The following is a 144,179-nucleotide window of genomic DNA, read 5'->3' as shown; positions in this document are numbered from 1 at the left end:
CTGTTTCTTGTGCCCACCAGCACACAAAGGGTGTGTTGTGATTTTTACTGGGAGTTTATTGAAATAGCAGCTTTTCACAGGTGTGGCAGATCTGAGTCTAAATGGATGTCTGTTACAAGAACACACACAGCATCTGTAGAGCATTGCTCTTAAGTTTTTCAAAACGACTATTTCTTAGTTTTAATATAAATATACCTCTATTTTCTTTGTTTGCACAAAGTTTGTGTTAGTTTCAGAACCTCTATCCATAATGCTGCACATTAGAATTCTGAATCCTTCTGTTCCCTGCACCCACTTACCCAAATGAAGTACCTAGATCCAGACTGGGATCTGAAACTTGATGGATCAGAGTCACAAATTTGAACCCTAGATCCATATATATATATATATATAAAAAACCCAAATGCATGTTTATGTAATCTATATAGGTGTATACAATTCTCAAACTCTAGGAGGAAAAAACAAAAGCTATCTACATCTTCAGCTGGAGTTGTGTATACCCTGCTGTGATCAGAGGAATGGTTACAGCTCATGACATGTCTAAATTGTCCAATTAAAACTGATTTATACATGCACAGCAGTAGGTCTGCAGCAGAGTAGACTTTAGCTACTGAATGTATGCTGGGGTTTTGTCAGTCTGCTACACTACTGTGCTTTGCAACCCTGGCTATGATGGAGCTGGTTGCTTCAGGTACATCTAAAACACAACTGTCACAGCACAGTATTGACGTGTTGTTTTGAAGTTTCTATGTTATAACCTCTTAATGTTGTATTAACCCTTACAACACTGAAGACTAGGCTAATCCTTGACATTCAGTGCTTTTAATGTTTCCTCCCTCACAATAATTTGACCAGCCTTCCAGATGTTTGCTGTTCCTCTATCTCATGGATATCTGTAACTATGTGATCTACCTTTAAGATATACTGGCTGTCACCCCTGTGGCGCTGTCTCCTTCAGCGCTCTCCATCGCACAGTCCTTTAGTGCCAGCACGTATGCCATCAGTTGCCTATGTTTCAACCACGTGGAAATCACCTGAAGTAGTTAGGATTAAGTGCTTCAAACAAAAGGGATTCATTGTTTTGTTTGATGTTTTTTGTTGCTTCTCATAACCTATGGTCTCCTATCTGTGAAAATATTATTCTAGGACAGTTTTGAATAAGTTCTAATTATGGAGTTAGCTGGAAAAAATCTGATGTTATCTTTGACCATCTTTCTTCCTTGCATTTTTTAATCTCTACTCGAAAACACAGCCCATCAAGAATTAAACATGCTCAAGGGGGTGGAAGAACATATTAATAAGGAAGGATAAAAGCAACTAAATGTGGGAAGTTTGGCCAAACAATTTCCAAGACAGACAGACCATGATGGCTTTATATTTATTACATGGACATTCCAGAGAGGGTGAAGAACTCAGACTTGGAAAAAAGGGGACTGTAATCGGGAATAGTGGAATTGAAAAATTCTAGCCAGAACATCTGGGGGGAAAAAAACATCCTAATGGTGAGAGATACTATACTGTGGAATAGTTTCTCCTGATTAAATCCTGTCATTTGAGGTTTTCCTTTTTTAAAATAATGGGGATTTTTTTAAATAAAATGTGTATGGAAGAAATCTTGCGTAATCAGGGATACAGTGACGTGAATTCCAACCTGCTCTGAGATTTTATAATATATTTACAAAATCAACAATTAAAGAAAATGTTGTTGTTATTTTAACACTTAATTTGTAGATTTTGGGGAGTTCCAGGTTGCATCAGGCCTGCATAACGCTCAAACGCAGGCAGACTCTTTTGCACAAGGGATGTGACTTATGCAGAGATGCTTCAATTGGGTCTGAATAAAGTAGCTTTATACAGGAAATGCTGTATGTGCAAGCACGCTGCATCCTGCTGTCCAGGCTAACACAGCCCGCCTCCCTGGGCATCCTGGTTAACTCGGGCAGTTCTGAGCCTGTGTGGGTATGCTGATGGGGTTCCCAAGATGGGTCAGGCACATATGCATTCATTTGCATGAATCGGTGGCCTAAGGTGATACTCTGAGTTATGTCCACTTGTGATGGGTCCATGTTAACACGATCTGGGTTGATAAACCCATCAGTGAATTAAACTAGTTGAAAGAAAACTTCCTGGGTCTGATACAAAAGAGCACCCCCACCTGCCCCAACCCCCCCATTTCATACCCTGCATCTAAAAGAAGATATTTATTCCCCAAAAGCAACTGTTTCAAATACTTTAACATTCTTTTCCTTAGGCTGTGTACTGGTTTTAAGTACCCAAAGGTATAGTTTCACATGTGTATAGAGAGAACTTTCAAGAAGGTGCTGAGGAAAGAAAAATCATCAAGGATTAAGTTTCTGCCTTTCAGAAAGCTATAATGGGTCCAATTATAGAGCTTCATAGAGAGAAAGAGCTGACTGCCTTTATCCAGAACACCCTACGCCTTATGCCTTGTTTTGAGCACTTTCTTTTATAATGCTGGTCCTTTATTTTTATTCTGTCAAGGTTTAAACACTGAAAAAAAGATATTATTTTTGTCTCAAATATGGTGCTTAAAATAATAAGCAGCAACTTTATTTTCCTGATATTTTTTGGATAATATCAGTCTTCTCTTATTTGCAATGCTTTTAGATGTGTAGTTGAACAAAGTCCCCTTCTTATTTGTCATAGACAGAAGCTTGACCCCACTGTTCAGTATTGCTTGCCATCATTCTTACGGTGAATATGCAGTTATTTATACATGTAATTGCTTTGCAAATCTAATTCATGAGAACTCACTAATTGTACATATTCAATTGTTAACACGGCCTGTGCTAATTTTCAGAACGTTAGCTTCAATGCTTAAGCTAGGAGCACTTGTTCAGCATCTACTTTAAAGTTACTGGGAAAGGTGAGCCTAACCCATGGCATACACCAACAATAATACACTAATGTAATCTCTACAAAGGACTTTTGTCCTGGCTATCTGACTTGGTTTTTCTGAAGAGCTTGGCACCTCACATGTATTAGCCCATCTACTGATCTGGACGCCAAAGTGAGAACTAGTTTCTGCATTTTAACAGGAAAGATTTATTTCCATTAAAAAGAAAAAGTCACCTGCAGTTAAACATCAGTAGTATGGTCTTTCTGAAGATTTGGTTCAGGAAAACAAAAGAAAAGTAGCTGTCATGGCAATAAGAGGATTGGCTTTTATAGTAACGAAAAAACAGTTTCTCTGTCCACATTCTGTGGGTTATATTTTTCTTTCTCCTCTCACAGGCATGACTCTCATGCTACATACTGTAAGCAGTCCAGCCTCACTAACAAACTGCATTTTGGGATTGATCTAGGAGTTCCTTCTCCAGTGTCATGTACAATAGGAGCAGTGGAATCAAACACACTAATCTCCAGCTGAAATTGGCATCTCTTCCTCAAAAATCCTTTTATTCTCCTTTGGACCCCCATGAAAGTCAAGTTTATAGAATAATGAACTCCAGGAAGGAGCTGGAGCTCATTTACAATTTGAATAGTACAAAACCTTTCATAATAGGTTGACATTATTCAGTGTGCGGCAAAATGGAACTGGTGTAAAATTGCTTTTTTATAAATACTTCAGTTGTTTGTTACCACGAGAAGAAGAGATTAATTTACAAATTGTTCATCTTTCCTGTTCACAGTTCCAGAACTGCTAGTCCACTTGTCTCTAGCTACTGTGTGCAATTACTGTTCAGGCTGCCAGGAAGAGAAACATAATGAAATAGTGTGTCCTTCAATTAACAATGGCAGATCAAATGGAAAGTATTACTAAGAAAACATTTTCCAGCCATTCTTCTCCAGAACACACAAGTGCGATTAGGAACAAAAACAGAGACATCCTCTCTACTGCTTGTTGTAGGGCATGGTTATTTGAAACAACCTGCTTAGGGTAACAAATAATCCTTAAAAAATTTAGCCCACTATTATGAAATGCAGAGCAGCTGGCCTGGAACTTTTTGGTTCTCAATTAATTAACGTGCAGCCTCTAGTGTGTTTATTCTCCCAAGCATGCCTAGAGATAATGAAGTGCTATTTTTAATACTTAACCTGATTAAGAGTGTGAAGAGGTGCAGAGAGGTCATAAGAGACTAAGAGAGTAGGGAATGGGACCAAAGCAATTCCAAAGATTTGTAGCTCAGGGCCACATCAGATTGTCAGTCTTTTCTTTCTCCCTGCAGGAGAAAGTGTCATCCTTAGCTCTTGCTTCTCCTTGTGAATTTTCTCTGATCAGAGTGTGATTTGCTTGATTTGAATTTTAAAATTACAGAGATGACCTCTTTTTGATTGGATAGCTTTGGACAGTTATATGAGCCTACAAACAGATCCCATAGGTAGAAAAGGTAACTAAGAATATTTTTGTAGGTGAAAATTTGTATCTGTGAATACTTATGTGCAACATAACATGGCATGGAAAATGAAATCAAAACAGTGCCCACATGAGATTTTCTAGTAAGATCTTACCAGAATCTTGTCTTCTATAGTTTGATTAAATCACTTATCCTTTGTTTAAAAAATAATTAGCATTACATAATTTCATGAAATAGGAAGGAATCTATTTGCATTTTTAAGAAACTATTTTAATCTGCGCTACATAAGGTGACCAGGTTTCCTGTCCTTTTAGTTAAAAAAAGTAATCTATTCATAATTTTCTTGTTCTGAGGCTCCCTGGGTCAAATGACCTCAATTACTCAAGTGACAAGATCCATAACTACCTCTGATTATTTGTTTTATTCCTTTGGCTAATTCATGTTATTATGTTGGATTAACTGATGTTCGGTTTGATTGAATACCGCCCCAATTGTGTGGAAAAGGCAATATCTAAACTTTTTTTGGAACCATCTCTCAGCACCGTGATGCTTGCCTACCTTTACTCTTCGAATGCTTTTATTAATCTACATCAAACAGCTTACATACAAGATACACCTTAGGAACATTTTAAAACATCTGGGCCCTGATGAAAGACTGTGGATTCACTTTGCTGTTCAAAGTATGTGTTTTTTATCAGTACCACTGGTGATTAAAACTAGTAATGATTCATCAAAAGATTTTTAGTAAAATGAAGACATTGTAATGGCCTAACTCCAAAAGTTTTCGTTGTCCTTGCAGCTGTTGTTTTGCTCAGTTTCCTTTTTCAAAGAACATTCTATCTGCAAATATGACACTTGAAGATTCATGAAGAAGTGACACCTCACTTATTAAGAATGTCTCTGCTTTTCCATTAGTAAATGTTATATTATCTTCAGAACAAAATCTGCTTGGATGATTATACATCAGAGCACATGATTAATGAAAAGCCAAGAACAAATGTGAGTGCTTCCCTGAGTGAAGGGAATGAGTCTAACACACTTATCTGATGTTTTCCTCCTCTGTATCTCCTGGGACTTGAATATTATTGTTCACAAATCTCTGTTCTTCTCTTTGGTTATTGCAAAAGTAATTGTTCAGTAATTGAACTGGGGATTGTTTATCTTGTGCATGGCTGGGTTGTTTATAATTACTCCAGGGAGACTTGTTGAAAGTGTTGTGGTTTTTCTAGTCTCATCATGATTCTGGGAATATTTCTGTGAATGGGCTCCAGATGCCCAAGGACTCCAGCTAGAGCTCTTCAGTGGGGCAGGATTGCTTCTTGGGTGCCAGGGTCTGCACAGAAGAGGCTTGACTGGTGATAGCAGCACCACTTCTTTCTAGTAGTCTTTCAGGTATTAAAGTATAATGTGTGGTGATAATAGAGAAATATCAGGTTTAGGAAGGATCCTAGTCTGGGTGTGCCATGACAGTCTTGGGAGTGCTGGCTGGATCATGCTAGTGATGGACAGGCAAGGGGCTCAGTTTTTATTGTTGATCTTTCTGTAGTTCCGTCACTGTCAATGCCAATAAAATAAATATTACTTATACGTTAATGTTAGAATTGTCATGCTTCAGACTGTATTACTTGTTCATGCTGTACTGCCTGTGATGAAATCCATGCTCAGAGTATTTACATTGAAATGTTTTCTCTATCACAACGTTGTAGAAAGTAGGGATAGAAAGCATCTTGAGCTGTAATTGCATATCTGGAACGGCAGTGATGCAATTGTCAGAACAGATAATGTTGAGCTAAACTTACTTCTTAATGAACTTGCTTGTTACTAATGCCCATATTCTCCTTTTCAATTCAGCTTTCAGTCACATTTGTGACCAAAACGTTCAATTGCATCCACTCTATGAAGCTGGATCTCCAGCTGTATAGCTCAGTATATGTTTTCCTCAGAACATTGAGTTGAGATGCTTGTGAATAATAAGATAATTAAGGAGTATAGGAATTGGGACAAATAATGATAGAAAACTATAAAGGAACTGTAAAACAATATAAAAAGCTTGGTAGTTTTTACAATATCAGGTGAATTGTGCTGATATGCGTTTGGGTTTGAACAGTTGGTGTTTAACCAAGACTACAGGAATTATTCTACCAGCATATTTCTACAAGGAATTTTTATTACATGCAAAACATATGTCAAGGTGAAAAAAAATCTTTCTTTTGTTTTTGTGGCCAAAGATAGGGCAGTGAACTAGAGCCCTATAGCATACAAAGGACCTATTTTCTATTTTCTTATTATTTCTGGCTTTTCAGTCTTCTGTATGAGATAATACGGCAGAAAAAGAACCAAACATGGCACCACCAATCTTCTGTGTTACTGCACAGAATTCGTTAGGTGAAAATGTTCAGATCATTATAAAAAATTATTTGGCTCTGTCATTCTGTCAACAGAGCAGTACTGAGAAACAGCTCTTTTTACAAGAAAGATCTGAGGGTGCTCTGTGTGTAAACTGAACGAGATGGAACTAGAAATGCTTATCTGAGGATATTGGTCGATCATATCTTCAGCTGTATTGGCTTTGTCCAGCATGGCAGTGTTGGGTCACAGATACAACACGCTGCTTTAGCTGTTTTGGAATAATCTGGAGGGAAAGCAGTGAAGTAAATTGGAAACAGAGTGATAGCAAGACATGTTTAGCCATTGAATGCTTTGTGTAGTTGAGTCAAGTCAGGTGTCTGACATGGTGACATTTTTGTTTCAACAGGAAAAGGAAGCAACATCTGGCAACCAAGTGATTGATGGTGGTGAGTTATCTTTTTTATCTTTTTTGTCTGTAATGACAGTTTTTCTTTGCTTTTTTGCTTCTTTGACATGAGTTTTGCATTGCAAATTGATTTTAAAACAATTTCATCAAGGATATCATTCCAGATAGGAGCCTCTTGCACCAGATCGACATCCATTATCTTTAAAAAGGATGAGTAGGTTGTATAATCTCTGGTGTTTTCTAACAGGGTAGTCTGCACCATTTTGTTAAATTGCACAACAAAGGAGCAGTCCAGGCTGTGTTAAATATAAAATGTGTGACCAGCTGAAAGGTCCATAAGGAGGTGATCAGTTTGAAAACAGAAGAGGCAAGAATGTGGCTCAAGTGTACAAACCGTCCAGGCCTACTTTCCCAGATATGTGAAGTGCATATCAAATATCCCAAAGCAGCAATGGATTGTGTTCCTCCTGTCAGGTGCTGTCACCTCTCTTCCTGCTAAAAGTGCTAGAGTGTTCGTGTTCAGCATCTTTTGGCACAGACTCTGACATGCTGAAGATTTTTCTTTAATTCTGTCAAAGGAAGACTGCTCAGGCAAAGACTTTCAGAAATAATTTGGGGTGTTACTCTGCTTTTGGAGATCCCTGCTTGGCAAGCTGGGTTTGATGATAGTTTGAGGGAGGGATGTGGATGTTCAGGGGTTTTTTTTATTCTTGCTTGATTTCTCATGCATGCTTTAAGTACCACAGAGTAAACACTTTTCAATAATTTGTCATCTTTGATGGTTATGATTGAAAATAATATCTTCTAATGGATTGATTCTATTGTTACACTAACATATAGGGTAATGTTCACACTAACCATGCAATGTAAGTACTCATAATTTTGAATCCTCAGAAACATTTGTTCCAAAAAATAAAAAAAATTGTAACTCAGGAATATCACAGGGCTGCTATTTCTCAAAAAAAAAAAAAAAAAAAAAAGTATCTATTTAGAGCTAAACCACCAGAGACAAAAATTGGCTGAGCTCTCTAGGGGCTCCTTTGCTAGGATTTAAGTCCCTAGAGAAGTTGGTCAACAAAACTCTGTACTGCAGCATCTTTCTTGGAGGAGGTTCTCCCTCTTATTCAGGGTGAATCTGGCCCTGTAGTCATTTTGAAATTTGTGTCAGGGAGAAAATGTAGGGTTACATACCTATATGCATGGCACTTGAATAATTTTCAAGCCTCAGGTTCTCCCTGATAGCTTGTGCTGTCACACTCTTTTTATTGCATTAATAAGTATATCTGTTGGGGAATATTTTTTTCTGTTCTGATAAAACACCATGACTTTTTTCTGTCACTTTTAGTGTATGAAATTACTATTTCTGTGTTTCATAATAGGAAAAGTAGTGACAGTACAGTGTGCTTTATGGTTTGCTAATATTTATTGAAATGTCCATATTTTAGGGAAGTTGTCTAAGGGTACAAAAACCTGAGCTGCTTTACAAAAGAAATCCTGATGATAATTTAATTTAAAGATGTCTGAACATTCTGCAATAAATAATTTATTAGAGATGGATCTGAATCAAAATCTTGTGTATATTCATAAGTGTTAGAGAAACTATAAACTGAATTTTGGCTTTTGTTGCTTTAGGCCCACATCTGGTCAGATGTACTGGAAAAGATTATTCTAAAGATAAACTTTTATGATTTGTTCAGATTTAAGTTCTGAAATAAATGGCCTTATTTTGGACAGTTCTGTGCCTGTAGCAGTAACGTTTCCTTGAAATACAGCTGCTTAGTCTCTGTTAATGAGGAACAACAGTGGGAGAAATAAGCAAGCAAGCAGTTAGGGGGAGGGCAGAAACAGGACATGGCACAAGAAGCATCAGTCACGGAAGATCACAAGCCTAGTTGGGTTAGGTCTAGGAAAAAGTAGAAAACTGGGACTTTACTGATATTTCCATAATTATGGTAGCATGATAAAACGGAGCTCAGGGCTAAAGCATCAGCAGTATAGCTTGTAAACCTAAACCTGTTGTCTTGCCTAATTATGGTTTTAGACTAGTCCAGATTGTTATTGAGTAGCTCAGGTAAAATTGAATGTGGTCTTGAGCCATGTCTAGGCATTTATCTAACTGAGTGCATTCTCTTCAGCTTATATTCTTGGGCACTTTAAGCTTGTTTTTCTTACATTTATATTTTTCAGTAGTTTCATTTATTAATTTGGAGAATAGCTTATCTGTATGTCAGATGACTAACCACTTCGCATAGAAAATAGCACAGGGAGAATCTGGTTTTAGCAGTCTACCCAAGCAATGTGCTTCCAAAAGTTCTCAATGTTAATCATATTCTGTACCATTGACTTCTTTAGGATCCAAAACAGCACATGTACTGTTCTGAATTGTAGTTTCTTGAGGTTTTCATTTTACTAAGTTCAGTAACATTTATGGCTCTGTAAATTCCCCCCAGTTGGCTATATATTTTTCTTCTACACGTCTTTCCCATAAATTTTCAGAGATCTCACAATTCTACTGGTAAGTCAGGAATGTATCAGGCACTTCATCCTGCACAGAGTTTAGAAAATTCTCATGTATGGTGACTGTTCTGATTATACAAATCTTTTTGGCACTGTCTTGACTGCAGTACAGCTTCAACAATTAGTCGTAAACAAAAAGTTTATTTCTGTTTTTGAGAACATATTTAAATAGTATGCATAGTTATAGGAGTGATCCCTGAAGATTGCTCCATAAAATTCTGGCTCCAGCAAGAATTGGTACAACCTCTGTAAAATTCTGTCTCCAGCCAGCTGGTATTTTGCGAGAACTGGCATAAGCAGCTGGAGTGAGACATACAGATCCCTCACTTTGTTCTAAGCTTTTCTTTGAACATTTGTAAAACTCGCTGTTGCAATAATACACACACAGTTATTTCACAGTTATCAAATCCAACCCAGAACTCTCATTGATCACCACCTACAAACATAGCAGGGAGTGCAATGTAGGGCTTATTTTGATCTTTGTATGAGGCATGTATTGCATGGTGGTCCGTGATTCAGAAGCGTAGACGCAGCACTAGTTCCTTCTGCTTCTTTTTTCTGAACTCTAGGAATATATCCTTATTTCACACCTCTTGGATATTAGACCAGAGTCCCTTTTCCAAGGAGTTTTGTCCCATAAGAGCAGCTGAGGAACCAGAGGGTCTTCCTTGTTTGTACTGGATTTCACATCATTCACCATTTTCCATCGAATGTGTGAGTCTGTGTTTTTCCTATATCTTTGAACATGCAGTTTCAGATGAGTGTGTTTTACATAATTTATTAGCCTGATTCTTTGTTTAGTTGTCTTGTTGCAGAGGGTTTGCAAACACAATGGCAATGGTTCCTGAGGAATTTCTTTGACGATGGAATAATTCCCGAGTGACACAAACCATTTCCTTTCATCCCTCCAGTGCTCCTACTCTGTGTGTTTCCACTGCAAAAGGAACACAGTTCTATTACTTCTGTGATGCAGCTATTCTGTTTTCTGGATAAACTTTATTTCGAAGCAAATTTCTGCTTTTAATCAGAAATTTGCAACCTAGACACAGCAAAGGACTAGATGACTGTCCTTCCCTTTCCATTTACACTTCCTAATGGATTTATACACAATATAGTAAGCTAACAGTATGCTTCTCCAATTGAATTTGATGACAGAGATCAGCAGGCAGAGTGTAATGGTACCATATAGAGTGGTAAAAATGAATTTCTGAAGAGATGAAAAAAACCTGAAATATGTAAGAAATTTAGGCATGAATGGATTAATTAATGAATCTGATAAAATACTGAGTATTTCTTATTCTCCAAAGAATTATAACACGGTGTAGCCTCATTCAATATATGCATTAATAGCTTGTGTTGATTGGTGTAGGGATGTGAAGATAACACTATAGACAGTTTAGTGTGCAGCTGTGTTTGAAAATGTAAACTATACACTAGAGTGTATAAGGGTGAATGTATAGGGGTGAAGGATCATATGGAAAATATTAAATGCCTTTATAGAAACCTGCTGTGCCGTATCATTTAGAATAATGCTTTGTGCTAGTTATCCTGTGGAAAATTACTCATGTAAATAAAAGAAATGGAAATGAAAAGGCTAGAATTGTTTCCTCTGGACAAGAGGGGGAAAAGCTGCAATAAAACAATAAAAAAAGGTTTCAGAGAGGGTAGTGCAACAAGGGCACATTCATGAAATCTCAAGGACACAAACTCTAAACTGATGAAAAGAAATACTAACAGAATGTGTGGCTGGACTGGGAACTCCACCATAATAAGTCATGGAAGGCAGGAATTGAGTGAGAGTCAAAAAGGAATAGGATATTTTATACAGATAACAAAATGACTTAGAATCATCTGAACTGATTTTAGTAACTGTAAAATCTATTCCCTGTTTCACAGATTATTTACAATTTTGTATGAAATAGTAAATGGATGAAAAAATCCTGGGAGCATGAACCTTGATTGGGACACAGCACTGCTATCTATATGCCCAGCTATTGTTTTTCCTTTTTGTGTGCCAACCTTCTGGATTCATTCTTTACTAGACAGACAAAATGATGGCTAGATGACACTTTTTCTCCTATTGGTTCCCAACTTAGGTGTTACGACACTTTGCTGGGAGGTGGAAAGTGTAAATTTGAATCCTCTTAGTCTAATGAGTTGATTTAAGGAAGGTTTCCTCCACTCTTCTGGTAACTGCTTTAACCTCTTTGCTCTTTTATGGTAGGCAGATAACACTCCTCTTTTACAGAAACTATTATTAATGCATTTTCTCTAAAACAGCAGGAGTGGGCTTTAGGTTTTGTGGATGAAAGACCTCTCTACTCTTGATTCAGATATCCGAGTCCAAGAGTGTAAACAATCTGTCCTGCATAACTCCTAAGTTTGGATTCTGTCTTAGGGATGAGACAGAAAGGAGCAGATGCTGCAGTATGCTATGTATGGGTGTCCAGAGCCTTTATCTGAGCTGGTCCATCTCGTAGGCAAACAGTTGTCCCATATGTACTTACATCAGGGCTTTGGACCACCCTGCTCTATCAGGTGCTGGTGATTGTAAATGTTAGCATGCTGATCTACTGGGTTTTGGGACTGATCCTTCATTCCAAAGTCACCTGCTAGGTATATACTGCAATATAACTGAATTTAGTGGTTTGATGTTCATATTCTATGACACTAAAACCACATATGAAACAAAAGTCATAAACCAATTGTTTCCTCTTAATATAAATCAATATAAATTGAAGTCCTTGATATGGGATGTGATCCAACTTAACAATGTACTTACTGGCAGTCTTTCATTGATTTCAGAGATAGTTGTAGGACCTAAGTGTACAAGAATAAGAAAAAATTATGCTAACATTTTCCAAATTAAGAGGAAAATAAAATCCATATTTTAACATTTTTCAGTCTCACAGAAACACAAAAGTGATTATAGAGCTCAACGAGTTCAATAGACACTTGCTTGTCAAGTTTCCTGCATCATGGCCAAGGCAACAGCAAAAAGAAAATGAATTGAGATTATATTTTCTTGTTACATTTTCCTAGAACAATTTTTTTTTAAAGTTAGCTTTAAACTCTGAAAATTGTAACTCCTAGATGTAAGATACCTCCAATCAAACACTTCAGTTTACAACAATAATGCCTTTTATATAACCACCTCCGTCCCTGAGCTGATTAATTTTCTCATATAACAATATTCCTTAATGGGCCAGGATTGTACTTTAAGCACAAATACAGACTAGAGACAGAGAACAAAAAGAACCAAAGAGCAGATTTATCAAACAGCAATGTGGATAAAATAAAATCTCCATTTGGGAGTTTGCACATTTCTACAGCCTCAGGGCTGCAGTATACATTTCTGTCAACACTGTTTATGTGAAAAATAGCATTGACATAGTGTAATTGGTACAACAATGTAGCAGTTACACAGTCATGTATGATAACACATAATCTAGGACCATATTCCTGTGAAGAAATGAAATGCAAAATTTAAGATATTTTATTTGGATAATCCTGTTGCACATTATTAGTTAAATTTTTTCATACAGGCTTGGGTGTCTATCTGTGCTCACCCAAGATTAGCCATATGTTGTCAGCCTCTGCACTTCGTTTGGTAAAGAGCACATTGTAAGTTCGTCAAGAGCAGTGTGGGTGAGCTTGTAGTCAGATTTCATAGTTTCGAATTGTTCACCAGCTCAGCAGGAAATCAAGTGGGGAAAAAGAGTGCCAAAATTTCACTCCTTAGTACAGAATATTTAGAAAGTAACGCTTTCTTTTTGATGAGCTTATTATCCAGTTATTTTAGCTTTATTTCTCAAATTTAAATGTTAATGAAGAAAGTGGTATGTTCCAAGATGGGAAAAGTGGGGCAGGGGTTGTACTTATTTTATTTTATCATATTTGACCAACAGTCCTCATTCTTTCTCATTCATTCTTTCTCATCTCCCCTACTCCCCCCCTCCCCCAACAAGTTATCTGGTTTTCACTTTTTGTCTGTATTCCAGTTTTCATTAATTTCAGTGCTTTGTTTCTGGGTTTGTGGGGTTTTTTTTGTTTTTGTTTTTGTTTTTTTTTTTTTAACACTGGCACTTTAGATCATTGAGTAGGTAGCAAGGCAAAGAAACCATCAGAAGTCTCAATGATATGAAATGATATAAAATTTGGCACTTATGTGCGAAGAATGTTGACAATCAGAAAATCATCTCTTTTCAGGAGAAAGAACATGAGTTATTTAGCAATTTATTTTTATTGTTCTTACTTTTTTAAGCAACCAGCTGCAGCTGGCTCCTAAAAGGAACTGGTTCCTTTATAAACAAGAAGACATGGAGCTTACAAAAATGTAGATGTAAATAGTGCATCATAACTGGTGTTCAGGTCTCATTCTTCTCATTTATTTTTAACCATTACTTCATAATGTGGGTTATGAGGTGTAGTTTAGCTCTTCAGCTATATGACTTCCAGTCTCTCCTTCTTCAATATTGTCTCAACACCAAAAAAGGTGGTGGTGGACTGTAAGGTCTTTATCATTCAGAGCATATTCCTTTGCCTGTCTTATGTTCCTTATAAAACATTTAATCTGTTTTACACTTCATTCTCCACTCTTTCATTAATCTTTACAGAAGTGGGCTCTGCCCCAAATAGTTTTCCCACTGTTCCAAAGAAAAATATATAGCTTTTTTCCTGGGGTTGTGTTTTTCTCCCCTAAGAGAAAAAATAAGCATATCACATTTCTACAGATTTGTATTTTTTAGGGGATTTTTTTGAAAAAGAAAAAAACAGAAATTTTTGTTTCAGAGTCTCCTTTTGCTAAAATTTACACACTGTCAATACTGAAGCACTCTAGAGATGGTGAGAATATATGTATGTAGTCATACATTTTGACAATTACATTAATATTATTGAGTACCCATGTAATTCTTAACTGGCAACAAGGGACATATGTGCTGCTCCGTTTTTTTCATTTTTATTACCTACATATACCTATGTACCGTTACCTACATACTGCTATTTTTGGCCCAATCCTTTTCCACCAATTTCAGTAATTACTTGGCCAGTTATTGAGAGAACAGGAAGACAGTTAAGACCGTTTGTCAAATATATTTTATTTTCATCTATAGGAAGCACATGCGCCATGCAACATTGTCCACACATTAAATTATTTAAGTGGCAGGTTCATTATAGTTACAATATATTGTAAATGCTGGAAATATGTTTTTAATATACAACAATAATATATTACATTAAAAATACATATTTCTTCCACATGCATATTTGAGGAACTGAATGGATACTCTATGCATCAGGATTCATTACTGTCCACATTCCAGTGTCACAGCCAGGCACATGTGCCTGATTTGGTTGTTTCTTATAGCTATACTATGCTGAAACTGAATGAGGTGCGTATATATCTAGTTTGATGTCACACTGGCATTAACACAGGTGTGTACCTGCGGACATGTATCTGTTTCTACTTAGCAGACTGTTGTGCAGCCTACCTTAAAAGCATTCTGCATGTATGTATTTTGTCTGTATGCATACAGTCTGATTTTTCAGCGTTCCTTTTGGAAACTGGTCCTTAGTATTTTTTGCTTAAAGCATATACAAATGTTCCTTTGTTCTATAAAATGGAGGAAGAAGCTGAAAAGGCATAATAGGTCTGTTTACCCTAAGCCTTTCAAGAGTTTCGTCATGAGAAGGGCGGACCATTTATAGTAAACAATATATGCAAATGTTGCCCTTTTTCAGTCTGTGGTCTATTTAAGTGCAAGACTTAGATTTTTATGAATTTGTTCTTTGTTTTGAAATTGCTGAGAGAACATTTCAAACAAAAGCTTTTGGCTAGTAAGTTGTTTGCGAATAATTTATTTAAATTGTCTTTCACTATTCATTATTTATGAATTGGTGTTAATTCATGCCCACATGGAAAAAGCTTCCATAAACTTTTGGAGGGAAATCAATGGCACTTCCCAAGGGTGTGCAAGCATGTCTGGGCTGAACTTTCCCACATATGAGTATTTATGATTTTGATAACTTTGCAGAATCTGTGTGTAGCTACTGTGTTCTGGTTGACTTCATAGAGTTATGAGACTTGTTAATTTTTTAAAAATTTCTTTCAAATGTGTTTCTGATGCTGCTGACCAGGACTTCACCACATTCCTTGCAGACCAGGGATACCTTGTAGAAGTTAGTTGTTGAGATGGAAATAGCTTGTGACAATGGGCTGAGAAAGCCAGGGGTTTTTTCTTCCTATCTGCAGGCAGGAGGTTTGAAGTAGTGGAAAATTAATAAAGGCAGAACAAAGAAGCCAGATGTTGTAAGAGGGACTAGAGGAGATTCAAAAAATACTTTCAGCAGGAGAGAAGATAGAGGCCTGCTTATATGACAGGAGGTGGTTTTGTTGACCAAGGTCAAAGAGTGAGCTAAGCAGGGCTGAAACAACTCTTTCTTTCTGAGAACAAATCCCAAAAGTATTTGAGATGGTTTCACATCCTCTAGAGACTTTCTCAAAAATACTGCAACATACTAAGTAAAGACAAATGGCATTTGAATCCTGTGTGAAGCCAGTTTGTACCTCTGGCTGGTTATGCATGCACTGCCATCCAAACTAGATGGCCCAGAGGAAAATAATTCAGATTCTTCTGCTGGCATTGGGTTCTGGAATAAAGTTCACTAAAATTATGAGGTTATCTCAAGGACCTTCCTCGGATGGGATCTCAGAAGAGAATCCATGCTACAGAAATGTTTATCATTTAATAAGGACTAGAGTTTTGCCTACAGCTTAGCTTTGCCATATTGCTTAATATCACAAATACATTTGTAGATCTTCCACTTGCTCCTTCATCTTTCCAAATTTAAGTCACTTATGTGGACAAAATTATTCTGAATGTGTATTATGCTCACAGAAGTTAGAGGAAGGCTGCAATATGGGAGCCTGTCAAAGCCTAGGTATTCTTGCAGCCTTATTTCTTTAATGCCTTCCTTACTTTAATGAATTCAAGTATCAGCTTCCATTGTAATTGCTGCTGTTCATACATGCAATATGTTCATATTGAGCTATTTATATTATGACTAAGAAGTCATAATTCTGTGAGCCTGAACTCCATGTTCATCAAGACAGGAGAGATTCAGGTTGTGCTTTTCCTAGAGGTACTGAGCTTTCTTTGGCTTTCTGTACTTTAGCAGTTGTTAATACCTAATCAAATGATTTATTCAATTTCTCTGCAGGCAACTTCTGGTCACCCTCCCTTATCACATGCCTTTTCTGGGGCTTCTTGTGGGCTAAAGAAAATGTACTTTTATGACCAATTTTTGACCTGTGTTAGTCTCTTTGGAGCTGTATGCAACCTCATCATCTGTCTAACGTCATGTAGGTTGTAGCATTGTCAATTCTGCATTACTTTCTATAGAAATTGCTTACATTCAGGACATAGCAAGAGAACAGAACAGTATGACTAAGATCTTCCACCTCCAGTCCAAGCTGACAACAGGGATAGAACTGTGGAAGAGACCATTTTTAAACTATTGTCTGCTTAAGCAAATTTAAATTGTTTCATCGCTGAGCAGAGTATAAATTTTAGATAATTCTTTAGGGATGACAACGTAGTTTTGGAATTGCAAGCAGATAACACCTACTCTAGGCCCTACAGATCTTGCAAGTTGTTTTACTCTCACATATTAAACTAATCCTATCAGAGTAATCCATGTCTATAGGTCAGATCTTTTCATCAGGTGGATGAAATTTGCTTGTGTAATGAACTTTTGACTGAGTAATTTGTTTTTCTAGAAATTTCCAAAATAAGATAGCTCCAGAAACTTCAGAAAGCTGTGAGAATGCTTAATGAAGACTAAAAGACCAATATCATGGCATGTCTTTACCATCTCTCGGATATATTTGCTACTTTATTTAGCAAGTGAATGAATCTGGGCTAAATCATTCCCTGTTAAAGTTGCAGTATTTGTGGAACTTCTGTGGATTTATACATATTGTAACATGAAAACAGTTTTTGCCAGCTGATATTAATGTATTGAACTGTGGGAATTAATGTATTGAACTGTGTGAATGCTCTACTTTTTACATTGGTTTTAATCAATTAATGGTTTTCTCATACACTTTGCACAAGGTGCAGGTTTTTTTTAGGCATTTATTTGGACTTTGATATGAAAAAGAAAAGATACTTTTAAGAATCATTCACCTTTTTATACCCATTGGGTATATTTACTAGGTGATACTTTATAATGTACAATACATCTGGACACTAATCTTATGTTTTGAACTATTTAATACTCTAACCACCTTAAGAGTTCTCTGTCACATAAAAGGAAACCTGGAAAAGGAATTCAGTTTGGCAGTAATATTTTGAAATCTCCTTTCTCTTACAAAAGTCGCATTTAGATACAGGTAAGAACTTCTAGTTTAACTGCTTATGCCCTATTGCTTTATTGTTTCCTTCAGAGCAGTGCTTTTCCATTTGTGATGTTCAAAGAGTATTGAAGGAAAGCAAGATACCCTAAGGTTGAATGAGCAGCAGAAACTGACAATTCAATTCAAACAGCTGGGAAAGCCAGATTTCTTAGAAAAGGACTAGTTTCTTTCCTCCATTGTAAGTAAGTCTTGAGGAGTTTGGGTGTTTTTAAAAGAGCAAGGGACTATGCACTCTTGAGAAGAGCTCTAAATCAATATAGTTTGTATATTTTTATAATGCTTGCTAGTATATTTATCAGCCTTTTGTTGACCAACCCCTCCCTTTTGTTGGTCTCATGTCCCTCCCAGGCCCCTGGTAACATACTGCCTACTGTGCTTGGTATTATGGGGTCAGATGCAGAATGCTTCTACAACATGCCATAGAAATGTGAATTGTTTAAAACACTAATTGCTAATAATCTGGGGAGAAAAGGGTAAGGAGAAAACCCAAGGTTAGTATTTTTGTGCTTTTCTAAAATGATTACGAACAAGAAGACCACAGTGCAAAGAGCGTTCAGTAGACATTGAATGTAAGCTTGAGATGTTTCAGTGCAAAAACTGTTGCTTATTCATACGAGCACAATGAAGGTATTCAGCAAAATCGGTTTTGAAAACATACAGCTATTATCTTGTTTTCTTTCTCTGTGCTAGAGAGCGAACTATGAAAATAGAGAATTGAGCCTGTGATACACAAGGTTTTTCTGTGTTTAGAAATTACTGTGCTGCCAGTGAGAGAGAGTCCTGGAAGCTGCCTCTGTAGTATTTAGCATTTAACAAGCACCACCTCTTCCAAGTTTCCTCCGGAAACCTGAGCTGTGAGAGGCATGCAAATCATTTAGGCTCCAGTCCCTTTCAAATGCTTGTCTCCCGGCTGTGGAGTTCCTCTAATAGCAAAGTTAAAAAAAATACCTGTGAAACTCACAAATGCAGGATAGGGACATCATATTCTTAAAATGATAAAACGAGCAGCATGAAACATTTACACAGTTAATAACAACAGCTGCAATTATATTAAGAATAATTCAATATGTAAGGAATTGAATAGTTTTGCTGTATGACAAAGTATAAAGGCAATAACAACCTATAAGCTCATCATTTACCAATGTAGCAGTCCGTCACATATCTCCAAAATGTTTGCCCAGCTTGTTGGTTGAGTCTAGCATCCTGCTTCTGACTATGCAGCTGCAAGAATGTGTATTAGTTAGTTTGGTAATTTGTATATGGAATGTAGTCTTATCTTTAATGCAGTATGAATTTTCTCTTGGCTCGTTTCTTGCTAGGTCTTTGTGTCCACCAAACTAAGCCACCAGGAAGTTAACCTTCAGATAACTATTACTCTGAGTGACAAGGTAGGGTTGTTCTGAATTGAAGGGGCTATACACTGACCTCTAGCCAATTTCCTAAGCCATTCAATCACTAATATCATTAGTGAAAAAAGCTTTGAAATGATTGCTAATTTTTGGAAGTTAATAGGAGATGGAATTGCCAACATGTAACTGTAGAAGATGAAGAGTGTTAGAGGACTTCTTTTCTGTTAATCCCATGTTGCCTTCAGTTAACAAGATTAGTACTTATAAATTTGCATACTAACATCCTAGCAGTAGAAAATCACGTCTACCATTCCTGTTGGGCTAATGATGGGTATACAAGTCTGTGCTTATTGAAGTATGTAGTACTGTGATATGTGTAGTGTTAACAAGTTTATATTAATATCTATTTATTAACCAGTAATATAAGACATAAACTATCAGTAAAACTGTTACCATGTTTTACAGAAGATAACATGAACTAACATAGGAAATAGGGGGATTTATTCCAATGATATTTTTATTTTGTTTGCATTAAAACTGCTGTATGTTGAATACAGAAAATTTCTTTCCTTCTCTCCCATGCCTAAGAATTAATATTATAGGAATATCTGCTGCTTGGGGCTTGGAATAACTAAATTTAGTTTCCTATCTTTCTTGATAATTCTTGTAGTGATGAGATTATGGGGAAATCAGATTCCTCAGTCTTTTCTTAATTGCAAAGGAATAATAATTTGGGCAAAATGCTCTCTAAAAATTGTGGGCCCAATTTTTAAAATACTTTTATGTGAAATATTGGTCTCTTGGTTTGGAATCTGTGCTGACAGGTTCTGTATTAAACTGGTGGCTTGAACTGATCGTTGCCTAGGAATTTGTGGATAGAAACTGATTTAACTTTAGTCAGTGCCCTCGGCATAAAAAATGGTGTAAGTTCAGATACAATCTGTTATTTTTGTGTATCACAGAATCGTCTAGGTTGGAAAAGACCTTGAAGATCATCCAGTCCAACCATTAACCTAATATTGACAGTTTTCAACTACACTATATCCCTCAGCGGTATGTCGACCTGACTCTTAAACACCTCCAGGGTTGGGGAGTCCAGCACCTCCCTGGGCAGCCCATTCCAACGCCTAACAACCCGTTCTGTAAAGAAATGCTTCCTAACATCCAGTCTAAACCTTCCCTGGCGCAACTTGAGGCCATTCCCTCTTGTCCTATCAGTTGTTACTTTGTTGAAGAGACTCATCTCCAGCTCTCTGCAACCTCCTTTCAGGTAGTTGTAGAGGGCGATGAGGTCTGCCCTCAGCCTCCTCTTCTCCAGACTAAACAACCCCAGTTCCCTCAGCCGCTCCTCGTACGACATGTGCTCCAGACCCTTCACCGGCTTCGTTGCCCTTCTCTGGACACGCTCAAGTAATTCACCTTCAAATCGTGTTTGAATATGTGATAAATGAAAGAAAATGAGAGGAGAAGATGGAAACAAACCATCACTTCTCAGGGCTCGTGATTCTTAGGTAAAAGAGAAGAGGAAAAAGATTCACAATAGAGAATCTGATTAAAAGGTCTGGTTTAGATTGCTCTGTAAGCAGGAAATGATGAATCTTGGCAGAGTCTCATCTGTGAAACAAGCAGTGAAGAAAGCTGATGCTCATGCTTTGGGTAGACAGGAGAAAAAGAGGACCCAGAAAATAGGAAATTGCAGACATATTTCATTTTGGCAGACCCTGAGAAATTGGTTATCATTACCACCATTGTATGAACAGTTACTTATTATCCATTCTTAAGAAAAACAGGAGAGGGTTAATTCTCTAACCAAAAGGCTGAAAATAAAACCAGTGACTTGGGGCTTGAATGTTAGCATAAAATATAGCTAGACTGCTTATCCTCTACCTGAAGAAACATAATTTTAAGGGGAAAATCAAATATTATTAAAAGTAAAAATCTCAGTATGCCCTTTGGGGTTACAGTAAACAAGTTTAGCAGTTGATATGCCTAATCCAAGTTAATCATCACCCTTACCATTGAAGAGACACTCAGAATGAAATATATGCTTTTAAATGTATTAATGGTTAATTAATTTCTCTTGTTCTCTCTGATTTTAAGAAAAAAGAGGTGGTATGCAGATTATTCTTCTGATTATTATATAGTGTTGAGTTGCTGTTGAGTAAGGAAATTCTAGACTTTCTTAAAATAAAGGATAATCAGTGACTCCCTGTAACTTCAAGCCAGCTCCAGTGCTTGCTGAAACCAAAGGAAGAACTGCAAATAGTGGGAGACGGCAAGAGTTATAGTACTCTAAGAATATCTAATTTTTTGTTCTGTTATTATCATGTGAAGATTCAAACTGTTTATATTCAAAATCAGCTGATGAGGAATGTTATGCATCTTTTAGAACAGCAAGCTCCTTGCCTAAAGACCTGATGCAAAGTGACGCACACTCACTATGTACCTGAAAACGTAGCTATAAAATACTCATTCTTCATCTTTGTGACATTGCTACTGATAAAAGCTCCACTTCCACATGCTGTGCTTATTTCATAATTTGTTTCTGAATGCAATCTTTTCTGAAGTGCTTCTTTTAATCTATACTGGATGAAAGGGGTTTGATTTTATTGGTCATTTCACACCCCTTGTGTGAAAATACAATAATTTTAGTGCTTGTTTGACATATTTGAACTAAGATATCCTTGCTTTATATAGGAAGATTTTCAGTGAAATATCTTATGTCCAGGAGCTATGATTTCCTTCTTGCTTGCCAGGGGTGACATTTGTTGTTATTTGCACTTTGTGGAAAACACAATCTTTCATCTTTCTATGAAATACTAGGATGAATGGTTCTACTGCATTATGCAGGAGTGCTGGCTTAGGATAAATCTCTGAAATGTACAAAACCTCCTTTTATGTTTTCTTGATGAACTGTATTTGCAGCTTTAGATTGGCCCTGTATTAAATAGTTCGTGAGGTCTTGGAAGTTGCAATTACAGTCAGCAAGGTTTCAAAAGTGATAAATACAACAAAATTTGGTATTCTTACTGAATGGCATGTTGGAATTTTTCTAGTAAATCAAAAGCGTGGTATGTGTGTGCACTGGAAATGAAATTTAAAGTATTTGCTGGAAATTTTAAAGCAGAGGAATTGGGATTTTTGATGCATGTGAGATGAATGCTGAATGAACCTTGGGGAGGTGCCATCTTCATCAGCACTCTCTCAAATGTTAAATACTCATCTGTTACCCTAGGTGCAAGTGCTCTGTAGATCTGCAGAACAGACCTGAACAAACTCATAACAGTCTTTCTGCTTTCCTGTGAGGCACAGGAAAGAAAATGTATGAAGGACAAAGTAAGAGAAGTTGCATGAATGTTTGGCGTGAGCAATGAGGTGAACCAAAGAGTCCAAAGGAGCCTGGACTTCTAAGTGTGAGTCTAAAGCATACTGGGTGTCCAGTCATCTAATAATACCGTTGGTGCCTACCCCCAAAGCCAGACCAATCCCTGAAACCCTACTGCTGCTCTCCAAGCCGGGTCTTGGTTGTAAAAATATTTTGGTCAAGCCATCTTTTTGCTAGAAAAGCTCTGCCTTTCAAAAATGCCAAAGACAAACATGTAAAGCTTTCCCACCTAAAGGACAGGAGTTTATGGTTTACCCAGTCAAAACCCAGCTTTCATAGGAAACCAGTGTATTACTGTACTGCCTGGAGCAGTCTTTGGTTGTGTCAGCATCATAAACAACCAAAATGTATTCAACAATGGAGTTATCAATTTTTCATTCCTCCTTGTTTACATTTTATGTAGAATTTCATGCTGAAAACTGAGAAACTTTCTGCTTGTGTACTAGCCTTTTCTCCCATTCCCGCACTGGCAGTGTGACCCCCTCTAAAGGGAAAAGTTATCTCTGCCTAGTCCAAAGCTCTCTTTGTGGCTAACCACCAGCCTTCGTATCTCTCCCCACCCAAAGTTCACACACAACAGGAATGTTTCCTGTAGTCGCAACACAAGTCTGGCAAGCTTTAATGAGGCATTCAACTTTTTTTCTTTTTCTGAATTGTTTCTGCCTGTTTCTGTATGGTAACTGTGATTTGCTAAAACCAAGTGAGGTTATAATCTTTGGCAAGTTTTCTCCTTTTGTTATTTGAAATCTTGGGATCAGTGTTATTTTAATAGTGGTTTTAGAGGGCCTAGCCTTGAACGTGGTGATGCTTTGGAGCAACTGATCACTGTATTCCCACTATTGTCTTAATGGTGTTGCCTTGAGCTCTGTTACAACAGAATCCAACTGGCTCTTTAAAAAAAATAAAAAGTTCTTAAATTCAAATGAAACTATGCCAGCTCTTTACAAGTCTCTCAAGGGCTTTATGGCTTTATGTAGAACCCTTAAAGTGTGTCTTTGAGAAGCAGCTGCATTTGCCACACTTAAATATCATTCCTATAATTTCCCTACTCATGCCAAGCTAAAATAAAACACCTCTGCTGCTCCTTGTGAAACTTTCCACTCCAGATAAGGCCAATAAGTATTTTTGGAAATGTTTCTTAGAAAGGTTGGTATAATTAGGCTTGCTTTCTTTTTTCCCCTCTGTTTATTTGTTTGGCAAAAGATCATTTTTTTTACATTGATCTGAAAAGGCAATATTCCATCTGGCCTCAGACTCGACATTCACCCCTTTCATCAGTCTGGTCTTGAGAAACTGTCTTGTACTGAATGTGAAAAATGAGCCTAATTCATCTCTCTGCTTATAAATAGATACTTTCCAAGTACTAAGTTGTAGTGCATGTACTTGTATAGCAGGTATTTGCTTGAGAAACAGATTTATTACCAACTCTTCTCTTGCAAACTATTGTTGTTGCCCTTGTTTGCTGGTTATGCTTGACATTAGAGTAGCTGAGTCTTCCTTGTGGTGTTATGGGCAGTGGTCTTGATGCAAGTTCAGTTGCTCTGGCTGAAGTAAAAGGGGAGAGTGAGCATGCTCCAGCCAGTACAAGAGGGTAAGTATTACACCAAGGTTTTCCATGTAGAGTCTCTCAGAGCTAAAGTCTTCAGAAAACATATTCTTTGGGTAATGGCAATGAATCCTTGTGTTGCTTGAAGTAGCCAGGTAACAATGTGACTTAAACTCTGCCTTCTGGGCTGCTCTTACTCTGTGATTTCTGTACCTTGTCCAGAGCTGAATTCTGTGCAAGCCAGGCTATGCCTTACAAAACGCTGCCTGTTCTGTATCAGAAGAAACATCATGTCGTGATCCTGGCTGGGTTTCTCTAAGGTAATGCAATAGTATTATATTTTATTAGTATAAATGGATGATAGCAGGTCTTTCACCCAAAAATTGGGTGAAAAAAAGTAGACAAATTGACAATCAGACTTTGTTTACTTCTAGTGACCTGGGTAATTCATTGGCCTTCTGCATGCTTGGGAGGTTTCTGTATTCTCCACCTTTTCATTGAGCACTTGTCCTTTGCACTGTTCTATATAATTTTTTTTGTTTTCTTCTATGGCCCTCAAAATAATTTTTTAAAAGAATGGAATAATGATTGGGATAGTGAGGGAAGTAGTGTTACAGAAATGTTGCTGAAAGGATAGATCGGTGCCTGATAGAAGTCAGTACATTTCTCCCCTAGCTTTGATTTCTCTACTCCAAAGTTGCTTCTGTTACCTTTATTTTGGAAATATGACTGTCTAGCCAATTCTTTCCTCTCCACCTAGACAAAGAGATGGAAACAAAGACAGGAAAAGCTAGTGAGAAAAGTAGAGGTTGAACTGTAGAGGAAATATTATTGAAATAGTAAAGGGCTTTGCACCAAACTTGAAAGTTGCCTGACTCAAGGTTCCAGGCAAAAGGTTCTGAAATGGCATTTTGGATAGTAAATGAGAATTACTCGCATTTTTTCAATTTTCCTGGGAAAACGTATGGAAAGAGACAGTCAGTCATGTTTTAGATCCAAGTAACTGCTTTTCCATATATGTATAATTACAGCAATTTGAAATAATTCCATGTGGTAGGATCTGCAAAGGAAATTCAGACCTTTGATTCGATGCCTTCATGTGGATAGATGTGTCTAAAGTTAGTTGCCCAAGTCTGAATATTTTTGATCAAGGATTTGATCTGTGAAATCTGAGACTGAATCTCAATTTTATGGCAGACATTACAAAATTCTCAAACTAAAAAACCCAAGTGTATTCTACTTGCCCCAAGCAACACAGAGCCTCTTAAGCTACCACATCAAACTCTGATTTTTCTGTCCCTTTCTTCGACTTCAAGAATTCCTCACTGTCACTTTCTCCCCTGTCCCTGTCATTTTCTCTTGTCTGCACTGTTTCGTCCTCTCTTCTCTTTCTCCAGTTTCTCATTCATGTACTGCTCATGCTCATCAGAATGCATTGCAATGTGTGCAGTGAGCAGGAGATGTGGGATTGACCAGTTGTGCAACACTGGAGGGTAGAAACAGCTGGGAAGACTTGACAGTTCAGTTTCCTTGTCTTTGCAGAACTAAGTGATATTATAATGAATAGTGCAAGTCACTCATGTAAGTATTTGGGCCTGCTTTTCTGAAATCACGCGGCCACTAGTGAGCAGTAAGTTCTTACAAAACTGAATTCCACCTCTATTTTTCCAGGTCTGTCTTTGCTTATCATGTATGGTAACATCTCCTTCTTATGCAGTAGTCTTCCCTAGTTTATACTGAGAGAGAATGAATAATACCATGATTTACATTTATTCTTTGAAGTGGCATAATTTAAAAAAAAATAAACAACCAGTGGCTCTGATTTTTGTTAACATTTGGATGGTTGAAGTCATGCTCAAGATTTGATAACTCCTATAAATCTTATTGAGCTAAGTCTCTTTGACTTATTTACCTTTGTAGTTGTGGCTTTGTTCTTTTCTTTGGTGAGCTATTTTCTACATCATGCACTCCCTAGTCTTGGCACATGAATCCATTCAAAGAAGATACTCTATATTATGGCTACACCAGCTGCTCTGCAGATACCTATTTGTCCTGGCCAAAGTGAAATCACCAGTCGTGAGTGAGTAACATCAAGTCTGGTTGTTTTATAGACAACATGAAGCTCTTTCATATTCAGTGGTCATACGAATGATTGATAGACCTCATTATTTTAAAAGAACTATTGCACTGTAATATTTCCAGATGTTTTCCAATAGAAGTTTGTGTTATTACTATAGGGAAGTATCAATCAGTAAATAACCCATGTCACTCGTTGCTATTCTATGCAATCACAGTGTTCTGATCTTGTGGTTTGGCTTTATTTACAAAGGAATCGTCAATTCAAATAGATTATTGTTCTGTATGTTACTCTGCAGACCAGCAGAGGGACAGTTTGGGTGTATGATATGATCAACCTCTTATGAATTAAGTGGTGTCAACTGTGACACCACTTTTTTTTGGGGTAAAAAACTGGCTGGATGGCCGGGCCCAAAGAGTTGTGGTGAACGGAGTTAAATCCAGTTGGCGGCCGGTCACGAGTGGTGTCCCCCAGGGCTCGGTTTTGGGGCCACTCCTGTTTAACATCTTTATTGATGATCTAGACGAAGGGATCGAGTGCACCCTCAGTAAGTTTGCAGCTGACACCAAGTTGGGTGGGAGTGTTGATCTGCTCGAGGGTAGGGAGCTCTGCAGAGAGACCTGGACAGGCTGGAGCGATGGGCTAAGGCCAACCGTGTGAGTTTCAATAAGGCCAAATGCCAGGTGCTGCACTTCAGCCACAACAACCCCCAGCAGTGCTACAGGCTTGGGGAGGAGTGGCTGGAGAGCTGCCAGTCAGAGAGGGACCTGGGGGTGTTGATTGACAGCCGGCTGAACATGAGCCAGCAGTGTGCCCAGGTGGCCAAGAAAGCCAATGGCATCCTGGCTTGTATCAGAAATAGCGGGGCCAGCAGGGACAGGGAAGTGGTCTTACCCCTGTACTCGGCACTGGTGAGGCTGCACCTTGATTCCTGTGTTCAGTTTTGGGCCCCTCACTACAAAAAGGACATTGAATTACTCGAGCGTGTCCAGAGAAGGGCAACGAAGCTGGTGAAGGGTCTGGAGCACATGTCGTACGAGGAGCGGCTGAGGGAACTGGGGTTGTTTAGTCTGGAGAAGAGGAGGCTGAGGGGAGACCTCATCGTCCTCCACAACTACCTGAAAGGAGGTTGCAGGGAGACGGGGATGAGTCTCTTTAACCAAGTAATAAGCAATATAACAAGAGGGAATGGCCTCAAATTGTACCAGGGAAGGTTTAGACTAGATATTAGGGAGCATTTCTTTACAGAACGGGTTGTTAGGCGTTGGAATGGGCTGCCGAGGGAGGTGGTGGAGTCCCCATCCCTGGAGGTGTTCAAGAGGCGGGTTGACATAGCGCTGAGGGACATGGTGTAGTTGGGATCTGTCAGTGCTAGATTAACGGTTGGACTAGATGATCTTCGAGGTCTTTTCCAACCTAGATGATTCTGTGATTCTGTGATCAATATTCGGATGAAAAGTCATCAAGGAAAATACAAATGCTGCAAAAAATGTTTCTAATGAATCAATAGAGGACATTAGACTGTCTGTTACTCAACTTATTCTCCACTGTTGTGTTAGAAGGCACTCTGCTGTCAAGGGCTCTTCCTTTCATGAAGTAACGATAGTGCTTGTAACTAGAGGATGCAAGTTTATTTGCAGCAACCTTTCTTATTTACTAAAGCCGGCTTCAAAACTGTGATAGTAATTGTAATATGATAGCCAGACAGTTCTGATGTAAGTCAAGAAAAAACATAGATACATTGACTCTCACTGTAAGAATCAGAGGCTTGGAGGGGTTTTGCAGTTTGTGGGCCCTCCCAAATTAATATAGACTTCTAGATTGCAATTATTGAAATAAAATCAACTAAAATTGTTGCTTTGCAGATTTTTGTTTAAGAGCACGTAAAAAGCTGTAACACCAAACCTGTAAAAAGTAACACCAAACCTAAATGACTTTGTCCAAATTCATTCAAAACAAGGATTGGTAACCCTCTCAACTTTTATGCTAAATTCTGTGACATTTAGCGATACTGTTTTTTAACCCTTGGTCTTTTTTAAAAGGACAATTTGAGATATGTTGGAGGAAAAATTCAGTCTATAGCATAAATGAAAAATATCATTTGCATTTTCTGGTTACCTTCAGGTTCAAAACCTAGAAAAATAAGCTAAATGTGCTATGGTGAGAAATCAGATTCTTTTTACCAATCACACAGTTCAGAGGGACCTGACCCATGAACTTGCAGCCCTTGGAAAATTCTGCCCACAAAAATTGTGTGCAGGAGAGGGATCTGCATGGGTTCACAAAGCTTACTGATGGAGCTGTTTCCAGGCATCACCTGTTCTGATGGTTCAGTGCCAGTTCCAATAGTTACCATCCTCTGCAAGGCACAATGAGGCACAAGAAACCATTGCTGGTAATTATCTGTATTATCTATGATGGGATGCTTTGCAGTCTTCATTTACCACTTGGCTGTGTCAGGGATTTGCTCAGATTTCAGTTACTCTGTCTTAGCAGGGTAAAGGGTATGTCCATTCAGTATCTCTGGAGTCATGATGTGTGAGCAAGTACTGATTTGTCATGAGGCAAAGAACTTTACCAGAAATTTTGGATTTGTTCTGAATCTAGATTATGGGTTGGACTGCTTTACCACCATCATTACTGGAGATGGACATCCCAGAGTAAATGGTATTTGACAGCTATTAAGATCTGTTGTAAAAGAGATGTTTTGAGTGAATAGATTTTTATGTTATTTTTGAGGGTCTCTAAGCAAAGGAGTCTGTAGCTTCAATTGCTAATCTTGATGAAATGATTGGAAAATTTCAAGTAGAACAACAGTGAAGTTTTTTTTTAAACAAGTTTTTGGAGGTGGGGTTGGGGTTTAAGTTGCGTAACTTTATTTTCATATTTAATAATGTATGCTTAGCACCTTGTTTTGTGACTTCTCTTGTATATATTTCTTTAACATTGCTAGCATAACTTTACTTGCTAGCACAATTTCTAGACTAGAAACAGCTTTTTTGATAATTTTCTTTTTTATGCAGTTTTGTCAAATTTCCAAATGTCTGAAATTGAGTGATTGTATTTACATAGGCTTTTGGAAGGTCCATTTTCAATATTAATCTGTCCTCCTTTATAATATCAAACATATCTGTACTTTGGAGGATGCTGACAAGCAGAAGAATGACATACTCAATCTAGTATCCAGGTGCAGCGGATATGGATCGCATCCATAATGAATAAACTTGGATGAGTTTGAGTACAAGGGCAAAGGGATATATACCTATAGTTGGACGATGACATACCCTAAATCCATCTAAAGACTACATAGTGGGACAGTGGGGAAAGTAGAATACTTGGTCTTCTGGAATTTTAGTCTCTACCCTATTTCTCTCAAAGCGTAATGTTTTTCTGTAAAAACAATTAAATTTACTGTAGATTCTGGGCCATTGATGTTATCAGTTACAGGTTCCTGTATGTGCTAAGCCCTCTTGACTGATAAGATGTTATCTTGATTCATTCAGTGGATAAAATGACTGTCTTGTCTTGTCTGTCCTTCACCAATCTTTGTCAGCTTGTCATTGCACTTGGCTATCAAACGTAACGTTTCTTACATGAAGTTTTCACAGAGGTGTGGGAGTTGTGCATGCTGGGGATGGTGAGTTAATGTGGGAGTTCTTGGGTATTTGGACCATGTAAAGTATGAATGTGTGAAATCTGGGTTTTTCTTCATTGCTTTTTACTGTTTACCTGAAAGGAGCTCAACTTCTTGTGTGTAGGGAAACATCTGGGACAAGAACAACATGGCTTGGAACGTACACAACTGAAATGGTTAAGGTGACCTTACCTACAAGACATCTGTTTGCATCATAAAAGCACCACAACATCTGGAGTGCTTGTTTTGCTGGATGTGGCTAACTTCAGGAAAATTGAAAGATGTTACAAAGGCTGAACTCAATAAGAAGAATTTTCATTAACAATAATCCCTGAACAAATATTTGTATATGGGCACAAACTACTTGAAACTCCATATAAATGTTCCTTTTCATTAGACCTTTTCCTTTTTGTATTTCCTTTGAAGTTTCTTAATAAGTTTAGAACTTTGTTCCCTCTGAGCCAACTGGGGGCAAATGCTGATTTCATTTACACTGATTCCCTAATATTACTTTGAACAAAACTGATACATTATGTTTCTTTTGCAAGAAGCATTTTCCTGTGGTACTTCACTACTTCTAGTATGGCTGAAAGCCAAAAATTAAAGATATGTGTGTGTGCACACACACAAGCATCCCAATTAACTATTCAAATATGTCAGAACCTCACAATATTTTAGCTTGACAAAACCAGCGTGGGCTGTTTCTCAGAAATAACATAGATTTATACAGTGCTTTTGTTTTACCTAAGTTGATTCATGTTTCTGTAAGGAATCTCCTTATTGTATGCCTGCACTGGGTTATCAGCCTTCACTTGCCTCTTGTGAAGATTTTTTGAATTTGCTTTGTGGTTGTTTTTCAGAAAGCAAAGAATTTGAACTTTCCTACCACTAGAACCTCACTGGTTCTGTCCCTGGTTTTCTTAGTTATCTTTCCTTTTCTATATTAACTTCTGTATTCCCATCTTGTCACAATCTCTTTGGTCCTTGGCAGTGGCAATATCTTTTCTTTCAGGCATGCTGACCTCTCCCATTCTCTTTGAAGCACTTATGATCATATCCAAGAGCTGCATTCCAGCTGTGGCGCCTTCTGAGGTACTGAATATATTAAGATAAAAAGAAATAAGATCAGCTATATTAATAAGAAGCTTAAATGTTTATGCAGGCATAAGCTTTGAGAAATTAGATACCCAAAAATAAGGCTTTAATAGGAATGATGAAGTAACTAAACTGAAAGTCTAAAGAATTATGCTCTTTTCAGCATCTTCTGGTCCAGTCAGTGGTCGTAGAACATATATTACTACTGTAATTATTTTGATGTCTAAGTGAAGGATACTTTTCTCAGAGAACATAATATGAAAAAATGGCAGATTCTTTAAAAGTGCTTTGTCTTATTTTTTAAGTTCAGTGAAGTAATTGTAGCCAACATCTATTCTCATACTCATTTCTCTTATGCTTTAATATAAAAATATATAATTATATTAATTAAAATATATAATATATATTATATAAGATATAAACTTATGTGGGGGTAAATTTTTGTATAATCATAAAACAAATGCAAGGGGAATATTTTTTTCCAATTTGAGTATTACAAAGACTGTAGTCTGCTCAGAATCATATCTGGCTGCAAAATTGATAGATAGGAGACCAAGAAGGCATGAAAATGAGGAGTGGTTAAATAAGATGGCAAATCCAATTTTAGGGTGTCCAGTACAAGCTCAAATATGTCATTGGTAAGCATTATTAAGGATCAGACTGATCCAGAATAATTTTTCTAATTAAAATGTGTTTGGAGAGGGTAACTTTGCCCTGGTGGGTTTCATTTCCTGGCAGAGTAGGTGAGATCACGGATATCACAGGTTTTCTGGGCCTCTCTTTGAGTCCTACTTGTGTGCTCAGAGAGAGAGAGAGAGAGATGGAACACTGCCTGTGGCCCCATTTTTTCTGCAGCATCCTGGATGGCTGACGGGAGGCTCACAAACACTCTTCCTCTAGTACATGGTAACACTCAAGACTTTTTCTCAAAGCCACATGCAAACCAGTGATTTCTTTCTACAGCACAGATAAACAGCTTAATGAGGAACACTTCTGTGCTGTGGCTGACTTTACCTTCTTCAGCTGACTGAGAAGGTATCATCTTTAAGCACATATTTGCTGTACCTTATTAAATTGGAGTCAAAGAAGGTGTTTTTCTAACTCACACCAGAGGAAAGCTATATATATATAAAACCCCAGTTTGGGAATAATCTTATTTGAAGCCAGTACAATCAACTCATATCCTTAAAGTTATGCACATTTAACTGCCTCAGTGAACTGAAAACTTTCAATATTTCTAAAAACATTTAGTTGGAACAGTTTTCAAATTGCTGGTGTTTAGTTTCTGTACCTAAAATTGGAACTGTTGTGTTTCCATCATGGCAGGAATGAATAAAAACCAGAGACTCCTCTGAAATTAGTTCAGAGGTGATATGCAGAGCAGTGGGACTTGCCAAAGTTGTATTCCAACTCTGTTTTACTCGAAGAAAGATGACTTTTCACTGTTGATACTCAGGAAAAGAAAAACATATCTGATTATAGATACCTAATTAGATTAAATTTTTCCCAAAACAATTTTTTCTGGGAGGTCAGGGAGTGCGAGGGTTGTTAAGAAGACTTCCTTCTATAGAAGGATCATAAATATACAAGGAACGGGTGAAATTCCTGTTGTGTATAGGCCAGTATGTACCTATGTGTCATGTTAGCTTCAGGTAAAGCCTGTTTTGGGGATACGAGCAATGTAAATGTCCTGAACATTTATGTGAATTTTCACATAAATGGAGCACGAGCAAATGGAGATGAGGGGTGTAAGTAGTGAACATTAAACTTAATGAGAAATAGGTTTGCATATCCCAAAACAAGTTTATATGGTTTTTGTCTAAGGGATGTATAAGTAACTTCTTTTTTTTTTTAATTCTCTTTCGGCCACAAAGAACTTTTTTTTTTTTTTTTTTTATGTGCTGTGGAAGAATGAAGACCTTAGACTTCAGATGTTGCCTTCTTTATTTCATTAATGTTAATACAGGAAATCAAAAAAGATCACAAAAACACTATGTCTCATTATCAGGATGTTTCTTTTGATTCTGAACATGCCAGCAAAGAATGCTTGATCCAGCAACATCAAAAGATGAAGCCATTTGTGCTTAGTTGGTTTGCCTTAGATATTTTTTTCTTCAAGACAGAAGGTTTAGCTTTTTTTTCCTCAACTCCAAAGCATGAGACTGCAAGTGTACATCTCTTATTGCATCTGTATTTTATGGGAATATCTTACTCAGAGCACAACAGATGGACTCGTTTTAGCCAAGACTCTGAATCTTCAAATGTTATAGTATTAATATATGGATACATAGGCCTATACTTTTATTACTGAGGCAGAGGCTGTCGATTTTAGTGCTTCTATACTGAGGAAAAATAGCCAACAGCAGAAGGCTTGCAGCATTAATCTTTTTATGTTTTTTTTTTTTTAATAACAAAAATGACTACATGATAGTTGCTAAATCAGTTACTGACTATTTTTATATAGCTACTGTATTATAAATTTTATCCAACTGACCATACAGGTCACTTAAAATTGTTTTGGTGATTCTAGCTGTGCAAAAGTTGTCAAAAATTCCCTGTTGGGTTTTGGCCAACACACACTACACTGCATTAAAACATAGAAGAAAATTTTATAACTAACACATTTTAAATTACAGCAATGTCTATGTTTTACTTCAGACCAGAAGCCAGTGGTTATGTTTCAAGTTTTCAGAGATCAGTCTTGATATTATTGTAGATGAAATATACTGAGGTTTTGCATAGATGGCATAACGAACCTGAGAAGTTCAATTGTACAGATTTCATTGATGGCTTGCAGTGAATTTGTATCTTAGAAATGAGTCAATGCACTTTAGTAACTTTAACTGTCCACACTGTATTAAAAGATGCACTGTGGGCTAAATCTATGGTGTATACACAAGCAGTAGATATTTTATCACACTGTAATAATATAAAAATGATTGGAATTTTTGTTTGCATTGTTTTTGGCCCTTGATAAAGCTTAAAACCCATCTAACAGGATTACTGTAGTTAGCTTCAAGTCAGCGAAAGCTAAATGGTATAGGGAGACACCTGAGAGCCAGTTAAACATGATGAAGTGTTGTTTTGCTTATTTTGCCAGTTTGGAAGGTATATATTTCACCTCTTGAAAGTTTTCCCATAATATTCCACATTTGATGACAAATCCAAGGTGACAGTTGGAAGGCTCTTTCTATTGTTTCATGCTTTCCAGTATGCTTGGAGTGGATCAAGGTTGTAATGAATTCCAGAAAACCAAGAGAATTTCCATCATGTACAATATCAAAATGTGGATCTGTACTTAACAAGAAATACAATAATGGAATAGGCTGTGGGACTGGAGAGCAAGGTGGATTCATAATAGGATATGGACCCTCTTGTTCACCTTTTAAAATTTAGACCAGGTGAGCAGCAGCTAATAGATTTTGCTGTTGGTCAGCTCCTGGGTGGCCTGTGTGAGAAAAGAGTTGCAATGAGCAAACACCCAGGCTGAGGGATGGAGGATCCAAGTGATCTCAGACGCATGTTGTGTGCTCTTCTGTAGGCGGACCAGGGAGTTACAGGTGGTTTTGTAGAAACTGGTATTACTGTACTACACCCCTATCTGTCAGAAGTGGGTGTGTGAGGAAGAAGCCAACCTTCTTGTGTCTCATACAGCTTGTGCAGGGCTGCCTCCAGGTGCAGACAAGGCAAGCAGTGCCTTATTTGCCCATGCCATGCCCATGGAAACCCTGAGGGTGATGCCAGAGCATGAAAGAGACAGCTAGAAATAGGGATATGGAGGGAATAACATGTCCTTGGTGCAGCAGTCAGGTACAGCTCTGTGGAAGCAGGACCTGCCATCTCACCTCTCCAAATGGTCTTTGTCCCAAATTCCACTATTTTCTCCACGGTCTGTCCCTTCTTTGCTTTTCTCATGAGTGCTTCCTGTACTGATCATTTGCTTTACCTCTAATATCAGAGTGAAATGCCTCTCAGCCTCTGAAATAATGTTTATCCTGTCTTGTAGTTGTTTAAGTTGCCTCCTGAGAAGAAAGTAGTCCAGCATTTTAATACAGTGGTACTATAGGGTAAAATTAAAAATATTCATTAATTCAATATTTTGATAATGTTAAAAATTTGGGCCACCAGTTTTACACATCAAGCACCTGTATTAGTTTTCCCAGTTCTTTTGTGAAGTAGCTGAAGATTTTCACCTCAGTACATGGTTTAAACCCCTCAGACTGCATTTGCAGTCTTTCCATCCAGGTAGTGATAAAAGAATGGTTTTTAGGCCATTTCTGCTTCCTCTAATGAAAATTATTTACAGAAACAGTGTGAATTACTCAAAGCAAAGTCTGAAATACTAATACTGTAACATGTGTTACAGTCTGAAAACTGAGGTAAATTTGTCTACACTGCAAATCTGAAGCATGGGACTGACTCCAGGAGAACCAGTATAGACAAATCCTACCAACTGAATATATTACCAGGGACTTGAGACCTGAAAACAACATGGTCTTGTTATCATACTGTGCTGATGTGTTTTAGTTGTCAATAGAACTTATTTTTTCCAGGGATTTTCCTGCTGTCACTTAACTGTACTTTTCTGAAGCCAGCTGGGTTGCAGGGAGCTTGGGAACCTTTGCATAGTGATTTCATAGGGGCACCCTAAGCTAAAAAAACCCTCAACATTTTAGTTCATGTTTTTTTGAGTGATCTTGGGTTACTCTGATTCTATAAGAAATTGTATTCAGTTTACATGATTAGGTGGCTTGGACATTCAGCTACACAAGATCTGATGTCTTGGCATTTTGAATTTATCAGGGTTAAACTGTGAATTGAAACTTTTTGAGGGGGCTGAAGGAAGGGGGGGGTGTGTGTGTATACATGTGAAGTAATAGTCACTTCTGCAAAGAAATGACCAAAGAAAATGTTTGCCTGAGCCTATAAGCTGTCTTGCACAGTTGTGATTGCTAAAAGTTGAACAGATCTCACTAGTCACCAATTAGGTTTTTCTGTTTATACACTCTACTTTTTCTGTATATTTTTTTTTTTTATCTGAAGTGTCTTGATAAGAAGCAGTAAACGTAAGTTGGGGTCACAAACTTGTTATATTTTGGCAGTGGATAGCAGTGTGAGAGCAAATTTGAAAGAAAGTGTTAAGCTTTAAAGGTCTGCAGTTTGACAGGCTGTTATCTTTTATCCTTCCAGCACAAATCTTTATGCTGACTTCTCTTGTATCCCTCCATTCCCTGGGGGAACTCGGGTTCACTTGCATGTTGCTGGACAAGAGACAAAGAAGATCTGTTCAACACATGTAGAACAGATGCTCAGGGGAGGAGGGGGGAATTTTCCAGTGCAGTTACTGTAATAGCCATTGCTGCTGTCTTGCTCCCTGTGTAAGTGCTGCCGGCCTCTGCAGAGCTAGTCTTGGGGATTTTCCCATCTCGGAGATGGCCCACCCAGAGAGCTGCCCCTGCAGACATTTGCATATCAAAAATACTCTTGCAGGGTGTCACTGCTTCTGCACAGAGAGAGCGCTTTTTAAGAAGGAAGAATAAAATAGATCGAAATGCTGAATGGCTTGTTTCTCAAAGACACATTTTAGGGTATGCAAGAATATGGGATCAGGAGAGACTACTTGCTACTCGTGGCTGCTCATAGCAATGGCGATCAACAAGCTGTCATCCCTTTTTCACGCTCTGTGGTTGAGCAAATTGTGGACAGCAAGAGGTGAGGAGGTATTATGAGTCACGTACTCATCTGAGGTATGTAGGTATATAATACAGTAGGTATATAATGTAGGTAGATGGAGCTAAAAACATAGCTATTTAAGAAATACAGTCACCTCTTAGGGAAGTAATTGATCCTGGGAGCATGGAAAGGCACTGTGATTGATGCTATGAGAGAGGAAAGACAAACGGTCTTTGTCATTTGCCTGGCAACTTCTGTGCAGATCTTTAAAGGATTTTTCTGCCAGAGTAGTCAAACATAGGTTGAATTGCTTGCAGTGACTTCAGTTCTTGGAATAACAGCAGTGAAGATGCAAGGCATGGAGAAATTACTCTGAGGCATAAAACACCAGCCAATTATGCTGCATTTTTATTCTGTTGTTTTCAACACCACATGGGAGCACAGCAAAAATGGATGCAGGACAGAATTTACCCTTCCTAATCAATATGTGTAATGTTAGATTCCAGCCTAGCCTAGCTAAAACAGCAAATACACATTCTGCTACAGCTCATCAGAGGATCAAAAATGAAGTGAAAATGAAAATATAGTCTACTGCTATACATCACCGTTCCCTAGGCTCTGCAACTGCATCTGACCAATGGAACAATCACACTTAAAAACAGTCGTAATACTAGGCTGCTACAGAGTTGTAGGATGACTGAATGGTTTTATCACAATGCAATATGACTCAGTTACTGTTTGCATAAATCAAACGTCAGGACCCCAGATTAGAATGGGGATTTAGGGATTTGCAAAGTGCATTTTCAGGTAGGACAAATATTTCAGGTAGGGAAATATTTGCAGACAAAGTTCTCAGGACAGTAAGTTGTTTCCCCAAACATAGACAATATAGAAAAAAAAAAATGCATCTGGCCTTGATGGAAAACAGAAATGTCATTGTACCATGTAGCAACCTGGCAAAACTGAGGAGTGTGAAACTTACCACCCATCCTGGAAAATGGTCCAGGCTGCTTCTCCTCTCTCTGAGGAAAGCTGTGCACAGCTGTATTTTTGTATATGTACAAATGTATACAATAGGTTAACAAGTCTATTTTGTTCTCAAGAAATGATGGCGTGATCTGCTCAATAGCGTGCTTTGGTTCCCCTAGATCATTTGGATTCCTGAATGTCCTGGAATAATTGAGATATAGGTTAAGGTGGATGAAGCATTACCTGGAGTTTATTAGTTGCACTCCGTATGACTTTTTAAAAAAAAAAAAAAAAATCATTCAGAGTACTTTCCAGGTAGGCAGTGTCTTCCTACACAGAGAATATCGCAGCTGGCTTGAAAAGAATTGCTTGTTTCTCTCACAGTAGTCCTGCCCTTTTACAGTAGTTTGCTATGCAATGTTGACTAAGGGGAATAAATGACATGTGCTTGATAGTTGTATTCATTTCTCTCTGAGGTATTCCAGAAGACCATGTTGGATCTTGCTCCTCTACCTCGATTCTTATTTGCTACCTGGTTTGGTCTTGTTACAAGCAGAGTTACTACGGGAGGTGATTACTTCTGCAAAGTAGGTACAATCTGGCCATCTCGTTCCAGCAGGCTGGAAGGGGTGTTTGCTGGGATATGCTTTGAGGTGGAATATCATGCCCTTCTGTTGGATTAATTATTGCAGCTTCTTAATTGATGTACTGGAGCACTAAAGTGCTCTCAGTTCATAATGAAAATTGGGGTTGAATGTTGTGCAAACAGAGCAGGCTGGTAGTGCTGTCAGATCTCAGGTTAAAATTGTAGCTGTGGTATGCTCAGCTTTTTACTTTTTGTGGAAATAAATATAACACAACTTGTAACCAGTTAGGCCACAACTATTTGGTGTCATCAATAACAGTAGAAAGCTTTCAAGAAGTAGGATATATTTTGGTTTTTTGTTCAAGTGACTGAGGACATTAAACATGTGATGCTGAATGGAACTTCAAAATATTTGTCTATTTCATATGAAATGTTTTAAAACTGCTAGGCTCAGGACAGCTGAGTTGTAGTTTATTAAGATATTGTGATGAACTTCATAAGTGTGAAGTCCCTTTACATAAATATAGTGACCAAACAACAAACCAGAATCTGCTGAGTGCTAAGCATTTTTAATGACCTTGGTATATTTCACTTGCTTTAGGTGACACTGTTTACCTTCTTTATTACTGAACCTGCTAGTAGTTAAATTAGGGTTTTTTATGACCTTTCTAAAAAAGTTTACAAAAATGGGATTGTAAATGGAGCTGATAACAAGCAAAAAGCCCACCAACCTACACCAGGGAGAAAAAGCTGCAATGTAACAATCACCTCAAAATTTAGTAAAATTAGATGGTGGGAAACTCAAATTCTGTAGAACGTAAAGGATCTTTATGACATGGAAATGTGTAGATGTCTGAGTTGGGAGTTTTCTGGAACATATTTTCATAAAATCAATAACATGGTCAAGTGGCTTTACTCTTATGGTTTCCTGGGGCTATTGTTATTTTATAGACACTAGTCTTCTGGATGTCCCAAGTTTCTTATTTTTATTATTTACACTTTACACTGTGGTTTAGACTAAACTATCCCTTGCCAGTTTTAGAAGACATTCTTCTTACTGTCTTGTTGCTTCCTTATGTTATTACTCTATTAGATATCATACTGAGTTTATTTTTTGAGAACAATAACCTGTAAATACAGGGTTTTCTTTTTTTTTTAGTCTGGTCTCCTGTTTAAACGCTCATTCAGTTTTTGCCTTTTTTTTTTTTTTTTTTTTTGCTTAGTAGAATCACAGTGCTTATTACTTGTACAGTGTGCTTGCAAAATAAAGTTACTTTAGATACAGAACCTGCCTTTGAATTTTGAATCCTTGAACTGGCAAGTAAAGCACTTGCCCAGTTTTAATCACATAGCTGGATTTCAGCTGAATCTCTCAGTGCTTAAAGTTCCTGTGTTTCCAGGATCAACTTAATATGGTCCAGAATAGTCTTGCATTTACGTACCATCTAGTTTTGGTTAGAAGGGATCATTTGGACCTTCTGTCACTTCAGCTGCCTCTCTGAGGGTATGATGCTCCTAGTTTGTCTAATGCATTGAAAATAGGCAAGTCATACAGCTGTGGTTCATATAGAAGGATGCTGCATTGTCAATACTTTTACAGGATGTTTTTTGAACTTCTTGTTAGTCTAAGCCTCTCTCCCTTTTCCTGTGCTCCTGTGGTTGGATATTAATATATATGAAAATTTAGGAGTTACTTTAAAAGGTATTTTTGAACGTGATGTGAATACATATTCCTTAGAGGAGACTTGGTATTCTCATGCCTTTGGTATTATAACTTTGTCTATCTTGCCTAAAAAAAAAAAAAAGAGGGGGAAAGGAAAAAAAGTTCATCTGACCCTGAAATTCCAGATGCCTGAGATTAAAAGAAAGGACTGGGTTATCCCATAATCTATACTGGCACTATAGCTGCTAAGTAATTTAATGTGAATGCTGTGGAAATGATGATGTATGGCATCAATTGCTGTGAACACAGCTGTGTTTCATCAATCTCTGTTTCCCATAATGAGACAGAGAACTATGAATGACTTTTACACATTTGATGTCAGCATTTGGGTAGGTCTGAGGTTTAATTATTTTATAGAGTTTTGTTTCAGTTGTCTTGGGTCTTCCCGTTTCTTATTGTTTCTATTCAGTAGCAAGCGAGGCATCATTATTTTACTAGCTAACAAAGACAAATCTCAAATGAAAAAAATCTGCTTTCTTCATGGGAACTGAGACAGAAAGTGACAATATACCACTTTTAGACTGACTTTACTATTCTGTTATTCATCAGATGACAGTTAAATGAGTTCTCTTCCTGGCTGACAAGGTATGCCAAGTTTGGGGTGCTCAGCCATTGCACCCTTCCAGACTAACATTTGCTTGGCTGTGGATTGCCACTTTTCTAATTTTTTTCCTCTGTCTGCTTCTCTTTGCTTCTTCTCTTAAGAACTGTATCTTTATTTCTGTCTTTTTTTGCCTTGACACCACATTAAATTAATATCCAGTAATAACTTTCTTTTCACAAATCAGAATTCTCCTAATCCTCACCTCAAACTGTGGGGGGAATTCCCCTCAGGCTTCAGGTCATTGACAGATAATAGTCACAGTGGCAAGGCTCCCATGGTGCTGCATTAAATTGACAGAAAAATCTGAAATGATGAGGTTCTGGAGTTGCTATACTGTGTGTTTCAAAGTCACAGAGCCAAAACCAGGGTTTGATTTACTGTGACTTAATTCAGTCATGACGTGGGGCAAAAGTCTTGATCCAAATAATTGTAAGGCAGTGGATACTATACTACCTTGTTCCCATGTTACTGGTTTTATGTGGGAGTGGCTGCCAGGTTGTAGAACATATGCAGTGTACAATGAAGTGTTCTAGCAGAACTCTTGTTATCTAGATCAGGCAGTGATTTATCTTTGCTGGATGATTTAAAGCATTTTATATACTTGTATATATTGCCACTAGCTCTGTTTATGTTTATCAGCTTCTTGTACATAAGGAGATAAAATTATCATACACTTTTCATAACACCTTTGCAATGCATAGAATGAATATAACATAATTTCAACTGAAGTCAAATATGCCCCTCCTGTGTTTTATTTACATCTACCTATCAGAGGGAAAAGTGGATATGTTCATTTACACTTCATCATATTTTGGCTTCATACTAGACTGCATAAGCCCTGTGGAATCTCCACAGGTAAGAGAAAAGTTGTAAACTATGTACATAAATTTGTTCTCAGTTTAATATTAAAGTTCCTTATCTGCAGCTGTCTTTTCAAGGGAAAAAAATGTAGTACTCTGGCTACATTTAGACATATTTAATATCAGTGCAGATAGAAAAAAATCTCAGTTCTGCTATCTTGGTGATAATTTTTAATACTAATTCTGCTGTTTACAGCCTATGTTTTTTGATCACTTCTGCCTTGATCTCTCTCCCTGTTAGTCCAGAAGTGCCTAGTTTTGTTTACTATTTAAGTAAAGAGTGCTTTTCGTTTATAAGCACATCAGGCTGGATGTTAGGCTGTATTGTTTAGCGTGTCCTGGTACACACCTGATGTACAGTACTGGTAGGATGATACAATGTGTACAAGCATAGTTCTGGTTTGAATTTAGTCATGAATTATCTAAGTAAGCATCATAATGTGGGTGACTCCACAAAGTACATCTTACTTAACAGTCGTGATGTTACAGAACATTGGTGAAATGTATGAGGTCAGGGGTGGATTTTTTAGTAACAGCATCACATTTTGTAACATGAATTCTAGACTTGAAAAAAGGCAAAAAAGGCAATAAACATTATTTGTCCTAGTATGTTTTTGGTTTAGTTTGGGTTTTTTGGGGGTTTTTTGTTTTTTTAAAGTATTGCTGGGCTTCAATCCAAATACTAGGTATAATTTTACCAAGCTTTTTGTAAACATGTGTCTCAAAAATAATTACTTCTGCTTGTCTTTTGCTAGAGCGTAGATATATGTCTCCCCAAGTAAGCCCAGAAAGAGACATAGAAATCTCTATAATATACTAGGATTTGACTTGCAAGGAGAAGTGAGTTATTAAAAAAATAGAAGAAAAATGAAAGAAAACCTATGCCTTTAATGAACAGAATAAAGGAGAAAAGAGAATGTTGATTTAATCTATTGATTTGCTGTGAAGTAAAAGAACAGATGTTTTCTCTTAAGTTCCTGGATAAAATTCAGTAGGCGCCACTAATACTTATGGACTGGTGACTTCTGATAAGATTGAAAATTGATGTCTGTTCTATTGTTACCAAATGGATATGGCAGGTTACACTGCTGTAGGTGACTCATTTCAGTGTACTTTAATACAGAAACAATATCTCATTTTCCTAGGCTGAGACAAAAACAAGAAATGTTTTGCCAACAGTTTTCAGGTCCAAAGACATGTCAACCATGAAGAGTTTAATGCTTATAGTAGGCAGTGGAACACATAAAGCTCCTTTGTCGTAGGTCTGCATCCCTTTGGATGCCTAGAAAAAATGATAGCTTATCTTTATTTGCCTTATTTCCATTTGTCAGTCATCTCTTTGAAAGTCTAATTCAATAATTATCTACAGAGGTGCTCAGGGAGATGTGATTAAACTGTAGAGGTGTTGTAAGCAAGTAATTTCAACATTGACCCAGTTTATCTGACTGCCTCTCCTTTGACAGATCAAACATTAAACAGATCACATTTAATGGAAGTTCAAAGGCTTCTCCAAAAGGTTCAGAAGGCTCTGTGATCAGGGGGGAAAAAAAAAAAAAAGTTTCTTGTTTGCCTTTTTGGAAACCACTTGAAGCAATGTAATTCTGGAATTCAGGTTGTCCCCTGGTGCTTTTTGAGAAGCCTGAGCAAAGTTTGCTGAGGTCAGTGTAGAGGCTCCCAGATGTCCCATCAGCTTTCAGGCAACAAGAGTAGAAAATCCATGGAGAATACCCCATGAATGTAAATGAAGCACACACGTGATGCGTACTTGTTATACAAGCACACACCTTCACGTGCCTATGTATACATATGTTTTTATATATATATATATAAAAAGGCACTTGCTTTGAATGTGAAAGCCACCTTGGATACTGCACTACTAGGCAGGATCTTTCTATGAGGTGGCTGCAGTCTTTTCTTCATGCTTCTCTTACAAAGAAGACCAGAAGGCCTGCCTTCTCAGTCCTCCTGAGATTTTTGCTGTGGGGATTTCATGTACTTAAATACATGCTCATTCACACACCCATCATATTCACCATCTTTCCTTCCTGCGGTTCCCATACCTTGTGGAAGGTGCTATAAACTGCACAGGGAAATATTTAAAATAACAAAAATACAGGTTTGAAAATTGTGTTTTCTTGATGGTCTTCTAAGTATGCCCTTGAATTTGTCTAGCTTTGCAGTAGCTTTTTTGCAGTAGCAGGTCATTTCATGCAGTGTGCAGTGTCCTAAAAGGACAGACAATTCGGATTTTGGTACCATATACAGAAAGTCATTGTGGCAACTGTACGTCTCACCTGCAAGACATGGACTATAAACCACGGTGCTTGGACTTCAGCCTGGGGCAGATTAGCTCCTACTTATGGGTGAAATTTGTGGAGAATCCAGAAAACCTATTAAAGGCTCTAGGGCTCTTAATGAGAGACTTATGTAGCATGAAATGACGTACTCTTTTAAAAAGACTTAAAGCAAGAAAGAATTTGAGAAAGAGCATGGAATAGTTTTGATGTGATGTCTTAGGTATGAGCTAGTCAATATTGTTTATAAATCTCCCTTTTGTGATGCATCAGGTCAGAAATAATATTGACCGCCAGAACATTGCTCACTACTTAAAATGAGTCTCAAATATAACCCAGCTGATGTGTAATAGGCATTACAGACTTGGAATGAAGTCAGATGAATGGAAACATAATTTAACTTTCCAAGTTTCTTTTACTTTCAAAGTATTTTAAATGTTTGATTATAACAGATTCTGTAGAGTGTAGTTGACTCTCAGCTGTTAAGCAGATCCAAACCTCTAAAGAGGTTTTCCTGAGAGGAAAAAAAAATAATTCAGTGAGAACTGGGCAATGTTCCTTATTCTTCTTGAGAATGCTATAGGATTTTTAGCTCCTGTATGATCAACTTTACTTAGAGAGACATCTGTAACCTTCTACGGATTCTAATCGCAGTCTTGTGTCAGTATTACATGTAATCCCATGCTCAAATTTAAGCCATTCACTTGTCCTGTTCAAGTCACTGAAATTATCAAATGGAAAAGGAATGATTCACATGCTCAATTTGATACCAAATATTCATAAATTTTGAAGGCCAAAAGTTGTTAAAATCATCTAGACAGGCTCTTTGCACAATTCAGGCTGTAGATCATTAATCAATGTTTTCTACAGTGCTTCAGAAGCTGTCTGGGATAGAATATATATTTTTGAAGAATATACAATCTTGAATTAAAGGCTTCAAGTGATGTACAGTGAATGACAGCTAAGTATTGGCTGGTTGAATGGTTAACCTTTACTCAGAAGAAATACTTTTCTGATTTCTAATCTGAATTTTTACAGATTCAGCCACTGGATTTGTATTTTATCTGCTTGGTTTCAATAGCCTTTCTCAGTTTCCTCCTTTTCTTCTCAGATAGGCATGCAAGGACATCAATCTACTCTAATCTTCTTTTTGAAGAAAGTAAATGAGCTGAATTTAAGTGAGACCTTGAATCATTCCTATAGTTGTTTTTTTAGCACCTTCTAATTTTGTTACTCTTCAAATGTGTTTGCTCTCTCTTCTAAATTGGGAGCAATATGCCTTGGATGGAGAGACAACTTTCCAATGAGCAAAAATGCATGACACTCAGAAGCATGAGTAGTTTGGTTCAGATAAGGACATAAAACCCCAGACTCATAAACAAACCTCATACCAAACTCCTCATGTTATTTCAAATATGCAGTATTCATCTAGACTCTGCACGAGAAAAGCTCCCTGATGTTGCAGCAGAGATGCAATAGAAGATACTGAAGCAGACAACAGAATATAGGGGAATGACAACAGTTGCACACACAAACCGTGTACTTCTTTTTAACATGGAGAGTAGGCCCTATTGTGCAAGGTTTAAGTCCTGTTGACGTCCATGTTCACTAACAGCTTTTGAGACCATATAACGTCTTGCAAGGCTAGGCCCCATGCTGACAGAAGCTTGAAATAGAAATGAAGAGTCGTTTTAAGCACTAGCTAGGAATTCATTGAAAAGGTATGTACTATTCTGTGAGCGCTTGTTTACAGCCTAAATCTGTGTCAACAAAATAGCTTTTTACTGATGATGTGAAGTCAGTCAAATGACTTGGCTTTGGTCTAAGACTAATCTAGGACAAATTGCGGCATCTTCCAAATGCCGGCATCCAGATTTCCACATGCAGAAGCCCCATCCATCTGTACTATCTTTAGAGCTTTTCTCCTGGAGTTCAGGTCAACCATTCATATCGGATTTGCACTAGAAACTTGCTAAATTGACTCAAGTTTCCTGGCAAGAACACAAATATATGATCATGAGGGGCTTACAAGGCTGTTGATGTAGCTGATAGTCACAATCAGAGGTTTGATTATCTTTCCACTGGGTATCAATCCATGCAGATGCTACTATCTTTAAAGAAATGGTGTTTACGTTCTCTGCTGCGCCTTTAGGAAGGTAGAGCTGTGATTCTCCCGTCTGCCACCAGATGCCAGTGTTTACTGTACACAAGTACTAGTGCACCCAGGCCAGCAGCGCGGTAGTGAAACACCCAGGCTTTCACAGCAGCTTCATGGTGTTAAAAAGTTGGTTCCTCTTGTTTTGGATGAGGATTTGGACCTAGTGTGGTGATCAAGCTGAGATCTTCTGATAACACACAGAATAAGAATAGCCTCCCTCTGATGTGTTAAAAGTAGGAAGCATCACTCTGCCTTTCTGCAGAGTGGAAATATTGGAGCTACACCTTCATCAAATGAAGTCAATAAGAACCACTGGTAATGTCAGAATTCTGGCTGCTTCCCCAGTGCAGGAAAAGGTTTGGGGAAAATTGAAGAAGGTGTCTGGCATGCTGATCCCTTGGCAGATAGGCCAAAGTAAGGTATTCCAGACCCAATGAGGGACATGCAAGAGCTGTTAAGAGAACTTTGCAGTCCTAGAAGTGCCAAAATTCAAACCAACCCACTGGGTTGTATAATGCATTCCTATTTAAAGGACTAAAAAACCAAAAATTAAAATAAGATTATGGAACAAAGACACTATTGAAGAAATTAAGGGTCAGTTCCCCATAAGATAGAGGTGCTTGATTTCTTTGAGTGAAACAAAATTGTAGATTTTGTGTCCAAATAAGTATTTATGGGGGAAAAAAATGTAAATATGTGATAAATGTCAATTACCTTTAGCCTGTACAAATGAAAGGTGTTATGTTTTATCCATGAGGAGTGTATGTGTCTGGCTTTGCATGGCTCTGCTCCCTCAAGCCACTTTGGGAACACATACATTGAATTTCAACGTATGATGTGGAGCCAACAGGTAAAGTTTGGACTTTCACATTTCCTTTATTTTATAGCTGAAAAATTATTTACACTATGGAAAAAACTTATAGCATTGTTTCAGCAAAATCCTTGCTCTAGAAATGTTTTGATTAATAAAATGGAATTTATGATGACTTGCACTTCTAATCAAGAAAGAATAAGCACCAGAACTTAGCCATGGAGGTGGTTAACTTACTATTTGTTTTAGAAAAATGCATCAATACCTGTTTTTCATTGCAACCTAGCAAAAATCTATTTCTATGGAGAAGACCTTTCACATTTTAATTGTAGTAACTTGTGGGCAAGCATTTTTCTCAAAGGTTTTCATCCATCTTTTTAACTCTTGATCCATTCCCTTATTTTTTGGTAGACATATTCCATGCAAAGTTAGATGCAAAATTGTACAGCTCCTTTGCATATGAGCCTTGGGCCTCTTCAAAAAAAAAAAAAAAAAAAAAAAAAAATCACTGTATTTTCCATTAATGTTCTTACTGGAAATAATATAGATTAAAAAATCAGAATATAGTTGCATTGTTCCAGCACAAAACAGACAAAGAAGGGATTTTCTTCTTTATTCTCCCTGAAGGCTAATAATATGAAATGTGCAAAGTCCCAGCTCAGGCTAGGTACCTCTGCAATGAGTTACTCTCATCAGCACAAAAAAAAAGACGACAGCTATGGTTATAAAACATTCATAGAAAGCACGTGGGCTATGTGTAGAAGAGCCAATTTTATTTGATTCCTTTCCCGTAAGTAATCCAGGGTGGTATAAAATGTTACATGATATTTCGTGTTGTGATGCTTCAAAGTTGTTCATGTAGGAATGGTATAGGATGGAAATCATAGCTTGGAGCAGTAGCTGCAACCGGGTAGGAGCATTATCCCGCAGGAATTTTACACAGGCAATTTCCTGACACCCGCTACACTTCAGAACAAATGTCCACAGGGCCAAGCTTCAAAACCAGCTCAAAATTGTTATTCATTGATTTATAGGTCTGGCTTAAGGGAATATTGAATATCTGTCTTACAATCTTTGTCTGAAAACAAAATAGGCCTAATTTCAAAATCCAAAGATACTTTCCAAATATCATATCAAACCAATTGTAATTAGCCATAAAATCTTATGCAGAGAACATCCTTAGATATGCTTTCAGCTGGCTAATGTGAATCAGCATGATGTTTGGTTTAAGCTACTTAATCCATTTAGTGAAAAGTAATGAGTCAAAGGGAGACATTTCTGATACATTTCTTGTCATTGGTTGTGATGGATTAAAACAGGGGATTACTGGCTATCCCTGAGTATCACCCTCGAGGAGCCATTTATTTGCCCTGGTCTTTGAGCTCTTAGTAAACAAAATGATACATTCCTTTCTAATGTGCACTTTAAATTAGTTACAGCTCACACTTGGAAGAGGAACTTTGAAACTGAACTTTTTTGTTTTCTCATTTCTTTCATTGATTTGTGAGGCTTTGAATGAAAACTTCCATCTTTTGCTTTTTGCTTTAGCAATGGTAATTAACATTTGCATGTGGTTAATGCAGTGGTCAGTCCAAAGGAGGGTGGTAGCTAGAATTACTAGATTAACGTCTTTTCACAGAGGCCAGGTAATCTGCAAGAAAAAGCATCATTAGAATAAGAATTAGAATCAATTTTCATCCTGGTGGAGATTTCTAAATGATATCTTCTGCAGGCAGTCAGGCCATTGGGAAGGGGCTTTTCATGTGAGGGTAAAGGCAGTTACTAGGGCCAGTCCCTGTTGATGCACGTTGCTAGTGACTGGCTTTGTCATTCTGAGCTGAAGCTACTGACCCAAGTTAATGTTTTTATGCTCTCCTGTTGCTACTGCACAGAGCTTTGAAGTATCCAAACTTGAAATACCATGACGCTTTTCTATGCCAGCACAGATTACTTATGGGAAAGGGATCAAATAAAAAGAATACAGATACTGCAGTTAGCAACACTGACATCATCGCCGGTCCTTTTTCAATTCCTCTGTCAGCTTTGATTCTACTCTTTTGCCTTATTATTTGGAAATGGTATTAAATGCTGATGAGACAGCATGTATTTCAAGTCATCAAAGCCCTGTCAGTCACTCTTAGGCAATCAAGCCTTTCTTTGGGGTACCTGACATCAGCTGCTCATGATATGGTGCCTGATCATGACCTGGAAGCTATTTCAATACTGCTGCACCCCTGCTCTGTGGAGTTGGGCAAATTACATTATCTCTTATTCCCCTCTCATAATAGGATCATAAACTGGGTTTTTACAGCTGTAGGGTACTTTGTGCGCCTGAACAGAATCTTAATATTGGTGTGTTCTTCAAATTGAAGGGTTTCATGGCTTTAAGTTTCCAAATTTAAATCTTGTAGAAGCTGAGGTATAGGAGGTTCAGCGATTTGGATACTCCTCCAGGTTCTCACCTGCAGTTCGTTCTTAATTGAACTTGCATTTCTTGCACAGTAGAAGGATAGCTGATGGTTACAACAAGTTTAAGAAAACATTATGGAAGGAGACAAATATCCTTCATATCCCTTTATCCATAGTAAGGGTGCAGAGGTTTGTTAGTGTGAATTGTTTGTTAAATCCATTTCCATCCACACAAGTTTGCAATAGCGCTAGTGGGTAGCAACTCTGGTAATATTCACTGGAAACATTTATTACACTACCTCGATGCCTCTGCCTTCACTTGAAACATGCTTTGAGCTGGACTTGAATATTTTTTAAGATCTGAGATGAAAATAGATGAAAAATCAGAGATACTCTAGTCCTTTTGTAATATTTGGATCTAATAGCAGATACCAAGTTAAGAAATGACAGTTTTAAATATAAAACTATGTCTTTGGATTATTGCTGGTGATTTTTGACTGACTTTCTGAACCACTAGCACTATTTCTTGAAAATAAATAATAGGAAAAATCATTATTATGTTTCTTAAATCTTACCACACCTGGTTTGGTGATCTGTACACAGTACTGGAAGAATGTAGGTGAGTAAGTTCAGTCCAGGTACTTTCACATTATATCTCCTATTCAGTTTAAGACTTCAAGATGTTCTTTAGCTTTTCCCTGCTCACCTAGCTATATTTTGGATTGTGAAGCACATTCTTCCTCATGCCTGTAAAACTGGCTTTGATCTCTTTTTGATTTCTTTAAAGACTGTTACACTGCCTCCTAAGTCAGTCTCTTAGCAGAAAGCAAGAGAACTTCAGCAAATATGCTATATAAATGCCTTTATTAAGAAATAAGACACTTTTATTCAGAAATATCTGTCCCAAGGGAGATTTTAATCAAGATAACAAAAAGCATGAAGAGAAATTGATTTTGGGAACTAAGTACAAATTTTTTCTGCAACTAGTTTTGAATAATTTGGGAATATGTTGCCTCAGAAATCACCTCATTCCTTCAGTGGAGTGACTGTGTGTGTTACATATGCCTGAAAAGACAAAAAGCCATTTTGGATGTGGAGTGCAGGAGTGCAGAGATCATCACACCCATCAGCACCAGGTCCTTGTTTTTATGTTACAGCTATGTAATGTTTAAATAAAAATAAATTAAGTGTTAAGTAGAAAGTCTTCCTGCCTTAGTGCAAATAGCAACATACTCCTGGCATGACAATATAGAAGTTGTTTGCTCTTTGCTGGAGATGATCTCATAGTTGGTTTAATCAAAAAGGGACATATTCTGTTAGAGGGCCATAGCTATGGAAATTGAATCTTTTATCGTTTTGCCAAGAACTTCCTTTGTTGTCCTTTGGGTCACATTGCAAGGCTCATTTTGTTGCGCTAAGGTTTTCTGAGTGAGAAATCACACAAAGTTTTGATTGTGGAGCCTTAGAAGGTTTTTCTCATGCAGGCTGGGATGCATTAAAGAAATGAGTAGACTAGTGTCATATCATACATGCCCACTTTCTTCATTTGCTGTCTGTGCCTTTTCCCCCCTTTTTTCCATTATCTTATTAACATTTCCTCAAAATTCATAAAATGGAACAAGCAGCTGTGCCTTCATACAGTGTATGGTGGAGTATATACTAGAGTATATTTTGATATGAAATATATCTGGTGTATGTTTTGATAGATGAGATGAATATTGTATTTATGTGGTTTGAATACTATTACTTTTCTTTAAAGACTTAACAAGTGCTCAGTAGATTTTTATTATTGTTTTTTTTTTTAATATTGGAAAACCACTAAGGAATCCACAAAGTCAAAAGCTTGCTTGTAAAGATCTCTAGTTCCTTTACTTGTGTGCTTGTAACTTACAAATACTGTGTGTTTTTTAGAACAACTGCTGTTAATAAGCAGGCTTTTCCAATCAGTTACAAATGGGATATTGAAACATGAAAGATATGCTGTAGTTGCATCAGTTTTATTAATTTATATAGTTTTTTTATACTGCATTTTTCAAGTAATTTTCTGTTTCTTTGTTTTCCTAGAAACAGATTACATTCTATTAAGGAAAGGCTCTTATTGCAGTCTAGAATAAACCTTTAGATAAAAGGGAAAGATGCCTGAGGTGTCTGATGTGGGAACCTCTATCATGCTGTGTTATCTGGAAATACGAATGAAAAGTCAGTGTGATCCAGCGATTACTACCAAAGAAACTAGAGAGACAGGAAAGGAAGAATCCTTTTGACCACTTGCAGATGCAGTCTTGGGACCCAACATGTATTACAGGAATTAAAAAGATCTATGGGTGTTGTAGAAAATCCCCTTATTCAAGTCCAAATCCTATTTGTATTGTGTTCAATAACAAGACTCCAACAGATTTTGAAGGTACCATATCAGAGCCTTATTTCATAGTTTGTGGGGATGAATCCTCTTCCTTAAACCAGTTTTTATGCATTTCTGTGTATGACCTCAAACCTTCCTACACGACTTTATGGAACAGCAAAATATGATATTTATTGTGCAAATGGTAATGTAAGACAACACACTGTAAAAGTAATCTATATGAAATGTTTTATTTTGGTAGGATATGCAGTTCAGTTATAAGAGTCATACAGCAGTTCAGCAGATTTATGGCTTCACTGAAAACTGCGATGACATACCCTTGCACTACTTCGCACTCAGTGCAACATCTGGGCATGTATCCAATACTTGATAACCAAGTTATCCACAAAGTGACACAAAACCCATTTTGATTTAATGCAAAAGGACATTCTTCTGTCAGTTAGTATAAGTTAAAGGTGCTTGACCTAGTCAGACACTTAGGCGTGTTTTTGTCTGAGTGTGCAGCTTGGGTGAGCCCCATACTTGCTTGCAGTCCCATTGATGTCCACGGGATTTGGCACTGGTGCACATCTCCAAAGTTTGTTGGTGCTTTCAGAAGGCATAAATTAAAAGCCATTCAAGCAAAGCATGCTCAGTTCCAGTTTCATGAACCACACCTCATCTTTATTCCCTGTGAATATGTTTCTTCCTATGTGTTGCCTCATAGCGATGGACCGTATTTCACCTTGAGTATAATTGCATCTCTTCGGCATGTTTTTTTCCCCAAATGACATGCTAAGAATGTATTAATATCTCTTTGATAGGCCAGAGGAATGTGGAATGCGCATACTGACAGGGTGTTTGAAGCCCGGGGGAGGACAAGTGCGGAGAGAGGCTGGGCCAATGGAAACCCTCTTCCTTGCGGGAGGCAGGAGTGGTGGAATTTGCTGTGTCACACTTTCATACCAAACCTATTCTCTGTTTTGCTAGTGGCATCCCTACACAATGTTATATCATCTGTTCCCAACCCTTCACCAACACCAAGGTTGTGTGACCTTGGGGCAATCCTGGGTGAAATGTATCATCCGGTTCCAGTTACAATTTCTTCCTGAACTTGCGAGACATAAAAACCAACTTAAAAACAAGAAGGCAAGAAAGAGAATATCGATATCTGTTTTATGGCTGTTTTATTTATATAATTTTAGCTGTGACTTGTGCTTTCACATTTGTGTTTCTCTAGTCCTGTTTGAAGCCCCATGGGTCGTTACAAGTTCTCACTAAAACTATATTTTTCTGGCAATTCTTTTTAGGCTCCTTACGTTGTGTGGTCTAACTGAGTAGACTTTATTAGCTACATGTTCTCTCATGTGCATTCTATTTCTGCTAAATGAAAAAAAGGCATACTAATATGCATTTTGCTCTTTAGTCACAACCTTGCGTGGCTGTTGGGTTTTTTTTAAACATGGATTATTTCTCAATGTTATCAGTACTGTTATGAAAAATAATTGTTGTCTTCATTACCCTTGTAGCCCTTTTCCACTTAGAGCATTTATTTAACTCCCTGGATAGTGTTATAATTCAAGCCATTATTAAAAATACTGAAAATAGCTAACTGAGGACAGGCTCCTTGGGAATGTCTATACATATATGCACATATGTATATATGTATTTCCAGCTAGTGAACCATTAATAAAAACTCCTTGGATACACTGTTTCATCTAGTCTGTGTCTCCCTTGGTGGCTTATGAAAATGTCAAGGGAGACAGTATTAAAATACTTGCTCTGTTCAGACTGTATGACATTTACTGCATCTCTACCACCCACTAGGTATGTATCTTGTTACAGGAGAGCAGGTTGGTTTGATGTGACTTGTACTTTATTTCTGCAAAATACTAACCTTTCCCTTTAGTAGCATTATACTCCTCCTTTCTCCAGTTCATGTTAAGCCTTCTGCTTCAAACTTCCCATCTCTGAGTATTTGTTTTAGCTCTCAGTGCTTGCTTTTCATCCCTGTTCAAGTATTGTGATGAGATAATATTCTTCCTATTGTGTTTCTGGGTTATGGAGGTTTTGGGGATTTTTTGGTAGGGATTGACTTTCTCTCATGTTAGTGTGTTGAAAACATTTGTTACTTGCAGAGTTATACTTGAATATGAGTTTCAGCTCTTTGGGAGGTGACCTCGATGTGATATATATTCACCTTTGTTCTAGACCCTAAAAAAAGGCAAAACTGTCAATATTTAAAGCTACACATGTGATATTTTACCTTGCTGGAGAGTATCCTTGTTATTTTTTTAATGTCTTTATCAGTAATAATCAGTAATAATTCAAAGACTGAAGTCCTTGCTAACATCTGCAGAATCCTACTGGTGTCTTTGTGAATTTTGCCTTCAAACACGAACAAGCAATTAACACCAGTATTTCTGTCTTAGAACAGTAGCTGAATGGGCACTTAGGCAGAGTGCGTTTCAGGTTGTCAACCCCGTTTCTCTCCCCACCCAAGTCAGAGAGCTGTCTGCAATTGCTGCTGCATAAAGGGCTTGGCCAACTGTGGGATGCTGAACACTCAAAAATCCCATTAATTTGAGAGGGAATTGTCGCTCTCAGGCTTTCTCTGGACTAGGCTGTATATGTTTCTAGCTGGATTGCTCCAGAGACCTGGCAAAGAGTCTGGAGGGCATTTTCCTAGGCTGTTACACAACGCTTTGCTCACAAATATGCAGAATATTCCCAAAGGACTAAATGTTGTTGGTAACATGACACACACTCCCACCCACCCCCAAAGAATAATGTCTATTAAACCCTTTTTAATTTGTTATGGTATTATAGATCCTGGATAGTGCATATTCACAAAACCGTTGTGAAGCCACTGTCCTATCCCATTTCTCCCTAAGAGGCCTTTGATGCTCTTGGTCCTATTCCGTGGCTTGCCAGTGTTATTCAAATCATTATTTAGGCTTTGCAAAACCTGCCTTCAGGCTGTCAACTTCTTTGAATATGCCTCATCTTTTCCAGTCTCCAAGTCCTTTCTTCATACTCTGTACCATGGAAGACTGTTGTGAAACACATTTTCTGCATTCTTGCCCCTTCGAGGGCTTCCATATTGAAATGTTCTCCAAACCGCTTTGAGTAGAAAGCACAAAAGTTCTGAAAGCTCTGATTTTATAGACTCGAGGGGAAAAGCAAGTAAGACCTTAAAGGGGATCATCCTCTTCAGAGTTTTTGAAACAGCAGTCTTTGGGGATGGTTTAGTAAAAAAATAGATTTTCAGTTAAATGGTTGTTTTAAATGAAGTGTATGCCTCTTGCAACAATTGCAATAATTAATTGAAAAATAGTATGCTTCCAGTGCCCTCTTACTTTGGGGCTTTTAGACAAATATATTGAAGATATTTGTCTGAAAAACTGACATTCTGCACAGCTTTTCCTTATTTGATCATCCCTAGTATTGACATCTTGGCAAGAGTGAGAAAAGGAGAGTGGCGGTTTAGAGAGAAAAAAAACTCAACTGGGTAGCTGAAATTTTTTTAGTGGGAAAGGAGGTGAGGCAATGGATGGTTAGGAAGAAGAGCTTGCAGTTTGACTTGTTTCAGCCACAGAAGGCTGAAACATGAGGGAGCCGTCTTCAGCTGTTAAAAAGACTATGGTTTAGCTTAATTGGAGGAAAGACTTGAGGACTGTTTTAGCTCTTTAGTGGTAAAAGTAAAGTACATTTTGTGTTTATTTTCTCCTCTGCATTTCCCTCCCTTCACAAAACAAAATTAAATACAGTAGATGAAAGCAGAATTTACCTTTAAAATCTGGTTTGATGAAAGGATCTTCAGAATGAAAAACGCTTGGGCTGTTGGTCCCTTTCTCTCTACATATATAGTGGTACAGGATGCATGAGTATAAATGCTGGGCAGCTGGGAGCTGTTTGTTTTCGGAGAACTGGAAGCTCTTTGAAAACTGCAGGAGTAGATATGTTTCTGAAGTTTTATTTCATTGTTTAGCTTTCTGTCATCCAGAAGTGCAGTGTTTACTTAAACGTTATACAAGCTCCGTGTTGTAAATTAACAAGTACTGTTGTAAATTAGGAGTCTTGGCTTTAAACTGTTGGACTTAATGTTATAATTGCAAACAGCTCTACAAATGCTCAGCTGTTGAGTCCTAACTTTACAGAATTACCTTCATTTTGGAATCTGACATTCCCAGGCAGTTCTGAAAGTGTGTTGAGCTAAACCTTAGGTGTATATTTGAATTTTTGTGATCAAATGAAACCTGTCACACAAATCTGAGAAATCCATGCAACCCAGGGTTTGATGCTAGCAATGTATGCCCTCTTTTGGGGGCATAGATCTTGTGTAGTTCCTATGTAAGGTCTTGTTATTACATGTGTGCACAGTCCCAAGAATGAGATTTTAATCTACATGGCATAATTAAAACTGTCTTTTCTTTCTGAAGGAAAATTTGTCATGTTGGCGTTCATATTTCAGGTTATATTTTTCCATCATGCTGCATGAAAACACAGTCACAACAAGAGATGGAAGCTCAGAGCAACATACAGGAAAATGTCAGGGTTAAGGTAGCTCTATGAGTGCCCTGAATGAGAGTTAAGCTATCCCAAAGGGATGTGTTTTGCAGATGAGATGCAATGGAGTAGAAGGAATGCAAACAAGTCAAGACACAAACACTGTTTCAAAGAGTACAACTGCAGGCAGAATCAAATAGGTAAGAAGAGGCAAACCAAAGCATAAAAATAAAAAAAAATCTGGGAAGACCTTAATAGGTAGGAAAAACTTCAATGTGCACTCTTCATATGATGATATCTGTTCTCACTTCCCTTTAAAAAAGAATGTATACATTTTATTCATGTCTGATGGAGGTATTTATTTAAGAGGATAGCAGAGCATTGAACAATGGGAGTGGAAATGATTGAGTAGTAATAGGAGAGACATTTACCATATGGAGATCCCTACTGCAGAGTAGGCTACATGTTTTCTGTAAAAAAAGAAGATTTCAAGTAAGAGATGTAAGTTAGAGGTTGCTTTAAATAGTATTGCCTCAGTGATGGTTTTCCATGCTGAACTCATCACCAAAGAAGTAGGAAAAACCAAGTGAGTTAATAAGGCAAAAAATGTCTCCTAAAAGGCCACTGAGGTAGGCAGAAAGTGTTCATTGGTGGATCCTGCCAGGAAGAGTGAGCTCTCATAGACATCAGATTTGGTGAGGGTTAAGAGTCAACAGTTAATAATATTTTAATTCATCACTTTTTTAGTAAATGGAATTAAAAATTTTTCCCTTGTCACTTCTCCAGTCTACAGCTGAGAGTAATCCTCTCGTCTCAAGCATTAAGCATGAAGTATCGCTCAATACCCCAGATGTTTCAAAAAATAAACAAATGTGTTCCTTGTTTCTCTCCCCATTATGCTAGAGTGTTAGATTTTGAGGTTACTGAGTTTGGGGAGGGATGGTAGGAAGGGAACATGCTATGTGTTGCTTTGTTTGGTTAAAGAGATGGCTCATGCATTTTACCTCCAATTCCTGAAGAGATGAGTTCCCACAGTTGCGTACATCCTGTCATAAGCTGGGGCTAAGCTCTGGGCAAAATTGCTGGTATTGCTGGTGTTGCAATTTCACAAATCATGAGACAAACATAATTCATTTTTGGTTTCTTTTCTGGTGTTTGAAATTACAGAGGCAGTTGCTGTGTTGTATTTCTGTTTGTACATTAAAAAACAACCAGTTTACCTATATGCGTGGTAGAGCATGCCATGTGGTGTCAATTCTGGTTTTCCTTCTCCCTGTTAGGAAAGATGGTATGTTCCCAGCTGTCTCCTGCTTTCCTCTCTGCAAGAGCACTCAGGTCCCATACTATACCTTGGAGCAGGATGTGGCTGAGGCCAAAACCACCAAGGGTGATTTTGCAGCTTGGAATTTCCCCATGGCTGTTATGTCCATCTCCTAAGTACAGCAGAAGAAAAGTGTTTGTTTCAGCAATTGCTTTTGTTAAGGGCTGATTTTAAATGATGAACACTGCTGCTGTGAACTCAGCTTCATGACATTGAAGTGATGCACCGTGATTTGATTGCTGAGCAACTGCTCGCTTTGTTGGCTTTTGCCAAGAGTTTTCTGTGTCACATGTATCTTCAGGAGACTAAGACACTCTGTGTGAGCTGTTGTACACTATCCTTCCATTTTCCATGGCAAATAAATTGCTTGTTAAACCACAAGTGCCTCTGTTAGAATGAAGTTATATGTGGAGTTACGAGGCAGTATTTACACGACTTCTTAATGTGAGTTAATCTGTTGGTGACTTTATTCTGATACCAAATAAAATCAAGACCTCTCAAGTGTTAGTCTTCTCATAGAAATGGACGTTTTTACATTAGATTGTAGAGGCTTCAGTGTTAAATTCTTTCAAGTAAGAAGGCAAAAGCATTTTAAAGAAGATTAGAAGAAACCTGCACCTTTTTTAAAGCCTCAGTTTAAGTAGGCTTCTTACTAAGAGAAATGATATAATTCTTGGCATCCTTAGAAGGAAGTCTAGTCAAGTAATTCTAGTTTAGTAGCCAAGTTAAAAAAAAAAAAAAAGTTAATGCTCTGTATTTAAATAATGTGCTTACTGTTGGTGAAATTGTTCCTACACTACTGCAGGCTTCAAAATTGTTCATAATACCAATCTGGCAAATGATAGCACTCATGGTCAGTTCTGGTGCAAGTCCAACACACCTTAATAAATGCATTTAAACCTTTTTCCTGCCTTGATTTTTTTTTTTTTTTTTTTTTTTTACTGTGATGGATTAAATGCAGCATTGGTCTATACATGCAGCTATGACTGGGATATGATATAGCAAAGCGCGTAATCAGGTGTAATCAGATTTGCTACCAGGGTAAGAAACCATGACTGACCATCACCTCTTAAAGTTAGACCTGTGAATTTTCATATTTCAAGGTATCTTGAGTTTTTCCGAAGCATTGCTAAACATCAGACCTTCACAACATTCCTAGCTCTGCTTTCAGTGGTATCCATAGAACTTGATTTATCAATGGGAAATGAGTATTAATCTTGCTGAGAGTCTGTGATTGCAGACAGCTTTCCTTGTGCCATCCATCGCTTGTCCTTCTGATGCCAGCAGTTTGTTCCAGTCCCTTGCTGGCCTACAGTACTGCTGATGCTGCTGTCATGTGGCATGGCAAATGAGATCATTGGCCAGCTCTGGGTTAAAAGAACCCTTTTTCCTTCCTTTTGTGTAAGATTATTTTTGCAAACATCTGTGCATGCTTATGTTTGTGTAAGATCAATTCCTTCTCCTGGTTTTCCATGTGGTCCTATGGATAGCTGAATCAGCTCTGCTGAGAGGGGACATGGAAAGAAGGGAGCAAGAGGAAAGAGTTGCCTAAGCTGACCCTGATGCCAGCAAACAAAAGGCTGGTACTAGAGCTTCAGTGTGCAGGTCTATAGCACATTGGCTTTGGTGGCAAAGTCAATTTCCTTGTTCCTGCTTTGTCCCTCAAATGTTCAGTGACTTCCCCTATCTCATGTGCAATCTTGAGTTTTTATTTCCTAGTGTTAGTAATGACATTGCTACTGTGCTTGTAGACTTTAAAGTAGAACACGTAAAACACATAAAATTGGTCTACATTCTTATGACTTTCTATATGTGAATTCCCTGTCTTAAATGAAACTCTTATAAGTAGTGGAATTCAAGGGGAAAAATACTAGAGCTTCCTGGATATTATGTGTATAGCAGTCATCTTTCTAGCTCTATTTGTTTTACATATCAATGATTTTACGTAAGAAACTAGAAAGCAAATGTGTGCTTTGTCTGCACTAAGGAGAGCAGCAGAGCATACCTGAGCTATAAGAAACAGTCTAGTCATTGCTGCATGGAGCCCTACAGGAACTGATTCACCCTGTACTGCCCCAAGAAATTTGCACTCTCCTGCCTACACTCTATGCTTAACTTGTACTACAGGACTAAATATTGACCTTATCCATTTCCGCTCTTTGTCAGCCTTTGTTTATGGCTCAGAGGCAGCACATGGAGGGTGGAGGAGCTTACATTTCTTCATGCTTGTATTAGCCATTGGCTCTAGATCAAGAAATATGTGAGCAACATTTATTAAATATGATCAATTGCAGACCTGTAAGTTCACGTCACTTCCACTAACATTTTTCCATTTAAACTCTTAATTCTCCCTCTTGTGACCTCAAAATGGTAATTTATCACAATCTGTTAGCATTTGAAAGTTTCTGATGTTATAGACAGAGATTTGTGAATGTCCAGGGTCTAGAAGATCTCAAGCCAGGTCAGCAGATCCTAGTCTCTCAGATCCTTGAATATGAATTTTAGGGACTATTTTTACAAAAGGGAACATTCAGTTCAATGAAAGCCAGCTCTACTTTCAGGGTTACGGGCTGGAATTTGTTCCTTTATTGAGTTGCAGCCTGTGGAAACTCCCACCGAATAAGCCAGAGCAAAGGGCGAGGGAGGCCTCTGCTCCAGCACACAGGATGCCAATCCGGCACAGTCGGTTCTCTCTCCTGTGCCTATTTTATAATAACCTGAACCATATTATACCTGGTGATTTGTTAGATTTGCATTCAAATTTGAGTCCAAAGCTGAAACTGTGGCCAGGCTAAAGTCATCTGGAGTTTTGCCTTTGACTTCAAAGGGCCATGTTTTTTATCCAGGTCTACAATTGCAGGAGTGATTTGAAGGAGCACTTTTTCAGCTCCTCTGCAGAGACAGGTCTATTTGATGTACAGCTTTCTGCCATGGCAGCAGAATCTTTTCTCTATGAAGTTTCTGTGCTCCTCTTGCTTATTCCTTCTCCTGAAGCCATAAATCTCTGTTCAGGGCACCAAAATCTTTATCTGCCACAGCTGGTATTGATTTTAAAGATGCTCCAGGTAAAGAAAAAAAGTCAGTAGAAGGAATATAATTCCTGTTGTCAGGCACTTTTCCCTAGATATTAAAAAATGAGAAATGGATCTTTCCTCTCTGTTGTGGTTGTTTGTTAGAAGAAAAAACATGCAAGAAATCTCACCCCCACCCCCAGGGCAGTGACCAGAGACACTTGCCATCACCACTCCATCCTGTAGTTCAAAAGCCCCCTCTGGGGAATGTAGGAGAGATAGAACTGCAGAAACAAGGTGTGGGAGATGGATGAAGGACTCCTCTAAGGAGTGATAGGGTAGATCCCTTTTTATGTAAATTTTAAAAGTCACTTACAATAACTTTTAGAACAATGTGGTCCCCCTGCAATCTCTGTGGCTAAAATACCTAATTGGGCAAATAGGCAGGATACTTAACAACTTTCCTTCCTTCCTCCTCTCCCCAAATTATTCTGGAGGCCCTGGCTCTTCTCTCAGATCAAATAATGTTTGACAGTTCAGTAATAAGACAAAAGACAACCTTCTCTTTTTGTCTTTTTTTAATCCAGATAATTTAATACAATAAAGAAGCAGAGACATCAAAGCAAAGAAACTATATACGTTGTACAAAGCATTGGGAATCTGTTCTCTTTTCAGAATTTTGACATGTGCTGTGTCGTGTGGTTACAGCTATTAAGAAAATACAGACATCTTTCCATACAGTCCTCTTGCTATTTAAAACAATCATGTGAAATCTGTTTTGATGTTGCGCAGAGACACATACAGCTTTATTACTGGCTTTCAGTGAAGGTGGGTAGAATATGTTGGCCTTGTACTTCATTAGAGCAAAAGCACAGCAGTTATTTCTGAATGAGAGACATAGATTAGATTTATGACACAGAACGAGTTTTGTGTATGTAGACTGCTTTCTTGTTCTGTCTTCAGAGCTCTGCTTAACTTCTTTTGAAGTACGTTTGATTATCATTTATTGCCTGGGAGAGTGTTTTCAGAGACTTTCCTGTCCTACACCATAAGACTTAGGTCTCAACAGCAGTCCTACCTAATACAGAGATGCACAGGATCTGCCCTGATGACATCTCTTATCTAGAGAGCGAATGAGCCTGTGCCTGCACCATCTGTAATCAGCACAGAAAGAGTTGATGGAGGGGACAAAGTTTCTAACACTGCTCTTAATTTTTCTGAAAATGTCTCTCTTATGGACCAGCTGATGATACATAGGACCCCCAAACCCCTGTCTACCTTCAAGCAATTAAAATACAGACTTGAATGCAGAGGGCAACATAATTTAGTCATCTCTGGAGGAGAAGATGAGCTGTAAGTTATGTCGTTTTCTGGCACTGCAAATGTAACCTTAACTCAGGCTTGCTATTATTGCTCTCCTCCAATGTGTTTATGTCAGAGCTACTGAAAGACTTTCTTGAAGGCAGGGTGAGCTGCAGGGGCTCAGTGGCTCTGAAACATACAAACACAATTCTTTAAATTGGGGCATGGACAAACAAAAAATTTAAAAAATGCCACAATCATTCAGAGAAAAGTGTCTAGCTTATTATTTTTGAAAGTTGAGTCTAAGTTATTTTAGTTACCAAGATGATTATGCTTACTGGACTCAGGGTGTTTTGATAATTATCATCCCTAAAAGTCTTTTACAACAGTGAGGAGACAGTGCTAGCAGATTACTAAACACAAAATTAATAAGAAGGGCTGGGATATAAGATTTTAGTTGGGGGAGATATTAATGGTAGTTGCTGTGCTGTTTTATTTAGCAGTTTATAAATGAATTATTTTGCCATGTTATGTAGCCTGTTTGCAGGTTTAGGTAAGATTATATTGTATTGAGTAAAGCCTTAAGAGCATAGGAAAAACATTTTCACACAGAGTTAATAAGGAGACAGGAACAAATTCCAAAGCTGTTTCTCACTTGGGTAGGAAGATAAGACAGCAAGACTGATACTAAAAATAAATACATATTTGTATAAATGATGTGTGCATACACCAGCTCAAGGCTCTCTTGTCAAGATTTCCAAATTCACTGAGTTATTTTAGAATCATGAACTTTTTAGTTTGCTAGGGAAATTGAACAGACCATTGTCAATACAGAAGAGATGGTCTTCTTTCCTCTCAAGTATAAACGTAGTTGTACCTCCCCCCGAACACGTTCTGCGCTCTACTTCTGGGTGAAAACTTTGGAAATAAACATTCATCTGTTATGAATGCTTCTAATGTGAATAGTAAAACTTTGTGGGCTTTTTTCCTTTGGTTATGACCCATAATGGGCTACACAAAGAAAAGAGACCATATTTGGTAAGAATCAGACGTTTTTGCTAACAAATAAATTTTATTCATATAAATAATGTATTTTATTGCTATAAAGTATTGGCTAAAGAGCCCAGCTAGACATTGGCTAAAGAGATAGGCATCCACCACCAACAAAACTGTGAACCAGACCAAGGGTATATAAGCAAAGGAATGGGGTTGTTTTAATCTTGAATCTTTTAGATGGATTCCTGAGATTATTTAGTGCTCTTTTAGCCACTGAAGTTCCCACTGGACTCTGTTTTGTCTTGATCTGGTCTAGTCCAGACATTATTACTTAATCTTTTACATATTCCAAGATGTCACTTGGATTACTAACCAGACTCTGTTATGCTGTCAGCCATAATTTCCCCTGGAATAACTACCTTGCTGCATCCAGATAACTATCTTCGTATGAATATCATTTGTTGTTGCCCAACATGGAGAAATTCCAACTACTACTCCAGTTGGGATGACAAGGTTTTCAGAGAAGAGTAGTAACTCCTATGTAAACTCTTACATAGAGGAGACAGACTGACATTAAAAACATATTTATAATCTGCAGCTATTCCCCATGGAAAGGGGATTTTAGGACTGATACACCTCTTTAGATAGGTGAGCCCATAAAATCAGGATGAAATATGTTCAAGCCACCAGCTAAGTGCACAGCTGAACCTAGCATAGCTGAAGGAGGACTTCATGGAAATGTATGTGTCAAAAGTTAATGGCTGGAAAATATGGCAAAGTCTAATGATTGGAAAATACCTTTGCTACGCTGCTTTTTTTTGGTATAAAGCTAGTAACATGGCAAAATAGTGAGTGACAGTTACTTGTACTGCATAACTTGGATACAACAGTCCCTCGTTTGTCACAAAAAAATTCAATTAACATTTCAAAAGGGCATTTTATACTTTTCAGATGAAGCTGACATTCCAAACATAATATTTAATCTCTATGTCAGCACCTAATTTTCCTGGTATATTATGTCATTATCTGAGCATATCCAGAGAAACAGGATTAATACTAAACTGTTGTTGTTGTTGTTGTTGTTGCTTTTGGAATAATTATAGTGCAATTTTTATTAATTATGGACAATGATAATCATTATCATAAAATAGGAATCACATGTTCCGTGCATCTGTAACTTGTACGAAGTGAATAGGACACTTGATTATTACCATTGGCAATAGCAACAGCAATTCTTACTCTTTTCATATGAATCAGGCTTTATTAGTATCAGGCCAAATATTATGTATTATGACAGAGTAAGACTCTTTAAGGATGTGCATAATGATGCGTTGCGGGGGCGCAAATGAGCAGAAAGGAATTCTGGCAAGCTTTGGGTAATCCCATGTTTTAATCCAATCCTGTAAATTCTTAAGCACATGTTAAACTTTGCTCACGTGAATGGTGAAGCTGTTGATTGAGACCTGAATTATCTAGCCAGAATGAGAGCATTGCTTTAAAGTGGGAGCTGCCAGCCTGTGGCATAGAAGGCACATGAAACCTCTTGATGTTTATGAGAGCCCACTGAAGACAAAGGCTAAATATTCACCAGTCAAGAGTTAACATGGTGTAAACCTGCTGCAAGCACTGTTTCCTCAGCACCTGCAGGGCTCCATTTCCAAATGGCTACTGCCTAAAAGTGAGCAGATGATCCAGTCCAAAAGCAGATCCTTGCCTAGGGCATCGTGCTAGGAGACGTTCAGAGATGTGCCTCGGTCCACTTCACTCAGTGGTGTGTGGGTAGAGATTTTATTTCCAAAACACAGAAAAGCACATCCAAGCCATAACAGTACTGTATGTATTAGTACAATTATTACAGCTTCTGAATCAATAGCATCCTGTGCATTTATTTCTTAGATTAGGACTTTATTTTTTCTCCAAACGATATGAAAACTCTTATGAAAACATTCTTGACACACTGAGCCTTTGATACTTGGCTTGAGAAACAGGGCTTCTGTAGTTCCAAAGTCTAGCTTTGCTTTGAATGCTGCTCACTGGACTAAGTCTTTGTGTTCCCTAATTCAGGACATTTTGTTTCCTGTCCTCAAAATAGAGACTCACGGAGAACTACATGATTCAGAAGACTTGAGCTCAAAACACATTGAATACCTTTGAGAAAAGTAGTGTAAAGAAGCATCTCTTAAATGAGATGACAATTCTCCACCTAGCAAGATGCCGTTGCTGTGCAGCTCACTAGAGGGCATGTGATTGTACTTTATAGTCCTGAAGATAAAGGAATTCTGATTTAAGAGAAGAAAAAAAGCTATAAATGAGATCTAGCTGCATTGCAAGTAGTAAATGTTAGATTTGCAGCCCGCTTATTTCAATTGCTCATTCAAGTACATTGTTTGGAAAGGAAGTTTAGGTTAGTCTTGTAGTATGCATACTTATGCCTTTATCAGGGAACTGAGGCAGAGGTATGCTCTGCAATTTACTCTGAATTAATTTTATCCACTTCTTTGTTCTTACTGTTTTTCTTAATGTTTCTCTGGAGAAAAAATGTAGATACCATACTGATCCCTTCTCATGTAAGCTGCCAGAATAAGCAGCTCAGATATTCACTATAAATATTTCAGAATATCTAGCATTTCTATTTGTAACCGCTTAATCTTGTACACATGTTAAAGGAAATAAATTTTTAAAAACAATTATTTTAGATTTAAGTTTTCTGTAGGCAATAGAACCTAGAGGACCTGGTTATTTTTAATATATAAACTATGCCCCTACCTTGGAACTTTAAAATATAGAAGCATTCGGGTCAGTTGGTTTCATCTGCTGTATAAACAACCCCTAAATCTCCTGAATTTCCTAAGTATTTCCAGTTGCTTTCAATTTTGGGGTTAAAAAAAGGCATAATCCAAACAGGTCTAGCAAAACCATTTTTCCCCTCATTTTTCTGTTGTGTCTTGTATTATGCCTGAGTGCAAAGCCATTTATGTCACTTATAGTTGTAACAATTTTGTATTTGCTGAAGCGAGAGGACACAGGTATAGTTGATTAAGAATATATGATGAATGAAATATGGCAGAAGACATTGCTTTGGGAGTCCTGGGCCAAATTCTGGACTGCTTCACTTCAGTTTTGTTGCAGCTCATACTCTTACTGGTACAAACAGAACTTCATTGAGCAGTAGCCCATGTTTTTCCAAAGCATCACTCTTCATCATCTCCTAGCTTCAAGACCTACATCTAAAAGAGAGAGAGAAAAAAAACCAAACTTCTTATTTCTCTGAGCTTGCTCCTCTGCTCAGCCACTGAGCCACCATGGATCTGCGTTCACACAGCTCACATGGCTTTTCTCTCCTGCACTGTTAGTATTCCTTTTGTGAATTGATAACAGTACATTTTATGGGGGAAAAACCATAGTGCATCTGTGCAGAGAATGTTGAAAACAGAGGAGAGATAAAAAGCTGCACTTTGGACTATAATTGGAATAACTGGACTAGAATTGGAATAATAACTTTGACTAAAAATGGAATAAGCTATCCTCCTTAATCATTCCTCGAGGTTCTCTTTTGCAACAGTGCCTATAAAAAGCCTCTGAAAGATATGGCTGAGTCACAGAGGAGACTAGATAACACTATGGTTTTAATCATAGTGCAAAAATATGTAAAACATAAATATATGAAAACTAAACATCAATGGCTATATACTCCTCCCATTCTCTTCATATGTCGTTTTAAATGGTCCTGTGTTTGGGTCGGAACCTATGGTGCTTCCTGCACTGCAGGCTGCAGCCTAGGGTGCAGAGGTAGTTTTGGGATGGCAAGCGTGAGCATCAGCCTGGTGCTGGTAGCAATCTAGGTGGGGCAGTCAGCAGCCCAGGGAAAACCGCAAAACCACTTGAGTGGCAGGACAGGCTAACCTGCAGCCAGCACCCAGCCAACTTGCTTAAAAATAGCTCTTGTAGCTTGATACGACACTACCATGTGTTCTCTTAGTCACATCCACCGTCCAGAGAAGGGACGTGAAGCTGGCTGGTGCTGCCAGGTAGCATAGCAACAGCAACATTAAAGAAAAATCTGCTGTAGGAGACGGGGACAGTTGTCACAGAGCCTCTGCGAAGCTCATTTGTCATGTAACAGAAGTCCCCGGGTAAATTCTCCATCTCATCTGCATTAGAATGGAAAACAGCTGGAGTTAAGATGACGCACTTCAAAATTGTATTTTAAGTCAAATAGTTACATTAAGGAGGGACTGATACCAACCATCTCCCTACATTACCTTACATTTTGACTCGGTAAACACAAGCTTAACTCGGTTCAGCCACAGTTAAGGAAAAAAAAGGCTAAAAAAAAAAAAAATGCAGCAGGCTCTTTACTGAAGAAAACAAACTCAATGCATCAAACTACCAAGAAATATTTTTTTCAATATTGTTTGTCTTACTAGAGAAGAACCCCATTCTGCATCTGCCATGAGGATTTGGATGGTGGGTTGAGATCACGCTGAAAGTCAGGGTGGCCTACTTCAGAAAAGTCACATTTCACAGAACATTTGCTATTGATATGTTGGGAAAGTGTCAGACTTGCGGGAGGACTGGAGAGTATTTGCATGATACATTAATAAGAAACAGTTTAGTATACTAGATTACTAAAGCATGGTTAATTTTGAAGCCAAAGCCCACATATTCTTAACTTTGTTTCCCAGATGAAGAGCAAGTATACTCATGTATTGTACAGGAACTGCAGCGTTATTCTTTGAAAGCAAACCCAGTGTTTAGAAAACCCAAAACTGAGCTAAGAGCACAGCATATCGGCATCACACTGGATGTTATTTTAAGCTGTAATGCAGAAATGTCAGTACACTTGGTATCTTTATTTGCAGCACGTGTGTTTTGGGAAAGCAGGTTACATACATTCTTGCTTTACAAGTCCTGTGAAACTGAGATAGTTTCGTTCATCCTGGGAAGCTCAGTATCTGACAGACTGATGGGAGGTCTATTCAACAATTCTGACGGGTCTTTTTAGAAGATGCAGGGACATATGCTCCTCTCCAGTTTGAGAGGGAGTTGCTTTTTGAGACTGCTCTCCTCATCCCAGGACCATTTTGAAAAAAAAAAATCATTTCTGAACTGCAAAGTTTAACTCAGTTTAACTGAGTTTGCTGTACAACATCCCCAGCTACCACACTTGTCTTCTAGAATCATTAATCATCTTCCCCTCCTTGAAAAGAAGAATGGACCTATAGGAATGTATGTATTCCAGAGATAATTTTAAACATAATATTGACAAAGTAGTCCTATTTCATAAGATCATATGAAGAATTAGAGTAGATTGAGCAGGTTGTATCAGAAATAGCGTGGCCAGCAGGGACAGGGAAGTGATCTTACCCCTGTACTCGGCACTGGTGAGGCTGCACCTCAATTACTTTGTTCAGTTTTGTGCCCCTCACTACAAAAAGGACATTGAATTACTCGAGCATGTCCAGAGAAGGGCAACGAAGCTGGTGAAGGGTCTGGAGCACATGTCGTACGAGGAGCGGCTGAGGGAACTGGGGTTGTTTAGTCTGGAGAAGAGGAGGCTGAGGGGAGACCTCATCGTCCTCTACAACTACCTGAAAGGAGGTTGCAGAGAGCTGGGGATGAGTCTCTTTAACCAAGTAATAAGCGATAGAACAGGAGGTAATGGCCTCAAGTTGCACCAGGGAAGGTTTAGACTAGATATTAGGAAGCATTTCTTTACAGAACGGGTTGTTAGGCGTTGGAATGGGCTGCCCTGGGCAGTGGTGGATTTCCCCATGGAGGTGTTTAAGAGTCGTGTTGACATAGTGCTGAGGGATATGGTGTAGTTGAGAATGGTCAGTGTGAGGTTAACGGTTGGACTAGATGATCTTCGAGGTCTTTTCCAACCTTGATGATTCTGTGATTCTGAGTATTTAATCAATGCAATCAAAAAATAATACAACCTCCAAGATAAAACCAGGCACAGCACCTATGTTGCTGCAGAATGAAAAAATCTATCAAATGCTGCTGTAATTGGCGGATCATCTGTAAACTCAGTGTTTAGGAACTGAGCAGTAATTTTTATAATATTAGAGTGGGAGAGAATGTGTGTGTGTGTGTGTGTGAGTGAGCTTCTAATTGTCTTGGATCTTTTTTTCTGGAGGGAATTTTCTCTCTTTGATAATAAATGCATGGTAACAGGCAGTGGCTTTCACTGAAGCAGCAGAGCTCCACCTTCCAGTCACTTTGGGTTGGGCACTTGCCTTAGGGTTAATTTCACCATTGCTCCAGTGAGAAACTCGTGAGTTGTAGATGCTGTCCTCTGAAAAGTGCCCTAGATTCTCACTCCTCTGTTTTTTTCTTTTCTTCCCCCCACCCCCTTTCTGAAAAATACCTAGCTCTGATAGTAACCATCTGGATTGCTTTGATGGTTTGTTACTGACAGTGTGGGTTGTGTGTGGAAGCAAATAAAAAAAATAGTTTCTTAGCCTATAACTTTGTCACAAAACAGTACCATGCAATTTGGCAGGGGGTTATTTCCACAAAGATAGTCTCTGCTCCTGCCCCAGTGATGCTGAGTTGATTATCATCTGTAAACCGGTAGGGACAGAGATAATAAAAAAGGTGTGTAGTTAGACAATATGTATGTTAAAAGAATAAATAAACCAAATATTGTAACAGTAAACCCCTATTAATTTTCCTTTGATTACTTATGGAATCCCTGTGAAGAACCTTCTCTTGTTCAGAATTTTAGATGAACTATTATGGTTTTATCACAATGGTAGGCTTGTGATTCATGGACACAAACATAAAAGATTTTTTCAGTAAATTTATACAGAATTTAAAAATTAAGATCAGAATTGATGCTTTGCTTTACTGAGAAGCCATGCATAGAAGTTAGCACTTTATTTTTCTTTCTTCTTCCTTCCCTCCCATTTCAATATTGCAGACTATTTACTGTTATTTTGTGAGAAATTCCTGATCAAGAAAGATTAAGATTTAGCATGTATCAGGAACAACTTAGTTTCATTTGGTATGTAAAATTAGGAAGATTGCATGTCCCAGACATAAACTATGGGGTAGAAGTGAGGTATTCTTTGCACATTGGCAGAGGTAAGACTAGGCAGATACGTAGAAGTAAAAAAAAATGAGGTTTTTAAATATAAATGGAATGTCAAAAATTGATTAGACTGGTGAATGAAAAAAGAGTCATTGTATTAAGCTGTAGGTTTGAAACCTTGAGTTAAAACTTATTAAAAAAAACCCCATAAAACATTCCCAGATTATTATCTGATTTACTTCTTCCTGTTGACTCTCTTAATACTTGTTCCCTTTTCCTATTAGTTTTTGCTCTCTTCCTCATAATTTGAATTCCACTGTTTTAATAATTTAATAATTCATTCTCTCACTACTGGTACTTTATACAATTTTGAGATGGCTAGTAATAACTTTTTCTGCAGTCAAGTATTTCTATGGGGATTCAAATTCTATCATTATTGAACTGGGCAATATGAGTGATTTCAGTATCTACTGTGTCAGGATACAAGTTAATATTTTGGACTATGAACTAATGCTTCAAGCCTCTAGGGAAGCCTAAAAGATCTAGCCTGGGCTAAAAGAATCAGAAACATGAAATAAGAATCATCCTAAAACCTAACATCTCCATGTTTCCATTAATTCATTATGTTTTGCTTTGAAAAAAAAATGGAAAATCAAATTCCAGGATCAAAGTCCACATAGCTTTCTACACACAAACTAGCATTTCATCTAGATTATACATGTAAATAAAGTTGCAGCTTTCTCCTAAGACATAAAAAGCAAAGGTCAGATGATGGAAATAAAGGGAAAAACATGTAAGTCTGTTTGTTCTGCATTTCTTGGCAGCCAATATGTTCAGTATTCTGGTACTTGTTATGCAGAAAAATAGAGCTGCCTATTGTGGATAATAGCAAAAAAGGCAAAGGACCAGTTCTGTTCCTCTTGTAACTCCATCAGTGTCAATGGACTTAAATCATTCATTTGGCAGTGGTCTTTGAGGCACCACTTGAGATTCAAGTGCTAATTTCTTCTAAGACCCAGAAAAATGCTGAGTAAGGCTGGCAAAAAGGTCTATTTAACTCTTTCAGCTGGAAAAATCTGGGACAGAGCAGGCCCTGAAGCGCAGTGCTAGGAAGAACCAAGCTTTGGGAAGGAAGCTTAGGCTGAGGTTTACATAGTTATTGTCTCTGAATTACCAAAGGCCAGAGCAGGCCTGAGTTACCAAGTGCCAGAATGGGAGTAAATTTAGATGCTCCCTGGGGTATTTGTGTTTTGAGCAGTGAAGCAAGCTCCCTTCTTTCTATCGCACTGGGCTGCACACCAAAGAGAAGAGGCTCTCCTTCCTTCCTCTTCTGATCATTTTTGTCATCTTCTTACACTTAGAAAAATAGGGAAACAGCTGCAACCAGGAAATGGAGTATAAACATACATGCATAAGAAGAATACTGCAACACATTGTTCTTACCTGTAAATATTGAGCTTCAAAGTTGCTCTCCATCACCTGTGCAACTAGCTGGGAATGCAGCCTGCACAGTTTGTTGAATGGGTATCCTAATTTTACCTTCTTCAAAGATTCTAGGGGGGGAAAATGTCCCATAATTCTGGATTCTGCTGCTACTTTATTTAGCAGCCATATAGTCAGTGTCTTTAAAACAATATGGGTTGAACCTCTTTATTTTTTGGTCAACAACAGATAGAGCAAAAATGTAGGGTATCTTCAGTGCTAGCTTGAGGTTCTTTTCCTCTGCTATTCAAGAGTGGGATACTAATTTGTTCTTTTCCCACTTCTGTGAAAATTGCATATGGATTGTTGTTTTTCTTCTGTCACTACAATTATCATATTCCCTGCAAAGCACACCTTTGCAGGTGGTCAGAAAGCTGTCATTAAGTTGGCATTTCAATTGAAAAACTGTTTAAATTGAAATAAATCAGAATTTTAGAAAATCCTAGAAATTAAATCCATTTGCAAACCAAAATATTCCAGGTTTTTTTTCAAAATTACTTTTTATTTAAACATTTACTTTATTCATATATTGCCAATTATTCCAAGCATACGGGAATGAAAGTACTAAGTTGATCAGGAACGAAAACATTATTTCATTAAGAAGAGGGATGTTCCTTTTTTGGACCACTATTTATAAAATTTACATTTTTTTTTTAGAAAACAACCCAATTGGAGAGGTAGCTCAGAAGTGATCAATACCAGATTTTATCAAGTGCAGTCATATCATCCTGTTAGTAGGACAGATTTTGACTTTATCTAATGGACTAACCATTCAGCATAAATTCTTATATTGCGAATAAGGAATTTTTGCCCGGTTGTGTTATCTCCTGATTCTACAGCAATATACTTGTGCTAAAAAAACCTGCATGGGGGTTTATGTTCTAGAAGACTTTTCTCTTTATCTTTTAACTGTTTTCTTAAATAAAGATGGGGAGTAAAATTGAGCAGTCACACAGAGAAGGAAGCAACCTCCCTAGCTTCCTCTTTTGCAAAGCAGAGGCTCTACACTTTCTCTGAGAGTGGGATATTTATTACAGCCTGTAGATACACCATCCTAGCTCCAAAACCATTTGTTTAAGATAGGTTTGCAAGCCAAAGCAAATGATTGAAAATATTTTTACATTTGCTGTTTTATACAGTCTTCGGATGTGACTGCATTTATCAGAAAACATGAGATAAATGTAATAAACAGCAATCAACTTTTTCAGGACTTATTATAGCTAAGGTTGCACAATGGTTTCCATTCTAACTCCCTTTTCAGCCTCATAATTTTCTGCTGCTTTCATTCCTGAGGAGGGAATTTTCCTTACGGTTATTTTTCTTTGGAAAATTTGAGTAACTTGGCTCCAATATTGCCAAGAATATTGCAAAGAAAATGGGTGTATGAAGACTTGCTAATTATAAGTATTTTTATTGTTTTAACAACTCTTCAACATATGCAGCTGGGGGAGGGAGGCTGAAATTTTAGCTATTTCCATATCAAGTCAGCTGCCCTTCTGGGTTACCACAAATTTGTGTTTTGGTTTGTGTGTTGTGATCCTCTGGAAAACCACGTGCTGTGCATACATGGCATAGCTTACACACGTCTTCCTTGTGATGCTTTGTGCCGGGGAGCTCTGGTGGGGCCAGCAGCAGTCCTGCACCGGGCACGGGAGGAGGACGAGAAAATACCGCCTGACCATTGCTGCTCTTCTCTCTCTGCACATGTGGCTCGCTCCTGTCAGGGAGACCAGAGGGTTTAACTTGTGGCCTCTTGGGCGCAAGATTCACACCTTTGCTGCATTTTGCTGAAACCTTTTCTTTTGGAAAGTACTTCTTTCTCTGATTGATGCTGAAATGTATACTGCTTTGGGAGCGTGGTCAGGTTCAGTTCAGTGACATAGTGAAGATATTTGGGAGAAAATAATGAAGTGGCTTAAAATAATTTAAATTGACTGGTTATTCTGTTTGGCCTTTGAAGCAATTTTTTTCAGTGGTTATTAATTTTGGTGGGCTGGGAGTGTTTCCCTTTGCTTTCATCATCCTCCCAAGAAATCTGTGATTCCCTCTGCAAAGGGTTAATAGTTGTCTGAGGGGCTGATTGAAATCCTGAACTGTGAGCAACTAAGCCAGTCACAGCACACTGTGTCGTTAATTAACTGTGACACTATCCTGGACTGTTTTAATCAGGAAAAGGAGTTATTTATGAGGAACAGCAGAAACATTCAGTACTCATTTTTTTTGGAAAAAAAAATCAGCAGGAGAAAAACCATAAATATTGATTTCAAAACAGTTTTATTGCATCATTTGCCTTCCTGCTCATGAGGAGCATGGCATTAAGAATCAGACCTGAAAATACAGGAGTCAAGGGATGTGATATTTCTTCTCTGGCTTCCATGACTGGGTTTGCATGCTGCGAGCCCATCGTGCTAGAGGCTGCAGTTGGTGCCTCCTGCTCCAGCCGCAGCCGGGGTCTCCCACTGCGGCCCAGCTGGGCCAGGCAGTGATTACCCCAGCAGCTGCGCTTGCTGACAGTTTTGGGGAGAGAGTAACCTTCACAGGGAGAGGTGAGTTGGGGCCTCTTGCTGTGGCCTGGCTAGGCGGCCATGATGTCCGCAATGCCACGGCTGCCCTGTGGCTGGCCAGCCCCGGCCCCTGCCAGGGGCCATTCACAGCAGGAGCCCAGTGGGGCTGGCTGGCTCCAAGGGTGGCCATGGCAGCAGGCGGGGGAGCAATGCCCAGCCACCGGGGCCAGCACCCTGCTATGCCATCCCTGCACTGCGCTGGCAGCAAGCCCCGCAGCACAGAGCACGACGGGATCAGGGATGGAGGCTGAGGAGAAGGAAGAGCTTTACCCACCAGGCAGCCTGTCCCAGCATCTGCAGAAGGGGCTCCCCAGGACTTTTGGGTCACAGGGGTATGGCTGCAGCTTTCACATGTCCTCTGTCAGGAGAGAAAGAGGAGGAGGAGCGGACCAGCTCTTGGAGCAGTGGTCACATCTATGGACTTCAATGCTGGCAGAAACACAATGTAAACTCTGAGTGGCTCCCTGATGCATGCTAATAGAGAAATGCTACCTGTGGAGAAGAGTTTTGTGGTGGCTGTAGACTGCGTTAGTGTAGATTTCTGGAGTTGACACCCACCTGCCATGCTTTAGGGTATCGTGTGCCCCAGCCTGTCCTCTGGGTGCTTTGCTGGGGCCACAGTCCCAGGTCGTGAAACATTTGGTGGAAATGCTGGAGAGAGGGCATTCCCTTGCTCTTTTTCCCCATCCTGCAACCAGTGCCTGCGCTCTCTTGCCCTTGTACTGCCGTGCAAGGCCTTCTCTGTGGAGGGGGGAAAATTGGTTGAGGGGGTTCAGTTGTGAGCTGAATACAAAAATGGTGAAAAAGGAAAGAAACAAACCCAAAGCGCGTCCCAATAGAGACCTGGAAGACAGAGAGGAAGAAGGAGTTTCTTACATGTGTTTTTTTTAAAGAAGACGTATTGTTGAGCTGCAGCCTTAGCAAAACTAGATATTGCTTGATGGTCCTGATTGAATTTTTTAGTCAAAAATTAAATAAAAGGCAGAGTAGGCCCCAAGGGCATGCTAAGGGAGACTTGTCCATATCCAGGTTGTGAGAGTTGCTGTAAGGGGCAATGGAAATTCAGTGCAGCTGGTGAACCTCAAAAATAATAACAAAAAACAATACACCTCTGTTATAGAATGTCTTTCATACAACAACTATCCCAAAATGCTTTATATAGAATTAAAAACAGATTTAATGTGAAGAACAGGTAATTTGGTTTATTTAAGGGAAAGAAAAACATAAGACATTAGACTACTAAAGTAAAGCTGGTGCAAATCAAAAATGGTTCAACTGAAGTCAAGTGGCTTAAAATATAGATGCTGTAAAATACACAGAATTATAATCTGAGCCATAATATTTTGCATGTACAGTGTAAAACTTTGGGCCTTTGGAGGAGATCAGGTAAAGGATCTCCTAATTTTCATTGTATTTCTTTTTTGTCCTTAAATTGAACATATTAATTTGTGTACCTTTATTTCTTGATTTTGTTTTCTGCTAGACTATGCCTTTTCTGAACATTTTGTCTTTTAAAAAGTTTCAGATAAAAGGGTAAAAAAAAGCAAGAGAAAAAAAGGCTACTCTCTTCCATGTCTTTACTGCCCCCCTAAAATCTTCGTCTCCCCCAAGAAAAATGAAAAAAAAGGGCCACAATGAATCTAATGGAAGTCCCTGGAAAGAATATTAGGGAGAGAGTTCATATAGAAACAGAAAAAAGATAGTAGAAAAACAATTAAAATTTTGGGTTTTTTTTCAATGAAAATAGCAACAAATTTGAATTATTTTTGCCTTTTTTTTTTTTTATTTTGGTAAGAATAAGTAGTAAAACTGCAAAAATTCTACAAAAGCTGCTTTTTCATTAAATTTATAAACAAGTGTAATTGAGAAAAACACCAAAGCATTTGTAAAACAGAAATATGTGTTTGGAACATTTAAACCTCCAACCTTTGTTCAGGGTATGAATACCTGATTTAGAAATAAATACAACCTTTCCTTTGTGGTGTGTCTTCTCTCTATGGGTGCAAATAAGATGAAAGAAAACCCTACTTTTCTTACAGAAAACACACTAGTTTAACCCAAAAGAGATAAAAATGCATATTTCTGTATTGAAATTTATAGATTATTAACATTACATGAGAACTGAGTACTTGTGGCTTACTGATGTAGTTCTCAGTGTTTGCAGCTGGAGGTGTCACTGGTGTTTAACGAACATTTGCCCTCTTGACTGTCGAGCTTCCATGCCTGGGTTGTGACCAGCATAGCCTCTCTTTCTGCTTACTGGAAATCTGCAGGAAGAATTAGCAGTTAAAGCTGAGTATGAGGGTCTTCAGACAATCTGCCTCCCAAGTTAGGTCATAAGGGCCATCTCTGGATGATCCCAGGAAGATTTGTGGTTAGGTATTCAGTGGCCAGGAGCAGGTTGGATCTCTGCAATATGGTACTTGATGAGAGATTTCTAATGACCATCCCATGAGTTACGTAGCATTTGCCACTGACAGTGGTTTTGAGAGTAATGCTTCTTCCATTATTCTGTATGGGTAGCTACAAAACATTGTTTTGGGCAAAAGACTGTATTGCTCTGAAATGCTTGACTAACCACACACATGCACACAAAATATGTGGGCCTTAGCTTCTCCAAACTAGGCATCCAAATTTAGTGGTGAACTTAGTGGTAAACTCTCTTTCTGACTGATCTTCAGCAATGTGACAGCTTCTGCTTAGTGCACCTCGTGCACTTAACAACTACTGTTTTTTGTAGCTGGTTCCTCTGGTAGATCCCCCATGGCATTTAGATGTTTTAGAAGTTCTTGGCATCTCTCAAAATCTAGGTTGAAGTGGCACAGTCATAAATCTGAAAACTGGAGATGCTTCTTGGTGTTTTTGACTCCATACCATCTTATTTGAGTAGATATTGTGAAGTAAATCTATGTCTTTAAAGGAGTTGCTGCAATGAGGAGCACAGGAAGTCTGTATTTGATGAGTTTGAAGTCCCACAAGGCCTGGGCTGAATGCTAGTTAAAAGAGAAAAAAACCCCAAAATACTACATAACTTGTTTCTCTGCAAGTATATTGATATATCATACTTTTGTTAAGAAAAAAAAAAAAAAAGATCCTCCCCAACACAGGTTTAGTGTTCTGTCCATCTACTTCTGATTTCTTTGGTCTTGAGCAGCATGTTGGTCTGGCAGCAGTTGCCCTGTAGTGAAGTGGGTTGTTGCTTCCTCTGGAGGGAGCCGTCTGTCAGGGTAGCAAAGCAAAACCTGATTCCATTTCCTCAGAGATGCTGCAAACTATCTTCCCTTCAGAGCAGTGAGTTACAAGATAGGTCTTGTTGGAAAGATACCCATTTCCATTCCCATTAAATTTAAATTAATGTCCGGAAACTTAGTTGAATCCAGCTGTCTGATGAACTTCATACTTAGCTGAATCCAGACTGATTTGAAAAACTGAGTTTGGGCACCTGCTCTTAAATATCTGAAAAGCTTTGAGCATTCCTCTCTAGTTTTCTTCAAATTTCTAGAGGTTATAAATATATGGGGACTTTGTTATTTACATCAAAGGACTTGGAATGTGGCTTGCTTTTTACGTTTTAAAGTAATATTTTTAATATGATATTAATATATATATTTGATTAAATTAGAGAGAGTCTATTTACAGTCTTGTCCTTTAGGTGCTGTGTGCCTCTCTTTAATACCACACATGTCCATTTATTTCAAGAAGAGCTGAATGATACTTGCATGAGGTCATCATATTGTGTTTCTTATTGTTGTGGATTCTCTTTGCGTGTCTCATCAGTTTATTTTGTTCTCTTTGTAATCTTCCGTTATTCAAAGCAACCCTGGTGGAGAATACTTCACCGCTGACCTAAAAATTTCTGTTCCTTCCTGGGTAAGAGAAACACAGATGAGATAACACCCCCAAAAAAATACAGTTTGAAGGGGATTGCTATTGCCGTCACTAAAGTTAACAAACAAGTTAGTTAATAGATTCATAGCCCAGTTAAATATACTATAAATTCTCAGTACTATAAAGCATTTTGGACAAGGGGGCTGTTTGAAGTGTGAATTAACACAGCCTCCCATATATTTTGATCAATAGTCCAGACCCACCTGTAATTTTATCAAATGTTTTAGGGTGAGAAAATGACATTTTGCTTGTCCAGTTTTTGTGGTAATCTTACAAAACCTGCTGACTTGATATTTTTACAAATTTGGCACCATCTCTGAAGCAGGACAGATCAGGGCTGAGGCTCTATGGTGGCATATATGGAGAATACCAGGAAGAGAAATGTGAATTGTAACTTCAGTGTTCTCTGCAGAGTATTTATCCCCAACAAGAAACCAAAAAGTGACTAGGGCAGTCCATGGTAGTAGGGCTGACTTATTATTAGAAATCAGGGAGCTGTTACTGGTTTGTGTTTCTCCCTCAGCTTGATCCTACATGAATGGGCAGGCGGGCATCAGCCCTCCTGTGTTTGTGCATGAGGTTGATAACCCACATGTGTGTATATACTGTGTATGTCTGTCTGAGTGGATTGTGTGTTTCTCTGTGGCTGTGATTTTACCCATTTTGTGTGTGTGTGTGTGGTGTTTATATGTCTCTCTGCCAATGAAATTATCTGTTAGGCTTTACCTGTAGCCCGGATAGCTGCTTGCTTTTCAGTTTGGGAGGGGTGAAACACCAGAACGGATGGGTGTCGAAAGTCAAGTCAAAAACAGTCAAAAAGGAAATTCTTGTGAAATTGAAAATTGCTTTCTGATCTTTTAGAAATGTTTCCTTACAGATGTCTTCAGGAATGATTGGGGATGAATACAGAAACATAATTTTAGTTTATTTAAGGCTGCACAAAGATGGAAAAAATGAAATGCTGTGAAGAAGGCAAATGTTTTTTTCATTCCTTACTCCTTGCGAAGCTGAATAAAGAAAAAAAGTGAAATTTTAATTAACCTAATTTTCTGAAATGAAGTGCTAAGAGAATTGCTTCTAGCTTCAAAACCAGTAAACGTGAGCTCATCTGAAGCACAAGTCAGAGGAAATGCCATGCTCTGTAGAACAGTTTAAAATCCAGTCTTGGGGGTTGGTATATCATTTCAGTTGTTACTTTAAAAAAAAAAAAAAAATATCAGTGGTAATCTCCTAAAGTAAGGGATCATTAGATAAGAAAGGTTAAAAAAAATAAATCTGCTCTGTGAGATGGGATTAAATCCTCCCAAACAATTCTAAGTCTTGAGCTGTGGAAAAAGATGTAAATTAATCTACTCTTTACAAGATACTCTATTTAATATAATACAGTCCCTAACATGAGGGCACACTGCTAGCAGTCACATGTCAGTAGACAGACAACATTTTAAAAAACTTACCCAAGGTGGTGTGGTTCAGGGAGTATTTCCTGCAAAGAGCTCCTAAACCCCTAGGAGGGCTCCTGCTCCCTCTCTGTGAGCAGGAGCCCTGCAGGCCACAATAGTGCCCACCTCCCCCCTGGTATTTCTTGCCTTAGCAACTTCCCTTTGCACAGCTGTTAATTTAGAAGAAATGAAATTTCAGATGTGCGTGTCATCTTCACCCCTTCTGCCATGTAAAGAAGTGGAGGAGCTAGAAAGAGTTGATAGCTTAGAGGAGGAACCCCTCAGGAGAGGGGGAAAACATGAAAATGCTCTGTACTGTTCCCAGACAAGGTAGTGTTTGTACATGAACATGTGGGACAGCAAGAGGGCTGCTCCTCTCACCGTCTTTTGTTCCCTCCACCCCGCTTTCACATGTCCAGGGGAAAGACAAGGGCTTCTAGCTGCTCCACTGCAGTGCACAAGTGCCCCATGGTGATGTTCTCTGCACTAAATCTTTTCCAGGTAACAGGGAAAAGTTAAGAGCTGGGTCTACCCTAGTTCTGCTAATGTTGCGCTCTGTATCCATGTGAGTTCTGCTAACGTTGCACTTTGTGTCCCTGCTTACCTTCCTTTCCCTGAAACACGGAATTTTGATGCTGCAGCAGGGAGCTGCAAGGGCCTTGGAGGGTGTGGGTGTAGACAGCAGCACCTGGGTGTTTCACAGCAGTCGGATGTGTGCTCATGCCAGGGAAACAGAAAAGACAAAGTTAAGTCTCTCGGGTTCTCAGTAGCACCGTGGCACTGAGAAGTGTCACGTTTAGGAGTCCCGCAGTGCAGCGCTGGTGGCTGGACATGCCCTTTACCTGGGCAGTTGACTTTCCAGGCTCAGGCGTAAGTTTTGGCAGGCTTTGTGTGCCAGCTGCATACTCTCATGGCACTGCAGTACTAAGGTGCTTTGGAGCATTTTGGGGAGCCGGAGCACCTTGACACATGCTTCAGTTTGGCAGCGCAATTTGGGGAGCTGGTGCAGAAAGCCTGCTGCACCCCTCTCCTCCATCGAGGCTTCACCTCCACCTCGGGGCTGGCAGCGGGGTGCAGCCGAGAGTGTGGCACGCGTGTTTGGGGCTGTGCGTGGCCTTGTGCCCCGGGCAGACCCCGGCCGCAGAGAGGCGGGGACCCGCCAGGCTGGGGGGCGAGCGGTGCCGGAGGGGAGTGGGGGGGACTACGACGCGGGGGCGAAAGTCTCTTCGCGACGTGTCCCTCGTCTGGGCTGGCGTCGGGGGAAGGGACACCCGTTGCCGGCGGCTGCAAGAGTAAGGGCACAGCGAGGGGCTGCCGGAGACTCCCGAGGGCGAGGGGAAGCCGCGCAGGAAGCCCGCTGGGCGGGTGCCCTCTGCCCGTGCCCCGGCGCTCCCGCCGCGGGCAGGCGGAGGGGGGCAGCCCCGGGGCTCTCCCGCCCCGGATGCCCCCTCGCCCCGCACCGGCCGGGCTGCAGGAGGAGGAGGGAGGAGGAGGAGGAGACGGGGCGCTTTCACTCCTGCTGGCTGCAGAGGCTGTGGCAAAAGACAGAAAAAGGAGGAGGGGAATAAAAAGTAAAGAGGGGGAGAGAGAGCGAAAGAAAACTAAGCCCAGCTTTTGCCGGTGCTGCTTGGATTGGATCTGGTTTGAGTTTCCTCTCTGCTGGCTTGTGCAGCAAGAGAGGAGGAGTGGGGGGAAGTAACTCGCTCACTCTTCCCCTGAAGCTTAAGCAAACGTGTGCTGGTGCCTGCACTGGTGGGGAGCTGCCCTGGCTGCAGTTGCCTCGGAGCTTATTGCTCTCAGTTACCAAAGAATTGCCTGGACTTCTCGAGGACCTGGAGGAAAAAGCCATCACTTCACAGACCCGATAGTTGCTCAGTGCCTATAGACTTGACACGGTTTTTTTTCCTAGGGGATTCTTCTTTTAATTATTTTTCTCCCGTGTCTCTCAGGACAGCAGTTCCTTGAATGTGTGGCATTGAAATCCATTGCTCTGTTAACAACCTCGGGAGATATTTTTAAAAACTTTTTTTTCTCTCTTTTGTTTTCTTTGCCTTAGGGAAAAAAAAAAAAAAAGATAAAAAAAAAAGATAATCCTTTTGGGGGGAGGGGAGATGATCGTGCTGATGTGGAATAAGTGCTCCTGCTGTCTCCTCTTACTAGCCGCGGTCCTGATCGTGGAGAGCTCCCAGCTAGACAGCTCCAGCTCCAAGGTGAACTCCATCAAGTCCACCCTGATGGGGGAGGCTCCAACTCAGGCAACCAACAGATCTGCAGGCATCCACCAGGGACTGACGCTTGCTAGCAGTAAGAAGGGCAAAATTCTAGAGCAGATGGGAAAACCTCCCAAGCACTATCACCGGCAAGGAGAGGTAGGACATTGCTTGAGTGTCTGTCCGTCTGTGTGCTATATGCAAATAATTGCTAGTCTTCCCCTCACATTGTTTTCAAACCTTTACTGTGTTAAATTAACTAATATACTTCATCGGGGTTGTCTGGGACAATATCATCTCATAATTTGTGTTAAGAACTGTGCAAGTAGGATTTGGAAGGTTTTAAACCTTTCATTTTTCTCTGTAGGATTAATAACTGATGGAAGAAAGAGTAATCTAAAAAAAATCATCTTCAGCATTTCTTTGTTTCACTCCTTCAAAGGGCTGCTAGAAGTAAAGGAAGATGTTTCTTGTTAAGTCTCAGACACTAAATGAATTGACTTTGAAGAGGTGAGAAAAATTTGGGCATGAAGTGAAAACTGTGTTTACACTGGTGAAACAAACTTGATTTTAAAAGTCACACCTACCAAGTTGATCTCTGATATCTTTCTCCATGGTGAGAATAAAAAAGCATGCTGTCCCAGTGGTATAGTTTGAGGCACATTCATTTGCTTAATATGACAGAAAATAAATTCTAGATTTCTTGTCCAGAATGCACTCCAGTGGTTGTGGAAGTTTTGTCTGGTAATGTCCAGTTGAGATAAGCAGGGAGTAACAGCCCTGAATATGAAGTTTGAGTGTAAGGAAGAAAGAAAAGCTTATAGAAACTTTATGAAAAAAAGACCCTGACTTGTTTGTGCAGTCTTCTTTCCTCTCTACCCTGCTTGGAAACTTGGAAGTCTGATAGAAAATTATCTTCACTCAACTATCTTTGTAGTAAACTATAAAACAGCATTTTAAGCCATCAGTCCTCTACTTCCCTATCAAGTCTCAACTTGGATGCTATGAATGTTGTGTATTGTGATGTTGAAGGAGGTAGACTTCAGAAAATACAGATTTTACATTTATTGGGTATTATTAGTACCTCCAAATACAGCTGCTTTTCATAAGGAACAAACAGTGTAGCAGCAAGGGAGCTGCCAACATTCATCACTAAAAAGGCAAAATACTCAATGCCTGAAGGGTCTGTATCTTGCCTACATTTTCCTTAAAGCAGCAGAGAAGCTGCAAATTCAAGCAATCCACTGAATTTTCTAAAGTGTTTCACATCAGCTTCCTAATAATTGAATGTTATCATTTGGGTTTGTGTGCAGGAGTAATAACAGTGGTGGTAGTTTTGGTTTTTGTGTGCGAGAAATTCGTTTTCAAACTCCTCCAAGCTTTCTTTCCCTAGCCACCCAATTGTTTTATAATTTACCCAGAATTTGGTCGCCTCTCCTTACCTCTGAGCAAAGTTTAGTAACAGATGCTGCGCTGAAGTTTCATATTACTAAAGTACTGTGCTCTTTCCTAGTGCACATTGTAATAATTACTATGTTAAATCACCTTGAGGAAATACAGGAGCACGATACACTTTTTTATACGTTCTTCTTGGGTTTTCTTTTGGTTTATGTGTATTCACAAAATGTCAACATATAGGACCTATTTTCCCACTGAGTATTATCTCAGTCTCATGAGTTTCAGCATGAGTACTTGTGGGGCTGCGCTGTACATCCCCAAACATGATATATAATTTTTGCCTTTGGGGGAATTCTTGCCACTTTTCCCTTCCCGTAAAAGTTGTACACTTTTATGTACAACATCCTTAGCACTTCAATGTGTATTCAACACAATGTGGAGAATGACTGATTATAGTTCACCCAGTTCCTTGAAAACAAGTTGCACTGTCCACCGGTTGCATTTGCAAGATTTGCCACTTGCCAACCCAGATTGTTTGCTGGGAACTTCTAGTTACTGGCATGAACTCACAAGGTACTTGTCAAGTCAGAGACAGCACTGTAAGTATCTGTAATGGTAGAAGAGGTGGCATCCACTTTAAGATATCCTGTTCGTAGCACAAAGAGCGCTGGAGAATCAGTGACTATGGCTCCCAGGGAGCAAAGTCTGACCTCCTGTCAAGGGCTGTCAGTGCTCATTTCACCCTCTCTCCCTGGGACTCCATCCCCAGCTCCTGCGTGGTCTCATGCAGATGTCGTCTCTGATAACGACTCAGATTTGCTACTCGTAATTGTAGATGCTACTTTCGGCCATCCGCCTGAAGCAACACAATTAACATAGAATTGCAACAAAAAGAAGAAAAGAAAAAAAAAAGAAAAGAAGTAATTTTGATAATGCTTTATCTTTGGTGATACTTCCAGCTGCATGTTTTAACAGTGGTGTCACACACGTCAACCAATTAAGACATGACATTTTCATAATTTTTTTTTAAAGTACTCTCTTACTAGGTTACTACTTGATTTGTTTAGATTATGGGACTTTGTGCTGAAGTTTTGCATGCCATTTGCTAAAAGAACAGGCCTATGCTTTTCTTTCTAAAACAACCTGCTGCATTAGAGAAATTTATAATGTGTCAAAAGTAGAGGTATCTTTTATATCTTGGTAACTTTAAATGGTGAGTTTACATGGTCTTGTTTACAGCTAGGAAATAGTTTTAGTAAGGACCAAGAATATGCAACTTAAAGGAAAATTAATAGAATTTTGCTGTTGTGGCAGCTCTGGGGCATGCATTCAACTCTCTGCAGATACATGAAGTGGAAGTCAGAGGACTCTCACCAAATCTGATGGAAGGACCGTCAGCCAGCAACCTATTTGCTTATTTAGCTTGGTAGACTAACACACTTTCAGAATGTTTCTCTAATATGTTAATATAACATTTTTAATTATGTTAATTCTCAGGACCAGGAACAACTTGGGAGTCTTTAATCAGCAATAAATCAAGGGATACATGGCTTATCTAGAGTGTTGATATATTTCAGCTGGCAGTTACAGTGCTTTTGCCCAGAAAGGGAAGATCCAGTGCTCCTCTGTCAGGCAAAGTTCCAGTTCAAATTAATGAAAATACTCACATGAGCAAAGCAAGCTGATCCAGCTTGCTGGAGGGACTGGCAGGGCAAATGTGGATTTTAGTAAAACTTACATTTTTTTATGTCTTTCTGAGCAATATTATTTATTTTCTATTCCTATTCCCTTTACTGCCTTGGATCAGCAGAGAATGAGAAGCACTAACGTGCTAAATCGGTGAGATTTCACTGTCTTCACTGTTCTTCACTGACTCCTGTTTTCCCCTTTCTGCAAACTCTTAAGGTTTTCCCAATTTCACAGAGAATTGGAAAGTACCTGCAGCATTTGCACAAGGGAAAAATATGCTCAGAAATAGGACCATACAGTGCATGTTAGACTAGGTTACTTTTTGGGGGGTCAGTACTATATTGATTTACAGAACAGCTAACACCTCAATACTGTAGCCTCTTGGGGAAATTGTTCTGGATATATCATCTCTCTAAATAAATACAATACAATGAATAGAGTCATAAATGAAAAAGGCCAGATTAACAATGACAGTAGATTAGTTTTTCTGCATGTTAGCTATAGCTTCCACTGCGTTAGGGCAAGCTCTCCCATGTGAGTGCTCTCGCTCAACTATAGAGATGCAACTTGAAAGGGAAAATCCCATGTATTGTAGCTGTGATTGGAAGGCATAGTCGTTCCATAGATTCCTGGATTATGGCTCCGTAGCCTCTTTAATTCACTTTACAACTTTTTGACTACTTGCCTCTGGGTTATAGTCTCCTCTCTCCTCTGAGGCTTGTCCCCTCCATCAGTGCTGGGTTTTGCATTCCTTCGCACTCAACTGCCTTTAATGATCTGGTAGACTGAGACCTACCAAACTTATTTCCAGCCGTTTTCCTTTAATCCGTGGGCGCTATTATCTTCTGCCCTTTCCAAGTCCTGGCCACAAGCCATTGTTTCAGCTCTTTCTCCAGCAAGATGTGTGTCTCATTCCCTTTGCTGCTGCATAGCTGGTTGGGTTTGTGCTTCCCGCTGGGACTGTCCCTCCCACTTCCCCCATGCGCACAACGGGAGCAGCAGCAACGAAGGGAAGAACTGAGACAGCCAAGAGAGGGGACCGGCACAACTGTGGGGCTGAATAAGAGATAATGAGGTCTGGAAAAGGGGCAGAGGAGTGAAAAGCTGGGACAAGTTTTAACACTGCAAAGGCACAATAGGCAGCTATCAGATAAGCTTCTTTTAAAAATGTATTTGTTTTTAAGCTATATCACACCTTAAGCTAAGAGGCCTGTGGCCAGGAAGCCACAGAAGCCAAACCAAAAAGGCATTAATCCAAATGGCTAAATTGACACTGGTCTCATACCTATCAGCGCATGGACATACATGTGTTTCTTGAGCAGGATGTAGTTATGCAAAAGGACTTGCTAGAAAATGCTTGGATGATGCTTTGTAGCAAGTAAAACAGCATGAGATGTAGTAATTGACTGCAGTGCCCTGAGAATGTTACAATAAAATGTACCAAGGACACCAAAAATGTAACCACAATATCGTGAATAGCTAGCAACCAAGACAGTATAAATTATTGCTCCATTGAATTAAAAATAAATTAATTACAATACCTAGAAATTACATCCAGCAACAGCTGCTTTTTTTTTTTTTTTTTTTTTTAAATGAAAAAATAAATACAGAATTGCTAAATCTGCAGAGGTCACCAGAGAATGTATTCTTTGCTCTTGCTGTTTGCTGTTAGGAATCTGGGAGACATACTGGTTTACTGGCAGCAGTCTTGCTAAATAGCCGAGTGGCTTGTCTCTTGATTGCAAAAATGGGATGCAGAGTATTATGTCCTTCCTGGGTCATGCTTGTCCCCTTCAATTTGTTATTAGTATTTGACTTCTTAATATAGAGCAAAAGCTCCTATAAAGTGGCTTTACTACAACTATTTCCTATTAATGTCGCAACAACGCGTAGAAAACTTCGAGGACCCTGATGTGCAGTTGGGTGTGCTAATACTTAGGAAGAGTTAGTTTCTGACTGGAAAGTCTGTCAGTCGAAGGACAATAGAAAAGATGATGAAGCATGATTACATTTTGCCCTCGGAAGAATGAGTCTGATTAACTCATTATGTTTGATTAACTGATGTTTTGCAGATGCAAATATAGCATATGTTTAATTTTGATTTTAATTATCTCAACACCAGATGTATCTTGCAAGCACTTCATATCTCATAGTTTGTCAGTTGAGCCTTTGGTCCTTTTACAGTTGTACTTACAAACGCCTCGCCCTGGAAAAGTTGTTTAGGAGGAATTTAACTCTGCAAAGGAGGAGTCCCATAAAGCTCCTGCTTCTGTTTGTTTTTTGAGCATTGCTTTCCTCTTCAGGTTTTTTGTATCTGAGAATTTTTAAAAATATATCCAAGCAAGTTTTATACATACGTAAAAATGTTAATTCGGAGAACACCTTCAAAGCAGGGACCTCCCTTCCTGTTGGGCTTGCTGAAGTCCCTGCCAAGCTCATGCTACCCCCACACGCACACACTGGTCATGGCTGGCAAGAGTCAGGGTGCAATGGGCCAGACTTAGAGCCAGCAGCCTGGCGCATCATTGGCATGTGACTTGTCACCATATCCTGCCGTCGTGCTGGGGAGCTTCGTGTCAATGTTGGCACTGCAGCCATTAGACATTTATGACAGATTTGAGGAGTTGAAGTTTGTACGACAGTACAGAAACGGGGAAGAAAAACAGAAGCCATCTCTCTGCCTTTTCTGCATCGGTAAAACTCCAAATTTTGATTTTTAGAATTTTTTTTAGAGAACTGAGGATAATTCTTTGGAAATCCTTGCCTTTCAGTGTTATGTTCTGGGCTGTGTTTCTAGTACCTTTAGGTTGAAATCGGCTTCTATGAGCTTCATATCCATGCATGTGAAAGGCCCATACAAAAGCCAAGAAGATCAGAAGGTTTGTTTTGTTACTTTTTAAAAATTTATTTTGCTTGCGATAGTCTTTATTTTCATTAGAGAACATGAACATTTATTTCTTCTTTTTTTGATTAAGTATAGGGTGTGCAAGGACCATGCGTGTCCCCGAACTGTCACTTTTCTTCAGTATAATTTTTCCCTTTTTGATTAAATAGCAGATATATTTTAATAGAAAATTTCATGAACACAATGCAATTTTCAAACTGCCATGGAATGTGCAAATAGGTGAATCTGTGATACTTCCAAGCTTGTTGCTGAATCCTTTGCTCTAGAATGAGCTACAGAAAGTAGTGTTAGACAGAGAGATGGCATGAAGGATGCATATGGTCATACTAAATGACCAAAGCACAGCAGTTTTCAAGTAAAATAATGAATTTTGTTCATCTTAGTTACAGTTTTATTGGGATTGGCCCTAAATCCATGTAAATTTATACATTTGTGTTCACACAAACAGAACTTGAGTTATGAAAATTAATGGATATAAACACACAGTGGGAATGTGGAGTTCACGCATTTAGCAACTATTTTATTCTTACTAACGGAAAGATTGGGGCAATGCTACAAAAAAGAAAAAAGTTTAAGAAGTTGTTTTTTCCCCTCTCAAAGAGCATAAGCACGTGGTTCAGCCCCTTGGGACTTTCTTAAAACTAAGCTTTGATATGATTGAATTTTCATATGCACAGTAATGAATCTTGGAGACATGCATGTTGCACATATGTAGTGCAAATGGTACTGGTTTAGCATTTTTAGCAGTAAGTGAAGGTGGACTGTTCTGCACATGCTCGGGAATGAGGTGTTGCTTCACTCTGCAGCCCTCTGCCTCATTCTCTGTGCGTCATGTAAGTGTGAACCAGGCTGTGCATGGTTTTAAAAGCCTATTTATTGGTCCGGTGAAGGAGAGGACAGGGTTCAGTTCTACATATTTTGGCAGCTTGTGTCGAGTGAAGCAGTGAGTTGCTGTCAGTGTGATCTCTTTCCTGCAAGTCTGAAATACCTGAAGTAGAGATCTCTTAAAAGGAATTGCAAACAGAATATGTTTATGTTGCAGCAGGAAACTTTCATTCTTGGAATCTCATTCTTACCTAGAACATTCATCTGATGGGGGAAAAGCTCCTTTATTTCTGCTTTTGCACAGAGCAGGGTTGTTTCCAGAATTGTTTCTTTTGCTATGTGTTCCTACAGAAAATGGCGCACCTCTTCTTGACAGCCTGCAAAGATCCTAAAGCTGGACATTTCTCTGTAAAACAAGGTCTCTGGAATCAGGAGAGACAACTGTTTCTAAAACCACTAACAAATGCAAAATGCTAAGCCTAACTAATCTAATTGGTGTTAATTTAGTTCAATTAATTTTCAGAAGTATCAGAACGATTTAGACTGTCAAAAAAAAAAAAAAAGGTATTGATTGATTTGCTACCATTTTGAATTTAACCTTTTTGCTTTCATATGACTTTCTCCCCTCCTTTTAGTGTTTGGGTTTGGGGGTTTTTTTACAGCAAAACTAGTGTTTCATGAAGTACAGCCACAGTACTCTGGGTGGCCAGTGTCAAGTGCTTTTATCAACTCAAAAGAAGTCAAAGAAATCTAGGTCCTGTGTTTAATTGGGGCTGGAGTCCCATCTCAAATAGCTTAGATTGTTTTCTGAAGTCACTACTGAAACTAGATTTTGGGCTTCCTACTGCTGCAAGTTCTAAGGAAGACTTCACCTGCCACCTGCTCTTACAGCTAGATATACTGGTGTGCCTGAGTTCTTTCCCTGATTTCCTTACCGTGGGTATGTTCATACCGCCTCTGTTCAGGGTGAGTTTTTATAGAGCATGGGTTTAAAAAGAGAAAAACCACTGTCCAATATGACATAGAGCTGCAAGCAAGAGATAGTGTTAAGGAGCCTCAGGCTTGGCAAACAGTTTGTCTTTGCAGTGTGTCTTCGGTAGCAGCTGAGTGAAAAATGGCCAAATGAGGCTTCCGTTGGCCTGACCTGGCAGGGCTAGTACAGGCTGCAGAACTTGCCATATTTCTTTGTTTCTTCCCTTTTGGCTTGAAAATGAGAGAGCAGAGCCTGCCTCCCATCCAGTTCATTGTGGATTTCCTGGGAGACTCAGGATACTGTTTTCTATTTTAATAAAGAAAAGTTTGTGTTTCTCTCTGTATTGTGGGGCATTAGGTTGTCCAGGACACAGACACTGAGCTGTGAGTCTCCTATTTCTCTTCTTTGGTAGGAGGAGTACTGGGTGGACACTTACTTTCTTTTTCAAACATCACCTCCCCTGTCATTCTTCACATGGGAGGGAAGGAGAGAGATATCAAATGGACATTTCCTCTTTTAGAGGTAGACAGGACAACAGCATTCTTCACCAAAGAAAGAGTTACAAATTGTGATTAAATAGTTAACATACAGCTTTCACATAGAGAGAGACCATATGGTGAGTAACATGAAGGGGTAATAATAATGGAAGAAGCAGAAGGGAAGAAAAAGCTGGCTGCTGTCCTGTGTTTGCATCAGGGAACAGGGTGACTATTTGGCAGGTTAGAGAAGGTGGTATGGGCTGGTGTGTTATTTGATGATAAATTCAAGAGTATTTACGGAGATAAACAGCCTGGTATCATTAGTCTTCTCTTTGCAGGGAGATTATCTCATTAGCTCCCTGGGATGAGGGGAGCCACCAAGTAAATGTGAAGACTGTTTTGTGTATTTAGCATAGCCTGAAGGTTTTACCAGACTTGTCATTCTTAAATTTCAGTTTGTCATCCTCTCAGGTAGTAATAATGATACCATCTGACCCACATAACCAACCACATGCCATAAGGTGTGAGCTGAACACTATGGGGTTGCCCAGCGAGACTGAAAGTTGTTTTTCCAGACCCTCTCAGTTCCTGTTACTCCCAACAAAGCTAAATTTGCAATATATATTATTCATAACCAAGTAGTTCAACCAACTCCTGTGGTGGGGTGTGGTCAGAATTGAAGATTGGAAATCCTGGGAGCCATGGAAGGACTGGGAAACCAGGAGATTGCCATCCTCTCTCCACACCTTCTCCAGGGTGGAACCAAGTGTTGATGCTGCCTCATGTGTCATCCTAGGGGTACTGAGGAAAACTGCCTATCAAAAGTTAGGCTTAAAAGTCTACTTTATATTTTGGTAGAGGGGCTAAACTGCTTAGCTGCATAAAGTGTTTTCATAATTGTTTGAATAAATACAGCGTTTTAAAAATGCACTTCAGGAATACTTGTAAACTTATGTGCTTGGTTTTGTCCCTATTGCTATCTTCCAGACATCCCACTCCTCGCCAAGGAAATGGCTTTTTAACAAGAAGAATCCTCTGGAAATTACTTTCTGAGGGGGTCCTTGCCACAGCAGCTGCAACAAATTGCAACTGAACTTCAGTCCCAATTGGTTTTATTGCTAAAACGATAAGTGACCAAGTGAATGCTTGTATCATAGCTTCGCGACAATTTATTAAGTATCAAATTGTAGTGTGTGGTGTTGTCTAACCAGAAGATTAAGGTTTTCTCTGTGGAGGGAAATTTCTCTCAGACTTTGTACCAGTGTTTAAGCTGAAAGAGGTTGAGAAAGTCTTGCTGATCCCAAACTGTCCTGTGGTTAGGCCAACTTGGGGTTTTCCTTCCAGTGAGACCTCGGCGCCAGGGCTGGGGCCCGGTCAGTGATGTCAGTGCAAGCAGAGTATAACCAGCATGAGGCGGCCGAAAAGAGAAGTCACGGCACTGCAGTCTAATGCGTGCTGATCCACTCCCTGCTGTGTAAACAAGTCTCCAGGGGGTATTTTCTGAGCAAGTTGTTTTTGAATAGCAGCATAGTTTTAGCATAGCTCAGATTATGCTAATTGGGAATCATTTTTAGCACAATTTTCCAAATAAGCAACACAGAGTCCAGGGAGGTCAAGGAAGGATGGAGCAAAACCTTGGGATGGTACAGGCTGCTTCCTTGTGTCTCTGAGCAGGGTTTGCCAGCTGGAAAGAGTCATAGGTCTGCTTGTCTTCCCCTCAGCCTCTCTGCTCCAACTTCGGAGCCAGCAGGGAGGATAATGAAGACTCTGTCCCTTCATTTCTCTAGAGAAGTGATTAGAATGGGAAAGAGATATTAGATATTAGATAATTAGATATTAGATATTAAATTAGAGCAAAATTTTCCAAGGATTTCAGAGCTAGGAACTCAGACTTTCTTAGCCTCTGTGTTTGTGTATATGCATATGAAAGTCCCAGTTTAAGTATTATCTCAACAACAGTGGTAGACAGAGATAAATCATAAATTAAAATGCATTATTATTATTATTAAACTGCAAGAGCTTTTTTTATCTTCGGGTTTCACTGGGAGTGTAGGGGAAAAAATGGGCTGGAGCACTGAACTGAAGAATGAGCTTGAAAGTCAAAGTTTCATGTTTAGCTCTTCTCTGCTTGCTTTGGCCCTGTGCTTGACAGGAATTTTGGATGGCTTTATTATAAAACATTTATAAAATGTTTAAAGACCTTCATGCACGGAGATGCCTGATAGGCAGAAGGTGTTCATTTGAAGTGCAATGTCTGTTATCGGTGCACTTTAATAAACTCAGGTTATGGATGGTTTAAATACCGAACAGCAAAACTGGAGATGCTGCTCAGTCCCTGGGAAAGCAGATTTCTAATGAGCTTTCCGGGTCAGGTTCCCTCTCTCCCCAGGCACGCTGGTCTTACTGTCACTGCTGTAGGTTTGGGATTTGGATTCGGTTTTGTTCATTGCAGTTGCGAGGATGGTGCCTTTTCTTAAACACTGTCCTCTTATCAGTGAAGGATAGATAAGAGAGTCTTTATTACAGCACACATGTGCACCGCAGGTGTGAAGGGAACTCTTAAACTGTTTATGAGCACACAAAGCCCCACGAACAAAGAGGGCAGAAAAGAATGTTGTCGTTTTAAAGAAAAATATGTTTTAAGGCCCTGTTAAAAATAAAGCCAAAAAGGAATAGCAAATGGACTGCAGATTTTCTGTGTAACAGGGATTAACACTGTGAAAATCTTTCATTTTTCTGAACAGGCATGTACCACAGACAGGCCCAGCTAGCTGAGATACCATTTGACACTGGAGGGGGTATCCCTTTTTAGGCTCTTGTCTCTGTGAGTTATCCACAAAAAAACCCTCCGATAGGACAGACGAAGAGTAGGATAGCACTGTCTTAACTCTGTTTTAAAGGTTTTAGACGAATAGAAGCCAGTGCATACATTGTACCAACAAGTATGATAGTAGTATATGAGTTCCATGTCTGGGGTGCAGCTGTCACTCTTGAATTTGGTGGGACTGAAGTCTGTTTTACAGCTAAAGGATCAGAACAGAAGGGTCAAGGATGGAGAAAATGAGAGAAAACTCGTTATCTTCTATGACAGCCACGTGATGATATCTTCACTTGTTCAGGAAGAGCTTTCAGGTCCATTGAGGGGAATGTCTGAAATGGTGGTCACAATTCAGTACCCAAAGAAGTGATGTAACTCCCTCTCCTCCAGCACTGTTTCCCAGCAGATGCGCCAAAAAAATGTGGCCACAGACACAAGTTCATGCTGCCCAGAAATGCCACACTTCAGCTTCTTACTCTGAAAAAAGAGCTGTCTCATTGCCCATCTTATTCAAGAGGTGCCATGCGTTTCTGTGCAGAAAGCCATCTCAAAGGTCATGCCCTGTTTATAGATAGGAAGAATTTGAGGGGTATTTATGTACCTAACTCCCTGAATGTTTTCAGTGAGAATCAGTTTCTACATGCCTTAAGGGAGCAGGATCGTGGCGTTTTTCACACAAGGGAGAAATTCAGCTCAGAGGAAATCGTCTGGCCAAGACTCCCTCACTGCAGAGTATGCTCAGGGTCAAGGATCTCTCTTGCCTTTTATCACCTATGTAAGAAAGTCTGAATTTGGTCATCAGAATAATTTGTTATTATTACAGAAAAAGTTAAATCAGAGTAATTTACTCTGTTCCCTCAATGATGAAATAATAATATGAAAGATCAGTAACAGATCTGTATCTAGTGTAACAAACATGGTTCCTCTGGCTCTTCTGTATGGGTTTCGATCTAAATCCAGAGTAACCCTTTTCTTAAAGCAGTGTCATTTTTGTTTGGGTGTAAAACTGGACAAGGATGCAGAGATGTTGCAAGCAGAGCTGTAGTGTTTCTCTTTAATGAGCCTCTTCCTGACCCACCCTATGTAACACAGTTGACACATGACGTGTTGTGCAGCTGGGACAGCTACCCGGGCACATGTATCTGACACATGAACACATTGGCTTTGGCATTTTGGAAGCACCAGACCCATGCTGTTCTCCAGAGATGCATCTAAGTCATTTCCCAGATACCATGGATATGGCAGTGGTAGGAGAAAAAGCTAAAGTGGAATTCACTAATTCAGATTTAGCTGATTCTGTGAAAACAAGATTGCACAACAGACACTGACACTCAGTTTCTGGATTTGATTTCCTCTCTTTCCCTGCTTTGACCTCCAGTGCTCCTTCTGGCTGTTGGTCAGTATTCTGGTCTCAAGTTGTAGAGTCAGTGTGTGTCATTTTTTTGTTTGGGGTTGTTGTGTTTGGTTTGTTTGGGGTTTGGTTTAGTTTTTTAGTGCAAGACTTTTGTGATGTAGCACTTTAAATTTGAGTTTTACCCCTTGACTAAAGGGCAGACCAATTTCTGTGAGATACCAGCTGAAGGGTTTGAACAAGGGCTGCTTCGGTGGCACAGGGTTGAATTTCAGCCAGAGTGATCCATGCTGCTGAAACAGCATGAGCAGACGAGACCAGCCATGAACATGGTTCATGTGCTGTCTGTGTTACTGCAGGACAGGGGAGCTTGGCTGCTCCTGGTGCTGTTGACTTCACTGGAAGCCTTTGTGCTTGTATGCTTTGACCACTTGTTAGTAAAATATCACACTGCTTTTACTTTTGATCCCCTTCTGTCCTAAATTGTCCTAAATTCTGCCCTAAATTCTGTCCTATTGGCAGGAAATTAATGTAAACAGTAGCTGCTAGAAGACATTTTGTGAACATTTGCTTCTTCTAAAGTTTATTTTCACAATATGTTTCACCTGAGTATTTTCCAGAACAAAAAAACTCAAAGCGCTCTGCTGTCCCGATAACATGTGCGAGGCTGAGGCTTCCCTATTCCTTCCAGACTACCTCACAAAACACTTGCTTAATACATAGCCTTAAATGCATTTATAAAGATAATATTAAGATTAATGTTTCAAAACAGCACTCTCATACCAGTTTTGATTTGACAGATCAAAATCAAACAACGCCATTTCTGGCAAGTAATTTACTGCTGCTCTTCAAATACTTGTGTGAGTGGAGCTATAGCTCAAGTACAAAAACTGTAAAGAAATTGCTAAGGGATAACCCATTTTATAACTGATTTGAATAACTACTAACCGATCAGTAGACAGGAAAAAATAAGCAGGACTAAATGGCCAGCTTTCACAATGAGGGGAGGCTATAAGCAATGTTTCACACAGATATTTTAGAGACTAATGCTCTTCAACTTATTGGTAAATTGTCTGGAAAATGGAGGATTAGTGAGGCACAGAGGTTTTTAATGAAATGTATTCAGAACAGTAAGAACTTAAATGGACCACAAAAAGTTGCAGTAGATGTCAGTATACTGAGCATCTGAGGAATAAAACCCACAGGTAAAATTCCTTTTCTATAGGTATAAAGAAATGTACATGGCATAATGTGATGGCAGTTAGGCACATAGTGTGGTAACTTCTAAATTAGAGTCACTTTAGCTGTTAACGGTGAAAGCAGCAGCAGAGAGAGACAAAAATTAAATATTAAAAAAAAAAAAAGCCAAGCAGAATACCAGGAACAAAACAAAGGGCATTTTTACACTACTTCTAAGTTCATGGTGCTAAATAACTGTTAAAAGGTTATAGAAGCAGTCAGGATTAGATGGGGAGGAGGACAGCAGGGATGATCAGAGCAGCAGAACTGCTTTAACACAGGAGAAATTAAATTGGACACAGTGCCCCAGTTTGGAAAAGGGATGCCCATGAGAGAACACGACAGAGATACAGCATAATGAAGAGTGAGGAAAAGGTGGGTGGGGAGCAATCACTAAATATTTGCCCTAAAAGAAGGGCCCAGAGCAAACAGTGTGAAATTATCAGACAGCCAGGAACTACTTTTTCATATTGTATAGCTCATTGCCACATGATGCTGTGGGAGCCATGTGGAACTGCTCAAACAGAGATGAGACAGACACAGAGATGAGAGATTGCACCGGTAGGTACTAACCACAGTGGTAAAACTTTCAGTTTCAGATGTGTCTAAGCTGCTGAGGCTGAAGGTGGGAGAATGCATCTGGGAGAAATCCTTCTGTATGTGCCTATGCTTTCACTCCATGGAGTATTTGCAACTAGAAGGGCACTGGCCTGACCACTTTGCTCTGTTATGGCAACTTTCGTGTACTTGTATAGTTTATCAATAATTTATTATGTTTATTAACATAATAAATCAATATCCATTTATAATTTATCAGTATCATAAATAACCCAGCTTGCCACCTCAATTTATCAGGAAACTTAAACATATGTGGTTCAATGTAAGCATTCATGTTGTTTACCTCAGTTAGGATGTGCATATGTAAATATTAGCCAGGCAAATATTAACAACTTCGCTGGACTCGATCTTTGGGTCTATGACACTGGGCACTGATTTTCATATCCTTTCCAATGCCCAATCAGTGGGCATTTCACACTGCCAATCAGTGTGAATACTCCCATAAACTTCAGTGTGGGTTTGTTATCCAGAGAGACTTCTAGGCAAAATGTTAAATATTCCAAAGAGATTGCTGTGGCAAGTGGAAAACATGATTATAATGAAAAGGAAATGGAAAAACGAAGAAATAGACAAAGAGGCTTAGGACAGATTTCAAAGTATGTAGCACGCACAAGTTGGGGGACACTTTTCAAAGAATTTTGCTATCAATTAGTCAGTCATGGAAGTAAATACTTTCAAAAAAGTGTCAGATTTTTAAGTCAGTCATCACTCAGAATGAGGGTTTTTAGTTTTGGAGGGGGTCTTCTTGCTTTCCTTTGTTACTTCCTAAAGTTTTTTTGCTTATGAGTAAATTCTTCCCTCCTAAATTATTGTTATACATAGGGCTGAGTATCTTCATCCTTTATAGATCCTTCATAAATACATGCTGTAATTTTGTAGTGAGCTTCTGCAGTAAACTATGTATAACTTAGTGAATTAACTTAAATTTACCTTCAGAATCCACCTTCTTTTTTCTGCTCAGACCTTGCAGCACTTCTGTAGGTATAGTTATCTTTGAAGACAGTTTGCTGTAGGCAAGGTCAGCAAACTTGGACCTGACAGCAGAGAAGGTGTCACTTCCTCACGAGCTCATGGCAGAAGCAGTCAATACTTCCTCTTGCCTCTCGGTGGAGTATATTCTAAACTGATGGAAATACGCAACTCTGGAAGACAAAAGTGAGATTTTTCTCCTTTAAATATGCTCTGTATTTCAGTGATGCATCAATAGAATGCTTTACTAGTGCAAATTATATTTATCACTTCTGCTGTTGCAACTACCTTACAACTTTTTGAAAAGTCTAACATTTTGAAAGTTGCTACAGTTTTGATGGAAACTGCTCTCATGCCAGGGAAGTACATGGTTGGTTCGCTCCACCTACAAATAAATACAGACAGCTGAGGACAAAGAGCAACTCAGGATTACTGTCAAATGACCCAATAATCTCCTACTTTATCTTTCAAATCTATTTTGACCAGAGATTTTAAATTTTAAATAAAAGTCACGGTGTCATAAGTGCTGGTGCGAGACAGGGTGTGGGGTGTGTGTGTCTTTCCCTGCTTTCACCGGATCTCCCTCCACATCAGGCTTAAGTGGGAATTTGCAGTCTAAAAAAATATTGTGTTCCCTCCACTGCTCCCCCTAGCTGCAGTCTCTGGTTACCAGCTCTGACTTAATGAATATAGAAAATAGAAAAAAAAAAAAACAAAATAAAACCCCTCCTTTGATCTCCTCCTCCACCTGCAAACTCCTAACCAGTTAAGACCCATGGTCAACACATACGTTTAAAATACTTTCGCATTCAAACTTGGATTCCAAACACCCAGGTTCAATAAAGAGCTTGGCAGAGCTGCTGCCTCTCCCCTGCACTTGAGAGCAAGATGTGACATCCTGTGATTGACTAATCAATTGACGTGATGAGTCTTGTCACATTTGTGGCTGATGCAGTACATGATTTTTGATAGATGTGACCAAGTCCAGTCCGCTTCCTTCTTTAAAGCAGAAGTGGAAAGGAACTTGCTATCCTGAACTTGACTGCTTGTTAAAATCTCTGATTTTGCTGGGAAAAAAATCCCAACTAATGGTGTGTATTTGTTCATTCTGCTGGTTTTGTGCATATAGCGTATTTGTTATCTGAGCACACTGGTTTTAATAGGCATGTGATGTAGTATTTACAAGGGCCACAAATGCTTGGTTGGTTTTGTTTTCTTCAGACTAATGTGGAGCTGTCAGGTCCCTTTTACAGTTTTAGGTACATAGTCTGATTTTTCAAACTGAGCTTCCAGCAATACTTACAGGTTGTAGCTGGAAGGCACTGGGTGCTTAGTCACTTTTGAAAATTAGCCCATTTATCTGGATGTCTAGAGAAAGCCTGGCTCACTGCTGTGTCAGTTCTCATTTCAGCATTTTCAAAAATTAATCAAAAACTCCAAATTCTTCCCTCATGTTCTCCTCTCAAGACAGTGGTATTATGCCTTTGCAAGATGGTATATTTAAAAGCAAAAAATTGTTGTTAAATAATTATAAAATTAGACTGTGTGGACCAACATTGCACAAATGCATTCAAGAAAAAAATAGCATTGGTATTACATTATTTTTGATTAGATGTCTATCTCCTCTGTATTGACGGGCTCATGAATGGAGACGTTCCCAAGTCCTGTCTAGCCTGTGCACTGTCAGACACCCAAGCCAATACAGGTCTGTGTGACATGGTAATAAAAACATTAGTTTGCCACTTGCATCTTGATGCCACAGCATTACTGTTGCTGATAGAAAGGCACTGGTGAGACCAATACAGATTTTTGGTTTTGCAATGACATTTATTTGCTTAAAAAAAGATAATTTAGAAATTGTTTTTATGACACAGAATTTGAAATAAGAAGTAGGCACTAAAATTCCCTCGTTTTGGAGAAGAATCCCACCTCTCCTTTTCCCAGAGATATCTATCCAGGCCCAAGTCTTCTTGTGATTCAGCAAGACTTCCTGCATAGGTAAAAAGAAATATTTTAACTTCAGTGTTGTATTACCTTCAAAGCATTGTATTATTAGTGTTAAAGGGTACATAAGCAGAAGTTAAACTGAAATAGAAGAGACAAGTCATTCAAACTGTTCTAAGTGCACAAAGTATTGGAGAAAGAGTGGAATTACCTTCCCAAGATGGTCTACTGTTATGTAAATTAAACTGAATGCAGTGAAAGTTGCTCTAAGAGCTATATTCAATAGATGACCTCCTCATTCAAAAGCATAAAGGGACTACTTGATTCACCCATGAGTGGAAGCCTATCATTTTAAGCAGTCAGTCATCAGTTACGCTAAACTTTTTATGGCATTGATTCCAAAAACTTGTCATTGTATGTGGTCTGAATTTCCCCATCATGTAAAAATGCTCTTCTCTGAAACAAATATATAATATTTTAAGGAACAAAGATAACATAAATGACCAATCCAAACATTTATACAATGGGAAGTAGAGTATTTTCAGAGAAGAAAGACACAGGTGAAATTAATAAAGAATGGTGTTAAATGTCATGCAGTTTAATAGGAAGTACACAGGTTGAAAATGATACTGTTGAATCAATATTCCTTTAAACACTAGTTTTTCTAAACTTGCCTTGGAAATATTTGTTTTTAAAGATGTATACCTAACATATTTTCTACTTTTGGAAGTCCATTTTTTGACAAAATATTCTGGTTCCAGAATTCCTGGAAACATCAGAACTTAGTGAGTGCTTTTAGTGTTTAAGAGGAAACAGAAAAAAATGTAATGGAAACTTCAAGACTTCACTGGGACTGCTCCATTTTCCCATAAAAATTCTTGGAATAAAAAGCAGCTTTTTTCCTTTTAATCGTTCAATGAAAGAAATGTGCTGTATTCACAATTTGTACAGATTCTAAGCAGAAGAATATCACAATTTATTGCAGATAGGAAAAGTATTTGCTTTGGGAACCTGCATTTGCTATTGAATCGGCAGGTTGCTGCTGCATTCATTTTCCATCCTTCCCAGTTTTCATGCTCATTCATCCACCTCTTTGTGATATTATATTGTTCAGTTCAGTAAATTCTTGGGTGCATAGAAATCTAAGTTCCCAGGACTCTGAATTAGACTGGAACTCAATTCATCTGCCAGACTTTTGAACCTGGGGCTGTAATTCCCAGTTCATTTAGATACTTAACGATCATTTAACCTCCTGTCTGTATTTGTACTTGCTGACTTGCTTTTTAGGCAGAAGTCACTCAGTCTTCAGATCAGAAGCATGTGGTGCCCTTTCAGCAGACAAACATTTTCCACCAACATTTTGAAGAGAATAAAAATCTAAATAAATAACTCCCAAGGTTGAAAAGAGCCTATTCACCAAACATTGGTAAAGTGATTCCACAGGAAAAATAAATGTTCAGCAAAGTGATCTTTCATTTGAAAATTGGATCCAGATTTTACAAACTGAGAAGGGTGAACAACTGTGGCAAATACAGGGCAGTGCACGTTGTCTGCAAAGTGTGTTTGCACAAGGTACTAATGTTCTGCTTTTGGAGAAGTGCAATCTGGGCAAGAAGTAAACTGTTTTATCAAGCGAACCGTTGCAATCACAGTACCATGAATGCTATCCCTCATGAATGATATACAGTTCCTGAATATGTACCATCTACCAGCTAGTCCAGAATGATACAATTCAGGACAGATTAATCTTAATCGTTTTGAAAATGAAGATTTCTGTTCTTTGAAGAAAGATGGTAAAATCATTATGTCCAGCAGGCAACAAAAATAGAGCACAGAATGAGACTTTCAGGAAAATCAAGCATCCAGTTCCCTGTTTATCTTTTGTTCTAACACTGTTGGTCCTTGGTTAAATTCATCATTATTGGCTTTATATTCTCCTTTTGTGAGGAAAAGAATCCACTTCTACCATGGAGCTAACTTTAGTAGTAGGTAGTATCTTATCAAGGATGGAGGAAAGGAAATGAGTGTAGGGACTTAATGGCCAGTTATCCTATTAAAATGCAGTGTTGTAACTCTGCTGCCTCTTCGAGCATCCACGTGAATTTGAAATTCAAGGGTTCTTTTTCTGAAAAGAAAAATCACTGTAAGTTATTATAACCTGGAAAACCTCATTCTTCCTGAATTGCACTGATTTTGTTCCACCTGTGTAAGTAAGTATGTGATATTTGTAAGAGCTAAATCCAATATCTTTGTGCTCTATACTAAGGTGAATTTGTGCTGCAATCAACTTAGCAAATGGTCAGGCTGTGGAAAAAGATTTTCAGAAGGTAACTAAAACATTTCTACCTTTAAAATCCTTTCAGAATTTTAGCCAAGAACACAATTTTAGGGATGGTATAGTAAGGAGAATGTGTCTGGCTTTCCCACTGTAATAGCATACCCTAATTTGGACCTGTATATTATTTTTTACATTATATCTGACATATCTGCACACATATGCATACATACACTAAGACTATTTATGGTATGTGGATTAAGCAGGAAGGTTATAATTTATTTTCTGTTTTCTACCAATATTAGAACTGCTTTTGCAATCTCTAGTACCAGAAAAAGGAAAAAAGTCATAAAACATTTTCACAAGAAGTTTTGATAATGGCACAATACCTTCAGTTCTTGTTAGGGAAAAAAAAAACCTTCTAGAAATTAGGTCTCTTCAACACTAAATTATTCATGATTCTAAATTTCTTTATTTAGTCTTATTCAATGCTCAAATCTTAGAAAATTTCCTTTTCTAAATAGCTTTTGAAGATAAGTTTAAAGTTTGAAATTAAAGTAGAATTGTTGTGAAACAGGTTTCTTTAAAAATGACATAATGCACTTTCATGTATATTGTTTTCCAGTGTTTAAATTTAGTCAGTTCACAGACGAGATGAGGATTGTTTTATCTGTTGGAGATTAAACCTTTCCTGAGATCAGGCTGTGCACTTTTTCTGGTTCACTCATCACCAGTAGTAATAATAATTCTGTGATTGTCTTTTGGTCAATAATTTTGCTGATGATGCCCACACTAGAAGAGATTTCAGTTATTTAGCTGGATCCAGGTTAACAGGAGTGACTGTATTAAGGAAATTCAGAAACCAGCTGATTCTAGGTGGATCTGATGGGACAATTTAACATAATCTCTTACTTCAGCAACCTGATTTCAGGTGGAAAGACTAATTAAGACTAAGAGTTTTTGTAGCACAAAAGTAGTGTTTCTTATGTTAAAAAAAACCCCTGTGAGAACAGTTGTGTTTTTCATCTTGGAAAACAAAGTTTAAAGAGAAAAACTTTGTTGTTAGTACAATGCCAAGAAGAAAAAATGGTATTTGACATCCTCTTTCCCCTAATACTTTTGTCTTTTGCCATCTCTCAGTTTTGTGGGCTGGTCTTGTCTGTCTTCTGTAAGGTGGAGTTCCTTCTGTAGTATCTTCAAAGCAATGGACACCTTTTAATTTTCTTCTTTCTTAGCCACAGGGCTTCAAGTGGAAAGACACTTACTTGGGACTTGTAGAACAGGGCATTCTCTCTGCATTAAGACTTTGAGGAAAACCGGAAGCAGTAAAAGAATTTCCTGAGAACTGTTGAATCAGAATATGATTTCTATAGTGTGGCAGCTCATCACACTGCCTCCTATTTTAGAGGAAAGCTAACACAGGCGAGTCTGAAGATGGCTAAAATATATATACTCTGCCCCAAAGCCTGTTGAAGTTAGCCTAGTGTCAACTGATTTCAGCTTGCTTTGACTGAGATCTCCCAAAAGAAATAACCACAGTAATAATAATGAAACCTTGATCTCGTACAGCCATACAAGAAATCTTGAATGTGAACTATAATCTAACTACTTGGTGCAACTTCACATGCTCCTGTGGACACTGGTGGGAGTTTGCCAATTTCCACCAACAGAAGATCTGGCCCTGCAAATAACTTTATCTTCTTTTAATTCCTATCATTCCTGGATTACAATGCCACAAAATAAATCTGCATTAACTGTTTCCTCACTAAGTGTGTATCTGGACATATCTGGCACAGAACTGTAGTCAGGGATATCATCCAGCCTTCCATGTCTGGTTTTGAAAACCGTATGTCAGTTGAAATTGCCATATAAATGTGTTGTCTTTTTCCCACTCCTTAGCTTCAGAGCCAACTTTTAAAACATGGCTATAATGCTTGTTTGCTTATATAGATCTGTTAGCTGGTGTTATTTCTGTCTCACATTCGTCATGAGAACACTCTGGGAAACAGTTGTTGGTTATATAGAATTATTTCTAAACAGCTTCCTACGTGGTAAAATAAGGATGGGATTGATAAAACAAAGAAATGTTCATTTGACATAAGGTGTTGTGATTCACTGGGTAAACCCATTTGTGAGGTGTGACATCAATAGGTTTTCAAACTACATCAAGGAGATAGTTATCAGCACTGCTGTTTTTGTGGCACTGAGAAAAGAATAAATAAGTGTAAAGCAACAGCTTTTTAAAGTTCTTCTAGGAGAATTTAAATCTCATATTTTCCAACAAGATGAATGCGGCTGCATTTGAACACTAAACCAGAAAGGTTTATAGTCATATGGTACCTATTTGAATTTTTTAAATGTCTAATTTCTGCTATGAAAATGGAGGCCAGATTGAGTTATTTATTGTGGGATGCAGAAGGAAATCACGACCCTTTGCAGGGACATGTTAGAATCCCTGCACCATTCAGCCAGTTTTCTCCTGTCACACCTACTTAAATTTTCAAAAAGACGCTTTAATGTATTGAGTGTGCTCTGGATCATACTAGTTCCTGAGCACTTATGACAGCTTTCAGAGATTGCTGGTGGCTCCCAGTAGATTGTAATTCTAGAAACAGGAGCCTGATGCTAAGCATCACCACCTGTTCTCCATTATTTTCCTTCAGAAGAAAACAATGCAAGTATAAGATTACATACTAATGGAACCCATTTTCACTAAATAGGTACATTTGGTCGCATGTAATTTGGTGGCCCATAACTGAAAAAAAGAAAATAGTAAGCTGCTTTCAAAAGGGAGAAGCAAATAAAACTTAAATGAAGAATTTCCTAACTACGTTAACTAAACCCAATTCTTACATGGCAGGTATACCAATATGCAGTATGTAAGTATGTACAGATCCCTTGTTGGAATAGCTGTGTTTTCAATTTGATTTGTTGACATATCCTAAAAGACTTTGGACCTCATTCAGCTCTTTGTAAATCCACTACAGAGCTAGATTTGAACCCTTCTGGCATTTACACTGGAATTCCTATTTCTACTTTGCTTAGAACAATGCAGGTCTTGTCTCTAGCTGAGGCTCCTCTGCTGCCTCTCAGTAGAAAAAAAATTATAAGCGTATATAACATTGTTATAATGATACTTGCAATTTATCTAGTTGTTTGTTATATTCTGTTATCATTTGCCATACACCAGCATGGTCCCATGTTATATCTCTGCTATATATGCATGTGACACGTATCTAGGTAAGTGAAGGAATTTAAAAAATGAAATCATCAATGCATTTCTGTACAGGTTTTAGCATGTGCATGTGGTATAGGTAGGCGGTACATTTTTCAAGCGTGAAAGCATACGTATATCTCCCTCTCTTGAAATCCTGAACATGGAAGCATTCATGTAGAACCTGTGATAGCCTGGCTCATGGTAGTCACCAGTCCTGGTTATGGATGCAGACTAGTCTCTAAATGGTACTCATATCTGCTTCTTAGCACTTTTTGTTGCTGTTTTTTCCTTTTGCCAATATATTATTCCCAAGGCTGTTATAAAAAAAAACCCAGATTTTTTTTAAAAGTAAGTTTTTTTTCTGCTCGTGCTGCTTCGTGATTCTCCTCTGAGAGTCCATATCAGACTGTTGGTAGACTTTCAGTAGTACCGCTTCCTGTAAACTCTTCGGTAAAAAGTGGGGGGGCATTTTGCAATAACGTTTGTTTTCTGAAGTGTGTTAGTTCCTGAATTTTGAAAATGAGGTTCAACAGTTAATTGAAAGACAGCGAATGAAGTGTTGTGGTACTTTACATATAGTTTGCACTTCTGGGGAGATGAGGTGTTATTAGCAGTGTTTGTTTGCTGTGTGCGTGTTTGGGAGGTGCCACCTGCCAGTGCAAGCCCCATGCCTGTAGCCTTGTGTCCTGGCACCCTGCTCTGGGGCAGATCCAGAGCTCCCTTGGTGGCAGGTGCCCTGCTGGGTGACATGGATAGGTTTAACTCCTCCCAAACAGTGGTAAAAGTTACCAGTCATTTTAGGCCCCTTTTTTTTGGACAAAACTTAGGCAGTATCTGGAGAACTAAAAGGTTTGTAATACAGACTTCCTGTGGGATCCTTGGGAAGGCATCCAGCCTGTGAACCAGAAACACCATGCACTGAAGTTAGAGCTGACAGTAGATGATAGAGATCCACCACCCTTCTCAGCTGGGGCTTGACGACAAACTTGTGGGTCTTTTGTATTTTGCCACAAACAGCCTGATACTCAAAGTACAGAGCTCCTGTATTCTCTCATTTAGGGCAAAACCCGCAGTCAGTAAACCCATCAGAATCGATGGGGTCATGTGTGTACTGGACACTTTGTAGGTACTTAGGTAATTTTCTAGAGTAGGTTTGGTGGCTGTATGGAGCAGCCTAAATGTAAGTGCTGTCTTAGCCATAATTACCAATGGAGAAAGGCTTAGGATCAAAAAGTAATCTGTTTTATTCTCTCAGATTTGTTTGTTCTGTAGAATTGAACTGGAGTCTTAACTCTGAAATTGGAACAGGTTTTGCTCAAAGGAAGCAGAAGATGATTTATGGAGTGCTCTACAGCTGCTTTTTCTGAATGTAGTAATGGTTTTTAAACTATTTTTAGATTTGCAAATGTGTCTAATGACTTAAATGTTTATAGACTTGGTTAGTCTACAAAAGCAGATTATTTAAGCTTTGAAAGAGTTTCATTTCAGATGCACAAAATGGATTTTTGTCAGACAATGACATTACTCTATGCATAGATGAGTGGATGTGGTGTTTCAGAAAAATTGACACACACAGTCTTAGCTTTTCTCTGAACAAACCAGAATGTTTGTATATGCCTCTTTTTGAGAGTTTGTTCCAAGTTGCTTTAAAACAGAGTGAATGCTTCCAACTAACATCTAATTTACATTTCATAATATTTTTATGCTGTCATATACTGATGACCTGCTCTTCGAATCTTTAGTCATGTACTAAGTCTTTAATGAGTAAATCTATTGTGAAGCCCAGTGAAGCCATGGGATTATAAATCACAGCAAGGACTACTTGCATTAGGGAGAGATTGCAAGATCATGCCTTTTTAGCCTTTTGATTTCCTAAATAGATTAAAACCTTTGTTCTGATTTTGGCTGGGAAAGCCCCTTTGTTGGCCAGCCACAAAATTTCCATTTGTTTGCATCAGTTTTTTTTCTCACAGAGCAGATAACAGCAGCGCTGGATTGAACATCTAAAAGACAGCACTCTGGCAGAGTGGGAGTCTGCACCCGAGCAACGAGTACTGTACAAATAGCTTTGCTGTTATTCATGTAGCTTGCTAATGAAAACAATGATCTGGGAGAGTCATGAACAGAGTTCTGCCTAATGGAGTCATTAAAACAACAGTTTGCTGCTTTTGTTTTGAACTTTTTGAAAGTCTTTCTTGAGTTACACCCGATAAGAATGATAAGGGTACTACTGCACGTTCCTCAGCAAATCTGTAACACGCTGGCATTTTTCCATTCAGATGTGTGTGTGTATTTACATGAAAGATGGGCCTAAGACAGACTCTCATTTCCAAACCAGATGTACTTTGACTTGAAGACTTTAAGATTATTAACTTGGGTTTTTTGGTATATGGTAAAAAACTGTGGCTTATCCATGAGTAAAAAGAAGCTGATACTGAAAAGAAACTAGGAAAGAAGGTTGGCAAAGTTGGTATAAATACCTGGAAGGGGTGCTGGGGAGGATCCAGGCATTTGTATTTTGCTTCTAGCACGGAGTCCCAACTACAAACAGCTGAGTTTTATTGTTGCACTGCTGCTAATGCTGGTATTTGTCAGTGCCTTCAATTTCCCTTCACTTAATTTTATAATGAGGACTTAAAAATACAGGAGAGAAATAGTGAGGTGAATGATTGCAAAGGTGTGTGTGTAGACAGACTTTGTCCTCTGTTTAAAGAAAAATGGGCTAACTGCATTCGCATGTGCTTCTTCCTTTATTTTTCCAGATCTCATTTTCAAGCATGGTAAATCATGTTAACACAAGATGAGGAAGAATAAGAAAATATTTGGAGAGGGATGTATTGGAGCAGAGTGATTATGTTCTCCTAGAATGTTCTAGAAAAATGTCAAAATAGCAATGTAGTTGTACAATGTGTGTTCAAGTAATATTCTGAGGTATACAGAGGCCTAACTGATGAGCAGTACTTGTATGATACAGCTTACTGAGGGACTTGTCTCGGTATCTACACTGATATCAGTGATCCCAATGCTCTTTTACACATTCAACATGTAGGCTTCAGCATGATTGCATTGGTTTAATTGAGAAAAAAATCTCGTCTATTGAATAAACCTGCATAAAGGTAGTTAAATTAGATTAAATCTTTGTAAGTACACTATGTGCTATCTAAAATTTCAGCTAAGTATTAATTCATTGCTAAGTATTAATTCATTAATTGGTATGCCCTGTTGTTGCAGCTCAAGATAGCCTGACATGCTCAAACCAAGAATTTTGACTGATCCTTTTAATTATACTGATGAAAATGTATGCTTTTCATTTAGTGACAAAGCTTACCTCTCTACAGTATATAGCCTAATTGTTAACCCAGTAGAAGCTGATAGCTTCCATGCCACTCATACCAGTGAAAATGAATAGCAATGGAAACGGCATTTCAGCATTTCCAGGGAGGGGTATTTCTACTCATACTTCTCTGGACAGGGGTCAAAATGCGAAGCTGTAGCAGCAAAGAACTACAAAGGTCTTGTTCTCTCTCCTCTCTTCCCTTCCTATGCATGTAGGAAGGCCGGCAAGAGACTGGCTTAGGAAATGATGGCAAAACCAGATGTTTAGCCCTTACCCACTGTATTCTTGTGACCATTTTGCATAACTCCCAGGAAACTAAATTCCTGAATTAATGAGGCAGCAAGTAGCTGCAAGGCTGTGTCCCAGTGCCTCAGTGTTGAGAGATCCTCTTAGTAGGCAAAGTGCCGTTTGCTCCTATCCCATATGAACCTTTGACTTGGTTTCAAGGAAAATACATCAAATTTAGGAGATGTTCTAACATTTTAACGGTGATACTTTGTTACTTTATGGTCTGATTTTCCTACTTCAGAAGCCAGTGGGAATTGTGCCGGGTTTGGGACTGAGTGGTGTGTGGGAAAGGGCACATTTTCTGCTTTTTTTTCTTCATGTTTTCACAAAACATGCAAACACTCAGGTGAATTTAGACACTTGGATATGCAAAGAGCTGCCTAGTAGTTTTTGCAGCTTTTTCAGCAGAGTAGGTGTGTAATCATCACTGACTTAACTGTTGTTTCAGTGCAGGTGGAGAGAAATCAAGCCCGAGTGCTTGTCAGAGCACAGTTCTGAAGACAGTGCAAAGGGCACCTTGACAGGGAAATGTGCTCTCTCACTTGTTTCAAGTGCATAGTATTCTGTGTACTCCTGTCTCCTGGAGAATTAGAAGAGCGGGAAAGTGAAAGGGAATTGATTGACTTGGGAAATACCCTCCTCGTGACCAAGGAAAGCCATCTAGTGTCACTTCATTACTTTTCTGTGCTGAAGTACTTTTCATTCATGTCAGTCTAGTCTACTTTTCTTCCTCCTTGCGATGTAACTAGGAAAATAATCTGTTGCCTAAGAGGTGAATCATGCTTCGTGTACAGTAAACTATTACAGATATGCTTATGTTCTCACAAGCATAAACATATAAATAACATCAAGCATTTGAATAATTCCACTGCTGCTAGTTGAACTTCCCAAGATTTAGTTATAAGTATTCTTATCTGCCTAATTAGAACTTCCCTTTTTCTTTTTTCTTTTTCTTTTTTTTTTTTTCTTTTTTTTCTTTTTTTGCTTTTTTTTTCTTCTGGAGTGGCATATGAAGTACAGGGAAAACAATAAATCATATCTCCTTTACATCTTCCAGCAAACTAGCAAGAAGGTAAGGAAGGAAATCTTCCTTTGCCATAATCACATAACCATGGTCAATGGTTGGTTTCAACATGGAGTTTAGGGAGAGCTCTGCACGTATCATAGAATCATGGAATGGTTTGAATTGGAAGGGACCTTAAAGATCATCTAGTTCCAATCCCCCTGCCATGTTCATGGACACTTCCACTAGATCAGGTTGCATATCCATTCTCTAAGAAATGTTTGGCAGTTGTTAAATAGGCTGAGTAAGTTCATCTATAAAATATGCTTACTTACACTACAAAGTAGGACTGCATTTTTTCATACTTGGCTGGTAAATGTATGTGGCCATCGTGATTTGTGTTTGTATCCCTGTATAGAGGAGATAATTGTTAAAGACACAGTCACTTATATTTAGCACATCAGAAAGGAAGGGCACAAGTTCAGAAAAAGGAAAGAATTATACAGTTAAATGGATGAGGATTGAAGAAAATTACTTGTGTACTGTGGACTTCTTATGTGGCCTTGGCATAGCCAAGCTATTTAATCTCCACTACCTTGGGTCCATCTGTTTAAAAGAAAGAAGAAAGAAAAAAAAAAAAAAGGCAAACAAAACCAACCAACCAAACCCCTTGAAATCTTTTCTGCCATTATTTGGTCTTGCTTATGTAGACTATCTAGCAGTTAAAGAACTGATCATGTAGAATTATAAGAAAGCATGGCACCTAGACACTGCCTCTGGGCATGATTATAACTCAAAGTAACACCGACAAGAGGAGTTCAAATATGGGTTGACTCTGCGTTTGCACTCAGGGGCATCTAAATGTGAAAAATGCTTGCTAACGAAGCATGCAGTACCCTGGAGAATCTAACTCATGCAGAATAAAAGTTGTCAAGAAGGTGGTGCAATATTACCATGGTTCCTGTTTCTTTGGCTTTCCTAACAAGTATCAGATATACATGGAAGTTTTCATTACAATAAAGTTGTGTGAACTAAAAAATAGTATCAGGTTGCTGCATCTGGCTTAGCTTTAGAAGTGGAAATATAGTAACGGGATAAACGAAAGGGCCACCCACTATAAAGTGTGGGTGACCAGTATAAGGAAAAAAAAATCTTTAATGGATATTTATTCCAAAGGCTGTTACAAAGAAACTGCTCTCAGTCTGATGTAGTGCCAAGCATAGAGGATTAAACTTTTTAATGACTTTTTGTTGATCAACATCCAAGACATCTAGGAACAAAGAAGAGATTCCGTAACTCCACATAAAGAATATTATTTTCAGACAAGAAGAGAGTACTTGAAAACATAAGTTCAGAAGATACAGTAAAATGTAGCAAGGAAGAGGATAAATATCAGTCTCAGCTGCAGAACAGCAGCTTATTTTGAGAGTGAAGAATAGATTTATAGTTAATTCAGTGTTAAATGCCAGAATCCTAGGTAACTGCATGCTGACAACAACTGGAATAGGACAATGTTCGTTTTGGCTTGATTCAGAAATTGCGTAGGATTATTACTGTTTCTTTGGACTTTGTTTTTTTTTTTCTGGTACCTCTATCAGGAAATGACTGTCCCCTGTAGGTAGTGAATCCGAGTCTGGATTTTTTTTTCCCCCTCTCTATTTTTCTCTCATTTGTGTGACATTAGGTGTTTTTTCCACAATTAGACTTTTTTTTTTGAAATCCTGTTGTCCTGTCTCTTCTGTTTTATGGTCCCTAGCACTGAAGGAAGTCTTGCTTGAAAATGGAAACAGGCCCATAGGATTGAGAAGAGGGTGTAGTCAAAGTACAATGTCTGGAATGAAAGACAGTCCCTCAGTGGCTATTGCAGACTGAAACTAAGAGCAGTCCCTGCTAACTCAGGGGCTGAAGACATAAATGTAGTCTGAAGCCACCCTGTTCTTGCCTTCTAGACTGCATGCGCTCAGCTTTTTCTCCTGAGAATTGGGACCTGTGTTTGTCTAAATTAATAGTGAAGTCATTACACTATGTAAATATGTTAGTGTTCATCTGGTTTTACTCACAAGTTATTCTTGCCTTGCTGTGTTGTTCCTGTTTTCTTGTTTGTGCAAAATTAACCAGGGATGTTTTAAAAGAAAAGGGGAAAAAAGGGTAAATAGTGTTGAAACCTTGATTGCTATGTTATTTACCGCAGGCTGAAGTTGGGTAGGCAGCTCTAACTTAATCATATAATAAGAGTACAATGATTTTTTTTAATCATGTTGTTAGGGGTCCTTTCCTTTCCTTTTCTGCCATCTTTGGCCTCCTTTGAGTAAAGTGTGATAATTTGCCTTAATAGCCTAGTATAATAATTTTTCCTTTTACTGAGGAGTCAGCTGAACAGCAGTATGAGTCTAACCACTTCACAGATGTTGCCTGTGCCCTCAGGGTACTTGTGACCAAACCCTTTCCCAGGACAGCTGTCTTTTGCAGGTAGTCCCGCTGCATGAGCACTGCTGGCTCCTTGTACAAGCGTAACTGCTCCTAGTATGAGTCAGGATGAGGAGACGTGCTCTTGTATTGTAATTCTTCCTGTTGTTATGAAGGGGAAAGCCCCAAGTTGCATTATTGACTTGTCCTGTTTCTTAATCTCACTCATGCATACCAAATGTAAGAACTGAAAAATATCACCCTTTTTTAAATTTATTTTTTTCTTTCCCTGTCCTTAAAATGAAATTCATGAAAACTCATGAAATTCTGTGGCCATGTCATGAGACTGGAGAGTAGGAGCTGGTGCAGGTGCCCTGGCATTGCTTGTTTGTTCTGATATTAAAGCTGGGCTGACTGATTTTTGATGTCTGATTTCAATTCTGTGTAGGTGCCTGGGAATTCAAAGGACTTGGTCCCTCTCACTTCCCCTCACAATGGAGCAGTCACAGCCATCATGTTGCAGAGAGGCTTATGTAGAGCAGGAAAAGAGGGAAGGTGTTTTGAATATCAGATGACAATAGTGGTTTCTGATGCACAGAGAAAGAACTGGGGATTGAAAGAGGCATATGAGCCAGGTGTTCTCACATAAATGACCATCAGGGAGACAAACAATAATGCTGACATTCAGTAACAATGTTAGATTGCAGTCAGCAGTCTGCTGAGGTGGAGACTGTGGTTCGTCCTTCTCAGACATATGGCATCTGGCTGTCTCTCCAGCTGACATGAACTCATGTTTTCAGGGCTGTCCTTTTAAATATGAGGGCCAGAGAAAGTGCATTTTGAAAATTGTTGTCTTAAATGCTCTGTATTCTGCAATGCAAAGTGTATTCTGCAAGGAATACCTAAGAGTAATCTCCAGGGTGAGGACTGCAGATGCTGTACAAATGTTTATAACCTGGAAGCATTCTCTCTCAAGGCGCTATAGCAGACAAAGGGAGTTTTTGCGCTGACTTCAATAAGACAGGGTGTTCCCCTTGCTCTTTCTAGATTTTGTGAATGTTTAAAAACAAAGGAAGTTAACTTTCTTAGTAGCTACAGTACAGAAGGTAAAGCTATCATCTAACTTTTCTTGCTGTGAATACATTCTTGCAGCGATGATTCCCAGTAAAAGCTCCACCTTGAAAGTGTGGCATGATTTGGGGATGTTCAGACCCAGGTGTTAGAACAGTAACTTACTGCCAGTTCCCAGCAGTGTTATTCTACTCCCAACCACAATATCTGAGTATCTACCTGTGGTTTAATGCTTGGTGCTTTGTGAGCCATAGGATCTGCTAGCTGTTTCCATCTGGATAGTGTTCTTAGATTAATAAAAAACTCCATACTTCTAGAGTTAATAGATCCAGAGGGAAAACTGTTTTTGGCAACCCACTGTTCATCCATCGCAGTAAACATGTTGATCAAAAAGACAGAAGAATGTCACTCTGGAACAGATGATAAATAGCCAATTAGAGACAAAACTAAAAAGCTAAACCATCAGAAAAGGGGTGGGGAAAAGGCAGAGATAAAAGGGCAAGAACAGTCTGCTGAAAAGGCTGGACATAGAACAAAGTGTGTGTTAACAAACCTTTATTCTTCGAGCAGTCTTTGGTGATGCATTCGAAAATGACATAAAATCAAGACCTAGAGGCTTCCTGTCACATTGATTTAGTACTACATTGTTGACTTCAAAGATTACCTAACATTGTTTTGATGCTTTCTGTTGTAATGCTCGTAGTTCACCAGACAATATGAATCATACACATTGACACAAAGTCCATAAAATTTGGACTCAAACTGACTGTTCTCCAGACTTTTGAACCTTCTTTAACCATGTCTTCTGTAAGGTACCAGTTCTATGGAGCAGGAAGCCTTGTTCAAAATCAAGCCGGGTAGGAGGCTCATGGTCTCTCCAAATGTTGAGAAGGAAGCGCTGCTATGCAATCCCATGGTCATGATACAAGGGAGGGAGGGAAAACGAACACCTGTGTGGGGCAGGAAACATAGTATGCTTCCTTTGAAGTGGCAGGATTCAGCAGAGTGACATCAATATGGATTTAAGGTTGATAATTTGCCTTAAAGGTGTGGTAGAACAAGAAGACCTGTAGCTGTGCTGTCTTGGGAACTACAGTGTGTGTGCTGTGTCCTGGTGATAGTTTTATGCTGTTCTGTGGTATAAACAACATACATCTGTGCATATTTCAGGCATAGTGTGCTGCCCTTTAAGTCATTTGGAAATATAACTTATTTCAGGTTTTACTTTGAAGGTGAAGCAAGTTGAATAAACTTGTAAGGTGGATTACTTTAAGTGCCTTAAACACTTTTTACACTTTCATGACTCATGTATAATGCACTAAATCAAGGCCAATTTAATTCAGATAATAATATCTACCCAGGAATTTAATTGATCCACTTGCAGTCTTTCAGATTATGTTCTCTGTATGTCCTCCTGAAGCCAAGGCCAGCTTTAAACAGACACTACCTCCTTCCAGTAGGACACAAAATGTAGGTAATTCTGTAAGAAAAGGTGTTGAATTGCAAGCTGTTGAATAAGAGATTCTGCTGTAGACCTAAAATGCTTGTTGAAATCCACCATGTGGGCCAGGAGATCACATAGGAGTTACAGTGTGAGTGAGATTTCATGCAGGAAAAGTCTTTGGAGGTTTTCTGCCTGGACTGGAAGAGGCACCACTCACGCTGGCTGGCTTAGTGTGCAACAGGGCAACACAGCTCCTGTGTTTATTTTAAGGTGTTTGACTCTTTCCACCACATGCAGCTACATGCTTCCCTGAAGCACAGCTCCCCACACAACTACCTACTGCTTGCAGAATGGGAAGTCGTTTTCCATGACATTTTTGTTGGGATGAGAAAAGCCTGAGTCAGGACCCACGTGAGTCTTGCAGCCTTGTTGATTCAGAGAGACCTCAGTGAAGTTTGGTTTCTGGTTGTTAAGATCTGCGTTTTCTTTGGCTCTAGCAAATCATGAGAGCTGGACTACTGCACATTTTAGAAATGTTCTTCCCCTGGTGGTCTAGCAGTGGATTGAGTATTACTTTGAAACATGAATATTTATCATCTTAATAATGCAGGCTTCTGGGGCCGTTAGCCACACAGTTTGAAGGAATGATCTTTGGAGGCTGCAGTATATGTATCCATGATGTAGCACTCTGTGAATCAGACCTCATGAACAGCAGTGTTGTTTTAAATTGAAGAGTTAAAAAAAAGTTATTGCTAGAAGAAAGTGCCTGTGCTTAATCTAGAGGTGGAAGAGGGTGTTTTTCTCTCTGGGACTGGCAGAGAAGCAGGTCAGAGATGTATTGTTTTAACAAGAAGGAGGTTCGATGAGAAGAATTGAATTGTTAAATTTGTTATGGCAACAGAATGGAGTAAATCTGTTTCATTGCAACTACTGTGAGTAGTTTGTTTTCAGGAATGGTCTGTGCCACAGCAGTCACTGCGAGTTGAGAGTTTCTGGTGAGATCAGTCTGAGACAGGAACCATGTCTGGAGCTGTCTGAGAGCACAGCATGATTTCCTCCATGGGATAAATTAACCATGGCTTTTTGCTTGTGCACAGTGAGATCCCTCGCTATCATCTTTGCTTGTGTTGAGCTAAGAATAGAAAAAAGCAACATCAGCAATGCTGTGGGAAAACTGCATTGCTCCAGATGGCTGCTGATAAACTCTTTTCTCATTTGGGATTAAACACAAAATAGTAGTAAATGACAGTCATTTCTCATCCACATCTTAATGTACGTGTTTGCTTAGCAGCTAGAAGAAGCTAGACTGAAGTTTGTCAGTTAGATATGGATTTGTCTGAATACACTTGAGAAGATATCAGAAAGTAGTTTAATTGCCTTGCAGAATAAAAGGACCAACTCACAAAGAGTTGGGAGTTTGGTTGGTTGGTTTGTTTCTTTGTTAAAAAGCTTTGACTTCCTCCCTTCCCCCCTCCATTTTGCTTTATCACATTTATGTGGTTCTGAATGAAGAGCTCTTATTTCCATGGTTACTAAAGTTTGTATCCTGTGAGATCGTGTTAGGCTTTCTCCTTGACTTTCATAGAGAGAATCTTCATTCTGTCTCCAAAGGGACGGGTGGGACAAATCCCATGTGTGATGTATTCATTTAGTTCTACAGGCCACATGTTGCGTGCAACTGTCCCACCAATGTTGATCTGCTAAAAGCTAAATTGAATTTGAGATCCCAACTCAGAATCAGGCCCAGCCAAGGCACCAAACAATGACTTGCATTCTTTGCAATTACTCTTGACAGCAGGCTATTTGGTTAAAGCATATGTTTGCATTTCCTAATTTATTGGCATGCTTTTACTTTGGATTAACTAATTCTTCAGAGAGGGAGAAAAGCAAAAAGCAGACCTGGACCCCTGTGGCTATTTCATATGTTTGCTCAATGGGGACCAAGTCCTTGCTCAGAAAGATAGTTCCAAAGCAGGACAGGAAGGAGAGGCTCTCACCATGATTGAGCCAGTTGGTTGCTTCATCATGCCTGATGGCTGTGGAATATTAAGCAATATGCACAGTCCCAAGACTAAAGGGCAAACAAGCTCTGTTGTTCATCTCTTATGTGGAGGGTGGAAACTCTGTCCTCTTGCCTATAGTTCAGGACAGTTTTGGTCATCTAGTTAGCACACTGGCTGTAGAAAGGTCAGCTTTCACCTCCTTTACAGTAATTATTTTAAAACTTATAAAAGTACAATTAATTGAAATAGAGAAAATAAACTTTTCTCCTTAAGTAACAAGTGAGTTGCATTACCCATTCATTTGTGGTAAGCTGTCTTGCAGGCATGGTGCGAATATAAAAGATGATGTAGGTGTGATATAAAAGAGAAGTCTTTTGACAGCAGAAAAAGACATTTCTGGTGGATGTGATAGCATAACCTAGTGCCACAGGTATTTGCATAGGGTATTAATAACTAGGGATTCTGTATATACAAGACTGTGAGTAGTAGCCTAAACTTGATTTCTAACACACTGGTACCTAGGAAGCAAGACCATTCCTGGGATAACGTATGTGTCCGTTTTTTTGAGACACTTGTCTCACCTCTGCAATAGCTACTGCCTCTTTGCCAGGTGAGAGAGCGATGAAGGATTGAACTGGTAGGTCTATGGTGCTCTTACTTTCTGGCTGCACAACCGGTTGTGGCTTTTGTCGTATTCTTCAGCTCAGTCACCAGTACCATCATGGGATGATTGTATGAGACAGAAGCTGGCTGAATGTCCAGTACAGTAACCACAGTGATATTGTCATTTATGTGGTACATGAGACTTTAGTTCTCTTCTTGAGTGTTGCTCAGCCTCCACAGTAAAAGGGTAATGAATAACCTCTATGCTGTTTCTTCTGCTGGGAGTGGTAGTAGCCATGATCTCCTGCCAGGACCGACTCTGCACTTGGACTTTATGATGTGTTTAAAAAAAAAAAAAAAGTTAACTGCTTCTGTGGGAGTCACTACTGATATCTGTTCCACCAAATCACTTATTTAGGCACAGCTCCTCTCAGTGTTGAAGGTGGGTCTGAAGCCAGCAGTGTCTAGGACTGCTTGTGCTGGATAAGTGATGACACAGCCTAGGTAAAAATGCCAGTGGCTCTTCCTGCCTTTCTCTGACATAGTTAGCTAGTACAGAGTGAAGTAGCTTCAACATAAAAACGAATGAGACATCATATTATGAGCAGATGAGAGTCTGGTGACTAAGGCACTGGCTGGGAATATTGTCTTCAAATATTTGCTGGAGGCCATGTTGAAATTCAAGCCCTTATCTCCCAAAGCTCAATAAAGTGCGTCTGCCATCAGTCTACTCACTCACCCTTCAGCACATTACAGCGTCTGTCTTACTCGCCCCCTGGAGTGCTTCTCCATTTCGTTTTATAGTGCCAGACAGAGAGACTTGGACTGACTGACTCCATAGCACAACAGTCTCACCACTTAGTATTGCTCCAGCTTGCGGTGAAACTCTGTGGTTCAGGATGAGCATATAAAATATGCGGGATAGCACATGACTCCAGAAAAATATCAAGAAAACCTCATTGCACTGAGAAAAGGTGCTAAGTTAGATCTCCTCTGCCAAAAGGGGAGGGCAAAGGTAGAAATAAACGTCACTCCTGCACGCTCCTCATATCAAGAGAATGGTGTTAGTCACTTAGTCACAACAGCTAGTCAGTCCCTTCCTCAGCCTCACTGTGAAGTTAATACAAAAGAAAGAGCCTCAGTAGACTGGAAGGACTTGTTCAACTATAAAAATCCCCCATTTCTCTCCTCTATCATTGTTTTCTTTGAGTATTTCTAGCATGAGGTCTTGACATTATAAATTCAGGAAGGACAGGAATGGAGATTCATATTCTCTTTCTCAAGAAGAAAAGTTTAACATTTACATCTTGCTATGACCTGGCTGGCAAAGGTTAGTCTTGGTGGACTGATGCAGGGTACATCCTGGCACAGCATGAGCAGCATCTATTTAAATATTTAGCCTGAATCCTCTAACACTGCAAAAAATCCAGTACATCTTTGCTGTACATTTTTGGACACGCACTCAACAGTATCTTTTATGCGTGGATACAAAAGTAATTGGAATGACTGAGGAGAAAACATCTCAGCAGCAATGCTCCGAGTCAGACAACACTTTCTGAAAATGCGACTCATTATCACAGGCAAATCTAGTTTATGTCATGCTATGGGCGGCTTGATTGCCTGTAATCTGGGTTAAAAAAAATTAAATAAGATTGTTTAAATGCAGCTTCAGGGAGTGCTACATATTTTATCTCGGTTTCATCTGGTTTCCCATAATATCAAAGCTGTATTTAGCGTATAGAGATTTACGACCAGAAAATGATATGTATAGTTGAAGAATGTGAAGGGGTGATGTGCCTTGTAGAATTAGTTATCATTGCTGGGGAAGTAGAGCTGGTTTACAGCTTGCTTTTTCCCTCTCCATCTGGGACTGATCTGTGTCTTTGCGTTGTATATAGGAAATGTTCTCTGCAATTCTCTAAACGTAAAGACTGTGTTTCAGGCAATGTGGTGTAGGAGATTTTGAAAACCTTGATTCATGCATAGACAATTGTTAGCATGCACATTTTTATGTTTTCTTTATCCTGTATTTTAAAAAATACATACATATTTATACCTAGATTGGCTCAGCTACCACCAACAATGGGACAATTATGAACACATTTTCCCTCCTGTTAGCCAAGGCTATGTACACACTATATTATTTTGGTTTATTTTTGTGTTTTAATACTGAATGCTGCACAGCAGTAGAAATTACTTTGCTGGGAGCAGGAGTTATTCCAATGAATGTCTAGTGACTAGGAGATAGACACAAGGCTATGTAGGCATTTTTGTTTCAAGCTCCCTGTGATTGATAGCTAGTATATAAAATGGATGGTGGTTTTGGAAGAAAGATCAAGGCAATTGATGGCATCAAGCATTTGCAAGAGGGTTTTTCAGGTAGCTGGCTGGCAGCTGGTCTTTTGGGGTTTTGAATGGACTTGCCAGTTGTTGTGAGCTATATGTAACACAAAATTATTTTTTGATGTGCTGTAGTAATTTGTCTTAGGCAGGTCAATGTTTTGGCTTATTTTTTTCATTTCAAAAGTGTCATCTTAATTTAGGATAGCGCTCTAGAGTGGGACTAAAGGCTGACTGGGACTATAGAACTTTTCTTAGCAATTTCTAATGTCAAAATTGTATTCTGTTGCTTTTACCATTCTTAAAAGACAGAGCTGAGATTTAAAGACAGAGCTGAGATTTGGCAATTAGATGCATATCTTAAAATATCTTTTACATGTCACTCGGCCTAAAAGCCAGAAGTAAAACAGTCACTAGATATGGTATGTGAGAGCATTCATTAGCACCATTCAGGATCAGGGAACTCTTTTTTTAAAAGCTGTTTGAGGAACCAAAAGAGAACTGCAAGTAGGCTTCTTGCTGACAAGTTGCAGGTGTATACCACATGCCCATATTGGAAAAAAGATGCGGTTATGAAGGTCTTGATGACAGACAAGGGTCTAAAATGCCTTCATCTCCAGGTTTCAGCTAGCCCATCTGGTTTTTATTTTTTTTATTTGCATTTCCTCCAGCTAGCAGTGTTAGTATTTTCCAAACTCAGTATAACCATGCATAGGTCTACATAAAATCACTTTTCTTCATTGTAAGATCTTTAGTTTAGTAAGGTCTCCTTTAAGTCAGGGAAGCCTTACTTTTATGGTAACTATATCACAAATTGTGAGTCAGTGTTAATGATTTCTTTCTGGAAAAATGAGGGGAAGAAGCGATGAGATTGAAGCGAGAGCACTTTAGCTCCTCTTTGCTAGCATAAGTAGAATCCATTTATGCCTTAAGAGTACCGAACAGGGGAATACTTGCATTTGTCTCTTATTGCTACTCCTAGCTAAAAAATCTGGCCTTCTTTGATGTTCATCCTCTTGAGGATGAACTCAAGAGGAAATGTTTATTCTTAAGGGAGAAAGACTTACACATATGTCAGGTTACTCCAAACAGCTGCACTCTGGAATCATTATTCAAAGACACATATTCAGAGGGCAGAAGTAATGGGGCAGCAGCACTTGGGAAATATCCAGCCAGCCCTTTTGGTACTGTAAAGTAAATTTTGACAAAGAAAACAACTAATGAAATCACATGGGAAATGGCATGGTTCCCCCTCCCACTAGCGGCACTAGAGAAACTTGCTTGGTTTCATTATCAGACCTCCTTTCTTCTGTAATTCTCAACAGAATGGCACAAAGAGAAACAAGAAGTTCTCCATCTAAAAGAACAATTTTCATAGCAAATTCTCAACAGCCTCCAAGTTTTTCTTTTCTGAGAACAATGTAATCAAGCCTTGATTTAAAATATTATTAGAAAAGTAATCAGCCTAAATTGAAAAACAGTCAGTTGAGCTTTTTGTTTGTGGTGAATAATTAATTGCAAGAGTCATTCTGAAAACAGTAAAAGCAATAGTTTGATTTATTTAAAATGCTGGAGGAAATTAGTTGAGGAAGTGTAAACATCATTTTCCAGAAAGTGCCCAAAATTTATTCTCATCTTTTTATCTAAACAAATGCCTGAAGTATAATTTTGAGGAATGAAAAAAAGCTATGATTAATTTAATAGGCAGTAAAATTAGATGCAGACAGAGAGCATAGTTGTAGCTGTGTGGGAGTCAGCAGAAAGAATCCTGGAATGTGACAGTGTGTGTTGTTATGTCTCCTTAAAGTATCATGTCTTTTCCTTTTGTAGGAATAAACTTTTCTTTCTCTCTCTTCATGGGAGAATACAGTGCTTTCACACCTTTCTTTTAAAAGTTGGTTTTCCTGTAAGATAATGCTGGGTTTGATGAATACAGGAAAATTGTATACGTGTGTCTCTGCTTGCAGGGAATTATATGTGCAAGACAGTTTGTGCTCCATAATATATTCCATGCTGCATACTATAGGCTGTTGTTTAGCAGGTGGCATGTTTAAGGGAGTATACTAAGCCCATAACTGAAGTGAAGGTTATCAAAGTGAAATGCTGACCAGAGATGTTTGTTCACTTCCAGAGTCCAACTAGTGTGGGCCAGTGGGCAATGGCACAGTTGCAGAGGAGCCGGTTCCAATGTGGTATAGATGTTCACTGTGAGAACAGTGAACGTACTTATTATCTATCAGGGTGTTTGACAGCTACCAAAGGAAAATGCCTCCTTGGAGTTTAAATTGTTACCTATTGGAGAGTGTGTTTCAGGATTATTACTGACTGAGAGGGGTTTTATGGCTCTGTTTATTCTTCACTGTGGAGTTTTAAGCTCTTGTTTATCAATCAAAGGCCTGAACCCACAAAAATATGAGTTATCTTGTGCCAACCTATGCTTGAGGCAAGAAAAGATGAAACCATCAGGGAGATGATTCTTTAAGCAGCGTGAGCTTAAAGATTGCTATATGACTTCGGTGAAGCACCCCTACCTGCATCTCCTGGCCCCAGTGAATGGTATCTCAACTGCTGGTTTCTTCGTTTGTTTGGGGTTTTGGTGGTAGTTTTTTCTTTCTTTTATTTTTTTTTTTTGTGGGCTTGTTTTGTTTTGTTTTATAAATGGACTACATACGTGTCTTGTACAAAGGAGTGCTTCACTGTAAACCTTTCTTTTACCCACCAGGCCTATCCTTGTACCAATGATAAGGAATGCGAAGTTGGGCGATACTGTCACAGTCCTCATCAAGCAACGTCTGCATGCATGATGTGCCGGAGGAAGAAAAAGCGTTGCCACAGAGACGGCATGTGCTGCCCTGGGAACCGCTGCAACAATGGTACATCAGTCATTTCTTGGTTTTCCTCCATAAAATCAGCATTTTGATAGCATCTGTTTCTCTGAGTGTTCCCAGCAACAGTATTTTTTTTCTGTGTGTCTGTGCTTCTATTTCTAAACCAAGAAAACTTCATTTTCTACTTCATTCCACTCTATTTTCTTTAATAGTATTTCTGTGTTTAAGGCTTGTGTGTTACCTGAATTGTTCCCATTTTAGGGTGGGGAAACCCAAAAATGATGCTGCTGCTGACTGAAATCACAGCATTACATTCAATGTGGTTTGATTCACTGAAAGACTGTACAGAACCCGTATTTTTAAGGAAGCAAAAGAGACTTAATGAATCCTTGACTGTCCCTGGGTGGGATTATAACTGTACTGTTTGCATTCCCATACTCTCCTCTGGAGACTGGAGAGAGATGTCTACAAGGCAGTCTCCAGGTGATCAGACCATAAAACCAGAGTGACAGCAAGACTGACAGTGAGTGAAGCAGAGCTGTGGTGAAGTTAGGTGCCAGGAATCAGGGACAGAGGTGTGATTAGAACTGAGCGTCACTGAGGCCAAGCCCCAGCACTTTCATGGTCCAGGTCCTGATCCTGGTCTCTGTATGTCCTTTTGTTCAAATCTTTGACTGGCTGTCTTTTCCTCGCAGGTATTTGCATACCAGTAACTGAAAGCATCATTACACCTCACATCCCCGCTCTAGAAGGGCCACGCCACAAGAAGAATGGTCATTATGCTAGCAAGGATTTGGGATGGCAAAACCTAGGGAGGCCACGCTCCAAGCTGTCACACATAAAAGGTAAGTTCACATTTGCACTAACTGCTTTGTTTCTTCATATCATGAATTATGTTATTGCTGTTAAGATACAGCAATGCAAACTAGAAATAGGCAGTAATTTCACAGGGAGTGAATATCTATCATGAGAATACACAGCATGACTCAAAAAGCGATGTAACATCAACCAACAGCTCCTGTGATTCAAATGGCATCTTCTTTCTTCTCTGTATCAGAGGTGGACTGACAATCGATTTTTCAGTTGTGCAAGATTGCATACATCCTCCTCTTGTAACAATCATGTAATTAAGCACTTGTAATTCTACTTACAATCCTGTAGCTGAACTTCTTACTAAGTCTTGTGGCAGGTCTCATTAATTACCCCCTGGAACCCTCCTCATTCATATCTTCCCCTGTGTTTACATCCTTCAAATAGCCACAGATAGAAATATCATCTCTCCTTTTTCTGAGCTTCATTTGCATCTGTCTGCACTGAATCTATACTTTCATGGTTTCCCATGAGGTAAAATAGTTTCATTGCTCTTTTTAGGACATGAAGGCGATCCCTGCCTACGGTCATCAGACTGTATTGAGGGACACTGCTGTGCTCGCCATTTCTGGACCAAAATTTGCAAGCCCGTGTTGCATCAGGGGGAGGTGTGCACCAAACAGCGCAAGAAGGGATCCCATGGACTGGAGATTTTCCAACGATGTGACTGTGCCAAGGGGCTGTCTTGCAAAGTATGGAAAGATGCGACCTCCTCTTCTAAATCAAGACTTCACGTGTGCCAGAAAATCTGAATGAGGACTGAGAAGATAGTATTAAATGACTGTGGCTTTATGTATTTAATGCATTATGGCACGGTGGGAAATGAGGACTGCAAATGAAAGCGGAATGGCTAAAGTAACAGTTAGGGTAGGAGTAGAAGTCACACCAAATGCATTTCTTTTTGAGCTGGTGGTAAACACAAGCGCAGCTGGAGTTCTCCTACTGTGCAGCTCTTCTGTAAATAACTTCTACTGTTTGTGGGAAATGCTAGTATGCAAACAAGTACAATGGAAATTAATGTCACTTACCTTGCTGTGTTGTCCCATGATGTTTCAGGGGTTAAGTGTTAGGGCTATGGTGGGTTTCCAGCATGGTAATGACTGCTAAACAAATTGTATACATTGTACTCCTATAGGAAGCAGTGCATGCCAGGAAGACTCATCTGTCAACATATTATTGGCCACATTGCAGGTGTGAGAAATGGAAATAAAGTTACTGTGAATGTCCACATGCCCTTGTCATTCAGGGCAGACACTTCAGCAAAGAAAGCACTCCTGCAGGACAAGAGTGCTATGTTTTGCAGCCTGGAAGAGGTGAAAACTTGCTATCTCACAATTTCAAGAGAGCAGCAGTTTCTCTAAGAGGAGGCATTTAAACTGGTTTTGTTTCCTATACTTAAGTAAATTGAAATGCTTTATGTAGTTCAATGTCATAGTATGGCACTTAATCGCTTGTATTTGCCTCGGTTTACTGCTAGTGTACATTGGGTTGAACAGATGAAGCAAATACGTGCATGTTGAATCCAGAATTATATACAGGCAGTTGCTCATTAGTCCTAAATATACTTTCCTTGCCTAAGCATACTTGCATTATAGACATTTCCAAAAGAAAGAGCAGAGTGTTGAAGTGCCTAACACTAAGAGCTATGAAGTTGTTTCACTGTTGCTGTTATAACAGATGATGTAGACATTTGTTGACGTATTTAGAGCACTACAAACTCAAATTTTTACATTTTTTTAGTAGCAACATGCTACTGATGGCACTCTGCAGAAGTATAACAGATTAGAGGCAGCAAAGAAAAAGGAGTTGCCTCTTGTGAGCACCTCCTCTCCTGCAGAAAAAGATGTAAGAAGATGGTATAACCACAAATGACTTGTTAAACATCATGTGATGCCACAGCATACCAGCCTCCAGCATGTATTCAGCCTGGACTTGATGTCCTCTCTGTCTGGACTATTCTGCCAGGAATGATGGAAGTACATGGACTGTGGAAACAGCTGACAACTCTACATTATTTGTGTACTGGTTAAAAAAAGGACAGTCTCTATCCCTTGACTTGTCTCCCACATCTTTTCAAATTTTTTTCATCTTACTTATCTGCAAGTATTCCTTTGTATAGACATTGGTAAAGAGACTGATATTTCTTTAAAGAAGTCTGATTCTACAATTGACCTACTGCAAAGTTCTAACTACCCATTTTAATGTTTTGTAGTACAAGGGACTTTTCTGTTTAATCAGTTCTGAACAACATGGGTAGACCAGTATGAAGTTTAACTTTGAAGACCATGTCACCTGTACCTGACACTTTTTTCCACCAGTGGTTGTTTTAACACTACAGCTTAACTACACCACCTAATTCAGACTTCTTAATTAGAACACAGATCTCAGCTACATTGCCTTTATCTTTCATAAGGGTCTAAATAAGAAGAGTATTTCACATGCCTCTTTCTCTACTAGAGCTAGTTTTTATTGATCTAGAGGGACTGCTTAGAGACAGGGTCTTCTGTTTGTTAATAGTCCAGTCAGAGTTTTATCTTGCAGTCCTGTCATTGCAACTCTGCTTGTTGCAGTTTTTCCAGTGTAACTGCAACAGGAATAAGGCTCAGAAGTAGCATAGTTTCAAGATATTAAGAAAGTACAGAAACACATACTCACAAGCACACATGCAAGAAACAGCTCACAAGAAACACATGCAAGCACGTACTCAGCAGAGGAGCTCTATTGCTCTCATTGTGACTACATATAAAAGAAAATGATACCCAGTGTGAGCAGGGGGGGTTGCAGAAGTGGGATCGCAGCAATTTTTAGCTCTTATCATTGGCCTACCCCCCTTTTCCTCTTGCAAAACGTAGTTATTTGGGATAATTTATTTACAGGAAATGTTTAATGAGATGTATTTTCTTATAGAGATATTTCTTACACAAAGCTTTGTAGCAGAATATATTTGCAGCCTGTTGACTTTAATGTAGAAAAATGTATAATAAGATTAAATATATTAAATGTCCTTTCCCATTCCTCCCCAAATATTTTACCCATATTCTTTTCCCTACCTGCTGCTTAAGAAGAGTAGTTCTTTCTGGAAAGATATACAAATCTATTGGGAAAAAACCAAACTGTATATTTTAGCTGTGCAAGAAAAAGCATCTGATTGTACTTGTGTCTCAAAGCACTATGTAGAGTGAGTTTTGGTAAAAGACTTGAAGGTCATCTTAAAATCCCCCTGCGTCTTTTCTACAAAACTGGTTTAATTGGCAACTATCTATATGCTTCTCTTGGGACAGTTTACACCTAAACATTTCAGAATAGTTTTGAAAATAATGCACCTGGATGCATAATGTTCAATCAACTGGGTTAAATAGGAAAGGTGCCCAGACACATTCCCTGGATAGTGATACATACCAGAGAGAGTCATGGTGGGTAAAGCTGGTATTCAAATTTTGTGGCATTTTGCTATAGGTTACAGCATACAAAGGCACTGTTGCAATGTCTGTAACTAGCAGTTCTGATATGGCAGATAACAGCATTCATCTCTAATAACATGAAACAATCCATATGACAGAACTGAAAATATTGCTAGTAAAACCAGCCAAGTTCTGATCCCAGGAAAATGCCTGCAGAGCTCAATAAATATTGCAAAATAATGGCTGTGGTTGTTGAGCAATGGTCTCAATATCCTTGTTACTTGTTTCTGGTAACCCTTTGCTCAAACAGATGTACATTTGGAGGATGGAATGGTCTCCGAGTCACGCTAGTGTTTGTACAAAATGAAAAGGTTTTGCTACTATTATTTGCAGTATTTGGTGCGTAGGCCTTTGAAAATTCTAACACTTTTAATAACAACATAATAAAGATGAGAGCATCTTCAGAACCCAATGACTTCAGCAGAGTTTGAGACTGCCAAAGCCTTCAGAGATTTAATCTGGGAACAAAAACAATAGGCACAGGCAGTTCCTTGCACACCACAAATACTGAGCAGCATAGCTGAACTGAATAGCATTCAAGCAGTTTCGCAAGACTGAAATTTGATTGTTTAGAAGCCATTCAGTTAATATTTTGGGGAAATATACATCAGTTTGAGAACAAAAGAACAGCTAAATTTGGGGATAATTGCTCTCACTCACTGTGTCACTCATCAAGGGAATTAAGAGTGACTTTGGCTCAGTAAATTTCAGAAATCTGCTGTCATGACACAAGTACTGAAAAGATTATTGCTGAACAATTCATATACTCTTCCTATTAGCCTAGAATAGCCTCAGCAGTGCAACAGCTCTTTGGAAATACTTATTAACTTTCCTAAAAGTAATGGATTTCTACTCTATAACGGCATATATTTGATTTACAATATAAATGTGGGTGTGTACCTATTACTGTACTACTTGCTTTGTCTTATGTTTGCGACCTATAGTATTTATAATTTTAAACATTTTTAAATGAAAGCAATTAAAATAGATTTATGCACTTGCATAACAACATTTTCAACAGCATACATCCAGCGCCTGACACCTAAAACACAATTCACTGAAATTCAAGCCATATTCTTCATATTCTGACTTTCCTGCTCATTGTCTCAACAACAGCAAAATAACCTCCCCAAACACCATGAACTGTCTCGGGCAGAGGCTGAGAAGAGACATTTCTAAACTATTCCTTGTCACCAACCCACCAGCCCTCTCTGCTTTCACTTCAGAGCCCTGCATCATGACCCCCCAATAAGAAATGTAAATGCTATCAGAGGAAATTTGTATTTTTCATTCCTTCTAGTTCCCTTCCCTTCTAGGGAAGCCATTTGAAAAAAGATAACCTGAAGGCCAAAGCCAGCAGAAACTCATATAGCCAGATACTCTAAGCAAAGGCTTTTAGGAGTCTTGAGATCTAACTTTCAAAAACTTAATTGTTAAGAGAGTTATGTAGGTGGTTGATAAGACCTGCATTTACAAAAAATAAAGACAACTTAGCTCTTTGGCGTGTCAGTCAACTGTTTGGAAAATAACTGTCCGCAGTGGGGGGGATGGAACCCAAACACACCCCACCCCCAAAAAACCAACCTCACCTATAGTACCTGACAAAGGGAATGCAGTTATTTTTTTTGCACTAGGTATAGTTTCACTCCACACAAAACCATCATTAATTTTGTTTTTAAATCATCACACTAATAATACAGTCATGCTTTCTCACCTAGCTCACTAGTCCGATGTATGGCATCTTTCTGATGCTGCATTAGACAGGAGTGAACGAACAGTTAATCCAGAGGTCTGCACTCCATCATTATTTAAACCGTAACATTTCACTGAGATGAACAGAAACTTTCTGCCCAAGTGTCTTATTATCTAATACAGTTTTTAACATGCTCACTGCTACCAAAGAGTGCTTACAGACCCTACAACCCTTTCTTACCTTATATTTTGCTTGCACCTTTATATGACTGTAGTCAGTTGCTGAAATGTGGCAAAAGTCTGCTGCAGCCCCCTCTTACCTTACTGCTCTGCCAGCTTTTTACAGACCAGCTTAAGGCAGCAATGCAGGAGGCAAGGAGAAAGCACAGAAAAGGGTGGTCGGAGGGAGGGTGGACTGGAGAGGTCCAGCCCAGAAGCTTGAAATGGCAGAGAGAGGGGGAGCTCTACCTCAAAATTTAATTAAATGCTATTGCAAAAACTGTGAATGTTCATTGTATCCCACCCAATTACCAAGAATGGAGGAAGGGCAAACATGCTCTCTCTGTTTCTGAGCTGCATCCCCACAGCACTGACCCAAAGTGGGGAGGCCTGATAGAGTGATTCTGGTCCCTCAGAAGCTGAAATGTTGAGCCTGTGTCCCCCTGGCAGCAGCATGCTTCTCACCTTGGTTCTCTGTGTATCCAAATCCTAGTAATTCCAGAGGCTTTGGATTTGTGACCAACCTTCAGACACATTATTTGGACAACACTGCTACAGCTTGCAGCCTGCCCATGCCTAGGGATTCCACTGAAAGACTGTGGAGAAGGAAGGAAGAGACAAAAGCAGGAGACGGCTGTTGCATTGCAGAACTCCAGCTGGTCCCAGAGCTGTTATTTTGACCACCACTGATGGGACTGACCCTGATGGATATACAGCATTGGATGATGCTCACTGCAAACTTGTTTATTCTGGCAGCTCCCTGTTTTTTTTGGAATTGCTTATTGTTAAGAATGAGTGTCAATTACTTATTTACAAATGTCTGGTACCAATAAACTCTTTGTTTTTTACAGTACCGGCTAGCAGCTTGATTTAGAAGTGGTTTGCTGCATGCCAACTTCCTGAAGCAAAGGAAATAATCTTTCAGAGGAAATTAACGTTTTAAGAAACACAGACTTTTTTTTTTTTTTTTTTTAAGGAAAAAATTATCTAGAATAAGAGGAGGAAAAACATATACTTAACACAAAAAGATTCCCTGACACAAATCTTAGTCTTTGAGTCTTTGACAAAACTCATACTGTAATTCTCCACTGCTATTATCAAAGTTGGCCAAACAGTAGTCAAGAAATCAAAAAATGTATACCTGTGTGGCTGCTATGACATGTATATTCCTGTTTTCTATTCCTTATAAGCTATTCTTTCTTTATAAGCTACTCCTTATTTCTGAGAGTATGTCATTCATCAGTATTTACTCAACAGGCTTGCAAACTTTTTTTAAAATCAACTATTAATCAAACATTCAATAATTCTGTAGAACTGTAAGGGTAGGGCTCACAGATACTGTTTCTCTCCTTAGTGACTGTAATTTTTAATAGCATCATTAAGGTGTATATAGGTACATGCTAAGTAATGAATGACATGGTTCTGGAAGAAAATTGCCAGGAATTTTGGAATGCATCACATTAATGAATCCAACGACCACCCAAAGCTTTAGAAAAATCCACCTCAAAATTATTTGGGCAATGTCTTTGTCTCACTGTCTGAGCAGTTATGGATATTGTAACAATGCTTCTTTAGAACAACGGATGATAAAAGAAGAACCTCATGTATGTGCTCTCAAGAACAGTTAATTGTCTTTCAAATAACATTTAAGTCTGTTGCGTTAAGTTCAGAAGAGGCTGATACTGCCTTTCCCAATGCAGCACACTGTCAGCTGGCAATATTGTCTTAGGTTTGGAGAACTACTGGATTAAGTTATTAAAACTTTTTAATTACTTGAAAGCTAGTGCTCTTTATCCTGGAGCTTCCTTCGAACCTGTGTGGAAATCAATGTTTATGGGAGGAACAGTCTGCAAGTCATAAATGAGCTCCATTAGAAATTCATCAGAATTACTGTAAATAACTGTGAAGCAAAAGGCCTTCCCTCTGCTACCACGGCATCCAGTGAGACCTCAAAATGTATCAAAACCTATGAAGTGATCAGATTAATTTTCATTTCTCTTCACCTCTGGATTTTTAGTTCTGGCATAGTTAGATGCGCAAACGCCAAAATGCAATTCTCATAGTATTTACAGCCTCCCAATAAATAGAATCTTAGAGTAATCATTCCCACTGCAGAACCTGTTTTCATGAGATTTGCAGCTGAAAACATATATTCAAAAGGTTCAGAAGCTTTGGAGCGGAATCCAGAATTCTTTATGTTTATTCAAACATTTTGAGATTCACTTGTTAAAAGCTCTTTTAGAAATGCATGGTTATACAATTGCAATTACATACCATTTTGTGCAATGCATGGAATACGTACATTTTCAAAAAGCGGAAGAAATCAAATGAAGACATTTTCCCTCTAATGTTTAATGCTGAAGACTAAAAATCACCCACTACAGAGTGCAATCATTTAGCACTCGTGTTCTGCAGGGACTATCTTAATGATTCAAACTAAAAATACCTAACTGCTTTAGTACAACTCACCTGAATGCTTGAGTGACAACAAGACTATAATATTGTCATCAGGTACACATTGCACTGCTATATACCTTTCAGCATTTACAGAAATAGGATTTCACCCTGTGTGGGTTGTGATAATTACTAATTGAAAATAATTGGTTATAAACAGGCAATTCCCATCACGGTGCCATAAATCTCGCCATATAATTTATGTATTGACAGTCATGATCACCGTTGGCGACACAGCCTCTCTGAGTAAGTGAACAGGAAGACACTCATATGAAGAAATCCTCCTTTGCATGCAAACATTTTAACAAAAGACAGAATTACTTAAGTTGCATCTTACCTTTATTAAGGGTCAAATTCCCTATTGTTGCCTTCCCCATCTGAACAAAGAGGTTCATTTGTATATGACCAAACACATATTTAATGAGCTCCTCAGTTGTGTTATTGAGTAATTTTATGTGTCCTAGAAACAACACAGGAAATTAGTTTTCATCTGAGTTCAAATCTATTTTTATTTTTGGTTATTAATTCACAGTCCTGCCCTTTTTAAAAAAAAATAGACTGCTAGAATTTGCAGACTGTTTCAGGAATATTCCATCTCTAACCGCCCAATTGCAGAATTTAAATCAAAGTAATTGTACGAAATGTAGAAGAAAGCAGAATTGAATGGTTGTTTCTAATATCTACTGAGCACTAACAAATCAAGTAGACAAACTGTCAAGAAAACGCGAGATGAACTTCGCAACAGCTTGAAATGTTAAAACTGCTGTTTCTTTCAGTACAGTCTAAGCATTTCCTAAAATACATCTCTGAAACAGAAACACTATGTGTATATAGGGGCTGATTTACCAAGATCCAATAGGCAGAAAGTTCCATAGAAGTCAGTGGCAGCAGCTGAGGTGCAGCACTTCAGTAATGTTACCAAATGTCCTTGTGTCACCATGTGGCACAGGTCATCTTTCCTGAAAAATAAAAGCAAAACCAGAAAACACTCAATGCAGAACTGAAAAGACTTCAGAGATCAACATTAACAACATTGCAGGAATGGAAAACTTTTCTTTTTGCAGGAAAAGATTCACAAAGGAGAATAAGGAGGATTGGTTCAGGGGTTGAGGGTTTATTGACTATTTTAGAAAGAAAATTACTGTGAAGATGATGATGAGGTGCTATAAAGTAACGAGAGGTTGAGAGAAGGTAACCTGATGCAAGAATTTAAAATTCTTCATGTCAGAAAGAAACGGTCATTATAATACTCCTATGCATAGTAAGCTACTGTATTTTACCCAGTTAGCCCTTTTAAACAGTCATGAACGCTTTCCTAAAGCACAGCTTCCACGTGATGTCAGATAACATTTCCTTCAAAGTCATCTCAATTTGAAGTCACCAAGAGAGGAGGTGGCTTGTTCCATATTTAAATACATCTGGTTTATCCCCATTTGTTTTTATTTGGATTTTTTTTTTTTCCTACCAGAGGAAGGAGACATCTAGTACCTACTAATTTCTCCTCATGAAGCTACTTCTACCCTGAAAGTCACTCACTTTTCAACCTTCTTGTCAGCCTTTGTATCATGGTCCTTTTTGCTGAAAGCACATGTTAGCATTATAGAACAACTGAAGAGAGATAGCAGGAGAGTTTTGACAGCTGTACTGGGGACATCTGAGGCTTTTGCATCTAGGGAAAATGGGGAGACTGTTTGGGATTTTGGGACAAGCATAACTACTAAAGTGATCAGCAGTTAAATGCTCATATCAACTTTGTTGACATTTAAATTAGTACCTGTGGAGACACTCAAATAAATGCTGTAGTTTAAAGCTCGTCAGAACTAGAGCTGGTGGGAAAACCTATGGAAAAGACTTTTTTGATTTTTTTTTTTTTTCACTGCTTCCATTTGGGGATAGAAAACATTTTTGATCATGGATTTTTATGTTTGGCCAGCTATAGATAAAAAATACATTTTACACTAACAAAGTGTTCATTATCGGTGCTGCATCTTTTTTTGCAAAAAATAATACTGCAACATTGATATTTAGAAAATTTTCTCAGGTCACAGCAAGAACCGTAGACTTCAGTCCTCCCTCTCTAAGCTCCCATGACAGAAATGGTTTCCAGTTCTTAAGAGGACAACATTGGCAATGGGAAATGGATCATAACTTTCCTTCTTCTGTTTGGTACAAGTGTCAGAAAATTCATTATCTCTAGAAACAATAGTTTTGAGTATCCATGGGAACCTGAAGTTTACTACATTTTTAAAGTTGTTATTTCTAATGCTTCAGAAAGGTATAGGTACTTAATAAAGAATTTAGTCAAAGGTGAGACCTGGCACAGGATTCCTTTCAGCTAATTTTAACTGTCTGAAGGTTAGGTATCATGACACAATTAGTCATACAGACAAGAGATGCTGAGAAAATAATTCACCCGCCCCACCTTAGATCCTGCTGCTGTAGGTGACTGTCTGCTGCTTGCCTCTGCTTCTCCACTGAGCAAAGGTAGAGCTTCAACACTGAGTTCATACCAGACCTATAGCTTTCAGATGGGCAAGGACAGAGAAGATGAGTTGTACTCTTGGTTCACAGAAGAGCTGGGTTTAAGCAGTGTACGGACAGCAGGAAGAGTGGGACAAATGCCACCTAAAATCAGTATTTGAAGATCTATCATTATCCATAATTTAAGCTTCCCATAGCTAATCCTAGCATGGTGCAGTTTTTGTACTCCTCTAATCAACACTTCACAAACTGCCTCTCATCTCATCTGGTTCACTGTTCTTCATACCTCTAACAGAGTACAGAGCTGCCTTGGTCCTTGGGGAACACCTCGTATGCCCCCCTGAGCACCTCTCCCTCCTTCTGGCTCCAGCACACTGTCTGATGATGCCCCTTCTCATTGACTGCTCATTAAATTTTCAACCAGAGTTTTCACTCTCATTAACCCTTTGATTCTGGAAGAGAATCCCTGTAAACAACCAGGACACCCACAAGCATCTTTGACAGCAGCTGGATCACCAGCATGGCCTTACTGTTTTGTTTTACCCATCTCCCCCTTCCCCCCACTCCACCAAGTCTGCAGTCATCTCTCTGTACTTGAAGTCTAAACACTCTGGTGCTGGGACTGACTTTTTGCTCTGTATTTGCACAGCATGTAGCATAAGACCATCCTAGTTCACAACTAAATGTCTATTACCTTTACTATTTTTACTACCATATATAACTGGAAACACAAACTTCAGATGGGATTATTCTGTTAACAATTCATAAAGCAAAACAAAAACACAGCACCATCCTGCCTCACACCACACCAGTTTTCAACTTGTGGTCCATGAAACTCCGTGTTCAGAGAACTTAAACTAGAAAGCACGCCTGTTGTTAAGTTGGAAAAAAATTAGGAGTTTGCAAATCAAAAAGAGGCTTGAAAAATACTGAACTAAACCAAGAGTGAGAAACCTCATACTCCCCATAAACATGATCCTGTTAAAGGCTCTGGGAAGTTACTCCATCTTTTTGGAGAGAATGTGAATCAAGCTGCAGGTAGCTGGGAAGACATACTCCCTGCAAATGCAAGCAAGCTGATGTCAGTGCTTCAGTGTCTTCTCCCAGGATGCTGGAACTGGTGCTTCTGTGCCGGTATGTTTCCATCCATGACAACAATACTATAAAGCATAATCACACTTGATATCATGCTAACTGCAGAAACTCTCATTATCTGCTGTTCCCATCCCATGAAAAACATATGATTTTGTTATACTGGGATTACAAACTACTCCTAAAGCAATGTGGTAATTTAAACTCCATTTCCCAGATGGGCAAGGCAAACAAGCAGTAGATGAATCTTCCAGTTTTTTTTTTTTTTTTTTTTAATAAATGATGCGTGACAGTCATACGCTAAACTCATTTGTCAATCTTATTTATCTATTGCCTGGAAAATGCAGCAACCTAACGCTGGACTGATGGAGAGGAGACTTCAGGGCTGTGAATTAAAAACAGCCTGCTAGGGGGAGTGAGGACAGGTATAGACTTTGGCTAGCTAAAGAGGTGGAGGAGTTGATTGTGGGAAGAGTCTAGACAGGGCCATTAATTAGGAAGGGGAGGAAGAACAGGATGCTTTGTCAAGCCAATTTTAAAACCCGTGACCTTTCACCTGAAGCACCCTGGTCCAAGTCCAGTCATGACCAAGGGGACTCCAGCTTGTCCTGATGATGTGATCATAAAAGCGCTGCACACACAGTGGCTGGTGGTCTTGGACCTGTTCCCAGAGAAGTAGAGTTCCCAGCTTGGCTCAACTTTGGTCCAGCTGGCAATCCTTATTTTGTTATAATGAGGCCCAAGATGAAAATAAGCTGGAGAGGCACATTCTTGCTTTCCTCCTGACAGGTGCCTCTCCAAGGAACTTCTCACACATGAGTTGGGCCATAGAAATCAGCTTGAGCCACACCATGCTGAGCAAGGTGACACAGTCTGGCCATCGCACGGCCCATGAGAAAAGGAAGAGGCCTTGTGCAACTGTGGTTTTATAAAAACCCTGACCAGGCCCCTAGGAGCACAGTGCGTCTCACATGGAAAGGTGGAGTGATTTCATTGATAGCCAACACAAGGCAGTCCTCAAGGAGACGTGATGGATAAGCTGAGTGGTGCAGTCCAGTAGAGCTGTTCACTACTCCTGGGGGGAGAAGAGCAATGCTGGCCACATGTAGAAGATGTCATGGATGTGTGTCTCCCTGCTCAGACAAAGGGACAACTCTGACCCACATGGGTGTGATTCTGCATGAGCCCATGGACGTTAGGCACATTGGGCCCTGTTGACCAATGACATGACACCTATTTGGTGCTCAGCTCTCCAGGCTGATTCATGTGGTTATTAAGAGCCATTCATCTACCAAGTCAGCAAAAAGAAATAATTCAAACTAAGCTTTGTAATACAGGAACTCATTACATTATATGGAACATAATGAAATCTAAAGGAAATCAATACTTTTCACCCATAAATTAAGTGAACACTATATAGCTTTTGATCATAAAATAATGCCAGCCTTCAAGATGGCAAATTGGACATGGAAACCTCTTTTGCATATGACTTTCATGCTTTTGTTTTTTTTCTAAGTAGAACTTCCCTCCCATCTTCCTAAACATTATCAGTCTTTCCTTTACTAGCCAATACCAAACCATTAAAACCAGAGAAGTCTCAATGAACTATCTCATCACTCCTTTCCCTGAAGGGGCCAGATTTCTGTTCACTGTAAGTTTCTTGGATCTTTTTCCTTGATATTGCTTTATTTTTAACTTTTAGAAAGTTGCTTTGCCTCAGAACAGTTTTTTTCTCTGCTGTTTGGTTGATTTTGCAGTGGGAAGGGAAGGGGTGTTTAGACTCACGAACTGCAAGGTGAGTGCTGGGGGTATTTTCAAGGAAGTCAGATTGCATCTGCCTGCCAGCTTTTGTTTGCTGGTATTACTGACCAAGTCTGGAGCTCTGGGCCAAACACTGGACCCAGCTGTGCTTGGGCAGTAACAGGAGACTGAGCTTTTGCATATTATCCTTTATCCAGTCCTGAGTTTACAAAACTTTCCCTTTTTAAGGGCACTTAGCTATAGAGATATACAGAGGGACAAAATCTACGGTTCACTTAAAATCCTGAGATTATTCACCCAGTTTCCAAGATAAAAATATCATGTCAGATTTAACATTTCTTTTTGGGTTTTTTTTAACTAGCTGTACCATCATATGTCTGTTTAGATCACTCTTTCCACTGAAAAACCTAAAAATCACTTTCCTTTCTTTATTTGCTTCCCCTTTTCCCTCAAAAAAAAGGTCTTCAGGACCATGCTTCCATATAAACAATTTTCAAACATTGACATCATATTTCTAACAAAAAAGTATAGTTCTACTTGTATTAGTTTTGTCCCTTAGAGCCCTTTTCGTTGTTTTTCAAATGCATCTGAGCTAGGAAAACCAAGGACAAATTTCAAAAATCTGTATTTAGTGACACAAATTGTGAAACAATATTTTGGAATTGGTTTTTACTGGTGAAGGGAGTGAACAGAAAGACAGCCACTTTAACACAATATATAAAAAAGTTTTTGGAATATACTAGACAATGCACAGGATGAAAAAAGATCTTTATGCTACTTAGCTGTTCTCAAGCAAGGCACATTCTTAGCCAGAATCCAAAAATACAGATCCAACAGTCTAATATCCATATTTTGAACTTAACAAAAAATCTTAAGCATTTAAATTAATTTAACCTTATATATCAAATGTCAGGGCTAGATTTATACTGTATTTTTTGCTGTATCTGCAGTAAGTAGAACTAATCTTCTTACCTCTGAATGAGATCACATTAAAATAACTGTAATGATTTAACTGAATTTACAGTTCTAGGAATATAAACAAACCTCCCAGTATTCGTTTCTACATGATAAGTGCTTGGCAGAGAAAAAACACTTAACTTAGGAATATGTTTTCAGAAGCCCAAAGCTATCAGTCCTGAAATGGGGGGCACTTTTGATTTGTCATTTGACTGGGATGTCTAATGAGGACAAATAAAATGAGATTTTCAGAGGCACTGACTTTTAGCAATTTTCCTGACTTTTGAGTTGAACTTTTCAACAGTTTTCATTAAATAAATTCTTCTTATGACTGCTGTAATTATTGTGTTGCTCTTGTGACACTTGCACCTGTCATATCATTAGTGGACATACTTCCAGAATTGCAATTTGAATTGAAATCTTATTGATAAACTTGTAACACACTGGATATAAAAATAATCCATTTACTTTTGTAACACTTATAAACCCTGCATACCACACCACACTTTTTACTCAAGTGTAGGATACTTTTTGTACACTTAAAAGCCTTGAGCTTTCTCACTCAAGCTGCGAGAACAGCTCCTCAAGGGTTCAGCCCAGAGAAAAAGAGATGGTGGGAGTCCTGGAGGAAAGGAGAAGGTGCCACAGCCTTTTCCCGTGCCCCGCAGCGTGCCATGCCAGCAGCTTGGGCAACCCTCTGGCAAAGTGTGTCCCGCAGAGGTGATCTCCTCTGACTCAAGCCACATGAGCTTTTCAAAAGAAACTGAGAGGAGGCAACAACCAGGCAGTGAAGCCAGCAAAGCAGCTGTAGAAAAAGCTAAAGCAGGGACTGCTGATACTGAAGTATTTTTTTTTTATTCTGACTGGACTTAAACTTCCCTTGACAATGGGCTGCTTGATCCAAGCTTATTCCACTCTCACCTCAGGCCCTTCACCTCTGCTGTGCTCCAGAGCTGCCCTTCTTATCTTCCTCTCCTCCCTTATTGTTTCCCACAAATCTCCCGTTTTCCTTGTCTTTCTAATCCCTGAATAATATTCCTCTGCCAAAAAGGGAGAATTAACATGTCATTTATTATCACAACATTGATAGCTGTGTGCTACCCCTCTCCCTTCACATTTTGTCTGTTTATATACTATGTCTTCAAGGCAGGGAGACTGTCTCTAACCCTACCGTTTGTACAGTGTCCAGCAAATTGTGACTAACTTTGGTTCATCTCTCATAAATAACACAATCAGCAAAACCTCTGCAAGAAGAAAAGCGAGGAAATTTCCTCTCCAGGACTTTTGACAGTGATATTTTCTCAAGCTGAACTCTGACAGAAAGTACCATGGTGTCCCCATGTAGAAAATTCACATCATTAGTCATTTGACTTAAATGGGAGAGCTGTCTGTACTCCTAGCACAAGCTATAATTCTTCACTCATGGCCTAATAAGATGCTCCCATTTCTGATGTTTACTACCTTTTCTCCTTGAATTTCTCCTTATTACTCATAGTATAGCTACAATACTTGGTTTCTTACAAACCTAAAAAATAGAATACAACCCAGACTTCCATTTGTCCCAAACCCCTGCATGTTGTTGCTCTATGGTGTTTTTAAACTGAATAATTACACCAAGATCCAAATATTATTTGTAATATAAATATAGCAACACCTCAGATGATCTCAGCTGTACCAGGGATATGCTTATCGGCATATATTTCTACTACAGAAATGTAAAAATAACTTACTTTTTAAGATATGTGGGATAAAGTCAAAGATCACTAGAGAATGCTACAGAGTCACCAGAGTTTGCCAGACTGTTGGAGAAATCTCTGGTTTATGTTAATTTTATAAGTTAAAAAAAGAAACATACATAATGAAAAATTAGACAGTATGAGAAGAGCACAACATTCTGGAAACCTGGGAAACTTCCTTCAATAAAGCTATAAAACAAACTCCCAGCACTGTGTGCCAGGTTTTGTAATGTTCTTACCCATTAGCTTTCTGAACAGGCACTTATGGCTTTTCAGGGTTTCCATTTGCACCGACCATCATTCCTCTTCATGGTCCTATGCAGCAATGACCGAGGTGCCTGTATCGGCAAGTCTCAGCGTGGATCCATTACTCAGTCACTGTGCCTTCCCTAAGCCATGACTGAAACGTGCAGCAAACCCTCTCATGCCAGACCCCTCCATCTGACTCCTCATCTTCTGGTTTCTTGACTTGCCCTTCCCTGAACTGTCTCTTTTACTCTCCTATGGACACTGTCCCTTTGTTATTACCTGCAATAGCCACAAACCCTGTGGGTTTTATGCTCTTGGCCAGGTTTCAAGTTTCAGCACTTCCCTTGCTTTTTGCCCTCCATGCGCTAATCAGGAGTTCCCTAGTGGGGTCCAGAATCTAGATGCCTGTTTAACTTCTGTCCTCATCATTTCAAAACCATTAGTCAGGGCCTGGCCTGTGGCCATCAGAATAGGAGTATTGTAAGGTAAACAATAACTCCCCTATTTTCTTCACCCCCTGCATCTGGAAGACAAATAATGAGTCCCACAGTGTACTGTTTATTCTCATCCCATATTAATTCTAGTTATAATGATAAGCTAATAGTTGCTTCCTGGCTATTAGTTGGAGCACAGCGAGGTACCACAAGCATGAAGATAGGTACCCTGAGATGTGAGGATGGCAGACATGTGCCTTCATGCACTTCACCATATTCTGAACTTTCTCTCAAATTAGCAAGCCTCGTCTTTGTCACTCTAATGAGTTACCAGTGACAGTCTGTATTACCTGCAAGACAAATACTTGATCCAGACTAACCTATTGTCAGTGCAAACTTCTATGAGTAAAAACTCATTAAATCCCCAGGTGACCATGCCTCTAGCTGCATTGCTATAAAAACACATCTACGCTGTTAAGTAACCCACATGTTAAACTCATTGGCAAGTACCATGCCTTCAGCTTATCACTGTTAATTCATTCAGGCTCCCCCCTTCTTCATTTTAGATAACATCGTGTTGTTTCTCCCTTTGGTGAGATAATACTTTGTTTACTATCTCCCAGTTTGTGGAAAGGACAGAAGACAACATGAGCTTGTAGAAGACAGAGGCAGTCAGAGAAAACTTGAAGACAATCTGCAGCTCTCCTGTTGGTCTCAGGCTTGAGACACTGGGGTCTACTGGTTTGCTTAAATTTTCTTTCAGCAACAACTCTTTCTTAAGGTGTCCTTCATATTCTCTGATCATTGATCATATAACTTCACTTTTACATGTGCAAATCATAACCTTTTCCTTAATTTTAAATTGTACCTTTGGTTACCACCATTAAATTTTATTGCAGATCTGCTTTTTGCTCAGTATTGTGCTCACATTTAGACTATATAAATTACATAAAATATACTACAGTTTAATAAACTATGTTAAACTATAGACTATTCAAACTACATTAATTTTAATAAATATACAAAATTTTAGGGTCTCTTGTGTTCATATCCGTTTGCCTAGCAAATCCATAAACCTTTATCATAATAACAAAACCTGGTCTTCAACAAGTGCCAGTGAGACTTATGTGCATGTAATTGATTGTATTTCATCAATAATCAAGTTCTGGTACACATTAATGGTGATCTTCATCACAAAAAAGAAATAGTCAACATGTGAAAATGGAAACAGATGCTTTTCTAATAACCATAACTGAGAAGACTAATTTACAGACTAGAAATATTTGTTTGCATAATCAACAATGATGTAACAGATCATGTATCTTCTGCCATATGTAACAAACAAATGCCTCCTTTTTTGCTTTATGATAAATGATAAGGTTCTTACACAAATGGGTTGAGGAAAGACCAGTGAAGGAATTACACAGAAGCAGAAAAGAGAAAATATCACAGATCAAAGACAAAACTATGAGGGGAGAGTAAGATGACAGTAATTTGATAAGGAAAAAAAAAAAAAAAGACAGAAGAAATCCTACCAGAAATTACTTCTCTAAGGCAAAAAAGGGTGTATCTGCATAGACTTCATAGACACATACGTTACACAGTCTGATTCAGGAGTGGGCTTTTGAAGCTCTTACCTGGGCTTCAGTTCACATCCGAGAACAACCTGGACTCCTTTTAGATGACACTAAGGTGACAGATGCACTCCAACAGCTAACGGGCAGTCAGTCTATAGGAGCAAATTAGAGCTTATCCAAAGTAACTCTGTGCCCCCTGAAATGGGGCCATCAGATCCTCAGCACCGTTTTGTTCTACAAGTCCACTTCTACTGGATGCACTACTTGACAGTGTGGAAAGAAACAGAGATGGGAGAAACCTTGTGAGGGAGTAAGGTAGCAGTTGGGTTAAAATCAGTTACCAAAGAGGCACTGTTCATTTCCACTATTTCAAGGACAAATAAATATCCATAAAAGCAGCACACCTTTTAATGAAGACAAAGGACATACCGGTATGCACTTAAGTATGATACAGATGTACAATAATTTTGGTGAACAAAATATGGGTACCAAACTTTCCTGACCTAAGCTCAGAAGTGCAACTCAGAACTATGTATCATGTTTTGGTTATCCATTAAAATTTTTTTTTAGTTTTATGCTTACACTGTTTTCAATGTTATAAGCTTTGTCATTCACTTGAAAAGAAAAACAAAAGTGAAATGTTATAGAGGATGAAATGGTATTTTTGACCCCATTTGTCACTATTACAAAGATTAGAGATCATAAAAATCTTGATTCATGCCCATACACCACACTAAAGATTTCCTTTTATTGCAATGGAAATCAATCCTTTCTTAGGATAAATATTTCTTTATAGACTATGTGTTCATTTTCATCATGATTCAACACTGGGGGTTTCTTTTAAGGAAAATCAAAGAAACAAGAAATAAAAGGACCAGAGAAATGTAACTATGTCTAGTATTTCAACAAGAGGCAAGATAAAGATTTTTGTCTCAAGACACTACAATCTAAACTACTGTCACATCTCACTCACTAGGTAAACATGAAAAAAACCCCAAAGAGGTAGGAGCATAAGACCATAGATGAAAACAGTTTTACTGAGAAGAAAGTTCTTTCAAGGAGAGGTTTGAATGACACAAAGTGAGTTCCTTGATGCTTGATAAATTGAAAATGGGATGGCACAGTAAAGATGTTTAGTTATGAAAAAGAGAAAGCAAATCAAAAAGAAGTTATTGACAGTCAGCAGGGAAGGGTGAGTAAATACTCTCTAGGGATGTCAGCCCCAAGCCCCTTGAAGTTAACAGGAGATTAAATTCCTCTCTGTGTAACTGAAGCACAGACTGAAGCCCAGTAATTTTGCCTTTAGCTTCAGTGCTGTCAGGATTTCCACTTACGTCTATGCGTCATAAGCCCGACAACAGATTTAACCTTGGTGGTAAACTGCTCAGCCCACACCAGGGAACATCATCCAGAATCAAGCTAGATACTGAGCTACGCTGATTTACAGCCTGTATAGATCCACCAGTTTCAGACACAAACATTCAGCTCAGAAATATTAGAGGAATCCATGCTTCCTACAAAGCATCTAAACCAAGCGCTTACATTGGGAAGCTGGGCTCCTGCCAGCCCTGGGAGGAAGCTAAGTCCTTAAGTCAGGGGGTCTGAATCATCCCCTGGCAGGTCCCCCCACTCTGCAGGAAGCACCAGCACCGAGGCTCGGCAGCCCCTCCACCGTGTCCTTGGAATGCCCTTTGCACAGCCGTGGAGGTAGCAGAGCATTGCACAGATCCTCAGGTTTTACTGAATGCCTTTGCTTTTCCTCTGAAGATTACTTTCTCACTCTCAAACCATAAAATTAAAATGCATTAATGAAGAAAACTGCATAAATTCATTTAATATGGAAGAAAACTGCAGTCAGCTCTCAATTATACGGTTTGAGTGTTACGTAGCTTGTGCACTGAGTACAGAACAACTCTGGCACAAATGTTTCATTGGATTTCCTCCCCTAAGGAGCAGATTCACTCTCTCTCTATTCCCCCCAAACAGATGTAGTAATGAAATAAACTATCCCAGGCCAAAAAATGCAGATGTGCTGCTCTGCGTGCCATTGACACCCAACGCTGCGTCCGAGAATGAAGACAGAAATGTCCACCACACCCAAGCCATCTCTGAAGAATTAGACAACTATGCCCTTTCTCCACCAGATAAAACATGTAAGAATGACAGATTTTATTAACTGCTCTCTCCATTTTCTCCTTTCTTCCCTGTCAGCCTGTTTGCCTGAATGAAGGCCCCAGTGAACGTTGTTTCTAATGAAAAATATTTCTTCTCAGACACTTAATATTTTTTTCTAAAAATTACACTTGGGCTACTGCATAGTCCATCTTCTGTTGCGCACACGGCTCATCTTAGGGTAAGCAAGAAATGACAGTTGTTGTGGGGAAAGGAATGCTAGAACAATAATAAGGGAAAAAGTGACTTCCACAAAGAAAAAGAAACTATTTATTGAAGTACAAATCCAACTGCTTTCCTTCGCTCACTCCCTCTCTCTCCCTGCCTGCTTCACACTCACACACTGTACACTCTGGGTAAATTGCAAAGCTTTGCACAGAATAAAGAGCAGTTATTCGTATTGACAGTACTATATTGAGCCAGTAACTGGGAGTAACTGGGGTCAGGCCCTTTGGGAAAAAGGTCAGCAGCATTCCAGGCTATTTTCTCTTTCAGTGCTAAGCAATCTACAGGGAGTCAAAATTTATCATTATACTGGACCCATGTTTTAACCTATCAACTTTTTCTTCCAGGAACTTTGGTCATATATAAATATAGACTAAAGATATTCTTACATGCTTGGCTTTTGATTTTGCCACAGGCATTCAAATATGGTCATAAGAGAATGAACATAAGTAAGTATATATGGACATATGAGTAAGAGTGTATAATACACAAAATCTATGGTCTAAGGAAAGAAACCTTTTTCTAATCATGTGTAACAGAGCATGAACTTGATTTTACCGTGAAGTTATATTTCCATACTTGACATTTGCATGCAGTATTATTAATCTAAGCGTCTTTATAAAATAAAGATAATTATTCAGCCATAGGATTCTGTGAAAACACATTTTATGGAGACACAGGGGACAAAAATCAAATCTCTGTCTGTAACTGTTCACATGGTCAGAAAGATAGAAATTACACATGGGGCTTTGCTGATAATAAAATAACATAATAATGATGTTAGCCTGTTGCTTCCCTTTTCACAGAAGAGCAGCAGAAGAGACAAAACCCAAACATTTGCTGAAACACCCAGAAAACAACCAAAACAACCCACAAACACACACACATTCCCATGGTATAAGGCATCCCGTTCCCCTGTGTACCACTGCCCCTCAACTTTACTCTCAAACTCTTTTTTTTCCCCCAAATGATAAAACTTCCCTTCACGACTGAGTTGCTGGAAACATGGAAACTCACAGATAGCTAATACATCCTCTCTCATTTTAAAACTAAAAATCAATAGCTACACAATTTCTCAAGTTCTCAAACGCTCATTCTGAAGCATGGGCCAGTCATTTACTTTTAGTTCGGCATCAGTTCAGCAAAGTACTTATGCATGTAGTTAACTTTAAGCGCATGAGCAGTCCTGTTGATTTCAGTGGGACTTCTCACAGGTTTGATGTAAAGCAAAGGCAAAAATGACTTGCTGGACCAGTGCCACAGACTGAAAAGCCCTTACCACAAGACTGAATTTTTCATGCATGGAATGCCTGTCCCATTTTGTGGGAATGGATACTTAAAGATAATGATAATCATAACAAGAACCTCCACTATTTCAGGTACGGTAGGGAATGGAAAATTTTGCTGGACAGAAGAGAAAACCATCATCCATCCAAACTGGTATGACAGCCACTATCAGGTGTTGTTTCTGTGTTTCCTAGGACAACGAAA

General features: G+C 38.8%; 1 protein-coding gene across 1 annotated transcript; it reads left to right on the top strand.

The window, feature by feature from the left end:
- The first annotated feature begins 81,126 nt into the window (after nucleotides 1-81,126).
- On the top strand, nucleotides 81,127-124,315 carry DKK2 (dickkopf WNT signaling pathway inhibitor 2). Its single transcript, XM_074821435.1, has 4 exons — nucleotides 81,127-81,444; nucleotides 121,203-121,353; nucleotides 122,004-122,153; nucleotides 122,680-124,315. Exons 1-4 carry the CDS (start codon nucleotides 81,187-81,189, stop codon nucleotides 122,928-122,930), a joined length of 810 nt encoding a protein of 269 aa, XP_074677536.1. The 5' UTR covers nucleotides 81,127-81,186; the 3' UTR covers nucleotides 122,931-124,315.
- Nucleotides 124,316-144,179: the final 19,864 nt, after the last annotated feature.

Source organism: Strix aluco, chromosome 4 (assembly GCF_031877795.1).
Source record: "Strix aluco isolate bStrAlu1 chromosome 4, bStrAlu1.hap1, whole genome shotgun sequence".
In the NCBI taxonomy this organism is placed as follows: Eukaryota; Metazoa; Chordata; class Aves; order Strigiformes; family Strigidae; genus Strix; species Strix aluco.
Note: the sequence above shows the minus strand (reverse complement) of the source record. Positions and strands in the feature narration are given on the sequence as shown.

Coding starts and splice junctions, on each gene's coding strand:
- DKK2 (XM_074821435.1), top strand. CDS start 81,187: ATGATCGTGCTGATGTGGAATAAGTGCTCCTGCTGTCTCCTCTTACTA. Junction 121,354..122,003: donor TGGGAACCGCTGCAACAATG/GTACATCAGTCA, acceptor TTTTCCTCGCAG/GTATTTGCATACCAGTAACT. Junction 122,154..122,679: donor CAAGCTGTCACACATAAAAG/GTAAGTTCACAT, acceptor TGCTCTTTTTAG/GACATGAAGGCGATCCCTGC.